Raw genomic sequence first — 128,118 nt, forward strand, 5'->3', positions numbered from 1 at the left:
TTTTAAAATATAAAAAGCATTCATAATATTTAAATTTTATTCTAAACTCGTTAACTAGTAAATACATATGTAATACTACTAAAATAAAAGAATCGTTTAAAAATATTCAAAACAAGTCTAGGGGAAGAAGCGAAGGTCCTTCTAAGCTCTAATTCTATAGTGTAATAATTTGCAACGCAATTTTGAAAAACCTGAGTGTCCCTTTTCTCTCTTCCGATACAAAAGCCCGTTGTTGTTGGTGTTTCGGTCTGAAATCAAATCAAAATCAACACTGTGCGCTGCGGTTAGAAGAGATTCAATCTGAATCTGAATGGAAGCTATCAGAAAGCAAGCCTCCAAACTTCGAGAACAGGTCGCTCGTCAACAACAGGTTCCTTCCCTTTCTCTCTCTGTAAAACCTATTTCTTTCATTTGCCAGATCTTTCTCCGATCAACACAAATAGATAGATCAACGCAAATATATGCCTCTTAAAATCGATTACGATTATAATCTCTTCGCGCGAATAACGTTACCGTCTAGTATTGAGTCGCGCAATTCTAACCAACGGAGCCGTACACTTGCATTGCGGAAATGGTAAACAAATGTCGTAATGTTTGATTCGTCTAATTCTCAGAATAAGAAGCTGAAATTTAAGCTGCTCCGTCGCCCATTTCGGAAACATTGCATAGATTGCAACTTGATTGATGAATTAGCAATTCGTTCAGTTTTAAGTTTCCACGTCCTAGATGTGTATGCCTATACGTGCTATAAGTTAGAACCTAGATGTCTTTTGATGGTGTCTGAAAGCGAAGGTGGCTTCTGGCTTGCATATTTTGTTACTAACTTGAAATTGCAATGGTTTTTGACTGGAAACGAGCTTGGTAATCAATTATGTTATTTAGGGTAAAAAGCATTTTTAATCCCTAAACATATGGCTTAATGTGGTGTTAGTCCTCTAGAAGTTTTTTTTTTTTTTTGTGTCAGTTTTTATCCTCTATCACCACTAGTGATGAATGATGATGTGTCAATCATGTATCCCCTTAGAATGTTTACTAATATGGTATTGCTAGATGTGTGTTGTGTTGCTACTAAGTGGTGACAGGAACCAAGATCAATCAAAGAATTTTGAAGGGCAAAACTAAATGAAGGCACTTTTATAAGGATTAAAAATATATTTAAGCCTATTATTTATTTGTTACACTCTGATCTTGTATTGCATGGCATGAATATCAGAATATGGATATGCATTCAATACAGTGCAATATAGACACAAGGATAATTTAAAAAAAATAAAATCTAAAATGCAAGTATGGTTGGAATATTTGAAAAAATACATTTGTATCTACGGAAGCACAAACACTTCTAAATAGTAGTCGTGTCATGTTGTAGTTGTATTCATGTTGGACACCGCATGAATGCTTGAAATACTTCTAGTTGTAATGTTTATAATTTGTTTACTTTTATTTTTTAAACCTTAATATCGTTTCAAATTGGAATACCACAATAATAATTAGATAAATTTTAGCATTTTATTATGGACCCGTTTATTTAAGTTTATTAAAAAACATTTTTTTAAATAAAATAAGCAGAATGTGCTTTGTCTAAATTTTTTGTTTTTAGGTAAGTCCTATCTGTTCCTTAAAAAAACACTTTTATAGAAACACTTTTTTATGATTAACCAAACTGGTCTTTGTCTATAATGACTTGTGTTCATCTTTCAAGCATGAATTTTCTCTTGTGATTTAAATTTTTTAATATTAATTTTATATATTGTATTATAGCCATGTAGTGAGTAGAGACCTATGATTTTTAAAATTTGTCAAATCCCCATCTGCTGTGTTTTATTTGTGCCTATGAATTATATGCATATGTATTATGTAATTTAAAAAATCAGTGTTATATTTTAATTATATCTTATTTCCATTCCTTAAGATCAAAAGGCAAAAACATTTCTTTCTGTTTAAAGGCCAATTTATCTTGTCTTAGCATCTAACTGGATGCACTGCCATGATGCAATTTACTTTCCTCCTAAGCCATGATGCAATTTACTTTCCTCCTAAGCCATGATGCTGGGATGGATATTGATTGGGTCCCTAGATTTGGCCTTGACTCCCCCCACCCCTAAACAGAGGAAAGTAAAAGAAAGTAAATTTTAAATAAATAAAAAAAACACTGGTTTACAATACTAGTAATCTGTCCCTTTGAGGCATTGGGATTTGGGACATTAATTGAAGAGATATTGTTCATATGACTGCGGTCTGCATTATGATGGTAGCGTTTCTTTTTTTTTTTTTTTTTTCTTGAAAGGGGTGAGCATAAATCCGAAGATCACTGATTTTTTGCTTTAGAGGATACCTTATCCTCCCTCATGATTGTACTTAACTACTTATCCTCTCGTCTCTATAACGAAATTTCTTTTATTTTTTATGATAAGTTTCAATTCATTTCTTGCTCTTTTTTCCCCTGTTCTCTAATGTTCCTTAGTTTTGCTTGCTTCCTTTCTATTTAGGCTGTGCTTAAACAGTTTGGGGCTGGGGGATATGGAGGTTCAGATAATATGGTTACTGATGAGGTAGAGCTTCAGCAACATCAGAAACTTGAGAAGCTTTACATATCAACACGTGCTGGAAAGGTTAATTGGTTTTTCTGTACCAACCCTCTATTTTTGTTTGTGTTTTATCTCTACTTATACCCTCCCTGTTTGGCTGATAATGAAATATATTGTTTTTCAGCATTATCAAAGGGATATTGTCCGCGGTGTGGAAGGTTATATTGTAACTGGATCCAAGCAAGTTGAAATAGGTCAGTAATTTTGGTTGGTGAAATTTCCTTTGCAGTTAGTTTATGGAACATAGTGTATGCCATATATTTCATGTGTGCAAGAGAAGAAAAAGTTGGGTGGTATGAAAATTATGTGTTTATGATAAGAGAAATAGAAGTGCTGCTAGGAGGACTCAGGAAACAATGATGGGAAAGTGTAACAGAATGTACACTTATGGGAGAGGAATGAAATGTGAATAAATAGTAGTGGGAATAGTCGCAAGACAGAACGGAATTTTGGGAGTGAGTTGGTAGCTTAGGCCTGGGAGGGCATATTCTGTGTATAAGCTATGATTGTTGTTATCTGTTATTTCTGCATTTGTTTTCTGGTAATATGTGTTTCCATTTGTTGAGCTCTTTTTCCCCCTGTAATAGAGATTTTCTCCATGAGTTTGATCTTAGTTTAATCTTAATACCGGCTCTTATCAGTATTGTTATTGAATTGCCATACTTGTTTAACAGGAACAAAGTTATCAGAAGATAGCAGGAAATATGGTGCAGATAATACATGTACCAGTGGTAGTACTTTATCAAGAGCTGCGCTAAATTATGCACGTGCCCGTGCACAAATGGAGAAGGAGCGTGGGAGCTTACTAAAAGCTCTTGGCACACAGGTAAACACGCCCTAGCACATGCACACTTGTACTGTCATACATCATAGGGTTCTGAAGTTAGGTTTCATGCCAGTTCTTGTGATTTTGTGCCAAAATAATGTAGATTGAAGCATCTTAAAATACCAGTATATTGATATATTAATACTACTTGGATGGATGCTACTTATTTTCCTGTTTTGCTGCCTTTTTTTAATCCAAGCTACTCCATCCCTGGCTAAGCAGTGAGATTTTTAGCAATTTCCTGAATCCTCTACAGTATTGACTTGAAATTTAAGTATTGATACTTTTCTACTCTATAGATTATTACCATTTGCTTTTGAATTCTTACATTTGTTTTGCCTTCTGTTATATTTTATACTGTATACTGTTATTCTGCCTAATAAATACTATGTATTTCTCTTAAAAGGAGAAATGATAGGGATTTATGACATTAACCAATTTCTTTGGAGTTATGCATGAGTCCATCATACAGCCACTGATAATTGCGTGATTTTAGGGTTCAAATCTGGGTTCATACATGTAATTCTTTGATTTACCCATAACTGAACTATTTTAAGTTTTTAACTAAAATGAATAAGATACAGAATTATAGGTATTTAAATTTGAGAGGGAGAGCCTGGTTGCAGTACTGTAGTAAGGTTGCTGCCTTGTGACCTAGGTCACAGGTTCAAACCCGGGGAAACATCATCTCCAATTGTGGGATAAAAAACTGTACATATACCATTCCCAGCCAGACTCCATTAGTTGGGAGCCTCGTAGCTCGTACACTTAGTTACCCTTTATAGATATTTAAATTTAAATTTGGCTTCATTGATGTAATGTTTGGATTCCTTGCTACTGAACTATTTTATCAAGGGATGCACGGATATTCAAATCTATTTAATCTATTGAAGAAGTAATATCTAGGCTAGGTCCTAGTCCAACCTTTAATTGAACTTAATAATTAACAGCCATATACATTCAACAAGTTATCTTTCTCTCTATATTAATATGCTGGCTCATTGTCAATTTATCCAGTTTGTGCTTGATTTTTTTATCTGACATAATGTTTCTGCGAGTGAACATTTTAAGAATTGCTTGATGCTTAGGTTGCAGAGCCCTTAAGAGCAATGGTGATGGGAGCTCCATTGGAGGATGCCCGGCATCTTGCTCAACGTTATGACAGAATGCGGCAGGAAGCCGAAGCCCAGGTATCTGGAATTTTATCTTTCATTTTATTGTACTTTTTTTTTTATTTGTCACCAGCTTACATTTTGAGAAATGTCTGAATGAGTAACTATTTCATCAATGATTTTTTTCCTTTGTACTTTGTAATTACACTGTCTTTTAAACCTAGACAGGCTATTGAAGTTTCCAAACGCCAGGCAAAAGTAAGAGAAACACCAGGCAATGCTGAGAATGCTATGAAGCTGGAAGCAGCTGAAACAAAGCTGCAAGACCTGAAGACTAACATGGCAATATTGGGAAAAGAAGCAGCTGCCGCAATGGCTGCTGTTGAAGCACAGCAACAGAGGTTAACCCTCCAGCGACTTATAGCTATGGTATTACAGTTTTACCATATGATTCTGCAATTCTTTTGTTTTAAAATCTTGGATCTGAGTTATCAGAAATTATTACTCCCACTTAAATCCAGCGTGCTATTTCTATTATCCAGGTTGAAGCAGAGCGTGCCTATCATCAAAGAGTACTCCAAATACTTGATCAGCTTGAGGGAGAGGTGAGCCATTGTATCCCTTTGTGTCATTTTTCATTATATTCTCCGTATAGAAGTCAAGTATGCTATTAGAATGTTACGTCTTTTTTTTTTGTATCAACAAATGATTATATGACACATGTATATTTTAATAATAGATGATATCAGAACGACAACGAATTGAAGCCCCTCCTACACCTAGTGTGGATAGCAGCATGACACCACCCCCATCATATGAGGAAGTTAATGGTGTATATGCTTCTCAAGCACATAATGGCTCAACAGATAGTATGGGTTACTTCTTAGGAGAGGTTAGATTATATCTTGCACTAAAGTTAGAGATATTGTACTGAAAAATATAGTGCTTACATTTACTTTCTGTTGTACATTTTACTCATGCAGGTTTTATTTCCCTACCATGCTGAGTCTGAAGTTGAATTGAATCTATCAGTTGGGGATTATATTGTCATTCGAAAGGTTTGTGACTTGCCTGAGTCTATAGTTACAGCTTTTTTTTTTTAAGGAATCTCTTTACTTTCCTCAGGAAAAGTGCTTTATATTTGGATTGTTTTTCGGGTATTTACCAACCATAAAAACCAAAATTTTTAAATTAGCACATGAAAAAGAAAGTAAAGTACAAGTGTACCAAAATGTAATAGTTTAGACCCTCTTCATATCAGTTTAAGCTTCAGACAGAATTGTTAATCTAATATGATGTTGTAAAACGGTTGATTATGTTATTAGTTATCACGGATTCAACACTAACAATCTGTTCAGAAGAGATGAAAGTGGAAGGAATGAAAACAAAGAGAAGAAAAAAACACGAATAACAATGACTTTTCTTTGTTTGGTTGGAGAGAAAGTGGAAGGAAAATAAGAAGTATAGTTGTCTTTTAGAAACAAAAATTTAAACTTTTCTTTCCTTTCACTTTCCGTCCAATTTGAATATTAAACTTTTATTTCCCTTCTGCCAAACATAGGCAAATGATTGTTTGGTCGTTTGCTTGTGTCATGACATGCTTGTCTCGGCTCTAAAGGAACTGTGGTCCTGCAAAAGCTTGTATAACTTATTTATCATATTCATGTTCATATTTAAAACAAACTTTTGGTTGTGGTGATAGTGGGAACGGATTACCTTAAAATCATTACATATTCTAAATTGTTCCCAATATGACTCTGATTGAATTGACACAGGTGACAAACAATGGATGGGCTGAGGGTGAATGCAAAGGGAAAGCAGGTTGGTTTCCATTTGGTTACATAGAAAGAAGGGAGCGAGTCCTCGCAAGCAAGGTGGCTGAAGTGTTTTGAATGTTTCTGTTTGGTTGAGTTGGTGGTTTCCTGCCTCAGGGATTATGTATGTGCGTATGTTTTGGTTTTGTGCTTAATGGATAACGTGTGCTTACTGCTTAGCATACAACAATCGATTTGTGATATATAGATGACATGTTTTTTCTTTTCTTGTGATTATCGATCGCTTTAAGATTCTCTTTTGTATTAGAATGATAATAGGTATGGTTTAGTTAAAAGTATTACATATTTATATTCACCGTGTTAAAAAAAATTAATCTAAATTGAGTATGCAATTTTGCTTTTATTTTATCTCAATAAAAAAAAATCCATGTTTGAATGAATAACTTAACTATCCAGTGTCCATACTCGTATTGAATTGGTACTTTTATATTTGGATTTTACTAGCCTTCTAATTAAATAGAATGTTTTTTTCTTTTAATGTGTAGTTTTTATGAATGAATAAACAAGAATATTATATATAAAAAACGCATTTTCAACTATGTTTAAATAAATGTCTTACGACATTAGTTCCTGGGAGACTCAACGTAAAACAGAAAAAAATATATATATAACACAGGTTAGAAATTAATTTGGTGGAATCGATTTTTCACCTGTTTCATAGTTATTTGTATCATGTAAATAATTGTTGGTTTATATCATTTGGATAAATTTTTATTTTATTTGTATTATTTGGGTCAAAAAATTCCATTTTCAGCATTCTTGTCTTGGTATTTGGATTTGGCTGTTAATTTGAGTCAAGATTTTATGTTAAAACTAGTATTGTAGTATGGGCAACAATATTTATTTTTTATACTTAATATTTAAAATAAATAATTTTTAATATATTAAAATTGTAATTTAAAATTAAATATATTATTATATATTTGATTTTAAAATTGGTCATGAATAACATAAAATAAATACAACAAAAACAAAAAAAAAATATTGTTCAATAAATTGAGCTAACATTTTTTGTCCCTACGTATAACATAATTATAAAGATAAAAATACTACCCATTCCGTCACTATCCTAATTATCATAATTTTCTTTCATATTAAAAATAAAATTACCATTACTACTATCCTAATTATCATAATTTTCTTACATATCAAAATTAAAATCACCATTACTATTATCTTTAATGATCACCATTTGTTGATATTATCATTATGATTACTGTCATCAAGACTGAATAAGCAAAAGGTATAATCAAAAGTTTTTGTAAAAGAATCATGAATTAAATAAATCATGGTTATCAAACTCTCGAGTTAACTCTTATGAGTCCACTTATCCTTTACAAGTTAACTTTAGAGTAAAAAAAATTAGTAGACTCTAAGCAAACTCTATAAGGAAACTCGTTAGACTCTTAAGTTTATCAGCGAGTTAATGAGTTAACAAGTTAAAAAAATTAGGTTAAAATATAAGTCATTTTTTATTGTTTTCTCTTTGTATAATATTCAACATACTTTCATTTAATATGTTATTCTCAAATACAAATTTTTTACCTTTAATAATATCAAATCTTTGTTCTCTAATAACGTCAAACCCTTGATGAAAATGATCTATCACTATTATAACCTATGCAAGTTATTATCTAGTATTGATGTATTATTACTAGACTTGGTTAATTAAATAGTTTGAACTTTATGCTTTACTATTTTACTTTATTATATTGTTGAAATGTTTAATTGATATGTTATTTATAAATATTTTGTTATTATTTTTATATGAAGTTGATTCTTACGAGTCTACGAGTTGAGTCACGAGTCGAGTCTATGAAACTCTCACGAATCTGCGTAAACTCTCGAGTTTGATAACCTTAAAATAAATAAATTGATTAATTTGCAAACTCCGAGACCCTTAAAGCTATTTGATTTGTAGGTTTCACAAATCAACTCGTGATAAAAATTAAATAGATGGTGACTTTCAAACTTGTGTTAGCTCCAATGTTATACACATTACAACTTACACCTTACACACCCACCTCTAAAGGTGAGGCAAAATTAAGTTTTATTTGTCTACAATTGAATTTGTCGCTATTCTTGGTGGGATGAAAATTTTTTTGTCCCATTGAATGAAACACGCAAATTTAATTCTTATATTATTAATATATTTTATGAGTTATGTAATTTTTGTGACGATTACCTTAGTTATATTGATAGTACAAAAATATAACATTAAATTACCTAGCTAATTTAATTATTATTACAAAGGTTATCCTTACCAATTTTTATATATTAGTAGGCATGGCAGCAAGAGTTGCGAGTGAGTTTTTTTTTTTTATTATGTTATTGGTACATAGTATTTATTAATTTTTGTTAAAGAACTTGATTAATCATGTTTAGTGGAATTCTTTTCTCTCAATCATTTTTTTTATTCACAAAATTTAAATTTAAAATTTTGCTTACAAAAATCGAATTTAGCAACTTGTTGATATTTGAGAGTGAGTTTGGCTCCTTCTCTCTCTATGTCTTTGCAAAATGTGACACAATTTTAAATTTAAAAGAGGCACGTTTTTTCTTTTTTTTTTTTTAATTTAACATCATCTCTATCATGTTTTGTCTTGTCTAAGAAATTTGACACACTTTATCTACCATTTTAATTTACTTATACATTTTTAAATAATTTATATTTAATTTATTAAATATGTTTTAATTCTAACAATATATAAAAAAATTATTAAATAACAAAAAGTCTTAAAAATAAAAAATGTGAGAATTACTGTAAAAAATATTTTTAGTTAAATACCCTAAAAAAATATATTTAGTTAAATGAAAATGTGTGTACCCAATCCCGTTTTTACAAATCTGAAAATACCGAACTTGTCTCAAGTCAAGGTGGGATTTTCCTATAGGTCTACAAATTCAAATTTACTTGACATACCTATATATTAGGATAACTGAATCTTGTTTCCGAGCTTTGTCAAACATTTTTAAAAAAATTATGTAGAATGTACTGATAGTGTAAATCACTTAATTATTAAATGTTATGTTTAGTAAAATTATTCATTTTTGTAACAATCAGTTTAAAAGTCGTATTTAATAGTATAATAATCTTTATAATTATAATATATCAAAACTAAATTCATAGTTTTTTTTAATATGAAAAAACAGTTCAGGAAAAGATGAGTACCGAGGTTTTTTTTTTTTTTTTCTTTCCATTTCTAAGAAAGATGCAGATTTTAGGGCTACAAAGCAATTATCAGTTACCCATATTGAAAGATAGAGATTTATCATTTGACGACATATGGTAGGTGGACTACTGATGAAGTAGTGCCAACCATGTTTGATACCAAATGGCTTCAGAAATAATTTTCTTCGTCAAATTCCCCTAAAAATATCATGGACTGCGATTTCAGGACGAGCAATGTTTAGAAAAGTGGCAGAGAGACGATGATTTTTTTTTTCTAAGGGGAGAAAACTAAAAACTTACAACTCATTCATTTATTGGTTAAATATATTTAAGATCCTTCATGATTGAATTTTATTTTAAATATCTAATAATTTTTTAATCCCTTATAATAGAGACTCAAAACAAAAATTTAAAGATATAAAAAACTCAAGATAATATTTTTTAAAAAAAAAACTCATAATAAAATTTAATCATTTATTACAAACCTTTAACATCTTTAAGTAACCTTTAACATCCTTTAAGTGTTATTTATTTTAGGGGGTCTAGCATAAGCTATTCACCAAAGATCAAATATGTGTGAACTATGATATAGCCCAATGATGGGATCATGGAAGAATTAGCCCATTGGGCCTTTTGAATTTTTATGGTAGTAACTACTTGTGAGTGAGTGTATTGCTGAAAAATAGAATCAAAAAACGAGAGAGAATCATGCCCCTAAAAAAAACAAGAGAGATAATCATACGAGCTATTTAAATGTGAACTATTTAAATGTTAACAGGTTGGGTTAGTTAGTCATCCTTTTGAGTATAATAGAATCTGAATATGGGGAATTATTGTTGGTCGACAACGTTGTGTGAATTTACTAGTAATCTTTATGATTTATTGTCTTAAATAAAAAGGCATATTTTTTGTCTTTATTTTTGCAAATTCGATCCTGCTTTGTTGTAACATTAACCAATTCAGCATTATAGTATTTCTAAAAAGACAGACTATATAATTGCAAGAAAAAGGTTGTAACGTCCTGTGGTATAAATCGTACGGACACAATTATGAGTATTTTTTAGATTTGGGTACAAAACAGAGGAAATAGTTTACGACTCTAATAAAACAAAGCAAGAAGGGTTTGCATCAAGAAGATAAAGATACTACTTTATTCGGGTGAAATAGCATATTCATTAGTGAAAAGAAATCGACCAATGAATCTCAACCCTCGTGAGGCTATGTCTGATGCAAGCAAAGATAATATAACTCGTGAAGAGGAAGAGAGGAAAAAAAGAAAGAAAAAAGAGTGAGTATTCTGAAATGTGGTGAACCATTGCCTTCCCAACCCAAAAGACCTCATAACATAACTGCCCTAGCTCTCGAGACGTGTGTCCCATTTGCACGTGAGCCACTAGTGTGGTTCAATGTGGAAGTGACAGCTTCTCCACACTCACAAGCATCACCAATAAAATGGACCACAAAAAATAAAAATATAAAACGATTAATTGCCTCGTGCATGTGCCCTAAAGCTAGTATTCCCCACAAGATGGAATCAAAAATAAAAATCAATTAATTCTTTTGCTTTGTATTCTTTGCTTGTACTCTTTCATGTGCAGGATATATATATAGGCAGCATCTGAAGAAAAAAGAATCGTCCAACACGAAATCGGCAACGAATCCTAATGCCTGGATTTGTTTTCTTTTATCTTTTGTTACTAACTAATGCTTCCATAGTTGTTGGTTAGTTGAAACAAACACATCTTTTTGGCTTGTTTTCCTCTAAGACGACCCCACAATTAGATCTAACGCCTTTTCTCTCACTTTTAAGTTTACAAATCACCATCATTTAAGAAATTGATGGATTTGGATTAGGATATACTGATAGTCTTTTAAATTGGAAGCAAAAGCTAATGATTTTTCAGTACTTGAATGAGAATTGTAATATTAAAATTCTTCCCTCATTTTTAAAAATGAAAATATTGCAAGAAGTACAGACATGAAAATTCATACTCCACTAAAAATATTAATTAATGTCAAAAGATTATATTCTTCTTCAAATACTTTAAACTATTGTTACTGTTAAAAGTAATTTTATAAAATTAAATCTACTCAAATCTTATTTAATATTAATTATGTTTAGACGATAGATTGCATTTTTTTATTTTATATTAAGAGTGGAATTTTTCTAATGATTAGTTATAAAATTTGATAAATAATTTTGTAATCGATAAAAAATGTAAAATGAGAACTTATAAGTTATATCAAATAAACTTTAAATAAAAATGTTATCTTTTTATTTTTTGCTGATTTAAATAAAATGTTATCTAGGCCTTGTCATTTCCAAACTTAGCACTGAAGAAATTATAGTTAACATAATATTTTAAGATAACCTAATCATTATATAGAAAATTATTCAAGCTTTTTTTTAATGCAGAAAATTATCGAAGATAAAATGCATGTGTTTCGGTGCTTTTTGTTGTTTAATCTTGCCTTAGAGTTGAGTGGTTGGCTGGATGACCAGGGAAATCTTTGGACAGTGATCATGACTCATATAAGAGAGGCATTGAACCTATACAATAAAAAAAAAAGCCTCTAAACCAAAAGCAGCCAAAATTAAATTGGAATGATAATATTTACCGATATAAATTAATTAGTTGTTGTTTGTGTCGAGTTCCATCAAGATCTAATTGACCTATCTCAACGAAATTTCTAATGTTAAAATTGGAGGAGATACCTACAAAAGGACTCCAAGTAAGTTAATAATACTTTGAGATGTTTATACATCTATCATGGGGTAAAAAACGTATTTAGGGATCTTTCTTGTGACTTATATATACATGTATGATATCAAGCTAGTTAAATAATGTCCAAAATCACATTAGTAAACTGCTCCTTTATGTATTATGGTTGAATTTTGCACTGACGGTTGTAACTTACGGTTGTAACTGCCACAAGTCAAACACATGAGGATCTCATGAGTTTAATATGTGTTAATTCTTTTAACTCTATGGTACAATTACAATTATTTTTTAGAAGGAAATAATTTATCAATGTTATGCATTATGGACGATTCTCTAAAATTACCTAATCAAATATTTAATCTTAACATAAAAGCCACTTCAAATCTATCATTATTGTGCCGTAACTAAGAAGGAATACAATACAAAGGTTGTGGCTGTTAGTGATTAGATTTTATAATTTTGGGTAGTATTGTTGATACACTTGATTATGGGAGAAAAAACTACGAGTGTCCATGTATCCTATATACCTCTTGTGTGTGTGTGTTTCTCATTTCATAGAACAAGTGTCTTCTAAACTTTTATATAAAAAACAAAGGAAGTGTTTATTACTAATTGTATATATTTATTTTTATATATAATAATTTTAATTTAAAGTACATTTATTTTTCTTTATTAAACAAAATAAAAGTAATAAAATTAAAAAAAATGTTTCCTTCTCTTCATCTACTTTTCCAAAGGTAGACTCCTTCATCATCGAGAAACCATTCAACCAAAGATTAATCCAACAAGCAAAAAACAATCCATTAATTTCCACCACCCTCTTCCCTTGCCAACTTTTTTGCTTGCTGTCATCGCTGCAACCATGGATCACCGTTGTTGTTTCCACGAGTGCCACACCTTTTCCTCTTATATGCTCAGATGCTCCAGCAATTTGTTATTTGATCTAGGGTTAGGTTTTCACAATAAAAATGATTATGTAATCTTAAATAAAAATAAGTTAAATTGTATTTTTTATCCTTGATTTCTTATAAATATATTTCATAATATCGCAAAATGTAAAACAATAGGGGTGTTACTTCCAAATCGACGGGAGAATAATATTAACTTAAATTTAATAGTTAAAAGACATAAATTTTTTTCCCAATAAAATAAAAGATCAGTATATTCTAACCTTATTTTAATTAAAAGTTTGAATGGTTTCATTTTTTTAATAAATCGATCGATTCATAAGGTTTTGGGATCAATTTATAAGCATTCTTTTGTTTTTTCGAGGTCATTTATAAGCATTCTTAATATAGAGTCATGGGTGGAGGAAATTATTTTCTTTAGAAAATATTTATCGGGCATATGATCTTGCCAAAACTAGTGCGACGAGGAAAAGTGGTTTCGAGCTTCTGTCTCAACCTCCGGCAAACATGCATAGTCTTTTACTAGCAGACTCGTACGTTGAGTGCGTTTTACCCAAAAAACTAGTATTTTTTTATCGTTTCTTTTGGTTATTTTTCAAAAAAAATTATTTAACATTAGAAAGCGTAAAAATATCACTTGAAAGATAAAGCAGACAGGAAATTAAATGCATTGACAAATGACAACAACACTTTTTTTAATGAGGCTCCTTTCGTGCTCGGGGGAAACAGACGTTTGTATCATCAGTAGATTGAAATATAATTAATTTTGCCTCTAAATTCAAGTTTGAGCAGATACGATGAATTCAAATTTTTTATTATTATATTTTATTATAAACTTACTTTTAAAAGAAAATCTGATTTTAGAAACTCAAAGTTCATTTAAATTTAAATTTTTACAATCGCTCACCTAAAGTCACACTTTGTCATTGGCCATCGTCATGTCACGATTATAAAATTTTGTTCGCTATTTCTTTATTTCGAGACAATGTGGTTGGAACGCTCTCTCTTTCATCTGCGTTTGAACATTTCGCCGTTTTGCTAACAAACGTAATATCAGTAGCCAAAAAGCCAACGGAACATCTTTTTGTACTTCCACCGTCAATTCATTTTGGGCAACGCGCAAATTACCAAATCACCCAAAGTTCCATTTTTAAAGTAAAAAAAATTGAATTCAAACATCGTCAAATTACCATAATGCCCAAAGCAAAGAATGTACAAAAGAAAATTCAAAATCTTTACTTGTAATAATCAAATGATTGATAGATTAATGCTAAATAAGCAAGTCCCGTTATTATAAAGTTCTTCAAAATAATTAAATAAATATTGTAGTATTCAAACTGCAACTTTGTCTTATTATTATCAGTTGATTATTGTTATTGATGGAATGAATGAATTGAATTATTCTCGATAGGCGGCCGCAGTTATTCCCGCTCAATTTCACGTTTTTATTTTTGAAAGACTTTCGTTGCCACTCGATTTTATCGTGCGCGGCGCGGGTGCTTCCAAACACTTCAATTTAAACCCTTCTTTTAACCCGCTACGTTATTGTCATTCGGTAAAATTAAATATTCCAATTTCCAATAAAATAAAACAAAATCGATTACTTTCCTGTAAAATAAATTTTAAAATCTTCAGCTCTCATTCAAAACTTTTTTTTTTTTTAAGAGAAGAAGAAATTAAATTTAAACTCTGACTACCTTCTTCTCCGTTTTCTCGGCCCCCATTCATTCTCACTGATATTTCCTCTGTACTAAAGACTAAAGAAAGACGAAACAATCTCTGTCTCTGTGTGCGTGCGTGCGTGTTTTCCTCTATCTGTCTGATAGATAGAATAATATCCCAAACCATCGAAAGGAAGCAACGAAGAAAAAAAAAATAAATGAAAAGCGTAGAGAACCAAATACTGCTCCCTTTTGTTTGCATATCCATGTGAGAGTTCTGACACATTCTCTTCCCCTCTCGCTGCGTGGCTTGTTCGCCTTGGTGGTTTCTACTGAGTCACAAACTCGGTGAGTGAGCGAGTGAACTCAATGGCTTCTTCCTCGCGCGCAAGGAGTAGCTCACCGTTTTCTTACCGAAAACCTTCGACTCCTTACTCTTCCACTTCTTCATCCTCTTCCTTCATCAACGGAAGGTTAATGCCTCGCTCCAGCTCTTCCTCTACGTCGTCGTTTTTCAACTCCGGAGGCCGATCCATTACTCCGAGTCGCGGTTGCAGCGACTCGGCGTATCACGGTTCGCGCGGTTACGCCGCCCGTTCTCCGGTGGCGTTCGGAGCGGAGGAGCTGATTGCGGAGCAGATGGTGGATTCGTCGAGGACCGGCGATAGCATTTCGGTCACGATTCGGTTTAGGCCGTTGAGGTAATTAATGCTTAGATCTGAGGTCGTGCTTTTCAGATCCATTCTCTGTGCGATTGAATCGTTTGATTTTGGCATTTGTGTTATCTGAGGATTGAATGTCACTACTCACTGAATGACTGAATGATTCGGTTGCAGTGAAAGGGAATATCAGAGAGGGGACGAGATCGCGTGGTATGCCGATGGCGACAAAATTGTCAGAAATGAGTATAATCCAGCTACTGCTTATGCATTTGGTATTGCTTTTATTGCCTTCCTCGTGTGATGTTATTGTTATTCGTTCCGATTGATTTTCTGATCAGTCAATCAGGCTTCTACTGGAAAATTGACTTTGATTTTGCTTTCAGCTTTGAAACTGTGGATGCTAATTTTAGAATTCTGATTTAATTTGTGGCAGATAGAGTTTTTGGACCACATACAAATTCAGACGAAGTGTATGAAGTGGCAGCGAAACCTGTGATAAAGGCTGCCATGGAGGGCGTCAATGGTATGGGATGTTAATTTTTTTATTCAAGACAAAATGACAATGTGATCTGAGCAGAGTCTGATTTTGGTACTATCAAGTCATTTTAATGGATTGATGAAAGCTGTTATGGTTATATATACTGGTTTAGTCTCTACTTGAATAACTAGGTTGAACTGGTTAATTGTATTCTGGTTTAGTGTTAGAGTGGCCAGTGGATTTGGAAGTTATTTTCTTCTTTGTTGTTAAATAAAATTTTTGGTGGATGGAAGATAACTTTATTCTAAACATTGCAGGAACTGTGTTTGCCTATGGTGTGACAAGTAGTGGTAAGACACATACTATGCATGTAAGTGTCATTCTTTGACTTACTGATGTGATTTTCCTATTTGTTTTCATTTGATGTTTTGTGCTGAAAATCCAGTGTCATATCTCCATTCATCAATCACCACGTTGCAAATTTGCAACTTGTGCGTCATTCAGATTATACAGATTGTCTTTTCTTTAAGTGTTGGTTATTTGTCAAACAAGGTCTGTGTCAACAAGTTAGTGATTTTGTATTGATTTATATTTTTCAACCCAGCAGCACATATGCCAGATAACATCTACTGCTTGTAAACATTGACTTTTTATAGATTTTTATTTTTATTTTTGTGGAGAATATCGACGATAGTATTGTTCCAGCCGTTGTTTAATGTTTCTGTAGCTAAGGATAACTTCTCAGAAGATTTGTTTCTCGGTGATGTTTATAGGGTTTTGATCCACTAATGGTTGACATAGTTTCTCTGGACGCTAGAGAGGATAGACAGTTAAATAGTTTTTGGTATAACACTATCTGTTAAACTGCCTACTAAGCACTTATGTTAGTGATAAATGACACGTGAAACAACTTGTAGGGTTAGGATAGTTTCTGGTGGAAATTGAAAAATGTCATAATAGCAGTGCTGAAAATGTGCAACTAGAATTATGATTCAGTTAAGTTAAAAGGGGTGTGTGTGTGTATAAAGAATACATTACAAGAAAGAATATGAATTTTGTATTCTAATGCGAATTAGCTATGAAAATCACATACTTGAACTGAACATTTGATTTGACATTAGAGCCTGAGTTGAAACATCGTCTGGCTGCCAGTTTTTACTTTGACCTGCACAGTGTGCATGCTTTCCATTAGATGCATTTTTAACTTCTTATTTTCATCCAGTATATGTAGTTTTGATAGCTTACTCTTGCTACCCATTTAACATAGCTTTAGAATAGTACTTTCAATTTCACTCCCACTTGTTGGACTGTAGAAACTAGAAAGTAAGATGTTATAAAGTAACTTGGTCTCAAAGAAAGTTTGTTACCGAGCTCTATCATGTCCATTTGCAAAATTAACGATGATAAGAAATCTTCTTGGGAGACTGGTACTGCTCTTTATATGTATTTCATATCAGGCTTATGAAGGATGGTGATACATTATAGTTAATTGCTTACCTATTGTAAGTTGCAGCCATTTGAATAATCTATTAGTAAAATACTTTATGCCTTTAAACTGCATTATCTAATTTATACTTTCTGTGTAGACATGATCTCTCTCCAGTTATGTCTCTAAAGTCTAAACTCTAATTTTGTTTTCAATAATAATGTGCAGGGAGACCAAAATTCTCCTGGTGTCATACCACTGGCTATAAAGGATGTTTTCAGTATGATTCAAGATGTAAGCTTATTTTGCAAGATTAGTAGTTGTTGATTATTTAAATTACATATCTGACATTATGCCATTGCTGTTCATTATAAGTTTATGCTTTAATGTCATGCGAGGTCGCTGTATCTTTTGTTAATAGTTGCTCTGTGTGTATCATGTGTGTCACTCTCTTACTTTCTCCTGTAAATGGCCATGTCTGTGCTCCTTTTAGTTATTTACAAGTATACTTGAGCTCTATGTTCTGCTTGATATTAGTTAATAGTTGCTGCTTCAACTTGATTTGATTTCCAAAGTATCCCATCTTGAATATATTTTACATCATCTTGCTTGGAGCGTCTGATTGTATTTTTACTGCAGACCCCAGGAAGAGAATTCTTACTCCGAGTGTCATATCTAGAAATATACAATGAGGTAAATGACAGAATATCGTTTGTTCCATCTTTTTTATGCTGAACATGGTCTAGTACTGGCCTTAAATTTTTCATCATGTCTCCACAATGTGGCATTGATTGCCACCTTGTTGCTTGTTATATTGTTTCTGTGTGTTAATGTTTGTTTTAATAAAGATATTTTTGTTGTTTCTGCTTGGTATTAGGTGATAAATGATTTACTTGATCCAACTGGCCAAAATTTGCGAGTTAGAGAAGATGCACAGGTTTCTTATATTCTTACTATTTCTTATCTAAATTGAAATCTGTTTAGAGTACTTGGTTCACTATTTCTATTCTATCTGTAAATGGTGAGTTTCTTTCTCTGTTTTCATTTGTTTTTTTATACATGAATATTGATATTTCCAGTCATCTTGGAATGTGGAGTGCAAGTATTATGTATGAACTTTAATGTAAAATTGCTCTGGTGATCAATGATGATAAATTGGTTCCTGGTGAATTCTGATTTTTGAGTCTCATTATTCTTTTCTCCACCCGTACAATGTAATTGTGATGATGTTCATGGTTAGAAGATTTAAGTTTTTTGTTGCTTTGTTATTTTGTGTTTGTATATTAAAATATCCACTTCTATGTTGAAATAATGTGTTATAGTTTCTATTAAAGAAATGAAAATGATATTTGTAATTCAATTTTTTTAGGAAATTTTTGTCTATTTTGAACTTGAGACAATATATTTTCTTTCTGAAGTCTAATTGGGTATGTATTTGATTTTTATGCTGGCTTGTTATCCAGGGAACTTATGTGGAGGGCATAAAGGAAGAAGTTGTTTTATCTCCTGGACATGCACTTTCTTTTATTGCTGCTGGAGAAGGTGCTTATGTCGAGATGATAGTAACATGTTTCTTCCCATTTGTTTTCAAAATTATATACTCTCCCTCCCTAATTTATAAGACATTGACTAATTTATGTTACTAAGCAAATTGGTTAAATTTAGGTATTAGCATTAAATTTGTGTGTAATTATAATATTTTTCCAAATTTATCATTAACATTATTGGGTGCCTATTCATCTTCTCCAATCTGCATAGGAAAGAGAAAGAGACAGTTCAAAGTAGATTATTGATTAAAATAAATAAGGGAACATTAGTAAAAAATAATTAATGCACAAGACAATTGAAATGAAGTCTCATAAAAAGAGACAAGAAATTTTAGAAATTATATCTTATAAATAGGAATGGAGTCCGGAGGTACTATTATATATTATCATAGTCTTGACTCTTGACTAATGGTGGGTTGAGAAACATTCTTTAATAAGTTCTTTTTCCTTTTAATATGGCAGAGCATCGCCATGTTGGATCGAACAATTTTAATCTCTTTAGCAGCCGGAGTCACACAATATTTACACTGGTAAGCATGCTTGATTTGGTAGTGTTACGCTTGCTTCAATTGTATAAAGAAAATAAGAAATAATATCTGAATCATGCATGAGGCGTTAAAGTTTTAAAAACGCTAACATGCCTCATGCATGCATGTATATTCTTGTGTGGATTGCTGTATTTGCCTTTTCCGTTTGCTTGTTGAAAGCTGATTGATTATTGCTTCACAAAAATGTTTAATGATTATTTAGGTAATGTATTTTGGCTTTCTGTCATTGACCTTTTCAGGCTAGCTGTTTATTATTACTTTTTTTTTTTTAAAAAAAAACTAAACTCTATTGTTATTATCCCAATTTCTGCAGATGATAGAAAGCAGTGCTCATGGTGATGACTATGATGGAGTCATCTTCTCTCAGCTAGTACGTGAAATTTTTTTATTGCTTTCCAAAATTTTACATATTTATACTTATTGGAAAATTATGTTCCACATCTTTTTTGTTTGTTTTCTTGTTTTAGAACTTGATTGATTTGGCTGGATCTGAGAGCTCAAAAACTGAAACAACTGGATTAAGAAGAAAGGAAGGATCTTACATCAACAAAAGTCTTCTGACACTTGGAACTGTAGGTGTTACATAATTTCGATGTTTTTGTCAATTCAGTAGTTTTGCTATGAAATTTTGTTTTCACTTCAAATCACCATTTGTAATTTATATATTTCTGGCTAGGGAGAAGTTATGACATTTTGTTTGCAGGTGAGGCGACTAGTTGTAGGACATGCAATATCTTTGTAAAAGACACACTTATTACTGCATGGAATTAATTCATTTTGAAACTTCTTTTTTGGGTAAAGCAAGCAACGAGAAATAGTTTTATTGACAGATCAAATTCTATTAAATGTTGATAAAACAAGTGTCTGTCACTCTGGACCAACTGTCGAAGAACAGTCCTGCATTGTAGATAGAGTAGTAGTGCAAAGGCTTCTCTTTGTGTTTTTGGTGGGGAGGGGATGGATTGGATTAAATAGCATACCTTCTTTATTTTATTTTGTCGTCTTTTTTTTTTTTTTGGGGGGGGGGGGGGGGGGGCCCAAAAATTTATTCTTGTTTTTGTGATTTCATCTTGAAGGTTATAGGAAAACTGAGCGAGGGGAAGGCATCTCATGTTCCGTATCGAGATTCAAAGCTAACCCGCCTCCTGCAATCTTCTCTTAGTGGGCATGGCCATGTTTCAGTGAGTTTTGGGTTCTACAGCATTTTCAATGATTATATGGTTTAATTGTATTTTTCTGTCTCTTTTATTCTGTATAATTGCTGAGTTATTCTATTTGAATGTAATTCTTAAGTAAGGATATGGCTATTCTAGTTTCTTTTCTTTCACTTTGTCCCTGCAATGCTGGATTGTCTGTACATAAGTACCACATTGAAATTTGTTTCGATGTGAAAATTTCAGCTTATATGCACAGTAACTCCAGCATCCAGTAACACGGAGGAAACTCATAATACCTTGAAGTTTGCCAGCAGGGCAAAACGAGTTGAAATATATGCGTCACGTAATAAGGTTGGCTGAAGCTAGTGTTTATCTATAGAATTACATGCCTATTAGCAATTTAGCGTGAAAGGTTCCTGATTCACTGTGGAATTATTTGTTAACAGATTATTGATGAGAAATCTCTAATTAAGAAATACCAGAGAGAAATTTCAGTCCTCAAAGTAGAACTTGATCAACTAAAGAAGGGGATGCTAGTTGGTGTCAATCATGAGGAGATTTTGACCTTAAAGCAAAAGGTTTTTAGCCTTCTCTGATATTCGTTTCATATTGTTGTTGTTAGTTGTTACACATGCTTTCTGTGATTGTGTAACCATATTTGCTTCTCTACTATATATGAGTAGTTAGAAGAAGGTCAAGTGAAAATGCAATCAAGATTGGAAGAAGAGGAGGAAGCCAAGGCTGCTCTTATGAGTAGGATCCAGAGGCTAACCAAACTCATTCTGGTTTCCTCAAAGAATGCAATTCCTGGATATCTAACTGATGTTCCCAACCATCAGCGAAGTCACTCTGTTGGCGAGGATGATGTGAGCTCACCCTTCAGTTAATTAGTGTAGATTGTTTTTTACTATCTTTTTCAATTTTCACTCTGGAAGTGCTTATACTTTGAACTCCTCTCTCGACAGATTGAAAATGAGAGTCAGAAAGATTCTTCTGCAGTGTCATCAGATCAGTTTCATGATGGTAGACATAAAAGATCATCTAGTAGATGGAATGAAGAGTTCTCCCCAGCTAGCAGTACTGTTACTGAATCAACACAAGCTGGTGAACTGATAAGTAGAACAAAATTGACAGTGGTAAACCATCATCCCTTCTCCATCACAAAATCTGTTATCTGTTAATATTTTATATTCTCTCTCTCTCAATTTTGTTTTCAATGAAGTTCTCAGAAAGGTGGTGTGGTATTGGGATGGGATCAGTCTGGTTCTACATTTTGTCAATTCAGTAACTTAAAAAAAATATTTATTGAGGGTCAAGTTGGTTTTTTGCCTTTTGTTGATGTCATTGCTCTGAGTGATGAAGTAGGGCTGTGAAGCATGTACACTCCAAGTTAGAACATCATAGGGCGGAAATTTATATAAGTAGGATTGCAATCACATCATTTCAAAACCTGGTGGTGTAAAATACCTCCTCCAAGAGAGTTTCTTAAGATGGATTTAGCATGTAGAAGAATAAAGAATGACATGACCAATTGTGGTGGATCCAAAAGAATAAGATGGGACGGGAGGCTTTCAAAGCACTATTCAAATCGTGAATTGTCAAGTCAATTTTTGAATTGTGAATCGTAACTTGCATCGAATCGTAGGATTTAGAGACATAATGAAAAATAACTTCATATATATATATATATATATATATAGATATCATTAAAATGATTTGTAGTAGTCATTGTAACAGTGTTAAACTATGAGTTGGCAAAACAAATTAACTATAAGATTCACAAAACAAATGCATAAGCCATATGTTACAAGTCATAACTAAAATAAAAGCAATGATAACATGATACAACCAACCAATTAAGGTATGCATGGTAAACTGGTGATTTTGTAAAGCCTTTGTTTTAGAAGAATGAATGCAGAGCAACAACATGACCAAACAGGATGCCTGAGTGACTCTGAAGTCCCTGTTTTAGAAAAATGAAAATAAAGCAATGGAATAACCAAATAGGGTGAACTTGTTAGTTCTCCTTCAGTTTCTTTTCATTTAACATTTTAACCTTATTTGACTTTTCAATTTCTCTGATGAGAATTGGTGAAAGAAAAGGAAAAACAATAAATAAATAAATTATTGAATTGTGCAATTCATTTTGATGATACAGAATCACACCAATTGATGCACGCATCACAAAATTCAAAGCCATGTATGATTCGTTACGTGATACAATTCGTTGACTTGCCAAATTGTATTGAACTGTGTAATTAAAATCACTTACTGTGAGATTCTAATAACTATGGTGAGAATTACCATTTCTGATCCGTTTGTTTTTATCACCTTTGAGAGTTACAGGTCCATTTTACTGAAGTTGCTTGATCTTTTGAATACAGAATGTTCTTGGATGTTGTCGAGACACAATTGTATTTGATTTTGGTTCCTTACTTTAAGTAGTCGGTTGCTGTATGTATGCTTTATTAAAATTGTTAATAGGGACTCCTAATTGAATTGTAGGGTGGGATGACAATGTCTGATCAGAAGGATCTACTGGTTGAACAAGTCAAAATGCTAGCCGGAGATATTGCTTTCAGTACCAGCACTCTGAAGCGCTTGATGGAGCAATCTGTAAATGACCCTGAAGGCTCCAAAATTCAGGTATTTTGCCTTGTTTTCAAGCAAAGTCAAACTGAAATGTGTTGGTGTAAAAGCTATAAGAAATTATTAATCAGTAACTTCCTCCCCAATCTTTTTATTTACATCTGTAAAATGAAAGAAAAAAAATATAGAAGGACAATCAACTAAAATCGTATGTTAAAGTACACAGATGGTCTATTATTATACAGTGGTCACTAATGAGAGGATATTCAGTTTTCTCTAAATCAAATATGTTTCCTATAATTTAGATCCTAAAAATCTATACATTAAATATTTCTGATTCTCAACACTCCCCCTCAAGTTGAAGCTTACTAGGCTTTAGCTTGTTACAAGAAAATTTATTCCCAACAAAAACGTAAAACTTTAACTCCACTAAAAAAGGCAATAGTTTGAATGACAACTCATGGATGTTGGTAAAATCAGGGAATATTGCTAGAAAGAGAGAGCTGGAATATCCATCAACCTAAGAAAAGGAAGTTCCAACTTTCTTAAAACTATCATTTGGAAGCTTCTAACCTATAATTTGAAGGCAACTCTGGGATCTTGGTGAAATCGGGGAATATTGCTAGGAAGAGAGCAGGAATACCCATCAGCTTAAGTAAATCCAAAGCAAGTTCCAATCTTCTTAAAACCAAGATTTGGAAACTTCAAACAAATCGTGGAGACCCAAAATTATTCAAACTGAAGAGACGAAGTTGTCATAAATAGCCAGCAAAGCCGAAAGAAGTCACCGAGGAACACGTCGGAAAAGGACAACGATAAAGTAGGTGACCAGAAAGTTCTTTACCGGAAAATGAGTGGGGAGATGACAGCAGTGACTAAAAATCACGCTGAAAAGTAACGGCAGTAGGATAGGCGATTGAAAGTTCTTCATAACAATGCAAAACACGTAAATAATGGATTGTACTGTGCCCAAAATAAAAAACCAAACAGTACCTAAAAAGGCACAAAACAATGATGAAAAAAGGAGCTTTCGCCCAAAACAAGTCTGATGGAGATGAAATAACTTTAGGGATAGAGTTGTGTTGGGTAGGCAACCTTGTCGTTGAAACCGCGGCTGTAAAAGGTGCCGGACTTGCCGGCGGGTGAAGCTGTTTGGCTGGCAAAGATAATTCGCGTGAGGGCACATGGATGCTTTGTTTTCGATGCCGTGAGCAGCACCATGTAGATCGGTGTGTAGTGACCCAGATCCAGTGGGTGGTCGGTGGAAAAGTCACCGGAGAGTTTTCTGGAAAAGTTGCTGGAGTTGCGTAGGTGACTGGAAAAAGTGCCAGAAACTGGAAAAATCGTCGGAGATGGAGAAAGGGTTGTTGGAAAGCGGAAAGAGGTCGTCAAAATAAGTGCAAAGACTATAATATAAAGGTCCACCGGGGACGGTTTTCATTATTCCCTCAACCTGGCTTTGATACCATGTAAAATGAGAGAAAATATAAAGGGATAATCACATTAATTATACATAAATAGAGGATATTCTGTTTTCTCTAAATGAAAGATAATATCCCTGTAAACTGTAATTAATATTAATTCTGATTTTCAACAACATCAACACTGAAGTCTCCAAATACACGTACTCAGTTCCTATAATGTCAATCAAGTTTGTTTGATGCGTTTACTGATGCCAAACAATATTGTGCAAATGTTCTAATTGGCTTTACATTTACAGTCTTCATTATTGAAATGGTTGTATTTTTTATATATATTCTTCTTGGAAAATGCTTTCTTAATTACAGATTGAGAACTTGGAACGTGAGATCCAAGAAAAAAGGAAGCAAATGAGGGTGTTAGAACAAAGGTTAATTGAGACTGAAGAATCTCCTGTGGCTAATTCATCGCTAGTTGAAATGCAGCAGGTAGTGATGTTGGTATTGAAATTAATAATACAGATTTGAAGGCTCATTTATACTTTTTTCTTTATGTTTGTTGTTACAGACAGTTACAAAGTTAATGACTCAATGTAATGAAAAGGCCTTTGAGTTGGAGGTGAGTAATACTTTAGCTTTGTTAGAGTGTTCTTGAGCTGTCCATTTGCTTCCAAAATTGTGCCCACCTCCCCCAAGTATTTGGCAGTTGCATTATACATGTTCAGCAGACTCTATAATCAACATTGATCATTCTTGCATATAAATTAATTTGTCTTTTAAAATATCTGTAGCTAAAATCTGCAGACAACCGTGTCCTTCAGGAACAGCTAATTGATAAGGTACGTGCTTGTTTTCTTTTTTCTGTTGCTATTTTCTCAACTTTTTGACCTTTTCTTTTCACTTTTAATTTAAGCTTAAGCAAGTTTACTTGTCTCCTTATTTGTGATCCCTTTCTTTTTTGATTTCCCTAGCTGAAGTTAAAGATGATGGAAACCTCATAAGTGTAAAAGTTTCTATGTTGACAATCTCCCTCTTCGATTTTTCTTTTGTTAACAGTGTTCTGAAAACAGAGAGTTGCAAGAAAAGGTGAAGCAGCTAGAGCAGCAACTGGCGGCAATTAATAGTGGTACATTGTCAGTGTCTTCTGAACAGTGTGCATCAGGAGAAAACATTGATGACTTGAAAAAGAAAATACAATCCCAGGTAACTGGGAATTTGTTGCTTTTGAAGTAGCACATTTGAATGGTTCATATGCTTTTTAATTCTATTCATTTGGTTTTTGTTGGTTTCTCTTTCCTTCGTTTATATGATTTTGTATTCTCTGCTTGTCAAAATACTTCCTGTATTTTCTCAATAGTTATTAATGAAATCCCTTTTTAGGGTTGATATTTTTAAGTCATTCAAGGATTCAGTGTTGCATTATGTACTAAATTGACACTTCTCTTCCCTATTTTCAGGAAATTGAAAATGAAAAACTAAAGCTAGGGCAAGTTCACTTGTCAGAAGAGAATAGTGGGTTGCGTGTGCAGAATCAGAAACTCTCTGAAGAAGCTTCTTATGCCAAAGAACTGGCCTCTGCTGCTGCTGTGGAGCTGAAAAATTTGGCCGGGGAAGTGACAAAACTTTCATTGCAGAATGCAAAGTTGGAAAAAGAATTGATGGCCGCGCGAGACCTGGTCAACTCTCGTAGTGCTGTTGTGCAAACGGTTAATGGTGTCAACCGCAAGTACAATGATCCAAGAGCTGGAAGGAAGGGGAGGATTTCTAGCCGTGCTAATGAAATTTCAGGAACTGGTGTAGATGATTTTGAGTCAAGGAGTCTTGATGCTGATGATTTAAAGATAGAACTACAGGCTAGGAAACAACGAGAGGCAGCTCTGGAAGCTGCATTAGCCGAGAAGGAATTTGTGGAAGAACAGTACCGGAAAAAAACTGAAGAGGCCAAGAGAAGAGAAGAAGCCTTGGAGAACGATTTAGCAAATATGTGGGTCCTTGTTGCTAAGTTAAAAAAAGACGGGGGTGCTGTTCCAGAATCAAACATCGATAAAAAAAATGATGGCGCAGAACACATAAATGGTCCAAAAACTAATGACGTTGAAAGTAATATTGTTCCCAAGGAGCATCTTTTGGATGCACCGAAACCAGATGAGGAAATGCCCAAAGAAGAGCCCTTGGTTGTTCGCCTCAAGGTAACCTTATTGTGCAGCTATTTATACTTTTCTTCGTCCTAGAAAATTCTTATTTGATTTTCTTTAGCTGGTTTTGAAATTATAGGGTTTAGGTAGGGAAGAAGGAAAAGAGAGAATCAAGACCGTGAATAATGGGATATTTATTTGATATGATATGATTGTGATACAAAATACTGACCCAATAATCTTAACTTCAATCTTATTTTGCTAACTAGGTATTGTCTTTATACTTTATATAGACCATTCTCGTCAATCTATCTCTTTCATGTCTTTAGAGCAATTAGCATAAATTAGATTAGGAGTTACAAGCTTTATTTTAGATGCATCTATGCGTCCAATTAGTTTCAACTAGAGAGTTTAAATGAGCACAATCAACATCATACTCCTATTCTTTTTTTTTTACTGCACTCCTACACTTTTATTGAAAATATACCAAAACATCAGTGAAGTATGTCCAACCTATTTTGTAGGAAGACATACAAAACTGACCAAAAATATTTCTCTATAACTTATAAGTAATATAATAACCAATTTCTTTCAAACATATATTGTAGTGATAGTCACGAGAAAGCCTAATATAAAATTGATCTCTTGCAAACATCCAATTATAAGAAACAATTAGATTTCTAAGGATATAAATTGGAACGAATGACATTCTTTAACTTAATGTATCCTGTTACTATTAATTTTTTATTACTTTTTAATATATCCTATTACTATTAAATTTTTTTCTGTAAAACATTAAGATGCTTGCGCAGCGTGCAATTGTGTTTCTAGTTTATAATTATATTATGGTCAAGTGTAGTAGTATTATTGGCCCAAGTCCTAAATCCATTAAGGTAACACGATTTAATGATCCTAATTAAGGAAATAAATCAAGAAATATGGATACCAGTCTTAATAGATCATTTGAGACACTTTAAATATTCTAAGATACATTAAAAGATAATGTTAAGATCAATCGAGTGTGCAACTTTCAATTTCCGTAATTTTCAAATTTGTTGGACTGGGGATGGTTAGGTCTGAGAAAACAAATAATTTCTTTTATATATACTGCAAAAGTTTATAACTTATGCTGAAAGGTCTTCAGAGATTTAGTGCGATTTATGATTTCAGGCGCGCATGCAAGAAATGAAGGAAAAAGAACTCAAGTACCTTGGAAATGGTGATGCCAATTCCCATGTTTGTAAAGTATGTTTTGAATCTCCAACTGCAGCAATTCTGCTTCCATGCCGACATTTTTGTTGTGAGTCTCTTCCTAACTTGTCTGAATTTCTTACCCAAAAAATTTCTTGGTGATTTTCCTTTTTTGGATTTACAATTTTTGTCTGAATATTTATAGCTTCTTGTTTGATCTTGCAGTGTGTAAATCTTGTTCACTTGCTTGTTCTGAGTGTCCAATATGCCGCACAAGTATTACTGATAGGATTTTTGCTTTTACATAACAGAGGTCCTGCCCTTATCTTACAATATTTTTATGAACTCTATTAAAATGCTGTAAAAACATTAACGTGTTTAATTTTGGTTTTTTTATTTTTTTTCAGGGCTCTATCCCATTGAATTAATATACTCCATGCTATTACGGGTGCAATTCTTTTATTAGTTTGCCTGTATGTAACGGCGTTTAAAAGGTATATCAATATCTTTCTTTTATACTACCCCAGGGGAACTGTATTATAGGGGGACAAAGGGGGTGCGGAGAAAGAATGTAAAAAGAAAAAAGGTGTAAACAGCACTGCTGAAGTACATATGCACAATATATGTTTGCTTTATGTAATCCAGCAGAATTTTGTTGCCCATCCTCTGTATGTTCTTTACTGAGTGTAAGAGCTGAGGTTTCTTATTGATTCCCTCCTGCTGCAACATGTGCATAATACTGTCCCTGCGAGTTTTATCCGAAGTTTCACGAGTCTCTTGCACCAAAGTTATCTATAATTTTTACAAACTTCAATTATTACCATTTAAGGAAAAGGAGGGATATATAATAAGGTACTAAAACTATTACCGGGCAGAATATTAAGTGATATGTCTAGAATCCTGAAGGATAGTAGAGATATATGTAGAGGATTAGGCCAGGTACTCTAGGCTATAGATTTGTTTTTCCATGGTTATTCAAGTAGACTCTTCCTGGGGAGATTTCTTTGGAGAGGGTGGTTGCCGCCCACAATCACCAATTCAAGACTCTATTTCTTACGTTTAGATTAAAATTTACTTTGATAATGAAACCTAACCCGCGGTTAAATGGCTTTGGACCTCCTGAACGCATGTTCGGGAGATAAATTTCGGGACTAATTGAATAAACTTATGTAAGCTATTGTTAATTAATGAAAAGTTTATTTCATTTTTCCCCTAATGTTCTTATTCTAAAAATGCTTCTAGATATTCTTATTCAAACAAGCTGTATATCTTTAAAATCATTATTTACTATCTACGTTGCCAATAACTCCAAATACACAAGGTGAGTGTTTGTAAATAAGTGATGAGCATCTTTAACTGAATAATTTGGTAAAAATTCTTTAACCAAGTCATCTTCGTTTGATGCGCTTTATTAATAATAATAAAAATTATACGCTGATCTAGAAAGATGAAACAATGATTCGCAATCGTTTTGTAGGTGATCTTCTTGCTTCTCGTTTTTATTCAATTGGAGATGGCTTCGGGGTTTCATGTCTATTAATTCAAAATCAATCCTAGTTATGATAAACGCTAACCTCCACCTGATCTAATTGATTTCAAAATGAGACCACATGCCTCCCCATATCTCAATTTTTTTTTTTTATAAAATGATTTTTTCATCCTCCTATCTTTTCACATTAATTTTAGTTTTCTTATTTTTTAATTGAAACATTGATCCTCTATTTTTAAAAAGTTAATAATTTTAGTGGCATTTCGTTTTGTACTACAATTTAAGTCTTTGTGCCTAATTTCAATCATTGATATATTTTGTAGCACATCTATTTATTATTCGTGTGACAAATATTTTTTAAAATTATTTAATTACTAACAAGCTTAATTTATTAAAAAATTAAAAAATAGACTAAAATCATAAAAAAAATAAAAAATCAAAAATGAAATGTCTCAATTAATTAAAGGAACTCAAATTTTACATTTTTAAAAATTAAGGTATAAAATAGCTCAAGAAATAAGAGGACAAACATTTCATTTCATTTTAGTTTTTTTTTAAACCACATGCATCATCAGCTATCGATGATTATCACATGATTCCAGTCTTGTTTCAAGAAAAGCAAAACAAGGCATTTGTATCGCTGACATCTTCCTCTCCAGGTTGGGTCAAACTTAGACGGGCCTTCGTGGGCGTGGGCCTTTTAACATCTAGAGTGTGTTTAAATAAACAGTTTAATTAATAACAAACTCGTCACGTAAGAAACTATACTATAAAAATTAAGAAAATTTATAAAAATAAGTTAGAAACAACATATTTGGTAAAATTTATCATATAAATTATTAAGAGTAAAGAAGTTTGGAATTAAATCAAATATTTAAAGATGCTTTTTTTTTTTGCTTGATGGAGAGAAAGTAGGAAAAAGAGAGTAAAATTAACTTCTAAAAACAAAAAAAATATATTTTATTTTCTTACTGAAGGTCAGCCTGGCATATTTTTCTTTGGGTACAAACACTATTCATTAAGGAAAAAGCACACCTTAGTTACCACTACACTAAATTAGTAAATTAGCTAATAATAAAAGTTATATAAATATTAATATTAAATAACATTTTTTAGGGTTTGAGCCGTCTTACACTTGAACCGATCCCACGGCTTCAGTTTTCTTTCAGCTCACATTTTAAACTTTTCGTTTATCTCTCACTTTCTCTTTAATGTTCCAAGCATATACCATTAATGTGAACTCCTTTTAATACGAATGTCTTTTTAATATTTATCATTTTTCTCTCTCTCTCTTCATCTCTCATTTCTCTCTATTTCTATAGGTGTCAAAATATCTCAACTAAACTAACTCAAAGAAGAAGTCAGGTATAAGATTTAGTGTATGTTTCGACAAATTCTTGATGTAAAATTTGTGGTTTAAATTAATTTAACTACACATCATAAATCATGTTAATTTAATACTGTACTTTAAAATTAGTTTTATCAAATTCAGTTCTAATAAAAAAAATTTAAGAAAAATGGCCCGTGCACCAACCCCTTGTTCGGTTTTGAAGCTAATGTGAAGTCGTTCTCTTAATATCCCCCAAGGTGACGAACATAACAGCTAGAAAAATCCTGCTATCCATCACGATCAATCAACGTCGCACATTACAACTACGCAAACACTGTCGGTTGTTGTTCTTGTTTAATTGTTAGCATTGACTACGAATTATGACAATTTGATAGCCATGTTATGAAAATACTGATAGCTTTAAAGATGCATTAAGACCTTTTTTTATACGCATAAAGTTACTTGTCATATAAAAAAAATGCTAAAGGTTTAGCCAGCCTACTTCCAGTTTAAGAAAGTGGCACATAATAATATTCAGTTGCGCTGTTCAATGAATTCATGTTAATAAAAGCATGGACCCCCCCAAAAATATATCATTAATTAACCAAATGAAAATTGAGAAAAAAAAAAAGAGAGACTAAAATAAGAGGCCGAAACTGTGGTTGGGAATAGAGAATAAAAAATAAAATCATAAAGTTTCAGATTTTTACAAATAACAAAAATAAAGAAGATATTTTCCAACAGATTTTTACAAACAGTTTATGACCGCGAGGGTTTAGATATTTTGATCAATGGATGACTAGTTTCAGGAACGGCACGGCCATAGTGTCTCCACTTGTTCGCTTTTGGTCCTGAAACGCCCAGGGATGATCAAAGTTCTGCTTCTGCAGCAACAGCAACAAACACGGTTCAAAGTTGTTAAATAAAACCTGAGAAGAAAAACAAGTTACTAGCTATTATATATATATATATATATATATATATACAAGGTTTAAAGCAAACCTTACAGAAACCATTAGGTGCAAACGAAGCATCAAGGAGGTCTTCAAAACAGTAACCGGGTATTGTTTCAATCAAGTACTCAGAAATGCTGCTAGTTGAAATCGAACCAGTGTCACTAGCCACGTTGTCTTCAACCTTGCAAGAAGAATTACTTGCATTTTCTTCATTGGAAACTGATGATCTGGGTCTGTTCATTCTAGATCGAGCGTCGTTTCTTCCTTCAGAGCCAGTGACTCTATTATTATTGGTGTAATTGGTGGAGGACGAAGCAGGATCTAAACAAGTACCAGAGAGCTTCACACCCGTGAGAAGAAACCTGTTATGCTTTTGGGTATGCTCATTGGCTCTGTGGATAGGAACGTCGCATTCCCTGCATAACAACGCCCTGTCTTCTTGGCAAAATAGATATGCACGCCTCTCCTGTTAAATAAATAAATGATTACTTCTTTTAACAAATATTTTTTATTATTTTTATAATCAAGGATATAACCGAGTCCGAGACTCAAAAACTAATGTCTAGAAATAAAAAGATTCATGCAAGAGATTGTTTTTTAACAGATGCTTTTTATACACACAGACGTGGAGACATGGATAAGAGAGTGACCTCTTCCAACACATATTTTTTTATATATAAATAGATAAACTTTTTGTAAGAGATATTTTTTCACGTGTACGTATAGACAGACTCATGGATCGAATTCCTGAAAAAATTACTTTGAATCATTTGAGAAGATGGTGGTAGAAAATGGAAGAGAGAAGAAAGTAGGAAGGAGTGAGAGTACTTGGCATATATCACAAAGAGGGAAGTCTTTGGAGGTGGGGTAGTGGAGAGAGAAACGGGCGTGTTTGGTTGCAAGCTTGTTGGCGCGGTGAATGGTGCGATCACAGCTATGGCAAAGAGCAGCTTCATCTGCAGGACAGAAGACGGAGGCTTCCACTTTGTCACACACATCACACTGGATCTTCATCTTTTGCTTTTGGAGGTATAGCTCTCTCTTCTCTTTGTCTTGTGCTCTGTTTGTTTGTATGTTTTAATTAATGGTTTCTGAAGGGTGGGGGTATGGGGACAAAAGAATTATGAGAGAGACGAGCTAGGACGTTCAGGGGTATTTAGTGTTTTCTGACTTTTGAGAGAAGGATCTGGACGATGGACGATTGCCATATATGCATTTCTCTTTCTTTGATTAAATATGGAGAAAGCAAGTTGCATCTCCCTAATTGCCTTGTCCTATATTACCAAAACCTTTCACTCTCCTTCTGAACTCTCAGGCATGGTCTGCGTTATCTACTTCCTTTATTGTCTTAATCTAGCTAGCTATCTGTTTAAATAAATAATAATCACTGTGTTGTAAATGATGTCCCTAAGCCAGAGAGAAAGATAGGTGGAAGTGGAACTCAACTAGTGACAGCAGTAGTTCTGCCAGCTATTTTCTATCTCTTTTTTTATGAATAACTTTTTGTATAAAATCCATATATAAATACAATTTCTCTTTTATAAAGTACAAATACAGACATACTAGAGTTATATTATTATTTCAATATATTTTATGACACGTTTTACAATGTTATTTTCTCTCTTTATCTTTGTATCATATATATGGTCTATCTCATTTAGCATTTTTCTTTCTTCTCTCTCCATCCTCTATCTCTCTCTCTTGTTATTATAAAAAAAGATTTTAAAAATTTACTGTATAAGAGAATTTATCTGCATGACACACCATCATTCATGAGTGAAAACTGATAAATTTCATCTTTCACGATTCAAAAATTTACTTGGAGTTATCTGAATGAGAGAGTTCAAGGTCTTTGTCCTTGCAGACATGCATCCTACATAAACATACAAAGAAACTAATAAAACCGTCTTTTGTATTTTATAATCTCATCACCTTACAGTTCTACACTGGTTAATTTTAAGTTTTCTTCTTGGTTTTAAAACATTTTTTTTTTAGTTTTTGGGAGGTTTCTCTGTGTATGACATTAACTTTTATGATTATAAATTTTAATAATTTAATAAATTATATATATAGATTTTTTTTACTCAAATAAATTATATATATATATATATATATATATATATATATATATATTATTGGTAAAATACTTATTAAAATTGGATATGGTTATATGTAAATATGGGACAGAGATAATAGGGACTGTTATTTACCTGTCCTCGCCTTTCTCTATTACTATATTGCAATTCAAAACTGTTTAATGAATCATAATTTCTTTTAGTGGAGGTTTAATAAATCATCTTATAAGTTATAAGATGGTTAATTTTAAGTTTTATTTCTTTGATTTAAGGCCTGTCTTTCTTCCTTCCTTCCTTCGTTTTTGGGGAGGTTTCTCCCCATCTTTAGCGTATGGGATTAGTCCTAATTTAACAAATTGCCGGTAGACTTTCTTTCTATATACTTGGATACATTACATGTGCACGTACTCGTTAATAATTATTAGTCAAATTTAATTTGTTTATCACTTCAATCTTTCTTATATGTGGTGTTTCAAAGCTATCATAAATAACTGTTCCCACCGAAGTCTTTACTCATAATTTAAGAAAAAATATAATTTTTCAAGTGATATTTTTCATATCATTGTAAGTTTTTTTTTTTTTTTGTATTAAGATTATCTTATCGTAAGTTATTTCCATTAAATACTTTTACCTACAGACACGTTATACAATATTTTTTCATAACTTACTTTTTCTTTTCTCTATTATGTTATTTATTTTATTTTATATTTCTTTTTCTCTTTCATTTTCATTGAATAATAAAAAATAACTTACAAACTCATACACATTACTCAATTGAATTAGACTCACTTAATATAAGATTTTTATATAATAACTGATTTCATTAGCTTGCTATGTGGGATAACCCATGAAAATTTTATTTTTTTAATTCAATTGCTAGATTTAAATTCCTTATTTATCTGAGGAGGCAAATAAAAATGACACAAATGTATTTAGAAAATAGTATAGTGATTAGAACACATTAACTTCATTTTTTAAAAAAAGAATATACATAATTAATAATAAAAAAATATATGTGCAATTATTTTTTAAGAAAATTAAGAATGACATTATTTTTTCAGGAGGAGTAAACTGAGAATTAAGACATTCTTGAAAGTAATTAATTTTAGAGTTGAAATAATTTAAATTTGAAATTAAAAAAATTAAAACTAAAAGTAATTAAATAAAATATATAAGTAATTAATACTTTGTCCAATATTCATCACGTGGATAAACATGTGTAGGATTTAATATAATACATAAATTTAATTGCTAAGTATGTAATTGCACTAAATATTTAAAAGTAGAGTTTTGTTGTGAATAATAAATATATAGTAAGATTACTTGTTGTGAGATAATTTTTAACAAAAACAGTATCGAATATTTGAAAAAAATTCGACGTAAAAAAAGAAGTTTTAAAAATAATTAATTACTTTTGATTTTTTTTTTAAATGAAGGGTGAGGATCCTATTTTATTAGTTTAAACACAAAACGTAAGAAGGTATATATACAACTGTTGGGTTACAACTCCGCAAGTAAAAATCTTAGTTGTTAGAATTGTAATGGAGGGGATTCGACCAGTTCAACTGAGAATTGATCATCCAATTAGTTTAATCAATCTTTAAAATTGGTTTAATTTTGTAAATAATTAGAATAAATTGTTTAAATTGGTTTAAAATTAATCATAATGGTTCAGATAGGTTCACAATAATTTTTTAAATAAAAAAATTTCAATATTATGATGATGGATGTAATTCTAACTTAATACAGTATTATGATGGTTGATAGTTATATCAATTTTATTTATTTAATTCGTTTTTAATTATAATTTTTAATAAATATTACTGTGTGTTGTTAAACATTTTTTCATTAGAAAAAGGCCTTAAAAACTTAATTTATTTCATATTTAATTTTCATTATTATATATACTACAAGTTGTGATAAATATTATAAATTGTGAATATTTTTCTATTTTTATTATAATATTATTCAATATATTATATTAAAAATTAAAATTATTTAATTATTATCTATTTAATCATGAATAAACCATTCAACCCATCTGATTTTAGAAACCTTTTCAAAAACCGTCAATTGATTCCAATTTGATACGCATAGAGAGTGAGAAATAGATTAATAAATGACTAAATGAGAGAAAGAGTGAGAACTGCTTTCGAATTTTAAATGGATTTTATAATATCTTTTCTCAACTAAGTTATCATAATGATAGTTTGCAATTGAATAGTATATAAACATAATTTACATTAACAATGCATATTTTATTTCTCTTAATAGTATTTAAATGTTTTACTTTTTATAAAATAATATGTACTTTAATTATTTATAACTTTTAAAACATAACATTCTATAAATTTAATTCAATACTTTTTAAATAATTTAAACCATTTAATGAAATATATTTAATATTTTTATATTATGTATCTATGACAACACTTAAAAAATATAGCAACACAATTTTCTAGAAGTTCATAATAGAACTTAAATTAGGATTTAGATTATCTTTTTCAATCTTAATATTTGGACAGATATATTGAAAATGTCCTAACGTAATCCTCACGATTTTCTAGCTCGTATTGTTACATTAGGAGCCATCAATTATTGTCACTTGCCATACCTAAAAAGGAAATTTATAAATACAAAAGAAAGCTACTTTTTGCAAAAATATTGGCCTAGTCCCTACTATCAAACCCTTGTCAGACTCTCCTTTTTACAGTTAGTATTGATGCACAGTTTAACTGCATGTGTGGTACCAATCGATTTTGACTCCAAAATTATGATAAATAATCAAAAAATTAAAAATAACAAAGAATTATTTTAATGACATATGGAAAAAAGAGTGAGGTGTGATCATCGTATCGCTTAATCAAACAAATATTAAAAGTGACTGATGATAGATGTAACATAAAAGTATTTACTTTATTAACCATTTTTGTATCATGAATTTAAGCTTAGACGATTGGTTAAATTAAGATAATTAATCTATTTGTTTGACATTATAAAGAAAAATAGTAAATGTAATATTAATTAATTGACATTTAAATAATAAAGTTTGCATTTTGATTGGAAGATATAGAAGGAAACCATGCTATGGAGGCAAAACGATTATAAGGTATAATTTTTTTCTAAATTATCAAATAAGGATAAAAGTTAAATTAATATTCAGAAACGGATAAATCGTATGATAACATACAACTTGTGAGTACAAAGTTATAAATAATTTTATGATTTTTTTTTTCATTCAAGTCATAAAAAAATTTACTATTTTAATTTTTTTTAATACGACTTTAAAATCATAAATATTTTAAATTTTTTTAAACTTTTGTATTAGAAGTCATAAATAATTTTTAAAAAATTAGTTATTAACAAATTTATGTTTGCTTTCATATATAATTTTATTTAATATATTTTCTATATTTTTAAGAAATGAAACACTAATAAAATGGAGTTAAAGTCGTGACTATATTTACGGCTTTAAAGTGAAGTTCATTGGAATGTATTACAATTAGGAAAAAAAATCCTTTAACATTAACAAAAAATATATAAAATATCTTAAATAAAACAATATAAAAAATATTAAATAAAAAATAATATAATAAAAATATAAAAATATTAAATAAAACCAAAAATGAAAGCAAACGTAAATTTGATAATAATTAATTTTAAAAAATTATTTATGATTTATAATAAAAAAATGCTTACGCCATTAAAGTCGTATTAAAAACATTAAAATAATAAATTTTTTTATAACTTTAATAGAAAAGAAAAAAAGTAATCATAAAATTATTTATGATTTTATACTCAGGAATGGTAAAGTATCCTATGACTTATTCATTATTGGATATTATGATGGTTTTGGCCATGGTATGGATTTACAATTGTGCTTTTTGTATTGATTTTAAAGATCGGAAACGTGTTTGTTGCAGAGTCTGCTCTTCGTTGCATCATATAATTGGGCAGATTTGGTACTAGTAATGTGTACTATACGTACATGATCGAAATTGGAAAGTGCAAGAACGCGAGCGAGAATAGAAAAGTGATTAAAGTACTCGACCCAACTAACTAGACGACAAACAACACTTTTTTTGTGATGATGATCTCGTTTGAACAAGATATGCAAGTTGTCGGCACCAATAAGGTAACTAGCTAGCATGCACCTTTGAGATCATTGCGAATTTAAATCTTAGTCCCAAAACAATACTTCTCACATGGATGTATATACAAGTAGTTTGTGTGGAATGTACTCTGGCAAATAATTTCAAAAGCATATTGCAACTCAAGTGGGAAGGGAATTGGCCTCATTTTATTGGTTATGGTCAGGCTGCTAAAATACCAACTTTTTCTAGATTCAACTGGAACGGCATATTCAAGAAGAGTGGTCACTTGGGTTGAGTTGAGTGTGCCATAAATGATAGAAAATGGACAAAGTACGGATACAAGTTTTAGTTATATATTTTTCTATTCTCCAGCTCGAATCCAATACCTTATGACTATTGTCATAAGACAATTACTATACAAACAAAGGATCCAGTCGATTGTTTTTGTTATATATATATAGATTACAATATTGTTTATCACGTCCTAATTTTTCGCACCATCCTCACATTTTTTACAGTAAAAAATGAAAGAGAGGAAAACTTATTAGAATTTATCTCTTTTTTATCCTAAGAAACTTTGTTCAGATAACATTTCCATCAACGGTTATACACGAATAGAATAAAATAAAAATAAAAAATAAAATAATCTCCTGCCATAAGCATAAGTTAAATTCATGTTTTTGAATAAGCTAGAAAAATTGATTGGCTTCTTCAAGAAGTTAATTTTTCTTCTTTTATAAATATTTAGGGAGAAACTTATCCAAAATCAAAGAAAAGTACATGACAGTATAAAAAGTTAAGAATGAAGTGTGTGTGTATATATATATATGTATGTACATGTTTAGAACAATTTGAGAAATGAATGTAAGATCGATATTTTCACGTTAAATTATGAAAAACGTAGAATTTATAGCTTTGAGCTCCACATTCACACTACAAGGAAAATGACTTATACCTACAGTCAAAATCTGTCACTAGAAGTCCAAAATCCATAGGTAAATGTATAAAGGACTTTGTCCTACAGACGTTTTTTGCGTCAACTTTGCCACAGTCTTCCAAGCATGTTAGGTAAAATTGTCACCAAACTAAACCATAAGATGCTTTCATTGTAAAAGTTAGTAACTGAGAACCGAAAATTCACAGAGAAAATACCTTGCCCACTTTTTTATTTTTTTTTACTATGAACCCAATAGCAGCAGCAAAAGTGCTAGCTGTCAATTTGTTTCTCCTAAGTGCTTGCCAGTTTTTAAACCAGTGTTGAAGGCAGCTTGCTTGAAGGACTGAATAAGTTTCAACAAATGTGTATTTTAACATACCACCAAGTGAGCCCAATTTTCTAGAGGGGTTATTTGAAGCTATTGGTCTTAGGTTCTCTAATAACCAGCTCAAAACTACATGGATTTCATTCTCACCTTAAGTTAACTATATATAAGCAATCATGTAATCTAACTTTGACATAATAATAAACTAATAATAGGTCTGTACAAAGCCGAATCCCAATATTCAACTTCATAGAGATCTAACAGAGTACAAAGTAAGATTCTCACAAAATAATAATTAATTCAATCATACAGAGTGTAGTCTATATGGGAAAATTGGACCAATAGAAACAATGTGAATTGAATAGGTTTTCAAAAAAGCCATGAACAGAGGTTCAGGCAACTAACATATCTCCTACAACACAGTTTAGTGACTTAAATCCCCAACTGAATTCAAATTAACTTAGGGGCTTAGGGCAAATGATTCAACCCCATTCCCTTAGAAACAATCTTTTCCAATTAAAATGCTTTAAATTCTATCAAATTTTAAGTACATACAACGATGCGAAATTGTTGAACAGAACAAATACTAAGTAACATTGCAATCCAAGGCCAAGTTTCCAATCCCTTTTTTTTTTCCTTCCTAACCTAAAGTCACATACAAACTCAAAAAAAAATACCACTGCGTGGTGGCGAAAATTTTGATGTAACAAACAAACAAACGTCAAAAAGGAAACTCACAGTGATTCTGTCTTCAGTCCTCAAGTCCCTTAGCTCAACGCTTCGAAGAAAGCCGAGAATGGAGTTCTGAAGAAACCGGGGAAAGAGTGAGTTTTAGGTTAAAGAAAAATAAAAAAGAGTGTGAGAAAGAAAAACGTACAATAGTAGTAACCTCTGAATGGAAAGAGAGTTACAGATTAAAGCATTAACACGGGGCCGTGGAGGATGAGAGCTCGAAGAGAGAGGAAGAGAGAAGATGAGAGCTCGAAGAGAGAGGAAGAGAGAGGATGAGAGCTCGAAGAGTGATCTATACGCGTGAACAAATATTAAAGCTCATGCCTCTTGTTTTTTCTGTAAAAGATTATTTGTCATTTTCTCACTGGAATTTAAAAATCTCTCGTCGCGTAATCTCTTTTAAGAAACCAATCAGGCTTTTTATCCCCATTTTTGTTTCTTGGCTGTTACTTCTTGAAATCAAAATGTTATCTAGCATAATTGACATTAATTTTGGTTAGTTATAGAAACACATTATGAAAGAGAAGCCAACGCGTAATGGAAAACCAAAGTATCTCAGTAGCGGGACAAAAGTGGAATTCATGTTGAAATCCATACTAAACAAATCGTTTGGATATTGATTATTATCTTATCCTAAAACATGGTTAAAGTTTTAATTTTATATTTACGTCTGAAGACCACGGCTATGTAAATTAAACAAGGAAACATTAGTGGTACAAAGTATACATTTTTCATCATCCAATTGTCATTTTTTAAATTTTAGGTAGAAACACTCAAGAACTGGTGCAAAATTTAAGATTGTAAAATAATGGTGATGGATTTGGTACTTTAAATTGAAAGCTAAGATATATTTTTTTGCCATTACATTTTTTATTATATTCAATTTGACCATTTATTTTTTTAATAGTTCAATTTATTCTTATATATTTTTAAAGTGAGTTTAAAAATTATTTATGAGTGGAACTTTTCAATTTTTGTACTAGATTTTGAAAATTATTTTTTGAGATTGAGTATTTACTAAAAAAAACAAGAGATTAGTATTCAAATTCAAATAGTCTTAAAGAGTTTTACCTACACCAACAATCGTAGGTATAAGGCTTTTGAGGTTATACCTACATCAACTAATTATAGACATAGATTTTGTGAAATTTTATCTACATCACATAGTTGTAGGTATAAGTTTTTTAAAATTTTGCCTACACTGTGCTTCTGTAGGTAGTAATTCTTTTGAGTTTTATCTACACTAATCACTCATAGGCCCAAGTTTTTTGGAGTTTTACCTACATAACATAGTTGTAGGTAGAAGTATTTTTTTAGTTTTAATGAATTTGCCTACACCAAATAATGGTTGGTATAAGTGGTTGAATTTTACCTACATTAGTTAGTTGTAGGTAAAAGTATTTTTGAGATTTACCTACACTAGTGTATGTCTGTAGCAAAAAAATGTCTGTAGGCATAGGTTATTTTTCTTGTAGTGTCAGTACTTGAGAACGTAAAAACAAATACATGAATAATTTAATTTGCAAGAGCCAAAATTATTCGTGAACAAAGTGCATATATGGTTATGAATTTAAAATTTGCATTTGATCTCTAAGAAATAATAATGAGAGATTTAGGTAAGCCATTACTCAATTTGTATTCATTTTTAAAAATAAAGATTCAAACTTATAAATGAAGTATTTTAGCGTATAATTTTTTTTTTTTACAAAATTAACTAATAAAACATATTATTTTAATACTAAGATTAACTACAAAAGTTAATAAAATAAAAAAATGAATTAAAAGTTCCACATTATTGTTAAAAAAAATACATAAATATCATTCAAATATTAGTTATGAAATATAAACATATGTAATTATCCGTGCGAGAGGAGAGTATGGATGGGTGAGGATTATATATAATATTTATTCTTTGCAAAAAGTTGTAGATAAATTATTTAGGTTCTCATACACACCCATACTCAATTGATGGGTAACGACCTTACTCATTGCATATATTTTTTTGTGAGTATCCATTATATTAAATTTGTATTCAATGATCATTTCTATCATTTCATCCATTCTAATCTTATTTCATCCATATCCTTATTTTTGGGTAACTCCTTATTTGATTTGAAAAGGGGGGTGGGGGTGGGGTGGACAAGTGATTTATTACCCCATCCTTTCGATAAACAAACAAATCATCATGATCAAGTATTCAAATTAATGCTAATGCAGTCTTCAAAGTTTAACTTTTGTTTAGTTAACAGATAAGGAAATGGTGAGTAAGAATAAGAGTAGAAAAGAGGGAAAAGAATTTAAAGAAAAGAGAGTAAATTTTGATTGAGTGAAATAGTAAAAAAAAAAACAATGAATTTATGCAAAAGACAAAACTACTTCCTATAACAAAAGAAAATTCACTCTTATATATGCAATGAGAAAATTTTCATACTTGTACTCTCTTCTCCTTTCTCTCTCTTTCCAAGATGAGAAAATTTAATTTTTCTAATGGACTTGCATTGTATATTGTGATACTAGTTAAATAAAAAGTGATATCTACAATTTTTGTTTATAATTTTTAATAAATTTCATTCTGTGTTCAACAAAGTTTTTGTTTTTCTTTATGGTAGGCAGTGTTTTAGTTAATGTATTGTTGGTATTTCTCTTGAATATATATGATGGTCGCCTTTATATGTGGACAAAAGCTATAAAGCAAAATCGCAACATTGATTAACATCTCAAAACATAATATACACACATTACTCATATCTTGTGTTTTAAAGGTAAAAAGATAACGGACAATAATTAATGCATTTCCAAAAATGGTTTTTAAAACATTTTTAAATTAAAATGATTTTTTGTTGAAGAACAAGAACCGCACCTAATAATTAATGCATTTCCAAAAATGAAAGACAAACATAAATTCTTTTTTTTTTCTTAAGAAACTAAAAGCAAATGTTTAACCAACCCGATATTTTTTGTTTTGTCCATTGATGGAGAATATGAGATGGGAGAGATAGGGAAAGCTATATGCTGAAGAAGTATACTATATGGATGTTGTTGAAATGTGCATCTTATGAAAGTTGAAAAGGTTTTCACGACCAGAAACTTAGTGGAACTTGCCTACATTCTGTTTGTTATGTAGGTTGCATAATTCACATGGGTCACATAAGTATTAGAAACATTTAACGATGAAATGGGGACCCGATTGTGTTATGTAGCTTGGCCTTATAAATACGGTGACCCCTTTCTCAATGCCAGCTCAGCCACTCAATGCTTCCAACTTGCCAATTATATACTAGTACTTTCTTTTCTTTTACGTAAATAAATATAAATGTGTCATTGTACAAAACACTAACACATTTAAAGAGGCTTGTACAATTTGTCTCTTATTTTAATTTTTTTTTTCTCATTTGTGATCAAACATTATTACGCAAGCTGGGCAGGAATGGATTGGTACGTTGAAGGCCTTGTGGGATCGGCCCTTCGTCTAGTGGGCCTTGCCACTTCAATATTCTCATCATTATTATTAAGATTTCGAATTTCAAAATTTAGAAAGGGAGAAAAAATAAATACAAGGTATGCCTTTAACCGGAAGAGTTGCTGCAGTCAGAGTCACAGGAACGAAAATATTCATGCTAGTAATGTATGATAAGGAAAAGACTGCTGCACATCTCAAACTCAAGTATCTCAAGTATGATGAGGTTTACTATTATTTACGCATACTGATCAACTAGTTAAGTTAGATTTCATTGGTGTTTATAATATACAAGTATTCATATATTATTGTTCTTTACGATATAAATAAGATGCAGTGATGATTTTTAATTCAAAATAGTTGTATAATTGGGTAAAGCGCCAATAACATACTAGAAGAGTCAAAGGAGACCCACCTATAGTTTATATTTCTTCAACTGGTTGAGTATTTTTGGTCCATCATATCCATGGTCCATGTTGGGATGCGTGGAAAAAACAACAGGATTGCATCAATGGGCCATTAGGAAATCAGCAAAACAACGAGGTCCGCAAAGTTAGACGATATGTCTACTTCTATTCGTGGTCATAAAAAAGAGCGTTTATGATATTATTGGGCCTCTTTATTCACTTTGTGTACCCAAATCTCCCTTTTGAAGTTGACAGGTTTTTTATGATGGAAAACGAAAAAAATCTACATGTTCACACTTCACAATATAATATAATTAGTAAACTTAGTTGTTCGTGGGAAAATTACCGTTTTTTTTATCAGCTGAGAAAAATTACCGTTAATATTCTAATATATTCATGATTTGTTTTAAAAATGCTAGCTTTTCTTAGGTTGTTCAATAGGAAGCACCACTAGATGGAAGGTAACGTATGATAAAAGTAAGGTAAGATAATTTGCGTAGATGCATTTTTTTTTCGTAGATACAATTTAAGAACATGTAGTTACAAATGAAGTGTTGGAACTTGGAAGTGGTGTGGTATTTTCATTCTCTTTTTTATTTTTGTTTATTTTTGGTGGGTAACAAGGGTGGGTTATGATTTTTCATTCACTCATTTGGATAGATTTTAAGAATGATAATGGACGAAACTTCATGGTAAATATTTTTCTTTTAATGACTTAGTTGCATGATTGTCGTGTGATTTGTGTGACTGACTATATCTAATGAAATTAGTCAGCGTGAAAAATAAGTTATTTTAGGCCCATAAAAGAAGTAGGAAGTAGAAGGGAAATACACATCGAGTTTCAGAACTCTCTATTGAAGAAATTCAAAGCCTGAGTCTATTTCATAGGAGAAACTCTCATTCTTTAGTCATTCCTTCTTTTCTTTCTTCTAATCATTCAGCCTCTTCTTCCATCCACATTAGTCCTTGAAGTGTAAAGTCTCTCATGGCTATGAGAGACTAAACTCTCATTGTTGGGAGTCTGGCATGCCAACGCTTGTAATGTAACTATGTCTATTATCTATTTAATTATTAGAATTAGGCACAAAAATAATCTTGGATAAGCTAACACGTGAGTTTGACCCGCATACACATTACCCCTTAGGGTGGTAGGTTAATGCTCTAATTGGAATTGAATGAGAAGTATATTATGAATTTGATTATGAAGCCAGTTATTGTTTTGAAATTTGATTATTGAAGTAGTTTGAAGTGAACTCTTTTTTTTTATAATTTTAATTAATTTATATATTTTTAAATATATTATATATTAATTAAGTTTTAATTATATTTTAATTCAAATAATATATAAATATAATGAATAACAAATAAATTAAAATTAAAAAATTGAGAATTTAGTTATATTCTTAGTTAAATGTGTATTTTTAAGTTTTTTTATTTAATTATTTAACTATTAAGCTAATTAATTTATATTTTAAAAAATTATAAAAATAAAGTCTTATATATATATATATATATATATATATATATATTATGACAAAAAATGATAAAAAAAATATAATATGATAGATAGGAGTATATCTTGATACCCATTTTCATATAAATGAAATAGGTGAAATGAAATAAAAGAAAAATAAGACAAAAGTGATGAAAGAGAAAAACAAATGTTATAATTAGCCTGATTCACATGCATACAAGGAAAGATATAGAATGTCAACTTTACTGTTGTATTTACTTTTCTTTTTCTTGGTACTAAAAATAGTAAATGTTCACCGGGGGGAAAAAAAGTCCCATTGAAATTTGGGGACAAAGGCATAAAATTTGGTTAAATACTTAATTGAATTTGCCTTACTTTAATTTCTTCATTCCCACTGTTTTAAGATACCCACATGCTACAATTGTTCCAACCAAAACATGAGATCTAAAGGTACATGAGAATAAAGGAGAGGGGGAATTTTACTAGTTGAGAAAAAACATTAGAATTGTTTTCGTTAATAAGAAAATTAAACCATAAGGAGCAAGCATAGCCAATATAGTTCTACCATAACAATTTAATTTTTGTTAAAAAATATCATATCATCATATAACCTAATTCAACGTTAAAAAGTTAGTATATATGTTATGGGAGATTTTTCTTATGAACAAATATATTATGGGAGATAACCCGAAGGGTTTTCATGTTTTACTGTACGTTTTGAGTAACTAATAGGTCTGCAGCATATATAAGATATATAGTATATATAATATTAAAAAAAAAAACTATGTTTACCCATAAACTCATACCATAGTCCGTAAATATACTAAGTAAATAAAATTTTATTGGAGCGACTGACTATTTGGTTATCTTCAAATTAGAGTTTCGGTTTCTGAAATATTATGACTTTATTTTTCACTTGCTAGTATATTATGGTCAATGCGCCGGGTAAACATATTTTGAAGGTTAGACGGCTAGACCAGCATTAGGAACCAAGTCAGTGTGCAAAGACGGATAAAAAATGTTAGAAACATAATAATTAATAACCATTTTTTAAATATATTTTGTTATTTGATAAAATTTTATGTAAATTCCTTTTCCGGGAAAAGCTATGCAGATAATTAATGTGAACACACTAACTTATAATTTTTTCCAATAATCATCTGAGAATCACGAAAAAGATGGATGGACGAACCATCCATGCATACATGAGCTTAGCACCATCATAGAGGTAAGGCGCAAAATCTGAACACGAAAAGAGCCTAAAGTATATGTGTTTTCACTCTTGGTAATAATCTACCCATTCTCCTTATTATTTTACCAAATAAAAAATATTAATTGGTAACATCAAAAGATGTACTACTAATAGTATTTCTCTAGACAAATGCATGACAAAAAGCACTTTAGACACGCTAACTTTATATCTGCCTCATACACACTATCAATAATTACTAGTTGCAGACATGCAAACCAAAGACATCTAAACAGTTGAAGATTCGTACTTAAATTTGTATAAGTGATTCACTTACTAAAGCGATAGGTTATGCCTTCATTTTGTTGTTGTGAGTACATGATCCTTTTCCTTATTCTAACACGTTTTTCTTTTTAATTACCATTATTTTTCTGGTATGTTTGTCTAGTGGTTCAGTGGCGTGGATATATTTTACTTCGACCTAGAATTGATTCTCCTACCATATGGTGTACTTGTACTTTAGAACTCGAGCAAAGTGCATGATTATATAACTATTAGTAATACTTTGGTAACTAATATTTTAACAAAGAGAGAAGTTTGTTGCTTTCAGTAGGAGCAAGTAGGTGGTGGAGCAGGGCCAGAAAGGGTTGTGTTTAGTGATATGTCTTTGGGAGTAAAGGATCAGATGCAAAGGGTGAGGCAAGGCGAAGAAGAAGTAGCATCAGGGGGTTCAAAGTGCCAAGACTGTGGGAACCAAGCCAAGAAGGAATGTTCATACTTACGGTGCAGGACTTGCTGCAAGAACAAAGGTTTTCACTGCCAAACCCATATCAAGAGCACTTGGACTCCTGTGGATCATAGGAGACGCCACTTTCAGGGTCAGGGAGGAGATCATCATATTCCTCAAAACCAAAACCAGATCAACCCATATTCAGGTACGTTACTATTTATTTATATATACACACACATAAAACCAAAATTAAGATCCATCTATATATATATATACTCTAGCTAGATCCCTAGGAGCTGTTGCTTTTTCGGTTTTTTTCTCAATTATATGCACTTATATCTTATTCTCTGTCTGACAAATATAAAACTCCTAAAGGAGATGCATATATATATATATATATATATATATATATATATATATATATATATATACATACACACAGACACTACTTATTAGGCCTAGCTATATATATTTGTATCTTTCTGCTCAAGCTTTATTATTATTCTACTTACTGAGTTACTTGTCTTTAATTTTCTGTCGTTATCTTGTTGACACTAGCTACAACAATATATATGTATATGTTAAAATGTTAATTTCAGGTTTAGAGTTGAGATTTCCGGCTGCTACGAATTCGATGGCTACATTTCGGTGCATTCACGTTCGTTCTATGGATGATGCGGTTAATGAAATAGCGTATCAAACATCTGTGAACATTGGAGGGCATGTATTTAGTGGACTACTATATGATCAAGGCCCTGAGTACCAAAGAGGTCATCAAGGTGAGAGTTCCACGGGCTTTGTTGATAAGCAGCAGAATAATAATAATAATAATCTGGATAGTAGTGGTGCAAGTGCAACTCACCAAGAGTACCCGTTTCCCCTTTCTTCCTTCAGGCCCGGTATGCCCTATTTGACATACCCAAGATCTTAGTTGGTTTCTTAATTTCTTGATTTCGAACAACATGCATGGTGATGAGGAAAGTAATTGAGAATAGAATGGAATATCGGCGTTGATGGATATGAAATACTTGCTACTTTAGCTACCTTGCCACCTTTGTGGAGCATTTTATTAAGAGTAATAATACTCAAATATCCTTTAATTTCAAGCATTTCATAACACCTTTTTATCTCTTTTTTATATTACATCACAAATCCTATCGTATATATATTTTTCTTTTAATTTTATCACTCTTTAGATGTTGGATAGGTTAATGCCTGTCCTTCAGACATTTGTCTTTTATAAATGCTCAAGTAAACAAACACGCAATTAATTAAACAAATGCGACTGAGAAATGCTTGTTCTTTTCTAGTTGAAATACCGATGACTCAATTTGTTCCCTTAATTTAGCATGTGGCCGGTGACTCTGCGTATAAGTTTGTCAGTTTGTCGTCTTGCTTTGTTGTGATCTGATTCACTTTTTAGATTTTTGTTGATGATAATGTTTAGTTACTGAACTTTGAGTCCCTTTTGTCACCATTATTCTGCTCTCTACACTTCTGTGAGATGCATATATGAGACAAAATCTAATTTTACGTTGGAGAATTCGTATTTAAAGTTAATTTTAAATAAATTTTCATATTTTTAATTTCATGTTAGACAAAGAATGAACTTTTAGTCCATAATTGATTATTTGTTAGAGTAAGTTTGGATACATTTAATTTGTTAGTTAAAAGTTTTGATTTAAATATATTTTTGTCTTTCTAATTTTAGATGATATTTTGAACAATAAAAAAATTTATTTGCACCGTCATAAAACCAAAAGTAAAAACAAACATGATTTAGCATAACTAAAAAAAAATGTTAAGTTATAAAAATTAAAAAAATATTTAAGTCAAAAAAATTTATCGAGTAAAAATTCTTAACTTTTTTATAATAAAATTAATATTTACATTGTATCAATTTTAATTAAAATTAATTTTACAAAATCAATTTCATCCACGCACCTTCAAACAAACAGCACTAAGTTTTCTATAAAACTAATAGAATAAATATAATTTTACATTTTTTCTGATTTAAGAAGTTAAAAATATTTTTTAAAAATAATAATCTCACCTGAATTTTAATGCATATTAACATACAACTTTTAATATATTATTCATTCATTCTAATGCCTTAATAATCTTTAGTAGTTAACACTATAAGCAATTGGATTATATAATGAATGCATTTGTGCGTCAAAATGTTATATATATGCCATTTTTATCATACACCATTTCTAACTTGAAAAAAAAAATCATACACCATTTATTCTTTTTTATTATCTCATTCATTTTATTTCATATTTCTTTTTCATTTCTATCTATTTTTCCTTATAAAAGAATTTTAGTAGTGAAAATATCTTTATATTATTATTTAATCATGAACTATTATATGTTTTAAGTTTATTTACTTTATAGTGATTATTTTTATAAAAATAATATTTCTAATTTAAGTTGTAGATTGCATAAAACCTTTTACACGTTACCATTAAACTTTAACTTTTATATAAAATAAAAAAGGCTTAAATATCTTAATTTTTAATCCTTCTAATTTAACATTTTTTTAATTTTTTGTTCTTTGCAAAATTCTTTTTTGTCATATGTGTCGTCTCAATAGGCTACATCAAACCCAAAGTTTCTGGATAGGCAGCAAGCACACATGATAACAGATGAATAAAAGAGACAACGTGCTGTTTGGCAGCTGAGGACTTTTCGAAGCTCGGTAGGGTTAGACTCTCTTGTTTTCCAACGGAGTGTATTTTTTAGGTGCATGCCATCCCAATTATATATAGATATCACTATTGTCCTAAATACATTTTAGAAATCAAATTAACCACTCTAATCAAATTCATCATATTTTTTTCATATATAAATAATATTGATAATATTTCACAGAAAGTATATATATAACTAACATTTGATTAAAGGAAGGAGAGAGGGAGATGGCATGAGTTTAATGTTTAAATATCTCCCAAAAACTTTTTAACAAAACAAATAGATAAAAAAAATTCACACAAAGTACACAATACACGCATATATAGATAACATAATTTTAAATAAAATTACAATATAACTTGTTTTACGGAAACTTATATTATAATATAACTTTTATAAATTATTTTATTAAGAGTCTCTTTTTAAAATTTATTTTAAACTTAGATAAATGCTGACTGACCTTTAAAGTATTTGAAATTATTTAATATGATATAATAAATTTTTCCTTACAGCAAAGTCTTTTTTTAGGATTCCTCACTACAGTGATATATAATTGATACGAAAGGAAAAATAAATAAATACAAATTGCACACCTTATGGAAAGTATATTTTTCACTGCACACTCCACGTAATCCGTTATAATTTTTTATTAGTGTTGCACCAATACCAAAGTTATTATGAAAGTTAAGGCATATTCTTGTGAATTTGGCTACAAGCTAGCTTTTGCAGTAAAGCACTAGATAAACCTTATGTGCAATCGAGCTTTCACGGAAAATTAAAGCATTCTCGCTGGCTATAACAATTGATTGATACTCTCAGACACCATAACCTGATGAAGAACCATATTTATACATTAAAGATATTGTATCATTCTTAGAGAGTGTTTTATTTTAGTTCTCTATTTCTAAATTTTTTCAACCAAAACGTAAAAAATGATATAGAGATTATAATGTTTAAAGATTATTATTCTAAGAAAACAATTTCTTAAATAACTTTAAGCTGTCTACAATTTGAGTGAGAAAAAATAAGTAATTGATTTAATTGATAATGCAATGTGATAAAAAAAAAGAGATAAAAAGAGTTATTAATTGAATGCTTAAAATTTTTTATTATCAAAATATAATCACTCTTGTTTTAATTTTCTTTATTTATAATTACTCCAAAGTTGCTTGTCATGAGAATTTACAATTTCAGACACATTATCTACAACCCACTCGATCCTTGTATGGAATATTAGGTTTAAATAATAGTAATTATAGTTTGATGCATGTACCAAAGAAAAGTAAGGTTTGATGCTTTACTTAATGTGATTAATTAGCCACCATCTAGGTGCTTATCTAATCATAGCAATTTTATATTATTTAGAAAGTGATGTGATCATCGGATCGAGTGAAGCATAAAACATATGTGATTAAAGATGATACTTTGTCGCTACTAAACCTATGTGTTCTTGACATTCCCCCCCCACCCCACCCCACTCAGAGTGCCCAGCATATCTAGTGAAGTTAACATTTGTACCGTTGTCTTTCTTTATGACTACAATAAATCTAAAATGAATAATAAAGGAGCTTAAAAAGCTTGACCTAGTTTCTAAGTGGACTTATTAAGCGGGCTAAGTGTAGCTTATAATAATAATAATAAATAAATAAAAGTGGACTTAGTGTATGACCTCCAATTTTTCTCCCATGCACTCTAATGGGCCTCTTAGACTTTCGTTTTTGCATTAATCATTTTTAAATTATAAGTTTCATTTGATCTTATCCGAATAATCCTTTTCCTACCTTTTTCTAACTTGGTCTGCCTATTCGAAAATGTGAAGACTTAACTCCTGAACGTGGGTTAGAAGCTCCTCAACATTAAGAGACTTTCATCCTAAAAAAAATGTTTCATTTCCCGATTTTTATTTAAAGGGTTATCTGAAAAAACCTTCACATATGAATCCTAATTTTCTTGCAATTCTTTTTCTATCTTCTATTGAGTTCTTAGGTTACCAAAAAAAAAGTTAAACTATTCTGCATGTCCCCGAGAGTCATTCACCCACAACATCTTCTTTGTGATTTTTTTTTTTCTTTTGGTGGATGGGAGCATTTCAATAGTTATTGTTGCCACTGCCAAACACTTATATTGGTAAGTTTGGATGTCAATCTTGGATGTTCTGTTTTTAGACAAAGGAACTTTCAAGACTAACCTTCCCTTAATTGATATCAAACAACATCAAATTTCCCTGTTCTAACCTCATCGAGTAACCCTTATCCATCAGTTGATCCAAACTTAAGAGATTGTTCTTAATACTAGGAACATAGAGAACATTATGAATATAGGCTTTCACCGACACTTCTTAATAGAATGATAGCCAAATACCACCTTCATTTGAATGCTCCTCTTCTCTTCTTTCTTTTTTTCCATCAAGAAGTGGAAGAGAGACCAGAACACTTCCTCCTGAATTAGCCATAAATCATAGGCTTTGTATACCAGTACTATTGGGGAAGTATTTCACTTATAGGCAACACAATTACAAGATGAATGCAAAGGACTAAGGAGAGGAAATGAGAAGAAAAATTGTGCAACACTCTGATTTTATTGTTGTGTTTTTGTCATCATCATATTTTTGTACTCAAGCTACACTATTTGTAAGCTAGATACATGTATAACAAACATATGACAAGTTGACAACTAACTAAACGTAATGAAGCGTGATCGCAAATCAGTCAGGATGTATACATGGCATTGTCTTTTATCAAATCAGCCCCTTCAGGAAAATTACTGGACATTTTTGTCTCTATATAAAGTTCTTTAAAAAATATTTTTTTCTCCTTAGTCAATATTTTTTTTGGGTAGGCCTCCTTAGTAAAGATTATAATAGCTTTAGAATTTGCATAGTTATTTTTTATTTAGGGAAAAAATATAATTTTTTATTCATTGTGAATAGTTTATTGTGTTCCTTTTTGAATTTTTTTTTCTAGAATTAAAAAATAGAAGAAATTCCTACAAAACAAAATATTGGCTTTAGATTGAGATTGACGTTTGAACGTTTATCAACATCATAGTTTGTGTTAACAAAAATGCGTTCTATCCAAGGAATCACTAATTTTATAATTCATAGATAGAAGCACAAAATCTTAATGCGTAAATAATATATTTTTAAGAATAACCAAATATGTCACCAAACTGAACTTACTCTCCAAATTTAGTTTAGAACACCCAAAACAATAAACCCATCATTGCCTAACTGATATGGATCCCGGGTTATGTTTGAATATGAAGGTATATATGAAGGATACAAATGATCGGTGGGTACAGGACTTCTGACTTATGGGTTGGGCCTTAACAGGTTGGTTCTGTTGGGCCGGTATTTTGGATAGTTTACTTACTAGGTTTTGCAAAGACTGTCAATTGAATATACATAGCTACTTTACCATGTACAGTTTTGGGAGGGCTGTTCTCTTAGCAGGATTGGAAATGGATACTCTCCACTTTTTTTCCATTTCCTCTATTTTTTTATAAGCTTTTGAAAAATAAATCAAATTAAAATGATATATACTTTATAGAGAGTAATATTTTTAAAAAAGTTTAATAATAAACAAATTTGAGGCAAAGGAAATGGAGAGAATTCAAATCCGGCAGGGTTACACAATTATTATACAGTATTTGTGCCTCTAGTATAAATACAATATAACCGTGTGTTATCTTTATTGCTTGGGGCTTAGTCCTTGTAATTATCTATGGTATTTCTTTTATATATATATATATATATATATATATATATATATATATATATATATATATATATGAATGGTCCTGGACATTGGTACGTATTGATTAACAGAAAAAAGGTTGAAAAAACGTTACCTACCTGCCAGAGTGCTGAGAAACAGTTTAAGTGATAAATAAACCTAACACGGGAAATGAATATTAGTTTATACCATTGTCTACCGATCAACAACAACTGGCCAACAATCGTCATTTGTAAGGCCTTTGAAGTGGGGTATAGCATAGTATAAACTATTGCTCGAATGCCCTACAATGGAAAGGATCTTAGAATAGAGAAAGCGATCGAATTAAATCATTTTATTTTTAATGAATATCATACGTAAATTTTAATTGTTAAATCAAATTATATTATTTCAAATAAAATAACATTCAATTTCAATTAATTAGACATTTTTTTCCAGAAGAAAAATATCTTTTTTCCAAAAGTCATAAGATTAATTCTTAAAAATGAGAGATATCGAAATAAATTTTGTTTCTTTCAACTAAATATTTTCTATACACACATCTTCCAAGTGCGTTAGAACTTGTTGGTAATTAATTAGACATAACACATCAAATTTTGAGTCAAAACATGAGCCATGGTTGAGTTGGCTACACAATACAATTATTAGGTCCATACACGTTATTATGCATAGAAATGTAAAGACGACAATTATTAAAAAATAAAATACATTATTATTCCATTCATTTTTTTTTCTTTTCAAACAAAGTTATGAAAAAGAAGGAAAAAATAGGAAATCTACGCAATAATAAAGTAAAGTATGCATCAAGAAACACAAAAGAAAACCATAAGGCTGTCAATGAAAAGAAAGCACACACCACAATCATCTCCAACCAACAAAAAAACCTTGTCTCAATCCAGTGAGCACCACTCTCCTTTTCCTTTTCTTTCTCCTCCTCTGTCTTGGGGTGATAACCAGGAAGCTTCTCTTTTATCTTTTCTAATATACCTTTCTTCTCCTTCATGATGAGCACCCTCACCATGCTCCAATGATGCAACAGGTGGTGGAGAAGGAGGAGGAGTAGCTTCGGCCTCCTCTGTCTTCTTGTGCCCTGGTAGCTTCTCCTTAATCTTGTCGAGGAACCCCTTCTTTTCCTCAGAGTGTGCTGTTGTGACAACCTCAACCTTCTCAACAGGAACACTTGTGTCCTCCTCCTTGTGATGATGATGATCACCCTCGATCTTCTTCCTTTTCTCTCCATCTTCTCCTTCCTCCTCCCGAGGCTGAGTCTTGAGTTCTTCATCCTTTTTCTTACCACGATCCTGGACCTCAACCTCTCTACTCTCATACTTTTTCTGGGTCTCGTCTGCCATGATCAGAAAAATATAACAAACAATTATCTAAAGTAAAGTGATGATCGATCGAGTTTCTTCTTCTCTCTAGATGGAAGGTTTTAAGGTGCAAGAGTGGGACACCGTTTATACTTCACATAACGATTAAGATAAATCAAAAGGTGTGAATTAAGTTATATATGGAAAGAAAGAGACTTCCTTCATGCGCCTACATATGCACCCGCTGCACTCACCCCTATCAATTTGGCTCCACATGTGTAATATACAAGACCTTTTTAACTAGTAATTTACAAAAACTATCTTTAAAATTGATTAATTTAATTAATGTATTCAATTTATTAATAATTTATATTATTTTTTAAAAAAATATTTAAAATATTAAAGTATATTATCTTACCCTTTGTATTCGATTAAAGATAATTAAATGGAAACGTCTTTTATTTTCATTTTCTTCCTTTACTATTGATTACAAAGTTGATACTTTGTCTTCTCTCTTTTCTATGCAAATATTTGACAAACAGACAAAATTAAAAAATATTAATAAAAAATTAATTTTTTAAATTAAAAAGGAAAACAGAAGTAAATAGGTACTTATTATTTTATACTTAATTTTTGAAAGTGTGTTAGTATTTTTTTTATAAGTCTCACAAGCAAGAAAATGAGTTTATCTTATTAATATATAGCATTGATTGTTCATTAACTACAAACTTTATTAAAAAAATTAAGAATATTTTGGTAAAAAAATGATTAATACCAGAGATAATTTATTCAACATATTATAATTACCTTGTGGGAAATTGAACTTGGATTTCTCAAATATGGTTTAATGTTCATGTATTGTGGATAAAAAAATATGATTGAATGAAAGATTTTATTGAAAGTGACTAAGTAGATTTTTCAAAAAAAAAATAATCATATAAAAAATTAATAAATATTTTTAATGTCCATGATAAGAAGATCTTATAGAAAAGATGTGCAAATTTCTCTTATTGGGACGAAAATAGTAGGAAAAAAATTATTGAATAATTCACTTTCCTAATTAATTTTTACTCATCATTTTAATTATAAAAAATAATTCAATTTCCTAATTAGGTTAAAATTATTAATAATTCTCTGTTAAATATTCTTTGTCACCAAAAGAAGACATGTTTATTTTGGGAAAATGTCTTTTATTTTTATCTATGAAATTATCACGTTATTTTTAGTTTATTTCTTGTTTTGAAATGTGTAGAAAATAGTTAAACCATTTTTTTTTCTTTTTCCTATTTATATATTCGATAACAAGAGACAAATTGAAAACAAGTTTCAATTTGATATCTTAATTAATTTTTATCTAATCAATTAATGTGTATAAATCATTTTTTTCAATTTCGTAAGAAAAAATGAGTTTACCTTATTGATTTATAATATTTATTATTTATTGACTATAAAATGAAAAAAAAATGAAAAAAAATTCTCAAAAAATAATTAATATAATATAAAATTTAAAAAGATAAGCAAATTTCTGTTATATGTGAGGATGGAAATAGTAAAGATAAAATTAGTGAATAATTCAGTTTGTTAACTTGTATTCATAATTCGAAAAAAAATTAAAGTGAAGAAAATAATCTAAAAACAATAAATTTAGTCAATAATGAAAATAAAAGTTAAGCATGTGGGCAATGGAAAAGCGAGTGAAGTGATAGTTAGAAGATGGAAAAAAAGATACGATGGTAATGGTGGATCTGTAAGGTGACCAATGGAGGGCGGGACACGTGGACGAATAACGTGGGGGAGGCCCCAAAATGTCGGTGTATCTGTCATGTGTGTATGTGGCACTCTGTTGCTCCGTTACACTACTTGGTGAGATTAATACGTGATTAGAAGTTTTACTAAGCTTTTTAATGCTTTATTTGATTTTTTTTATCATTACTTAATTTGATTTTTGAGTTATTAGATGAAGATTTCTTTTAAATTTTACTATTTCAAAACTTTATTTATAAGAGAACTAAATTCACTTCACATAGAAAAGAATAACGAGAGTTCAAATCTATTACTTAAACGAAAAAAATAAATAATACACAAAATAAGATATAAATTTATAAAAACTTAGAAAATGATAAGTCATAATAATTATTATAAATTTTTTCCACCAAAATAATTATATGACAATACAAAATATTGTAATTATTTGAAGAAATCATCATTCAATTGAAAAACATATGTCTATTTTTTTTATTAGGATAAATCATATGGCAATACAAAATATATTATTTTATTCATAGATATACATATACAGCAATACAAATAATCATTGGATGGTTTGGACCTTAATCAGCCCACTATAGAACCAAATCACTACATTCGTTTAATTATAAAAAAAATCACATTTTCGAATATTTGATGATACTATATATTTTTCTTTTTTTTTTAAATGTCACTGGATTTCTGTACCAATGCATCGGAATTCTCCGCCGTCGTGTATGCACACACACCACTACTATATCACAAGTATTGGAATAGTTATGTTTTTTTTTACCAAAGGAATAATTATGTTATTAAGTTATTTTTTGTTTTTTAGAGAGCTTTGCGCTCAATTTTAACTAAAGTACTCAACTAGTATTTTCTTCATATAACCAAATTCTCATTGTTACCTTTTAGATTTATCGTCATCTTTATATTTATGACTCTTTAGATATAATACACTATACAGTGCTTATGTTTTTTTTTTTTTAACTAAGTAGATATGAATAACCAATTTTTTTTCCACCAAAAAAAATACAGTGCTTATGTTGAAGGATTGGAGACTGGGCTACTTTACTTGAGTAACCGGGATAGTTGATGCATTCTAAAGTTGATTTGAATTTTGATGTAATCTTCAGAATTTAAGATCATCGATTCAATTCATTCATGTTTCCATACAAAGCTGACAGACAGTTCCCGCGTCTTTGGAGTAATAATGTTTGTTACCGATGGATCCCCGTCAAGCACAAGTTACAAAAACTAGCTTTTGCGTTTCTCAAATCTGATGTGAAAAAATTTGAGACTTGCATTAGATATCACATCCAAACACAGTTCACCAGCTGCCAATTATTCATGTAGACTTTTGTTTTTTACATAATTCATGTTTGTGTATTATTATTTGATGAATCATTCCTTTATTTATTTTATGAGAAACAAATAAATAATGCAAAAAATACTCCACTAATTTAAAACAATTTATTATTGACTCTTACTCTATTTCATGTGTAAATGATCATTAATCAATATTAAATTTTTTAACGTGTTTTATTCTCCTTCACATGTTACTTATTTTTACTTGCATATTGAAAAATTTAAAGTTAAATACGTTTAACGGTGAAATTCTTAAGTGATAAGCAACCGAAAAATAGATGCATCTTATTGACATGGGTAGTACTAAATAATTTCATTTCCAAATGTACAGTCTCATACTTGCGCAACTTCTGAATTCTTCTTGTTCTGGTGTGATTCGTCCAAGATATTATAATTATTCCTTGGATATGAAATAAATCCTGTAAAGAAAAGAATATTCACCTTACATGCATTCATAGTTTTCGACAAAAATAATTATCATTCTTGGTGGGATTAATTCATACAAATATTATCATAAAAAAAATCTCATATATTTATGATTATTCATATCTACTCAGTTGAATAAATTATTAATATTATCAAATGTGTATCAATTGTCACGTAATTAATATAATTTAACCAACAATTTTGAATTTGAATTCTAAGTATAGAATTACACTAAATTCTTAGAGTGAGAACATTTTTTTTTATAATACTTGTTTTACTACTATCGAGCTCAAATACAATTTTTTTTCTCACTAATGCTACTAGTGAACTAACAAAAAAATTTATTGATAAGTTTTCGCATCAATTATTTTGTACACTGCAACATTTGTATTTTTTATTTTTGTTTTAATAAGTAACATATTTCTCTTAAGTTATCATTTTATGATATTAATAGATAATTAAACATTCTTTTAATTATACGCAAATATAACTTCAAGTAAATTTTTATTTCCTTGCATGATGCATTTTTTATGATATTATTTGAAATGAATATAAAGATTTACTTACTATCTCATTCATTTATTCAGTAAAAAAAAAAAACTATCTCATTCATTTCCTTTTAACCTAGTTTTCTTTCTATCACTCTCTTTCCTTTTCTTCCTATCATTAGTTATAGTTTTTTTTTCTTTCTATCTCTCTCTTTTTTTTCTTTTTATACTTCTCTTTTTCATCACATCACTTGCCACATGTATTGCTTTTTTTTTTCCTCTCTTTTTCTTTTTCTTCCTATCTGTCTCTTATATTTTTTTTATCCCTCTTTTTCATCGTATCACTTGCCACATCTATTTTTTTTTCTTTTCTTCTTAACTCTCTTTTCTATTAATCCTAGCCCAACCTATTTTGGGTGTTCGTTATTCAGTGCTGTATTAATTGAGGCATGTTATTAATTTTTCCAAATATTATACCGTCATTTTAGTAAAACTAACTTATTTCACTTTAATTATTGTTTTATAATATTAATATCTGTCGCCTTCCAAAAAAATATTAATATCTGTTAATTGTCTTTTAAATTTTGATAAATTAATTTGAGTTATAACGTTCATATATTTTTTTATTATTTTCTATATGAATTTGCTAATATAAACTTGTTTTCTTTAAAGTACGCTAACAAATTATAATTAAATATTATCTTAAGATACACTCATCATGGTAAGACTCACTAAGGTACCCCAAATTACTTGCGAACTCTATCCTCATCTTTAACTTCTCTAATTCCAAAAGGTATGAAATAAAAGAACAAAACAAAAATACAGTTCTATAAATACTTCCAGTGTCATTTTCCAATTTAGAATTTTACCTTAATAATCTGCATAAGAAGATTTTTCATTAAAGGCTAACATAAAGTACCGAGATCAAACTTAAATTCTAACTGAAAAACAATAGAACTACATCTAATTTTTATTCGCAATAACATGATGTTTTTATTCTACCCCATCATAAAATATTCGAACAATATTTTTACTACATTCAATGTCGTTCTGTTCTATTTCACTCCGCGACATTCCACTCTAGTCCATTCACAAGCACCGTTAGTGGAGTGTATTGCGTCTTTGATTGGTTCAAACCATAGGCAGTACTCCAATATAGATTTGTTTTTCTATGGTCCAAAAAAATAACGTATTTTCCAATCTCCATCGTCATCACGCCAGATGATACAGAGGTGAGAAACTATCGGCATGCAATGTCTCTAGCAAGTTCTTTCAGAGGTCTTTGCCAACGAAAGGCTGAATTAAATTACAACCCAATATCGTATATTTTTTTATCCTCAATTCTTTTCACGCCAACAACACGGCGCCATTATCGGTGTATAGAAACTCTAGATCATTGCCTACCTCTATCAGTAAAAAGAAAGAATAAAGTGTCTACTGCTTATAAATAAGTCAAAATACTTTACAAAACGCCCGAGAACAAGGACCAGAGAGAAGTGACACAGAATCTACACTAAATAATTACATAAACACGTCCTCCACTTCCAAAGGAAACAGGATGAGTACTCAAACCAAATAGACATGACAAACATTTCCAAACTAGTCTCTTTCCATGAAAGTAGAAAGACTACAGCTTACTACTAGATAACTTTGTCTCTGTGTTTGTCTGGCCCCTACCCAGGATTAGAAAAGCAAGATCTTCAGTACATCCATTATAGATCTAACTCATTTTATGCTTTATATACTATCACACTATTTTACCTACGACGGCGTTTAGTATCCACCTGCAATACCAGGCAAAACATAGATGTTAATACATGAATCCTTCCTTTTTTTCAGCAGAAACTTTACATTAAAATTGCAGTCTCACGTAAATCCTTATAATGAGCAATAGCACTTCAACCATTGATGTTAATGCATATGAAGAAGAATCCAGACATATCTACATTATTCGGGTTGTCAAAACTGACAATTCTTATGTATAATATCACGACAGATTTTCATAAATATGTAGCACAAATAAAATGCTAGCCCTGTTTGTTAAGCATTCAAGCAATTCAAAATGAAGTTTCGAATTCTTGAATAGGCAGTATAACAATAAAGATACGAAATACTGAATGCATGACTGTCAATATCAGCCTGTGTTATCCATTAAAAGAAAATTTCATTTGCAATGGCTATTCATATTTGTAAACTGTCGAAATATAGATGCACATGATATCATGTTATATAAGAACAGAGATCCTCATCCTCAATAAGCAACTTCCCCACATACAAAATGAACCAATTGATAATGCATCTGACAAAGAATCACAGAATGTTGAAGATATAATCATTTGACAATGAAATGGGATTTAACAAACCAATAGATAATAGATGAAGATATCAACTTCTCCAAAGCCTCAGCGAGTCAATTCAAATGGTATTAAATTCTGAAAAGTGAAAACAAACTCATGTTATCAAACAACATTATTTGAAATACCTTTGTATCTGAGTGTCTAGAAGCAGAATGAGAGTTTTGCAACTTTTTTTGACCTTCAGCAGAGCAACTTTCACAAAAGAAGTGGTCAAGTCTTTTGGCTTCTTCCACAGTCATGTCTATACAAGCAGGATGGAACCTGAATAAATAAAATATTATGCTGAAGACTGCATTCACTCAAAGCCATCAATCCACAACATAATAGCACATGTTGCAAAACAAGTTATTTTAAACATACAAATCCTCCTTGAAAAAGGTACCAAAGCCAAAAATCTTGTATTTAACACGATTTATCAAACAAACTAATGGCTGAAATAGATCTTAAAAGTCCATTCTTAAAGATGGCTATCTACTAAACCTTACAAATTTAGTATGCCTCCCATAAAGAATAAGTTAAAAGTCTCAACATTCACAAAGCATATCTTCTGTTAGTTTTATCATAAGAATGACAAGGATATGCAAATTGCTATGAATAAAATTGATAACTAAGCTTCAAGGATTTTAATTCAGTTGTTCCATGAACTTATTAGTTGATCAAGATTTTAACAATTTGGGATAGCCATGAAAGTCAAGTTCATCACTCCATACAATCTATAAGGTTATTCCTTAATTAGTCACTGGAATTACTATTTGAATTGCCACTGGAATAATTATACAGGTGAATCACCTCCCAGAATAAGAGAGGGATTCCATCCCAAAAGCATTATTAATCCTCTAAATCTTCTCCTACATCTCAGATCTTCACTATCCATATATTTTCCATTTAAGCCATAGTTAACCATCTTGCATAGCAGTTATGCTATAGAGGGATTGGGATGGCTGCTATTAATACAAACTAAATAATTTATACTACACAAGATAATGAAGAAATTAAATAATTAACGAGACACATGATCAGTGGCAGACGACATGTTTCCGAAAATTAAGAAAGCTTGAATAACATGGCCACCTAAAAGTATTGCTTGCTTAGGTTCCATCTGGATCTGACTTATATGGCCGTGAACAATTATGAGTAGATATGATTAAAAGAAACTTGGTTCTCTAGAGTTACAATCCAAATGTCCATAACCCACACAAAACGAGTTGCACAACATTTAAATTCATGCAACAGTGCATGAATATAAGTATATGCATAAACAAGTACTGTATAAGAAAAACTGGAAAGAAAGGCAGAGGAGAAGTTAAATAACAACAGTCTAGACAGAAGCAAAATATGCAACTGCAAGGATGAAAAAACCAGAACAACAAATAACCAATACATAAAATAGTCAAACACACAGGCTGTTCTGTCATTGGAAAAAAGAACAGTCCAAGTTAAGTGAAGAATCATACACAAGGAAAAATGATGCCTGCATAGTTAGTACAAACTTAAAATACTTGTTTTCTTCCAATGAAACCAGATGAAAAGAGATAAAACATGAATAAAAAAACTGAAATTTCCATCAGGATGGTGCAGGATATCTACAGAACAGAACATACCAGAGTCCAGAAAATGGAACAGATACAGAAACATAAAACAAAACAACAGAGCAGACGTGGAATAAATTGAAGATAAATATCACCTTACATGTGAAACTTACCAGTCAGTGCAGCCCTCGCATTGCACCATTAGGTCATCAGGGTTGTAAGGCATCTCACATTTACAATACCTGCAATGAAAATTTTAAACAACTTACATCACACGAGTCAGAATCTACATAAGATCCCAAAGCTTCTCGATTCTAACAAAAAGCTGCTACTTACCATTTTCCAACTGAACAAACAGATAAAAATCCTAATAGGCACTATATATTTTAGAACAATCACAGTAACCTGAGCCATTAACAAAAACAAACTCTAAATTAAATTGCTAAATTATGGCTGCTGAATAAAATAAAGACAGAAATTCCATTCCAAAACGAAATCCTACCAAAAACAAGAACAATTTATTGCGAATTTAGCGCAGCAGAGCTTATAACAGAATATATATATATATATCGGAGTAGTGATGGACTCACACGGCAACTCTATCAGGATTGAAGGCGCCGGTGGAGGAATTGTACTCAAAACGACAGAAGAAATCGTCGTTTCCGACAGCATCGAGCTTCGTGTAGCTCTTGAAGCTGTGGACCGTACACTTGGCTTCGATTGTGTCGGCACTCTGAACATCGAAGTGATCGGAGAGGAAAACCTCCTTGGAGCCGTGAAACTGGCGTCGACCGCCGATTGATTCCTCCGGCCGGTAGTACCAGCGCACGTGAATCTTCACGTTTGCGCCGCGCGCGTCGGCTTCGATCCGCTCGATCCTCGCTACGTACGACGGTTTCGACGGATCGGAGGGCCGCATGAGGATGCAATCGCCAGCTGAGAGACAACAACAAAAGCGCGCGCGTTTCGATTAAGGACAAGCAAACAGAGAGAGCACAAAACAGAATTCAACTTTTTTTTTTTTTGCCGAGAAAGCGAGTGAGTGTGTTTACCTCTAATGGTTTTGCTTATGTGTTTGACTGAGTATGACTCTAGGGTTCGTCTTGGAGCCTTCGGTTTAGCCATGGAATTGAAGCACACGCGATGGAGAAGATTGAGGATGAAAAAAAATACAGAAAAAATATTAAGCCTTTTTTATTTTTTATTTGTAAAAACTGTGTAACACACTTTTTTGTTTGAGTGCATCGCTGAACAGGGAAAAATGGTGGGCCGACGTTGTTATCAACGTTCATTGACCTACAGGTACACCGTACAGGGAATGGACCAGAAACATTAGTACAATACTACAATATACTATTTTAATCTGTAATGGGACAATATGGTAATTAGTGTAAGCAGAAGAAATGGGATGGAGGAAATTCCACGTGGGATTCAGTTATAATCTTGTGTGTGCTTTACACATCACGGAACGGAAGCGTGGATCTTTCCGGTAAGCTGAGGCTATTCCGCTTTGGGCATAGGATGCGACCTGTTCTGCTTTTTCCATTCCAAGTGGCAATGGCCAACTTTTTGGCCTTGTTTGAAGGAAAATTGTCATCCTACAACTCATTTTTTGATACTTTCGTGGAAGGAAGAAAAAGATTGAGAGATAAAAAAAAATAAGGAAATAGAGAGAAATTAATAGAAGGGATAAATAAAAGAAAAGCAAGAGAAGAAACGAAAGGAGTTTTAAAAACTAGTAGCCAATTATATAGGATAAATATTTTTTATTTAATTAAAATTTATGTATAAATTATATTATAATTAAATCCTTTTAATTATATTTTCTACTTATAATAAATAATTTAAATTGTTCTATAAATTCATTTTAATTATTATTTATAAAAATATTGAATTTTAACTTAAAATAAGAAAATAATACGTTAGATGTACCTTTAAAGAAAAGAAGAAAGAACTCAATGAATATAACTTAATTGATGACACACAATATGTTTGTGGAAAAAAAATCTGAATTTGATTTCTCACATAATATATTCTTGGGGAATGACGATGAATTTTAAGTGTAACTAAATTTTAGACTAAATATTAATCTCATAGACAATGCCAAAGTTTATAAGAATACCTTAGGATTCCATTGACCGACCATACTATATAATTACTTTTTTTGTTTTTGTAGTTCTGGTTATCGTCATCATCATTATTACTATCACCGAGTCATTATTATCGTTCTCGTGATTTCCACTTCATCACATTTGTCCTTACTATTTATCGATTACCATAAACCATCGACATTATCATTAATATTGTCTCACTATCATTATTCCTACCACCATCTTTATCTCATCCTAGTGTCACCACTATTATTGTCACCCTATCCTAGGAATAACAACAAGACAGACACAAATATGATTAATAATTATATGTCTTGTTAGAAAAAAATTTATCCAATTATTCACCATGAAATCACTCAGAAATTACTTATGATTTTTTTATATATATTCACATGTATCGATGGATATTTCTTTATAAAAAAAAAGTATTGGTAAGATTAGTAGTAACACATGGTGATGGAAATGTGGCTTAAGGCATATTATGGCAAGGGATTATCCTTTCATATACTAAAGGGAAGGGGAAGGCAAGCATTTTCTCCTTGACGTACTTGCTAAGGTTAACAAACTCAGGTATTATGATTCCCATCTTTGCCCCATTAATAATCAGATGGTAAAAACATTTGTACTTATTACTTACGAATACTTGTATAAGATACATATTTCATATTGTGAATTTTATCTACAAATATATGTAGGTGTAAATTTTCTTACATCACTACTTACGAACATTACCAATAATTATTGCAATCAACAATGCCTACATCATTGACCATCTTTATCACCTCCAATTCACCCCTCCCCCTCCTACCACCACATCCCAACTCTATCAACCCTCACCACCATAGTCATCACCACATATGGATTAACATTTTTTTACTCAAGCCCAACATAATTTTTTCTTATGATTACCTATAATTAATCAGGGATGTTAAAACAAAATTTCCAAGCAACAATATTTATAAATATCACAAATTTGTTAGGTTTTATGGAAGACATTACAAAGGTTTTTATTTTTAATGTAAAGTTTATTTTTATAAATATCACACTATTATTAACCAATTAAAAATTAAAATAGGTATGATTTTTAAGTAATTTTTCATTTAAAATTAATAAACTTACCTGCCTAACATTTTATAATCGGATAAGAATGTAAATTTTGTTCACAGAGTATAAATTATTTTCTCTTTAAATTAATATTCCAGTTAACATTATTTTGTAATGCTTTTACAGATTACTTATTTGTGATTCACACCAAATTTATCAGCGAAAATGTTACTAGTATATTTTTATCATTGGTTCTTTTTAAATATATTTTTTTAATATCACTAGGAAAAAAACACTCTTTAAACGAGTGTTTCATTTTTATGTAGAGGTTTTTGTTCTTAATTTAATAGATTTTGCAAAAAAATATTAACTAATACTAATAAACAATATATTAAAAAAAACTCAAAAGATACTCTCATTAAAATGTTTTCAACGAGCCTTGACATAGTAAGATAAGATCTATAAATCCAGGTATTTTTGATTAACAAAGGAAGTGCAACTAATCTGTTTTTTTAGTTTCACAGTTTAATGTCCAAGTTTTTTAGTAGTTTGACGTCAAGGCAGTTCATTGTGACGCAAATTGAAGCTTCTCCCAACACCAATCCCAAAGACAGGGCACCATTATGTCTATGTAATATAATGTCAACCCACCTCCACACTGCTCTGCTCTCTCTCTCTCTGTGCTACTTCCCTTTCCCTCCTCACTCCTCACTCCTCACTCTTATCTCTTCTCTTTTCTTTTTCTCTTCATCTTTCTTCCCTTCTCCCCACCTTACAGTCATACACACAACACAACCCAACCCTTTAATATATCAATGAAGCTAGCTAGGCCCCACCTTTTGTCTTTCCTTTCTTTCTTTGTTCTCACTCACTCACTCTTTTTTGTTTCAGATTATGAGATGAACCACTGAACAGAAAACTGCTTCTCTCTCCTTGCTTTAATTTGTACTTCCTTTCAGGTTCCAGCCAAAGACTAGCATAGCATATCTTCTTGTTCTTGGGGTACTTATCCTCTGCAGCCCGGTGTAAGTCCTTGTTATGTGTCTCTTCTCGTTCATGGGATACTCTTTCTTTTACTCATGTTACTTTGTTTTCTGGAATTGAGATGAGAAACCAACTTTTGGTCCTCTCTGCGTCTTTCTCTCTTTGAAATCATCACTGTTAAGACAATTTTACATGAACGTATGTGGGCATGTTTAGTGGCTTTTATTTTAAACCTGCTTTGTTTTCCTTTTCATTTTATGCAAATGAGTTTTTATTTTTTTTTCTTTTCTTCTTTTTGAAGCTTAATTCTTATGTGTAATGCCTGGTACGCCCGAGATTGAAGATCTGCTATGGAAGCGTAATGTTGGTGACATGCTAATTGTTATGTTACTGGGAGGCATTCAACTTCTGTTTCAACTTTCATTATTGGACAATCTGAAATTTCAAACTTTGCCGCAACCACCAACTCTGTGACTTCTAGGAATCAGAAAAGTTCAGGCAGTATTTGTCTCATTTGCTTAACAAAATAGATTGTGTGTATAAGTTTGCTGCTTCTACTTATAGGTGGCCCTTAATCTATCTTAGGATTTTCAAACAGTGGGTTTCCACTGTCCTAGAGTTATGGCAACTTACTACACAAGTTCGAGTAATGAAAGGGATGCAGTGCCTATGTTGTGTCTTAGGGAACCTTTGCCTGATTCATATCCCGAGACACCAATTTTGCCGAGCAATATGTCATTGTATATGAACTCTGGATCATATTCAGAAGCATTGTCCGGCAATTCTCAGCCGCAAAACAATTGCTTTGTGATTCCATCACCATCAGTAGGTGCATCACATTCCACTCCTGAACAACAAGAAATCTTGGCCAATATTGGTGGGTTCCAAACCGGGGTTCATGATTTCAGTGCATGGAGGGAGGGTAGAAGTGAGATGCTAGTCAGACAAACTATGGATGGACAGAACTTACAAGGTCAGGGATTATCTCTCAGCCTTGGAACCCACATACCCTCAGGAATTCAAATGCCTTCTATCCATGATAGGAATCACAGGCCAAGTTTTGATTCATTTTTGGGTACTAATCCATCAAGTTCGGGCAACGAGGCTGCCTACCAAAAGGGTTCATCTAGAGATGAGGGTATGAGACATTCTGAAAATCTTCCACCTGGCTTACCTGAAGCTAATCAAGATTTGGACAAAGCGGATTTTTCAATTCATAGAATGTCTAGTGTTGGAAGAACAGTTCCTAGCTTCAAATACCTCAAGGCAGTGCAACTACTACTTGATGAAGTTGTTGACATCCGAAAAGCTATTAAAAGACCTGTTGTGAGAAGTTATAGCACACATGAGAACTCTAAGAAGAATTCTAATGAGGATGATGAGCAACTAGAAAATGACAGGCCTTCTGCAAATGGAGTGCCTAATTCTCAAGCTTCAACTAGTAAGACCTCTTGTGAGCTTTCACATGCTGAAAAACAAGATCTGCACCACAAGTTAACAAAGCTTTTGTCAATGTTGGACGAGGTAAGACCTATTTATGTAGATTCCCATACTTCTGTAACTCCGATTTCTTCAAACAGTTGACCCTAACAATACATATCTTTAAAAGAAAATGTAGATTTTCTCAGAGTTATGAGTCGCTGTAACCTTCCCTAATTTGAATATTATAACTCCATCTCTCCTGTGTTTATGTTCATGTGTGTCAGCATTTGGTAAATTATTGCATGCTAAACTGTGATAATGGAAATTGAATTTCTTCCCATTACAGCGCATAATTTATGTTTGTTCTATCCTGTATATTGATCATCATTTTAACAGTGGTTTAAGCACCATAAAGTATGAAAAAGGAATATGTTGAAGTGATACAAGTGCAAATATTGGATCTATTTTGTTGATAATATCTTTTATGACTGATATCTATTTGAAAAAAAAAAACTCTCCTGGTATGTGACACTGAAAATAAGATGATCTGGGTAGAACTAATTGTTATCGGGTGCCAATTTTATAGTTAAATCTATAAAGTTGATAGAGTCACCTAGACTAACATACATTCTGCTCTTCTTTATAGCAACAATATAGTTTTAATGGCTTCCTGTCAATTGCTGTAGGTTGACAATAGGTACAAACAATATTATCAGCAGATGCAGATTGTGGTGTCATCATTTGATGTGGTAGCAGGATGTGGAGCAGCTAAACCATACACAGCCCTTGCTCTTCAAACCATTTCATGCCATTTCCGGTGTTTGCGTGATGCAATCACTGGTCAAATCAGTGCAACACAAAAGAACCTTGGAGAGCAAAATGCTTCTGGAAGTAACAAAGGAGTTGGAATGACAAGACTAAAGTACATGGACCAACAAATCCGACAACAGAGAGTTCTTCAGCAGCTTGGCATGATGCAACATGCATGGAGACCACAAAGGGGGCTTCCAGAAAGCTCTGTTGTAATTCTTCGCGCTTGGCTTTTTGAGCATTTTCTTCATCCGTAAACCCTTACATATCAACCTTGGTTTTTTTTTCTTTCTTTTTTGTAATTTTTTGATCCATGATCATTGTGGTTATTTAATCTAATTGACATTTTCTATTTTTCACAGCTATCCAAAGGATTCTGATAAGATCATGCTAGCAAAACAGACAGGTTTGACCAGAAGTCAGGTAGAAAAACAACTAGAATATGATTTTAGCAACTTGATAGTGCTTTCTTGTGTTAATTATAAGATGACAAAAAGTATTTTTTTTTTTCATTTGTTGCTTGAAATTATTTTTTAGAGGAACTCTAGAGGGTGATATTTTTTATGTATTTGCAATGAACACTTTTTAAATTTGCTTGAATTAGGTCTCAAATTGGTTTATAAATGCGCGTGTGCGTCTATGGAAACCTATGATTGAAGAGATGTACAAGCAAGAGAATTGTGATGCTGACATGGACTCAAGTTCTTCATCTGAAAATGTGTCCAAGGTAACAAAAAGTGATGTCAAGACCTCCAATGATATGGGTGATGATTGGCAGCACTGTCAAAGTCCAATAGTAGCCGATACAAATCACATTGGTGGACAAGCTAAGGACCTTAGACATGATCAGGCTCTTGATACAGAAATTATGTCATCCACTGGATTAGCTAGTCTCATAAATGGAGTTCGTGGGGTTGAAACTGAACATAGGTAAGTAATGCAAAGGCGAAAATTGGATGATTATGGTTTCTTCTCTATTGACACAGTTGTTCAGTCTGATGGAGCTACTAATGAGAGGTTCGTGTCAGTTGGTCCAACATGCAAAATGTCAGAGTTTGAGAGGTTCAAGTCAGGAAGTGGAGTGTCTCTAACATTGGGTTTGCAGCATTGTGAAGGAGGTAATTTTTTGCCTGGTGAGACCCATCTCAGTTTGGTTTCCATGACAACAGAACTTGAGTGCATCGGTGCTGGAAACCAGCAACAAAGGTTCAATTCACCATTTCACCTCATATTAAACATCAAACTTGCACACTGGACACGAACTGCTAGTCCAACGAAATATTATATTTAAATGAGAGTGGATTTGGTAGGTATAAAACTTGTATGATTTTTTAATCTTTGCCGCCTTCGTTGAGTTAAACAAATTTCATACTTCCTTTGATTTTTTTTATTATTTTAAAGTTAAAATCTTTTAAGTTATCATTTTCTACTTTTTCTTTTATAAATTTGAATCAACTAAATTATTTTAAAAAGTTTTTCTATTCAAAATTCATCAATGAAAACTTCAAATTGTACTAAAAAAATCAGTTTTTTCCTCTTTAAACCCTTATCTCATTTTCTATAATATCTTTCAAATTCGATCAAATATTTATTAAACTTTTAAATTTTAAAGTTATTTCATATTTCAAATTCATCGTAAATCTTCAAATATTTAGATAGAAAACGAGAATGTGATATTTTTAAATAGAATTTTTTTTTCAGATGAATGGATTTTGCTTGATTTTTAAAAATAAAGGAATTAATTGACTAAAAAAACTTCAGAGGATCAAAATTGCACATAATATAAATTAAAGGAACTAAGGATAAAGTTAAAATAAAGGATAAATTTCATGGCAAGACAAAAATTATATATTACAAGTCCATGACAATCATTGAATTGGGATAAAAAATTGTATAGCAATTTTGCTTTAACATTAAAATTGGCTTATTCAGCAAAAAAAAAAAGGCTTATTCAGCAAAAAAAAAAAAAATTGGCTTAAATATATACACATGGGCATAGGAGGATGGGATCGATGTGGGAAATAAGTAGAGTGATCATATGGAATTTCAGCTAGAAAATTAATGTCCTACACGTTGACGTATGGGGTAGTTAATTGAGTGCAACTTGGTGCCCTTCGGCATGGATAAGGAGCAAGGTTGAGCAATTCCTTCCTGTGAGAACGTTTCTTCGTTTTCTTTGCATCAGCATGTTCTGGTTTCTTCAGATCCTCCACGCAATGTACATCTTCCATGCAAACAAATGATCTTGATTTTCCCGAGTAATACATTGACAATCCTGATCTCCTGGGCAAATAGAGTCACAAACTAAACTCTAACAAGGATAATTTAAAATTTAAAATTTAAAATTAATTAAAATAAATTAATAGTTCAAAAGTTTTTTTTCAAAAAAAAATTTGCCATCAGGCATATATGCCATGTAATTGAAAATTGTTGATTTTTGTAATAATTATTTTAAAAATCATATCTAAAGTGATTTTTAATTGACTGTCAGTGTGAAATCTTTTGTACTAAGACTGCATTAAAATTAAACTAAAAAATATATAAACAAATGAAAAGAAACATGGACTTTTTTTTTGGTAGCTGAATGCTCTTACTTTGGTGGAAAGCTGGTTCCAAGTGAACCCATGTTGAGTATCAAACTGTCAATTTCTTGCTCCATATTGCCGAGAGGGAAAGAAAGATTACCCAACGCTGAATTGTGATTGTGAGAAAAATGATGTGAGAAGTTCATTCGTCAAGAATAGGATTTGGTTTCGGGTTCAATAAATATGGGTAGGTTTTGAATAAATCTTCACCCATTATGTTTGGCCTGGTGTATATAGATGACACATGACAGGGTTATGACCACATCCTTGTCTACACTTCCTCTTGATCATTCAAGATGCTACTATTTTTTGGATGAATGCATGTAAGTAAAGCTCTACCCTTCTTTCTCTTTTCTCCTTTTAGCATGTTACTAGACCACCATTCACATGTGCAAATAAAAATATAGACCAATAAAGTATGGGAAAGAAGAGGAGGGTAATACAACCATCCATTTCAGAGAGGAAAGAGAGAAAGATTTGGACAATGGTCAATTGGTCATGTCACTCATGTAGTGTTTAATTTCAAAGGCATTATATATTTAATGGAAAAAAAATGCTTAGTTGCACAAATCTAAACGCATGAAAATTAAAACATCAAAGTTACATTGATTTAAGTGGAATTGAGTTTAGATATATCTCTTAACTAAAGTCTTATGGATATAAATAAGCATACAAATATTTTTAAATTTTGATATTTTGTTTTTCACTTTTTAAAAAAATCTGTAATTTAATTTTTCTTTTTTAATTTCAGACTTGATTATGTATTTTTTAATTTTTTTTAATAAATTAAGTTTGTTAACAAGTAAATAATTAAAAAAAACACATGAATAATAAATAAATATACATGTGTCCGTCAACGTTTACAGAGTATATAAATTAACATTTAAAATTGATCATAACAATCAAAATTACATTTTTTTTAAATAGAGACAAAATGTAATTAAAAAATGAAGGACTAAAATTATAAATTTTTTAAAAGTAAACGATTAAATATCTTTATTAAAAAATAAAAGAACTAAAACTATAAATTTTTAAAAAATATGAGGACAAAAATTATATTTTAGCCTAATAAAAAAATATAAAAGAGATGAAAGTATTTAATTATTATTTTTAATACCCTTCCTAATTTTTCGTCAAGAAAGAAACCGTTACTTCATGAATCTATTCGTATAGTTTTTACTCATCAAGGTTCATACTAGCAATGTATTTGTTTAGTGCCTTGCCTTATAGTTATTAGGTTAAGGTAAAATTTGGACACTCACAAAAATGAACAGCTTTAAATTATGGATAAAGATTTTCATAAACCCTAATTCGGTGTTACAATCAGAGGGATTACGGGTAAAATACTAAACGAGTAATTTACTTCAATAGTCCAATCTTTAGTATAAAAAAAAAATAGCAGTCAACCTAAGCGATCATGTATCGTGGATAGATATTCTAACTAATAGGAAATGATATTAAATAAACAAAGATTATTACAACTTAATTTTGAGATTTTGCATACAGTCTCTTCTTCCATCTCTCTTACCCCTCACCATCTCTCCGGGCTTTCGGTAACAAAAATATCAGAAAAGTTGTAGTTTCATATTCGTCCCTCTCATTTAAATTTTTTAAATATAGATTTTTAAAATAGTATAAATAACTATATTAATTAGAATGCCAATAATCCCACCTATTAAAAAAATTGATATCTTGTCAGTATCAACTATTTAGAAATCACTTTAAATATATTTTTTTAAAAATACTATTATAAAAATTAGCAATATTATTATATATTATAATTTATAATTAAACAGTAATATAGAAATTCTTTAACTCAAAATGCATTCTAATTATTTTTTTATAAAAAAGTATTAGTATAAAAAATCAGTAATGGTCCACCTTAAAATGGGAGAGAGGAAACCTGTAATTAGATTGGATTATTTCTCATGTAACAGAAAAAGATTGATTATTTTTATTGACTTTAATTTGTTTCCATAAAAAATACCCTAAATTATATTTTTAATTTGGAACTCCTATAATATTTTTTTGTAATTTAGTTTTTTTATTAATTGTGCAAACGTCTTCCAATTATTAAAATTAAATAGTTAAGTCCATTGTTAGTTTACGTGACATTATTGGTTTTGACATGGTAAGAAGATTTATAATCGAAAAAAATGATAAAAGGGGTAAAGGTGGGATTAATTAAAACCGATGATCCTTTCATTCTCCATTTTGCGAATTTAATTTCTATTTAATATTCAATCTTTATTATTTATTTTAAAAATTTAAAAACAATATAAATACTATAATATTAAAATAAATAATACTGTATAAATATTGTGGTAGAAAAAGAATAGAAAGGTGAGAAGAAAATGGGATAAAAAAATATGAAAGAAAGAAGTGATTGTATGTTTATATATTAGGCTTAGATATATTTTTCTTTTTCACTGTAAATTATTAAATAGTATAAGGTGTAAATGTATAATTTGACAAAATAATTTATTGTCTTTTTATATCTATCTTAAAATGGAATTTAATAACTTTTAAAATATTAATAATTAAAAATAATCTTATACCATAATTTAAATTATTTATTATAAATCTAAATTATAATTGACATATAAAAATATTTATTTACTATAAGTATATTCATAATATAATTTATATATTTAAAAATATTTATTAATAAATTTTATTTATACAAAAATAAATATTTATCCTAAATAATAAAAATAGTAAAAAAATAGTTAAGTGTAATTTATCATTGTAAAAATAATGTTAAATAGTTAAATTGGTCTCTGAATATGTGAGACATTGAAAAGTTAATCCCTCAAAAATGAAAATTTTAGATTTAGTCATTGAATATATAAAAAATTATAATAAATTAGTCTTGTAAATAAATTTATAATAAATTAATTCTTAAACTTTTTAATTTAATATCAAATTTTTCTTTAAAAATATAAATTAATCCTTAAACATCATAACTTAATAAAAAAATAATTTTACAAATTTAATGACAAAATTAAATTGTTGTATTATTTGCATATTGAAAACATTAAATTTGTATTTTTTTTATTTTTTAAGAATCAATTTATTATCATATTACACTTTGGAAGACAAATTTTGTTATTTATCCTAAAAACAATTACTAGAAGAAATGAGATTTCTCAAAAGAGTATATATATATATATATATATATAATAGTATATTGATTACTTGAACGTAACTTTCTTGGTGAGGGTATGGCGGCAAGCGAAGTTGTTTAAACATGGTTCCAAATTTATTTGACGAAGATGAAATTAAGAACGACGAGCATTAGCATATCAGAGAGAGTTAGTTAGTTAGTTACGTTGCTCGTTGATGCTGTAGCTGTAACTGTGAGATAATGTCGAGCGAGACACGACGTCGTTCTGCGGTGGTGGCCGTGTATCAAAGAAAGCGTTCCCGTTATCTAACAGGCTGTGCCTTACTCCGAAAAGGTCCCCAACCCGCATTTCTTTTTCTTTCTCTTTTGCATTCAAGTTTTACGTGTTTTCTTTGCTTTTTAATAACTCAAGTTCTTTTTTATTCTTTTCAAGTTTTCTGCATTTGATCCGGCAAATTAAGAAACACGGATATTAGTAAATTGATTTAGCATTATTATGTTGTACTCAGGCAGAATGTATTTGTGGGCTGTAAAGAAGAAATTGACGAAAACTGAGGATGATCTCAAATAGTCTTTGCGAAATCGTTGCTGAAGTTCAAGGGTCTTACAAAGATAGCTGTAAGCATAACTAACTTGTTTTCTACCCTTCAAGAGATAAACACTCTGTGCAAGAATAACTTATTTATTGCATTAACTTGTTTGCTCATTTGGTTGGACTGAGACTATGCTCGTTTTAATAAGTGGAAATGCTAATGTGTGGCGTGAGCAAGTTCTGGTTTCACTTAAATGCACTTTCGCTTTTCTTACTATCATCATGAATTTCATTTTCATTTTCAAATTTGGTCTCACTATTTTAATTGTGCAATTAAAATAGCGGGATTAAATCTATAAAAAAAAAAAAGAAAGGAAAAGAATTGGGAGATTAAATTCAACAAATGACAATAATAAAAAAAAAACTAAGAATACAATGAAGTCTTTTAATTTGATTTTCGGTTAATCAAACACACATAACGTTAATTGTTGTTGCATTTCTGTATTCTTTATATAAATTGTGTTTCATTTGTTAGTCCTCTTGTTAGCTAAGTTGAGAGATTGGTTAGAGACGATCGATTAAGTTTTAATGTGTGAGACCTAAAATAAATATTAAAAGAATTTTTGTTACTTTAAATTAAAGACCTAAAATTGCTACTTGGATGTCATAGTAAATTGGACAAGGAGAAGCTAACTGCAGGGACAAGAGTTGCGCTGCATAATTACGCGGATTCTTCCGCACCAAGTATATTCGGTTGATTAATTAAGTTCTTAATTCTTAAATTTTTGTTCTAATAGTTAAAGTTCTTAAACTTTTAAAAATTTTAATTTTTAATTCCTAAATAAAAATTTAAATTTATTATTTTTTGGATTAAAATGTAATTTTTTAAAAGTTTAAAAATTAAAAATCATAATGAAAAAAATTAAGAGATATTGATCAATCAAACAAAAATTTAGGTATTATAAACTAAATTTTAAAAAAAAATTAAGAACTAAAAACTTAATTAACTTTTTTTTTATCATTTATTTATTGTGCTAAATTGACTGATTACTATTCTACGTTAAAATCAAATTGTTGTTGGAAAGTGGCAACCCAAAGGACTTAATTCTGGAGCATGACCCTTTTCATTGTTTTGCAATCTTAAAACGTTCGTTTCATTTTATTTTCCTTTTTAAATTTGAAAACGAAGGAATAACTTCACTGTCCATTCCTTTCCTCATTGCATGTTTGTCGTCGACTAATTATCCTTCCCTGGTGTCCGCTCAGTTTGTCACGTTATAATTTTATATATTGTCTAGCTCAAATTCTATTCAGTGATAAAAGAAAAATACGGTATGGCTTTAGGTGGAAGTAATGTTTATAAGATTTCGTTTGGAATTTTCAGTAAGGATTAAAGTTAAATTGAAGGAGGTGTTATTTAATACACATACACACACATTGTTTCAGTTAATAAGATTATTTTAACGATGATATTTCATAATATTTTACGATGAAAAAAAGTATGAATGTAAAAAAATTATAAATATAACCCCTCTTTTAATTATATAATTAATATATGAAAAAAAATATTGATCTAATTTAATATAAAAATCGTAAGATAGATGTAAAAAAAAAACAAATATATAACTACATGAAATGGAAAAGGAATATAAAAATGTCTTATTTGAAGAAGAAAAAAAGGACTTTTTTAATAAGGAAATAAATGGCTAAAAAATACATAAATAAAAGAAAATAGGGTAATTTCTTCCATTTGCATTTTCTCAAGAATTAGGCGAAGCATTTTCACTCCATTTTATTTCCTGATCATATATCATGACTCTCTTAACCATGCATCAATAATAATATGTGATCATATTCATTCACTTAATTTATTTATTATACTTTCTAGTAGACGCGGGATGTGCAAAATTCATATGTAGGTTTATTTTTTAATTTTCCTTCATACACTATTGACAACTATCGAAAAATTTATCCTCCAATCATCACAAATTACATTTTTATCTCTATTTCTAGATTAAATTTTAATAATTTATTTAAATAAATTATTAATAATTAAAAATAATTTTATATCACAATTTAAATTATTCATCATAAATTCAAACTATGATTTATATATATTTAAAGTATTAATTATTATATAATGTTTATTTATCATGATTTTAATCATATTAAAATAAACATTCGAGTATAATGAAATTACTGACATAGTAATTGCTATCATTATAAAAACAATTAGTACAAGAAATCAGATTTCTCAACAATAAAAATAAAATATAATAGTATATTTATTACTTGAACGTAACTTTCTTGCTTAGGCTGAGGCGGCAAGCGAAGTTGTTTCAATATGGTTCATCCAAATTTATTTGGCGAAGATGAATATAAGAACGACTATTTAGTAGTTCGTTGATGCTGTAACTGTGACACAGTGAGAGTGTGAGATAATGGACGAAATTTTACGACGTCTTTCTGCGGTGGCCGAGTATCGAAGAAAGTTTTACCTTTGTCAAATAATCCATTACAGAATCCGAGCAGGTTCTTTTTTTGTTTCTTCTTTGAAACTTTTTTCACTTCTTTTTGATATATTCTTTTCAAAGTTTTCTTTCTGCATTTGATCAGCCAAAAGGGTTTTGCGGGATGCAAAGAAGGAATATGCGACAACTCAGTCCCTGAGGAGGGGTGGCCAACTCGTTACTCTTGTTGAAGGGCCTTATAATGATCACAATCAACGCTGTAAGAATAAACTTTCTTTTCTAAGTTTCTTGAATCAACACTGTTGTGTGCAAGAATAACTCATTTCATGGTTTAACTTGTTTTCGCTTGAGGCTATCATTGTTTCAATAAATGGAAATGTTAACTGGTTGACATGGAAAAGTTTTTATCTCACTTAATTGCATTCGTTGTGCTTTTATTGTTGCCACTTTTTTTTTCCCGGCCCGCAAATTTGATCCTCATTATTTTAATTATATAACTTTTATTTATTCAATAATTTAACTTCTAATATTTAAAAGAAATGTTGATGATGTAGAAGAGTGTTCCTTGGATGTCAAATGTTATCAAATCAACATTTCGGATAAATATTGCACGTCGAATAAATAAAAATTGTACAATTAAAATGGTAAAGAACAAATTCATGATAAAAAAAAAATAGAAGATTAAATTTGAAAATTAACAACAATATAGAGATCAAAAGTGCATTAGAATTTTCAGTTACTGAAAACAGGCATAATCTTAATTTTTGCTTTGTTGAATTCTTTTTATAAAATGTTTCATTTGTTAGTCCTCTTGTTAGCCATAAAGTTGTGTGATTTGGTTTGAGATAATCAATCAAGCATTGTATGTGATTTGAATCCTTTCAGTTATAGTAAAATCAAGCAGTGGAGCAGATAGACATATAGTTGGCATTCATAGTAAGGTGGAGAAGGAGAAGCTAGTTCCAGGCACAAGAGTTAGCCTGGATAGGACTACCATGACCATTATGAGAATTCTTCCGCCCCAAGTATATACATCCATTATCTATCTATTGTGTTTGCATGGCTGATTACTATTCTACATTAATTGTTGACATGCATGCTACTATTTTATTCATCATTTCACAGGTTGACCCTTTTGTGTATAACATGATTCATGAAGACCCTATAAATGCTAATTACTCTGCACTTAGAGAGCTTACAGAACAGATTCGAGAACACGGGGAATCGATTGAACTGCCTCCTGAGCTTAATCTCAAGGTTATGTGTGTATATATCCATCATTTATTGTCTTGGGCTGATTACTATTCTACAGTACAATATTGTTGACATGCTAGTTTTATATTCATCATTTGGCAGGTTAACTATATTGTGAATAATATAATTGAACTTGAACTTGACGGAGGGGACACGGGACATGTTAAGTACGCTGCAGTTGGAGGGCTTTCAGATCAGATTCGACAACTCAGGGAATCGATTGAGCTGCCTTTAACGAATCCTGAGCTTTTTCTCAGGGTTGGAATTGGAATGAAACTCCCCAAGGTATGGTATGAAACATTTTGTATGAATGACTTAAGATTTATGTTTGATAAAGGAAAATGTTCTCAAACAGGGTGTTCTTCTTTATGGACCTCCTGGAACTGGCAAGACATTATTAGCAAAAGCAATTTCCTGCAACGTAGATGCTAAATTCTTGAAGGTTCAACTCTTGTCTTTGTGCTGTGTGAACAAAGTGCTTGATGGGTGTTATAATAAATAAATAAATAAATAAAATATTTTTTTTTTTCTTTTCAGGTTGTATCTAGTACTATAATTCATAAATCTATTGGTGAAAGTGCAAGATTAATTAGGGAAATGTTTAAATATGCCCGCAATCATCAGGTATTGAGAACTTGCATTGCATCAAAACAGGATTTTTTTTTCATGCCCTTGTAGAATTGATTTTTACTATTTCCATCCTTTTTGTTTAGCCTTGCATCATATTCATGGATGAGATTGATGCCATTGCTGGACGACGTTCCAGTAACCGCAAAGGTTCTGATCGTGAAATTCAAAGAACCCTCAAGGAGCTGCTTAACCAGCTGGATGGATTAAATCATCTTGAAAAGGTGATTTCCTCTTCTGTGTTCCATGTTCACAATCCTAAGGAGATTCGCACTTGGTTAGAAAAATGACTACATACATATATATCTTCTTTCTAAATTTGGATGTGTTATAACCAGGTCAAAATAATTATGGCTACAAATAGGCTTGATGTTCTTGACCCGGCTCTTCTTCGTCATGGTCGAATTGATCGGAAAATTGAAATTACATTACCAAATAGGAAGTCAAGGATGGAAATCTTCAAAATCCATGCAGAAGGAGTTACAAAACGTGGTGAAATTGACTATGAAGCAGTTGTGAAGCTTGCTGAGGTAGATTAAGGATACTTAAGAGTTATATGCATGCTGAAAATATTTCTCAATCTTTTCCTAATGGTTTATTCTATTGTATTGACTTTTCAGGGGTTCAATGGTGCTGATCTTCGTAATGTTTGTACTGAAGCTGGTCTGTTTGCTATTCGTGCAGAACGTGATTATGTTATTCATGGAGATTTCATCAAGGTAATGTACTTCCAAGTTGATAACGGAATTTAATGATGGAATTCTTTCTGTATTAAATTCTTAATTGTCTTTGTCTTTCTGATCCTTCAGGGTGTGCGCAAACTGAATGAAGCAAAGAAACTGGAATCAAGCCCCTGACCGATACTTAGTCATTCTTTGCAATCTTGTACAGTTTTCATTAACTTTGCAGTTTACTCTGCATTAATCATAGGTTCCGATATCACATTCATCATTTTCTTTTCCTTTCTAAGTTTGAAGTCAAAAGAAGGACTTCGCCGTTCATTGGCTTGTTTGTATAAAAAAACAAAAGTTGTACCGCAAGTTCAAATCCTCATTGTATGTTTTTCGTCGACTACTAGTATATCCTTCACTGTCTGGTGTTCTGCTCAGTTTGTCAAATTTTATCCAGACGAAAAAAAACAATTAAAAATAAAATGCGTCTATCTTTAGGTGGAAAATAATGTTTATATCGTTTGAATTTTTTAAGAATTGAAGTTACTTTGATAATAACTCAACATTTACAGAAAAATTTACAAATTGTATTAATTCGAGGTACCGTACTTTGCCTACTAATTTTATACTTTTCTAATAATAATAATTTGTCCATAACTCAAGCATAAAACTAGATTATTTTGGCCGTTAGCGTTTGCTTTATATTAATTTCATCAATCTATTTTAAAACAGGACTTGGGAAGAATCATTAACTTACAGAAAATTATTACAATACCATGGAATTCTAACTTACAGAAAATTTTATTTTGGAACTTGCTATAAGGTGTTGATGCTATAAGGTGTTGAAGAGCTCGTGACCATCCAATCCAGAAAGAGGTTAACTTCTGCAGGTGTACTTATTCAAGATTCTGAGTGCACGGTTTTCAACTTAAATGCCGAATATACATGTCCTCTGGAACATCTGAACCAAGACTATTTGCACCTAAGGTTAATTCAAGCTATCACTTCCACTGCAATGAATCTAGAGCTTGTTGATGAATCTGTTTGTCACCGGCGGCCACAACATTAAAACCTGCTGCCACATGCACATAAGACAAGGCTTCAAAGGAGCGATACTCGATAAGTGACAAAAACTTGCATGACTTTTAGAGTTTCATTCATTCAAGGTGGCAAGAAGACCAAGAAAAGCAACTAGGAATGAAATTGAAACTAGAGCAAAGGCGCCATACATGTTGGGATTGAAAGTGGAGAAACCTCCCAAAACAGTTTATCTCCTTTCCAATCAGTTATGACACCTCCAGCGCCTTCAATAACAGGTATCAGTGCAAGAAAATCGTATGGCTGAAATACAAAATTTAACAAATATTGTTTTAATCATCTTGGGTTACGTTTTGCTCTACATTGGTCAAAAGTTTCTAAAGTTAAACATGCAACCAAAGGCGAGAGTGCAGCATACCTTCAGACCAGACTCAACAACAAGATCCACAAAACCAGAAGACAAAAGAGCATATGCATAGCAGTCACAACCATATAAGGGAATTTTAACCTGTAAAGGTGCAAAAAGGAATAACAGAATGACAACAATAAATATAGATAAATATATTTTGGGAAACAGAAAAGTTTCATTTTGGCAATACTGAAGCATAGAGACATGACTAAGCAGAAGACAAAGTGCAGTGTGATATTTTGGATTCATATTCTCTGTGACACTTGATTATTTCAGAAGGATTGACTTTGAAATGGTCAAAAAGGTGTTGTAAATAATATTTATAGATTTTAGAATCAAATTGACCAAGAAAGGTGAATTCAGAAATACAATAAGATTTTTTACAACACAAATGGGTTCATGTGAACCAACCATGTGTTTTTGAAATTGTGATAAATACTTTAGTAGAAGCTAAACAGTATTAAAATTGGGAAATAGCATGCCTCAAACTAAATATTCTGACGGTATATTTGATCATTTTATCATATTATGTGGAGACCTTGCTTCTAACACGGATGAATGCCTTTTCTGCATCTCCACTGAACAGATGTGGGCTTGTGGTATACCTATATAGGGAAAAATAACATAAGACTTGATACCAGTTAGACTTGTAAACCTATGCTAGCCATGTCAAAAGCTGCAGATGCCAGATAATAAAAATAAATTCAACTACTCTTTTTCCAGAACAACCCTCTTTTCCCTCTTCCACTGAAGAAACAATCCATAATAAAATTTGCTAAGGAAAAAGAAGAAATGTATACAAGTATGCTTGAGAAAGGTCCGCACAAGTGCGTGTAGATATTTCTTGTCCGTTCAGTGTAGTTCTCTTTCCAGTTATCCCGATCCACCTTTCTCGTAACACAGGTTGATCAATTATGCCAAGAATCTATTGAAAAGGAAACGAAACTCAACAACATAAAGTTTACGACTTAACTGAAAATGATGACAAGATCAATTTCAATTTGTAGTTTATCTTAACATCCTCTCTTTGTCTACAGTGTAACTATGTTGGTAAAAATACCAAGTATTACTTACAAATGGGTAAGTGTATCAGTTAATAGAAAGAATGCAATTAATCGATGTTGACATTTTCAATTGTTTTCTTTACATTTGTTTTCATATTGTAAGGTATAAAGAAAAAAGACTCGGACTAGTTTAAAATATTAAAGAAATCAAGATGATTGAATATCTCAATTTTCTTCATTCTTTAGCAAGAAAGTTGCAATAATTAGTGACGCAGTTCAAGGAAAATTAAGTGTGACCGGTTCTAACTCTATATAAGCATTCAAGTGATAAGAGATACTTACTGGGGTGCCATTTTGTAGAAGAGCAACGAGACTACCAAATACGGGTTTTCCTAAAATGGATACAAAACAAGCAGAGTCAAAGCGAAATTTGGGAACTCTGGCTCAACAATGAAAGAAAATTACCAGTAATAAAGCTCTTTGTCCCGTCTATGGGATCTAATACCCAAACATAATCAGTATTCTTTTCTTTACACCTCCAACCATTTTCCTCTCCATAACTGCAATTTAGTGGAAATCCAAGGTTGAGCTTCAGTCTACAGAATCAACCATCCTGTTGCAAATTTTATGGAGTATTCCATGGGTTATGCTGCTGATCACCCATGTACATAAGCACTAGGGAAACAGCAGCATTATACACTTCTCTCTTGTTTAGTTGTAAATTAAACAACATAAATTTCATTACAAATTTATCAATCTAAAGGCTAGAATTCTGGAGCATTGATAAAGTCAAGTTTTCTAATAGTAAATCCCTTATTTCATTAGGTTGAAGGGGCATAACAGGGAAGGATGCCTGACTTGTTATAAAATGGAAACTAGTATAAGCTTCTGATTCCATGTCAGCAAATGCGGCAAAATGAGTGTGTAAATCTTTCGTGCTAGTAGGCAGTAGCTACCACTTCATTTGAATATTTCACTAACTGTATTATAACGAATTGAACTTTTTTTTTAAAAAAAAAAAAATCTCGAATTACTCGGCAACAAGAAGAAGGTGATGGGATTAAATAATAATTACATAGCATGAGAAGGGAAACTGTCTAGTATGATTGAAACCATAGCCTCCTCAGCCGATTGATCAGCAATGGTTACTGGACCTGCAATGCAACATTGAGTAAAAGCACAGACAGAAATAAAAAGCATTAGACAAAATGAAAAGGGATAAAAATGAAGTTACTGAGATCATGTTTGTGAATAACGTCGAAGTTTTTCCTGAAGTATTTGCGAATAATTTCTCCGGCAGCATCGGCAACTTTGTTACCGACCTCGGCGAAGTGATTGAGTTCAAGAGGCGAGCTGTGAGGTGCCATGGCTCTCAGACGAAAGGCACTATTATTGGGTATTGGGGACTGAGAGAAAATGGCACTGTGAGAACATTGCAATTGCCACAACCCAAAATTAATCCCAATCTCAGTATTTTGAAAAAGATAAAGAAATTGCGTTATGTAGACTGTATAGGGCGGAGATGAATGAAAAGTTTAAAAAATAAAACTTCAATCATATATTCCTTTTTAGTTTAACTCTACTTAAAGATAATAAGATTTAAACTAAGAAATGAGATAGAATAAGTCAATAGTATAATGTTATCTTTGCTCACCAAATAACATAAATTTAATTAGAATGTAATGACCATGCATATATTGTAATTTTTTTCTTACAATATTTTCATTCATTCTTAGCTTCTCTGCTATAGGGCTAATTCCTACTTTCAGCATTCCTGGCAGAGGCATCAGTTAGTTTCTTCTCTTGATCTCCATTTTACGTCTTTGTTTTTTAAATTTGAGAGTCAATGTTTTTAACTATACATTGATTAAATAACCAAAGTCTAATTAATAGTCTCGAAAAATAAAATAATTTTAGTTAGATGTATTATTAATTAAAAAAAATCTTATAACCAAAATAATTAATAAATTAATTTTATATATTTAAAAAAAATAAAAATATATGTCCAAATTAATATGGATAGGTATACACAGATAGGGAGTAAAACAAATAAGCAATTTCCATCACTATTAATGTGATTATTGTGTTGAAAAGACGCACCTGAACTTGATATTATAAAGCATAATTGCATAGTAGATACATATATAGGGTGCAGGTTAGTGGCGGGTGGTGTTGTGTGTGCATGCTCTAGGCCTGCTAGCTTCTCTTTTATTTTATAGCTCTTTTAAACTGAGTGTCGGTAATCACTTCCTCTTCTTCTTAATGGCGGTGGAGATATGACGTCACAGAACAACACACCTACACCTCACACCCGCTGCAACGTAACAGGAATCAGGACACAAAAATTATAAAAATAAAAAATAAAAAACATTTTTTTGTTAATTTATATAAATATCATTTTCCATTCATATGCTTTTCTTTTCCAAAATTATTTCTATTTCAAAACTATTAATATTCATTTATTATAATTTATCACAACTAATAAAATAGTTTATTTCAATATAATATTTATTTCTATTACATACTCTTTAATATGTATAAGCTTGTAACTCTTCAGGTGTTTATCAATTCAAAAAAAAAAAAACAAATTTGATGGAGCTTGAAAATGCTATTGATACCTAGATTAAAAACTATAATAAAATTTTCATTTATTATAAATTAATTTTATATTTCTAATACAATTTTCATAACCATTTTTTTCATTCACTTTATATTAAGTATTTAAGTATAAGTAAAATAAGCACAAATTTTAAAAAAAAAATAAGTTATCAACCGATCTCAAATTGTCTTATATATGATATGATATATCATTAAAAATCATTAACTTAAACTATTTTAAAAATCATATCTAAGATACAAGTTAATCGGTAGACAAAGTAAAAATTCTTACACGGATAGTATATGAAAAGGAAAAGAATACTTAGACATCCGACATCCTAATTAACATCTAGTGGAAGAGTGATAAGGACGAAAAAATATAAATATATAAATAATATGATATGAAAAAATAATAGAAAAAAAGGATGTGTTGTATAAATGTTTGAAAAAGGTGAGTGTTCAAATATCATAACGCATATTAAAATTAAACTCTGAATAATATTATTTTAAACTCCTTTTTTTGTTGTTGTTAAGAGTAGAGTTAGGGGGAACACCCTTAACAAACTAGGAATTAAAACCCGCGAGAAAATACAATAGACACGGTAGAGCTTACATCCGCTGAAACGTTATACATAAATTCAGAAACAAATAAACAGAGGGCATCATAAGTTTAGTGATGTAAATTAAAAACACAAATAAATGAAACGGCCAAAGAACTCTATTACATGATTCAACATGCAATAAAGAAGCAAACATAACTCCTTTCATTTCTTTTTAATGAAAGCAAACAACCCACGAATGAATATGCATATAAATTTACTACCGACAAAAAAATATTAATTTGACCGGATGCTATGCTGAAACCGTTCTTTCATTAAAGGCAACACATCAGAATAAAGTATTCAATTCAATCTGCTAACTGCAAAAACACTGGTTTGATAATAGGCTATCCTGAATCTGCTCCTTCATTAAAAGCAACCAACTAAGTGGATCGAAATAATTGGTATTTGCCTATCAATCTTTGAAGACCATTTCCCAACTCCAGAAACTCCGAAGGGCTAATGGTTTGCATTACATAAGAACCATGGACAACTGAACATCATTTGGATATAAGAATTATATCCATGAAATAAACAAATCAACCTGTACAATGCAGAAAGAACATTGGGGTCTAAACATAATATTTTACGTCTGTATGTTCAACTTATACTTCTGTATGTCTTCTTTACAGAGTAACTTCAACCTCTTATCCAGTTGAAATTGCAGATTAGTTTATACAGATGCTCTGAAATCATAAATTGCATTTTGTCCTTTTCACAAACCAATTGAGGATGCACAAAAGTTCAACAGCGGAACCTGTGATAAAGAAAGTGAAAAAAAGTGTAAAGTACAGAAGAATTATTGAAGATTTCCGACAAGCCATGGGCATATCAAATGTTTGAAGTTCAATTTCTGTTGCACGCAACTAAACCTAAAAGACTTTGAAGTACAATAACATGCCAACTATAGAATGGAAAAGCAACAATACCTTATTTCTTCATTGCAATGCATGGCATAAGCTAAATTCAAAAATGCTATCGACAAACATACACAAACAAAAATGAAGATAGTGCCACTGACCTCCCAACAACCAAGAAGCAGCTTATTCCTTGCTAGATTTTGCCCAAAAGAAACCCTTCTTTCTTGTAGGGTGATTATCTAATGTAGATCTGGAACCCTTTGATCCAAAGGAAAAGTGTCGCCTCAGAAAAGGTTTCCCATAGGAGCTTCTCCCATTGGAACTGGAGTCTATCCTAGGACTTTTACCTTTAAGCCCTCTCCCTTTAAAGTGATGAAACACAACAGAATCATCATCAATATCACTGTCCACAACCCGATTCTTTGATTTATTGGTTCTAGCCTTCAAATCCATTTCAGCTTTCAGAGCTTTTTCAGACAACTTCATAGTTTGTTTCTCACCAAAAGTGCAAACTGGGCAAGCTGGATCATACTTATTGATATCAGGTGTCATAATCTCCAAACATTCAGCATGATAGACATGTCCACAGATGAGGACAGCAACTACAGAAAGGTCATTACTTGCAATTATCTTTTGAGTGCTCCAAGAAGACTTCTCTGCTAAAAGCTTTGAGCAAATACCACATGATTGCAAATCAACTGGTGAAGCTGAAAACCAACTACTGGGTCTAGCTAATCTTTCTCGGTTAAAACCAAATGACTCACTATCAAATGACCATCTTTCTCTGTGGGGAGTTCCCATCAGCTCAGAAAAGCCAGGAATAGACCAACCATCTGAAGATCCACCATGGGAGTGCATACCCACTTCATTGCTCCATGAAGAAAACACAGCCCTTTCTTCAGACAAAGAGAAGCTGCTGGGTGACTTAACTGCTGGGATACGGCTATCGGAAGCTTGCCGTGATAGGTGGTGTCCTGGGGAATGGCAGGGCCACCTTAAAGGTGCCGAGCTCGATGGAGGTATGTGACATGGAGATGATAAAGGAGATGCTGATAATGAAGTTGAAGGCAGTGATGGTTTTGTGGGAGATGGGCAAGATACTATTGATGATTCTGCCAACCTATTCACCTAGAAAGTAACTCATCGTTAGGGAGTGTCAAAGAAATCATATACCAACAATACTCACACACACATTCACCAATCACTAAATTATAACCTCACCTGTTCGACGCTCACATCTGTAGAAACAGTCCTTGAAAAAGATTGGTCTGCAATTATCACAAACAACCATGTCAAAAACTATCAAAGGACACCAATTAACAGAATAATATTAAACCACTGGATTAGTTAAATTTAAAGTGTTGTAATCCATATTTTAAAAGGCTGCAAACCAGGCAATGCAAAAACACCTTATCTATACTTATTGAGTTATTCTCTTAGTAGCTTAAGCTATATTTCCAGGTTCTCTATTAAGAGGAACTGAGGAAGTATTAATAAAAATTCACCAATCTAAATAACCAAAAAAGAAACTTGAATATTCTGTATTAAGAGCTAAGTTGACTAAGCCAAGTGTTAAGAATTCTACCTTGATTTCTCCTTAGTAACCACTTGAAGATATAAAATGCGTGACAAAGGAACCTTTTATAACTTGTTTGGTAGACCCCCCCCCCCCCCCCCCCCCCCCCCGAAGAAATAGAAACAAATTTTTTATAAGAAAATAGAAGATGTGATGTAATGATTCCTGAACAAGGGAGATTGAATAGCCAGCTTGATTTTATAGGGAGCACAAGCATGGATACTGTAAGCAATTATTTTCAATATTTTGGTAACTTACCATTGAACTCAGCAAGTTTGATTCATCAAAAATCTTAATGAAAAGGGTTGAAATGAATCCATTCTCATTCATGTTTCAGTCTTGATTTTTTTTCTACAAACTATCACCAAAACCAAAACACAAAAGATCATCCGAAGTAAATCTAAGACTGTCTCAAAATCTGATTGCTTAATCTCACATTTTGGTCGTCTAATAACTAAATCATTCTCAAATTTTGTTTCCCATTCCTTTCTGGTTTATTATGTGCATGGCTTAACTTTAAATCTGATTGCTTAATCTCACATTTTGGTTGTCTATAACTAAATCATTCTCAAATTTTGTTTCCCATTCCTTTCTGGTTTATTATGTGCATGGCTTAACTTTAAACATCGATTAGCACTGAAAATTCTGAATTCCTAACAGTTCATTTATCTTCAATCAATGGTGCCATCATATTTAAAATAACCATATAATTCCTCTAGGCCTGCTAGTGCAACAATGTGAAAAATAAACCAAAAATAGTTGATAGTTCTACTGTTCTTGCTCTCACTTTGTGATGTCGGTTTCTCTCCTCCAAAGACATAACTTTGAGCCTTTACAGAACTATCCTTTTAAGTAACCACACTTGATGCTAATTTTCAATTTTTACTCATGTCTGATAGCTTCTGACGCAGAAAAATATGTGAGAAAACATCATGCCTCAAAATTTAATGTAGCATCATGTACTAATTTCATATCTTTCAAACAGCTTGGTGATTATAAGTGTACAATGAACTATGAATAACTAAGACAAAAGCGTGTTCAAGAAAGTCCAACTCAAATAGGTCGATGTTTAAAGTCAGAAAGCTGAATTCCCAAGACTTACCTGAAGTTGAATTTCTCCTATGTGCAGCAGTTACTTGCGAAATTGATGGTTTTTGGCATCTTTTCCGTTGATCATTCTGCAGTGGACTTCCGTCCTCTGACATATATGTTGATTCATTTTTATTCTCTGATCCATCATTCCTGCTAATACCGTCAGAAAACCAATTTATAGAAGTATCTTCACCAGCTACACGCCCTCGATGATCCCAACGAAAGCTCCATGTTGGAGAACATCGAACATTCCGATGCAAATTGTCACTGGTTGATCCACTTTGTATGGTTTTGTCTCTGGCAGCAACACAACAAGCAGCGCCCATTGTGAAGTAGTAGCAACAGTTCTTAGCTTCTTAAACCAACCTAACCACCAATTGCATCAGCAAATACAAATCAACACCGTTCACTCGTGAACACAACCCTTTTGCCTGGAACAGTAACAAAAAAAGGCACACCATCAATTGCAACGATCAATAACATGACAGTCAAAAGCATGATCCAAAACATGTAACTCGCTGTTACTCAACCAGTAATCTAGTTGAAGCTAAACAAAATTCAAAAATCCAAATCAAAACACCCCACAAAAAAATGAACACGACCAAAATGAAGGTAGAGCATTGAAAAAAGGGCAAGTACAATCAGTTTTTTTTTAATTTTAAGGGGACGCTAAAGTGACCCACTTAAAGACAAAAATAAACTTCTTAATCGATCTAAACCAACAGAATATAGATAGTTACGAACACCTAAAAAATTCAAAATCAGTAGAATCAGCAGGAAGAGGGGAAAAACTTGCATGGTATTATGATGAAACTCGTCACGGATATCGTACCAACCTCAAATCACAGGCGAGACAAATAAAACGAAATGAAATTCCCCAAAAAATAATTGAAAAGGGCGTGGGAGATGATCCAATAAATCCGTTACAGTCGAAAAGTAAGAACGATCCCAAATAAACGCTGAAAAAACGGAATTGACAGTGGAAGACCTCCAGACTTTGAACAGTAATTAATATTCTAGTAATTGAGGAGGGAAAGGAAAAAAAACTGATTTTGAAATTGGGTGAAACAAACATGATTTTTGGTACATAATAATAATATGGTGATAGCAAAATGAATACATCTTATAACTATGACGCCGAAGCACGCACGCACGCACGCGTACCTTTTGAGAGAGAAGAGGAGCGTTTCAGACAGTTTCTTTTACGCCGTTTTGAGGACCCTCCCTCTTCTTTCAGTAGCGGCGGTACGCACTACGCACTTGAGTTTTCTCGAATAATAAAGCAAATTTCCAGAATATGATTTGTTTTTCTTCCTTTTAATAATGAGATAAAAAAGTTTTCTTTTTTATTACTAATTATTGATACTGAAATTAATGTTACGAGGTTTTCTTTTTTGGTTGCCCTGGGAATTTATGCCGCCTTAGCTTTAATTTGTTCCCGGTAAAAAATTAAAAACAAATTCCTTCTTCGCTCGCAAGTCACGGCCTTTGCATTTACTCTTTCTTTCTCTTTTTTTTTTTTTTTAATATTCTTTAGACTTTTAAATGTTATTATTTAAGTTACTTCTTAAAAGTTTGACTATTAAGATTTTTTTATGTCGTTTTGTATATATTATTTTAAACTCTGATGCAAGAGCCAAAATCAAAAGCTTCCTCCTTTCCCGGCCCCTCCTTTAGGTCTGGTAATGTAGCTTCCTACCCCTAAGCAATCTCCTAAAGTCCTTTTTTTGTTTTTCTTATTTAGTCCTGAATTCTATTTCAATTTTTCAATCATGGATCTTTATTTTTAAAAAAACAAAAAAAAAACTCTTTACTAAACTTCAAGCTTAATTTACTTGCTTACACAGTTTAGGTGAAGCTTAATCATGTCAATTAATTTTAATTTTTTTTACTGGAATGATTTCAATAAATAGGATAACTATCGTGCATATATTTATGACAAAGTTTATACACAATAGGAATAATAACATCAATCTTCAAATAGATAACAAGACCGTGGCTAAATAACAATGTAGAGAGGTAGGGCAAAATGGGATGAAAATTTGATACCCAAGGCAACTTTAATATATTTATAGAAATCTCTCACCCCATCTATACTTCTTTCCTTTTTATACAATTTCATATTATCTAAATAAGTCACGTATGGAACATATTTTAGATCAAATATCATCCAACACGTGCATCAATCGATATAGGATTGTTTTAATTTAAACAATGATATTAAATTTGAGTTTTGAGTATACATTTGTAATTAAATATTTAAAGAAAAATCTTTAACACTCATGTTATCTTATACAACTTAAGCAAAAATATTTATCATAAAAGATATTTGTAATTTATACCAAAAAATTATTTTAAATTAAAATATACATTAAATAAATGTTAAAAATATCAAAAAATATATAGAAATTTGAACTAAACATTACTCACAGTAAAAACAATAAATTACTCAAACTAAATTGTACTTTTGATTTCTCTATCATTTTAAATTCGTGATTTTATTTCTTCTATTTTAAATCAAGATATTTTATTTTTTTATTTTTTCAATTAAACATTTTTGGTTGTTCTCATGTGAACAAAAATTAATAGAAATAAGCACAAAGAAATATCTTAATAAGAATTGAATACACGATTTTTTGTTCATGAATAAAACAATAAGCTAATGAGACAATTACTTTATTTAATTAATTACACTAATATTATTTTTTATGTATCATTAGCAAAAAATTATTAATTTTTTGTTCTTAAATTAATAAAATTTATAAATTAAAAGAATATTTAATATACAAATAACTTTAATTTTATTTTATATCTTTTTATTTTAAATAGTTTATATAATTTTTTTTTTATTTTACCAATTTATAATTAAATTTAATAAATTAATATGTAAATTATTTACGTAATTTTTTGTATAAATTAATTTTCATATACAAATTATTTTTATTCTAATTATTTATGTAAAATTAAAAGGATTTATATGTTAAATATTTTTTTATTTATAAATTTTGATAATTTAAAAGAAATTAATAATTTTTTTAATAATGATACATAGAAAATAATATTAATATTGTTAACTAAAAAAGAAAGTATGTTATTTCATTGTCTATGAATAATTTTACATAAATAATTAGAGTATAAATAATCTGTATATTAAAATTAATTTGAAAAAAAATATTATAAAAATTAATTACAAATTGGTAAAATAAAAATATGTAAACTATTCAGAATAAAAACATATAAAATGATATAAAATAAAATTTAAAATATTTATATATTAAATATTTTAAATTTATAAATTTTTTATTTTGACAAAAAAAATCATTGACTAATGATATATAAAAAATAATATTAATGTGGTTGACTAAATAAAATAAGAGTGGTGATGATTCATTACTTTTCCTATGAATAAAAGATCATGAATTTCATTTATATTAAAATATTTATTATTTTTCACGAATTTAAAATTATAAAATTATCAAAATTATAATTTAATCTAATATAAAATATTTCCATGTTATCATTCAATAACAAAGTATTATGTATACTAAATTATTTAAATTCTATAAAATTATTTTAAAAATTAAATTGGTAATAATTTCTAAATAGTTGTTGATATAATTTCTTTTTACAATAGAAATTTAACCAAAATTATGTGTTTGTGGTAAAAATAAAAGTATAGAATTTTTAGTGGGGCAAAAGGTTAACAGCCGGCATTGTCTTGTGATGTACTCGGAGTAGGGTGTAAGCATTCCATTCTTTTCACGTTACACAAAAGGTATCATCATGAAACTATTATTTAGAGAAGAGATTCTTAACAAAAGTTTTTATTCTCTCTGAAAATTCCTTTCCTCTTATTATTGGATTCTCTTTAATCCTTTTCAAATAAATAATCTCATTTCAGTGCATTAAACAACTACCAGACACAACCTAAAAAATGTCAGTGGAGTTAATGCATTTTTGGTTTCTTAGTTAAGTCTAGCAGCTTGCTTTTCTGTAATTAGTTTGTGTACTGCTGAAGTTGTCGTGAGGGACTTAATGAAGGGTGTATTAGGAGAACGCGCTTACAGAGGTAGAGGGAAGGGTAGTTTTCTTTAGAGGTTAGAATTTATTTATAAACAAACTGTTTTTGGTATAAATAAATTTTAACCTCTGCATTCCTTTTCTCCAATAATGCTACACTATGTACGCTTTACCTTTAGGTACCTCTGATACCATTTATTTTATAATATTTGATGGCCTGATTTTTTTTTTCTATTCAAAAAAAAAAAGCACCGTGTTTCTCGTTCTTTTTCTAATTCGTTTCCTCTTATTTTCCCCTCTTGAAAACTTGTTATGCTAAAATTCAATTTAAAAGAAAAAGAGAAAAAGTCAAGAGACACCGCGAGGTGAGCTAAATATAAACTTGCTTATATTTACAAGTAGGTGGGTTTTGTTGGATGGTCCCATATCAAACAAGATACCAACCATTTTAGTAGTAGCTAATTTTGATTATAAATGGATAATAATAGAGATCAAGCTGAATTAAGAAAAAAAAATTGCTCGGAATCAATAAATCAACTAGTCACAGGACAGCAACTACCCTCAAGTCAAAAAGGAAATCAATTATTCATTATTATCAAGTGTGAAAAATCATGTATATGCCCTAGCAGTTAGATTTCAACTTTATTATTTTAAAATATTTTTCCCGACTCACTTTCGTTAGACTTGAGTATAGTAGAATATAATACTTGCCTATTTTCACATATACACATTATTTTGATTCATTAACATATTAAGGTTGTCTTTTGATTGTTAAAAATTATAGTATTAGGTTGGATAAATATTTTTATTTTATGTTTGATTATAAAAAGATTGAAGGATAAAACAAATCAAATAGACGAAGATAAGACAAAATCTATAATTTTGTTGCTCAACAAATTATGCGATGATTTTTTGTTCCAACAAAATATTAAAAAGATACATATGTTCTATTTCTAATTCTTTAATATAAAAAATAGTAACCAACTAACATGATATTTTAAAAACAAAACACCAATTTTTTTTAATTATAATTTCTCTTTTTTTTATTTGTGGCAAAATTTGGGTTGTTTTTTTTTCTTTCTTTTTTTAATTCATGAGTAAAAATGTAATAAAAAAAACATTAGTTTAACATTGAGAATGGGTCGTAAAATGTCCCCAATTTTTTCAAATCATGAATGGATTCTACGTGAATCACCCGAGTCCCAAAAATCATTAACAGTTTTTAAATTTTTGTTAAATTCCTATTTAGTATATCTCCCTCACCGTAACATAACCAATTGATTTTTTAAAATTAATTTAAAAGTTTGTTGGTTTTTAAATTAATTTTTTATATCATATATAATTATTTTTTATTGACTGATCATTTAAAAAATCATAACCTTAAAAAAATCATTTCAAGGAAGTGAGTGTTTTTTACACATTAAAAATGTTATTTCAATTACAATTATTCCTAAAAATTATTAATGGATCTAATTTAACTATAATGCATTTCACAAACTAACATCAAAATTATACTTATTTACCAAACTAACATCACATTTAGACGACTTTCTATAAACGGACATTGTTGGGACGTCCTATAAAGCTTTTTCTTTTGGGTAAATGGATTTCAAAAGCAAGAGACATGTTATATTTGCCTCCAAATAAAATCCGCCTTAATTTATGTTTATTTAATATTTTTAATTAAATATTTATGTAATAATTATGAGTTACTCTATTAAGTAGTAGAAATTTTTCATTTTTTTTTATAATCTCTTTGTTTTTCATAAAATTATCCATTTTCTAATCTTTTCTTCTTATTATTATTTTAATGATTCTAAAAACAGAATTCAAATCATATTTTCTTACTTAATTTGTATCATTTTTAACTCAATTTTTTTTCTTATTAAAAAAAATCGGTTAAAGCAACCTTCTATATATGTGATGACGTACCATATCATAATGATGAGGCGGTGCATTTAAAGGTCCATGAAGCTGAGGCAAGTTAAAGTCACCCAAAAAAGCCCAACATTATTAGTTAAAAGAAGAAGAAAAAGAACCCAACATTCTGCTTTGGGGTGACATGTCAAACCGGTGACCGGTGTTATTTTGCACTTTCCATATGACAATTTGGAAGGTAAAAGAAGTAATTTGAGAAATGCAGGATGTAATTGCCACTCGAGACCTATCTTGCACGGGCATTGTCCAAACAAACGTGACTTTTTTAGCGTTTTCATTTTCTTTTTAACTAAAATAATATTAAAAATAAATATTTATATAAATAATGTATGTAAAAAAATAAAATTATCATTTTATGTTGGGTAAATAGACACTTTTGTTCTTGAATGTGTAAATCGCTAACAAATGCATCCCTGAAAAATAAAAATACAAAATTTAGTCTCCAAAAGTGTAAAAAGTGTGACAAATATATCTGACTGTTAATTTTCGTCCGTCACCGTTAATAAAATCGTCTACGTGACACAGAGGGACAAATTTTCCACTGAAATGATTGTCAATGTGACAACATCTAATTGTCAGCATAAGGACATATTTATCATATAATATTTTTTTTGACTTTTCGTCTTTCACTTCGCTGACAAATACATTCCTCGAGGATGAAAATACAAAATTTAATCCTTGAAAGTGTAAAAAGTACAACAAATATAACCAGATGTTAATAGTAGATTGTGACTAATTATTATAATTTTTAAAAATTGATAATGGTTGCGACAAAATATTATCAAGTGAACTTTTATTGTTTTGGCAAATTCTTCTTACTTTTCTTCAACTACAAAAAAAAAGAACAATTATTTGGTTCTTAACTCTTGAATAAATGTTATCAACATAAAAGAAAAAAAAATTAATGTAAAACGATAAGATACTCTTGAATAAATGTTATCAACTACAAAAAAAATCATTGTTTTTATTTAATCAGACACTATTTATTTAATTGTTTTCTTTTTATAAATTTTTCATAATAAAATATGAATGTCTATTAATATATGCAACGACATCAAATTGCAAATTATAATAAAAGTTTGTTGGTTTTTAAATTAATTTTTTTATATCATATACAATTATTTTTTATTGATTGATCATTTAAAAAATCACAACCTTGAAAAAAATCATTCCAAGGAGGTGAATGTTTTTTACAAATTAAAAGTGTCATTTCAATTGCAATTATTCCTAAAAATTATTAATGGATCTAATTTAACTATAATGTTTTACACTAAGCATTTTTTTTTACTTAAATCTTTCGTCAAGCACGAGAATATAAAAAAGTTATTTATGAGTTTATAAAGCTAGTATTCTTTTTTCTTTTAGACTCAATTTAATTTATGAGTTTGTTAAAAAAAATTGTCACAATTAGTAAATTTTTTTTTCAAATTATAATAATTAGTCACAATCAACTATTAATATCCGAATATATTTATCACACTTTTTACACTTTCGGGAACTAAATTTTGTATTTTTATCTTTTAGGGACACATTTGTCAGTGGAGTGCGAAGACGAAAAGTCAAAAAATATTATATAATAAATATGTCCCAATGCTGACAATTCGATATGACCATGTTGACAATCATTTTAGTGACAAATTCATTCATCTGTGTTACGTAGACTATTTTATTAACGGTAACGGATGAAAGTTAACGACTAGATATATTTATCGCATTTTTTACACTTTTAGGAATCAAATTTTATATTTTCATCTTTCAGAAATGCATTTGTCATTAAATTACACATTCAAAAACAAAAATAACTATTCACATTGTTTTAGTTACATAAGAACAGATTAGGAAGAGTTGGTATAAGTATAATAAAAAAAACAAACATGCTGTAATTTTTGTTTTATGTTTTTGCATAGAGTTCTGACCTACTCAACTTAATAGTTTTTGTTTTATTTTTGCATAGAGTTCTGAACTACTCAACATGTTACAATTACAAATAGTTATATATAGAGAACATATGTTTTAATTTTTTTTCCTTCTAAAGTATCACTAAAGAAGCCTAAGCATTAGGAGTTATAGTTTTTATTAAAAAAAAATTAAAACTTAATATGTATCAAGCTAGTAGCTAAGTAAAAATTAAATAAGCATAAATAACGCTTAAACAACATCATTAAGGACCATTACTTTTATTTAAAGGTGTTATTATTCCTTTTATAACTGCTAAACATTATTATTAGTTTTTTTGTTTATTTAATGTTTTAATTATATATTTATGTAATAATTATGAGTTACTCGTTTTTTTTAGACAGTTATGAGTTACTCTATTATAAATAGAAATATCATATGCGAGAAAATAGTAAAAGCTACTATCATTTCTTTATATTCTTCTTTTTATTTACTATCATAACATGGAGCGCATGCTTACCAAGAAGTTCAAGTTTCTTCTTATTTATGTAACACTTTTGTCAACTTCTTTTATAAGTAAGTCTTTTAAGGTCTTTTGTTACATTTTTAGTTATAACTTTGCTTACATGGTAACATGGTTAAATAATATATTCTTATATCCTAATATAATGTGCATTGGTATACAAATATAGATAGAGTATTAACCCCAAAATTATTAGATATGGAGATAAACAAAATTCATCTTGTATGTGTTCAATGAATTGACAGTTGGAGAATCAAAGTTAATCAATAATTTGCTTGAGGATGGAAATTCAATTAAAAAAGAGGTACGTGAAGCACTATAACATGCCTGAAATGAATTTTAATTCTATACTAAATTTTTCACTAATACTATTTTTTTAAGTCATGTACCTAATAGTATAGTGCAAAACCATGAGATAAAGGCCTCTAATGTTCATCCCATTTGATGCAACTCGCAAAACATAAAGTAATTCCATAATAATTTTTTTAATTAATAGACAACAGGTATATATGGCTATGAATTTACATTTTTCATTTTTTAAGATATATATATATATATATATATGCGTGTGTATTTCATATTAGTTATTAATTTGTTGGAGATTATCAATAAAGCCACTTAATGAGGAAGAGGTATCCACCATGGAAGAGATGCTTCTAAGAGCTAATGTAAGAGATTATGGAAGATTTGATCCTCCACCACGTCTCGTTCGACCCCCTGGTAAAGGGGTACCAGCAGCTCCCGGCCTAAATCCACCCCCTCCTAGTATCAGTGAATCCAAGTAAAAGCATATCGACAAAGGCAATTCAGGGCTTGGCTCAAAGTCTCCTCCGAGTAAAAGTAGACCCAACTAAAACTCACTTGACAAAGGCATATTCAGCAAATCATTTATATATTAAATGGTTGACAGCTAACAAATGTAATAAGAAGAAATATTAAATATAATTTAATTTTAATTTAAAGTTAAACATATGGGTTAAATTACCATTTTTTCTTCTCTTTTTTTATTTACATTATTTAACTCGCTCTCTATATTTTTGAAATATTCAATTTGATGTTTTATTTTTCAAATTCTTTTTAGTCTAAATTGACACTAACAATGTTAATAAAATTAAAAGAAAGTGTAACATTGAACATTTTTTTTAATAAATTAGATAATCTAATTAAACATATAAAAATGAGAGACAAAATAAAACAATAATTGGCAAATAATTTACAAGTATATGTTATGTGTATTCTTTAAATAAACGTTTTCATTTATTTTAAAATTATTTTAGATTAAATTAAAAATAATAATTTTTTTTTAAAATACCCGCATTCTTAATCGGCTTTAGATTGTTTCAACCGATTGTTTTAAGGTGCATCTAGTTTTTAAAGTTAATGGATCAACTATTGGATATTGAATTGACTAGTTTGATTTGATTTTTAAAATAATTATTAAAATTAAAAAAATTATGAAAACAAACCAAATTACCTTTATATAAGATCACAAATATTTTATTAGGAAATATTTTAGTTTGAATCATCGAGTCTCTTTCTAAGGATTTAATGCATATGTTTACATAATGTTGAGAATATACATATATTAAGGTTTATATATGTTATTGTGTTTAGAAAAAAAGGTTTATATATGTTAGAAAGGGCTCACTAAATACTATGACTTTATATTGAAATTGGGTTAATTTGATGAAATTATTGGATAAGTTAGTTGAAAAATTAAAAAACTAATTTATTAAATTAAAAGAATGGGTAAAATTAATATGAAGTTAGTTGTCAAATAAAAAATAACACAAAAAATCAATTACCTGAACATATTGAAATTTAGTAATTATATGCATTTTCAAATAAGTCTTATTTTCATATTTTAATTTATTTTAAACAACTTATAGTTTTTATATAATATTTTGTTTAGCTCAAGTAGCAATTAATTTCCCATGGCATCATTGATTCATGCAGACAGCACGATATTTGTTTACTTAACCTAACCATGAGATCACCCACGTAAGCATGAAATAGAGCATCCTGAGGGTGTATATATTTCTATTATGTATACGTCTCATTTCATTTCCCATTTCACCAAGCAATTAGCCAGCAAGTGAATAGGCATGGTTAGGTTATTTCATTTCCCATTTCACCAAGCAGTTAGCCAGCAAGTGAATAGGCATGGTTAGGTTTCTTAAGCGTATTCAAGTCTTCGCGGCTTTTTTGGCCATCATTGTCCTTGTAACCTCAGGCAAGTGACACTAATTAAATTAATTAATGACTTAATTATCACATTATCCATCTAGAGCATGTATGCATGTGTTCAGATTTAAAATTAACAGACATGATTTGTAGCATTTTAAATGTGATATGTAAGACATTAAAGCGCTGGTGTATTAATTTAAATTAAAATAATTGCATCTGATGTGAATTAATGAATAGAAACTTGTCTATTTGATTAATTTGGTAGCTATCTGTGTGGACAGCATTGGAAGGGAATGAACTGAGACCAAGATGTTGGCGAAGCAGTAAAACGTGGCCCCATGCAAGATGCTTCCATTCTTCAATTTGCAGTCATCACTGCCAGCCCTCAGAAAATGCAATCTCAGGGCAATGTGTTTTCTTCTTCAAGAAATGCAAATGCAAATTCTGAGATGACCCTCTCTGAATCCATCCACATCACCTCTTAATAAGATCGATTCCCTCCTGCATGTGTACGTGTTTAGGGGATAATAGGATCTACTCCTAAGTAATGTAGTTCCACCAATAAAATTCCACCCCTGATTTCATTAGAACAAATTTATAGTCAGTTTTACTTTCAAAGTAAAAGTTATAGTCTCCTTAAAAGTGTTCAACTATAACTACTATCCGCAATTTATTTGTATGATTATGGCGTTTGCATAGTTAATCTAATTATATTTGTGGTCTAAAATATTACAATTAATTATAAGATGAACCAACAATAAAGTGTATCATAATATAAAGAGCAGAGTCATGGAAAACCCTTTTTTCTCTACAGGTATCCCTGGTGGAAGTGATGCAAAGAAGCCGCCGCCGGACGGTATGACTTTGGAAAAGAAACTATCTTTCAAAGAGATAGCGATGCAAAACAAACAGAAGGCCCTCCCAAGACCTACAATTGATCTGTTGGAAAAAAAAACTGGCAACGATTGAATTTGAGGAAGGAAACCGGCTGAAACCCAAAGTGTTGATTGCGGAATCCGTGTTGGAAGGCCTCTGTAGCCCTTAGGCAAGAGAATTGGTTTCAACACGATACAAGAAAGGCTTACGAGACATTTGGCAACGGCTTCTTCATGGTTACGTTTGATCACGATGATGATAGGATGAAGGCCCTTGGCTAATTTTTGACCATTATCTAACAGTACAAACTCGGTCCCCATCCTTTCTATCACCAGTAGCGAAGATTGACAAAACAATTGTGTGGGTTTGATTCCCTGGATTGAAACTAATTTTCTATGATGAGAGCATCTTACTAGCCATGGCTGCCGCGGTGGGAAGACCCATTAGGGTGGACTCAAATACTTTAGATGTGAGAAGGGGAAGGTTTGCCCGTGTGTGTATCGAAATAGACTTGGAGAAACCAGTGGTGGGACGCGTGTGGCTTCAAGGACACTGGTATAAAGTGGAATATGAAGCCCTTCTTTTGCTCCCCAATACTGACATGAAAGGTCGTTCAGCAAACATCACCTATCAAAGATCCTAGTCCAGGTTCATGTGTCTTTTCTTTTGCTCATGGTTGTTATGGAGTGTTTCAATGATATCTCTATTATGTCTTGGAATATCCGTGGTACAGTAGGTCGCTGTACATGGCGTCACATTCGTGACTTAGTGAAATCACATCATCCTTCTATTTTTCTCATTTATGAAACGCATGCGCCTATCAGCAGAGTGGACAAACAGTGGTTGTCTCTTGGCTAGAAACCAGTGTTCATTCAAGAAGCTCATATGGGTTTTATCCTGTATCCAAAATATTCAATTTCTGTTGATGGAAAATTCCACTCAAGCCATTACATTTAAAATTGAGAGGCGGAATTTTAGTTGGTTTTGTTCAGCGATCTATGCCTCTCCTAATCCTGCTGCTAGAAAGCTGTTATGGAACCAATTTATGGATATTAGTCATTTGTGTACTGGTCCGTGATTGATGTTAGGGGACTTCAATGAAATTCTTGGCCCTCAAGAGGTCTCTGGAGGAACGTTCTCGATGTCTAGAGCTCTCACGTTTGCTAATATGATTGATAAGTGTAACATGTTGGAGATTGAGATGAAAGGTGGCCGCTTTACATGGAGAAAGAATATTCAGAATGGAATTCACGTCAGGAAAAAATTGGATAGGTGTTTGTCCAATCCAGATTGGCGTATTAATTTCTTCTCCTCATGCATTAGTCGATATTCCACCAACCCATAACTCAGACCATAATCCCCTCCTATTGTGTTGTTTGAAGGCAAGAACAACGAAAAATAATAGATTTCATTTTCAGGCAGCACAGGTTTCACATCCTGATTATGGTGCTTTGGTGGAAGCTACTTGGAAACACACTTCAGGTAATATTTATCACTAACTTGATCAAATCAAATCCAATTCTCAGGATTTGATATGGAGCTGGACTTGGCTTATGATAGACAATTGGAGAATTTGGAAAAAAAAACTTTGCAGCTTTCAATATAATCAGGTTCTAGCTCAAGAGGAGATGCTATGGTTTCAGAAATCTAGAGAGCAATGGGTCAGGTATGGGAATAAAAATACAAAATTTTTTCATACTCAAACCATTATTGGTCTAAGGAGAAATAAAATTACGGGACTTGATATTGGTGGAATTTGGTGCATTGATGAAGAAGTGCTTGAAACCGAGGTTGTGACTTTCTTCAAAAAAACTCTTTCAGAATAATGATCAGTGCCTTCCGGAATCCCTTTCTCTATCTAATATCCCTCAAATCATTGTTGATCTGCATGATGAGTTACTTCAACAGGTAACCGTAGAGGAAGTCAGACAAGCTCTCTTCTCTATGAACCCTTATAAAGCTCCAGGTCCCGACAGCTTTCAACCCATTTTCTATCGCAACTACTGGGACATTATCTCTGCTGATCTTTGGGAGCTAGTAGCTCATGCCTTCGATTCAGGATCCATTATTCCAGGTTTGGCTGAAACATTGATTGTGCCTATTCCCAAGGTGGATTCTCCTCTTTCCCTTAGAGATTTCAGGCCAATTAGTTTGTGTAATGTGACCTTGAAAGTCATTTTTAAGGTGTTGGTCAATCGCATTAGACCCCCATTTAGATAATCTCATTGGTCCGTTGCAGAGAAGTTTCATTCCTAAAAGGGGACCATCTGATAATGCAATTATTGCACAGGAGATTGCTCATCACATGCGTAACAAGAAAGGGAAAATTAGATATCTTACGTTGAAAATTGATTTCGAAAAGACATATGATAGAGTTAATTGGAAATTTTTTAAATTAACTCTAAATGATTTTGGATTCCCGCAGAAGATTATCGATCTGATCATGAGCAGTACTACTGAGACAAACTTATCCCTGAAGTGGAATAATAAAGTCATGGAGCAGTTTCATCCTTTGAGGGGCCTTAGACAAGGTGACCCTACGCGCTCCCTTGTTCGTTTTGTGTATGGAGAAATTTGTGCTTCTTATTCAAGGAAAGGTGGATGCTCAGATTTGAGAACCAGTTTCTGTATCACCGTCTGGACCTAAGGTATCTCACTTGTTCTTTGCGGATGACTGCCTGCTTTTCATAAAGGCAAACTCCACTCAAGCATTGCTAGTTAAACAAACTTTAGATGCTTTCTGTTTGGCAGCTGGGTTTAAGATTAATACTAGAAATCCAAGTTCTTCCCTTCGAAGAATATTCCAAGGGCGAAAGTGGAGAGATTGGAATTTATTTTGGGGTTCACTCACACTTACAGGATTGATAGATACCTTGGTTTCCCAATTCTCATTGGTAGTATCCAAAAGCCATATTTTAGCTTTATCATTGATAAAATCCAAGGGAAACTGGCAGGTTGGAAACAAAAGCTCTTAAACCGAGCTGGGCGAGTAACTTTAGCTAACTCGGTTATCTCGGCCATTCCTACTTATGTTATGCATAATTGCTGGCGGCCTGAAGGAATATGTGACCAAATTGATCAAACAGTTCGTGGCTTCATCTGGGGGAGCTCCACATCTCATTGGGTACCTTGGGAAACCATAACTCAATCTCGAGCCAGGGGAGGGTTAGGAGTTCGAAAAGCTAGAGAGGCTAACATTTCTCTCCTAGGGAAACATATTTGGGAAGTGATTCATAATCCGGATAAATTATGGGTTAAGCTAATGACCAACAAATACCTGAATCATAACTCTATCGTCCAATCCATGTCTCCGAGAGGAGCGACTTTCACTTGGAGTTCCATTCTAAAAGCAACTGATTTCTTAAAAGATGGCTTCTTCATAAGAATTGGTCGTGGGGACGTTTCGCTTTGGTATGGTAAATGGCTCTTAGAGGGTTATCTGTGCTCTAAAGTTCTATATGTGAATTACCAGGATACTCATTTACGTGTAAAGGATCTGTGGAATAATGGTAGTTGGAACTTCAGCATGTTAGCTACTATATTGCCTAATGACATGAAGCAGCATATCAGAAGCATTCGTATCAATGACATTGTAGATGATATCATTATATGGGCACCCTCGGCTGATGGAATCTATTCTGCTAGTTCAGTGTACAAGTGGCTCACTTCCACACCTTCCACCATTGATACCTCCGAAGTTTCTTGGACCTGGCTCTGGTCTCTAAATATTCCTGAAAATATCAGATTTTTCTTGTGGCTCTCTCTTCATGAGAGCCTCCCCACTAACATGTTTCGTGTTTATAGACATCTATCCCTAGATGTCAATTGTTGCAGGTGTGGCTTATTCCAGGAGGATATTCTTCATCTTCTACGTGACTTTCAGAAAGCGAAATCAATCTGGAGCTATCTCAATTGGCCGAGAGCGATGCTTCTCATCATAATAACTCAAAAGATTGGATTCAGAACAACATCCAAGGAGATAAAGGCCTTCTCTTTTCCATAAATTGCTGGTTTATCTGGAGGTCTAGGAATAAAGATATTTTCAATGATAAAGTTCAACCGGTGTGGCACTTTGCTAACCAGATTTACACTCTCAATGACATTATCGGTAAGGACGTTACTCAATCGTTGCAACAGCCTTCTCCTATGCAAGTGTGTTGGATTGCTCCTCCCGGTGAGGTCATGAAGCTTAATACTGATGGGAGCGCTTTTGGAAATCCCCGGGACAAGCAAGATTTGGCGGAATCATAAGGGATGGTCTTGGGAATTGGCACACAAGTTTTATGGGATCCTGTGGCTTTACAACTTCAGTTCATGCAGAGTTACTCGCCATCTATCATGGTTTGAAGATAGCTAGAGACAAAGGAATTGAAAGATTGATCTGCAAATCATATTCGAAGCTTGATTAGGACCTAATCACTGGAGAAATCAACTTGTTTCATCAATATTTCCCTACCATCATGCTGATCCATTTGTTGAAGCAGATGGATTGGGAGGTGACCTTTGAGCACGTGTACCGTGAAGGGAACAAGTGTGCAGACTGGCTTGCAAAGACAGGAAACTCTTCTCAATAGGACTTGATTATTCTTGATCATTGTCCCTCTGCCCTATACCAAGCTTACCTTGGTGATGCCATGGGTGTCACAACCCAAAGGATTTAACTGTTTCTTTTGTTCTTTATTGCCTTTTTCTTTTCTTACAAATAATAATAAAAAAAAGATGAACCAACAATAATAGTAATATATCATTTGGTTTTATAATTTCTGGTCATGATTGTATAAGAACTAAATTAAATAAAATTGATCTTTTAAATATTATTTGCTGACTGCATGGTTTTATATTATAAGAAAAATACAAAAGACAATACAATAAACTACATTTAAATATTTTATTATAAAAAAGTTTTTTAAAATATGCCATTGTCGTGTTAATAAACAATATATTTTACATCAAAATTTAAAATAAATAGTAAAATTAAATTCAGAAAACTTGGCAAGTTTCACAATTCAGTATTTTGGTTGCTTAGTGGACCTACTAGCCAGAGCAGGGTGTTTGAGGGAAGCTGAAGATTTTGTTAATGCAATGCCTATTGAGCCCGACGCAGTCCTTTGGAGGACCCTCATATGGGCCTGCAAGGTTCATGGGGATATCAATAGGGCCGAGCGGCTGATGAAGCGCCTTGAGATACAAGACACGAGGGCTGATGATAGTGGAAGTTACATACTTGCTAGCAATGTTTATGCGTCCGCGGGGAAGTGGTGTAACAAGGCAGAAGTGACGGAGTTGATGAATAAGAAGGGACTGGTGAAGCCACCGGGATCTAGTAGGATTGAGGTTGATGGTGGTGTGCATGAGTTTGTGATGGGAGATTACAATCACCCTGAGGCGGAAGAAATATTTGTCAAACTGGCTGAGGTGGTGAATATGATAAGAAAAGAAGGGTTATGCTTATGAGATGCTTCACCATAGTGAGAAACTGACTCTTGCTTATGGACTAATTAGGACGGGTTATGGGTCTACAATCCGGATTGTGAAAAACCTAAGGTCTTGTGAGGACTCTCACGAGTTTATGAAACTAGTCTCTAAGATATACCAAAGAGAGATCATAGTGAGAGACAGAATACGTTTCCATCATTTCAGAAATGGAGAGTGCTCTTGTAAGGACTATTGGTAGCCCGAGAACTGTCCTTGTGGAGAATGCCGACAAATGCAGATGCCAAAGAATGTTCCATAGTAGCACTAGCATGGCAAACAAAACACGTTAAGGATGTCCCGTGTACAGTCACATGAGCTGCTAGCTTTGATGCCTAATATGGGCATTGATGAAATGCAAATGCCAAAGCATGGCCATGATCGCAGATTCTGATCAATAGGTTCGTTATATTGGATAATGAGCACTCCAGATGGGATATACTTCAATCTATAATCCATGACAAACGTGCACGTTCAGAGTGTATATTAGTCATCGTCATAATTTTTGGGACAAATACATTGGTTTCTATTGGGTTGGGTCTAATAAAACTAATTCAGAAAACACATAAAAGAGGAGGCCGGGAGCTGCATTTATTCTTTGGATGTTCTTCGGGTCACATACTGTTGGCAATTTGCAGAATTGCAAGTATGGGGTAAGGATGTGTGTGAGTAACGCTACTTAGTGCTTTTGCATAATGATAATCATCTGTATTACATTCTTTTTTTTAGTTAATTAATAAAGATGTTTACAATAATATAATAGATTTAAAAGCTACTTTGTATTATTGAGTTTAACACTTTGATTTAATTGTATACTGTGAAACCATTAAAAGGTTTAAATATTATGATTATTATTATCAAGACAAAAAATGGTTCTACCCTAACGAAGTAAAAAGTTTTAGATATTCATCCAATTATAATTTATTAGGTATGATAAATTGGTTGATTTTTAAAATAATTATCTTAAAATAATTTAAATAATGATTTATTATTGAATGATAATATAAGATTATTTTATGATATTAGCACCTAAACATTAAACTCTTATTTCAAAATTTAACTTTTTATTGCCTTGCCGATACTTATCTAGATAATATTATTTAAAAAGTTTAAGACTGAATCAAAAGTATACTCGTTGGTAATTATTGGATCATTCTTCCTGCTGAGACATGTATAATGTATTCACGAAGACATGAAGTTATGAATAATAGTATAAAGTTGTGCGTTCTATTAGGACACCTTTCTATTTTTGGTGGTTTATGTAAATACTGTATTGTCTGAATTAATGCTTTACGATATATTGTTTTGGTCTATGGCGTCACATAATTAAGTTTGAACCTAATTATCTTTCAAACCATCAAACTCTTGCCCGTTTCCGCTAACCTTTCTTCTTTGCTCTCATGATTGGTTCTAAGTTAATGATTGGACAGAGAATTTATCTGGCTGGTAGATACGGTTGGTTCTATTTGGTACGCATCTAAATGCATTTTTTTTAAAACAGAAGTGCAATAAGAATTATATTCGAGTTTCATGGACTTATTTTGCTTTTTATGGCACTAGTGTCCCCAAAAGAAGTAGTCAGAGTTTGATGGTTAGAGATGTTCTAATTAAACAACTTGGAATTATTATTTCAAATGAGATAATGAAGGATGCATTAATGTCTTAAACTTTGTATTTGTTTTTTTATTATTATTTGGGAATTCTTTGAATGTTTTTAACATTGAGAAATGAAAATGCATAATACCTTGGCATTTGATCGTATATTTGTTGATAAAAATAGGGAAGACGACAATAATCAATTAACAAAAGTGAAAATAACACGGCAAGTTTATAAATTCTTTTAAATAAACTCCCATGTGGTGACATGATTATTGTTCTAAAAATAGTTTTGCTCTGACGCCGATGCAAACTGACCCCTTCGTGATCGTTCTCCAGGGTCAACATTTGTTTAGTTGGTAGCGTGCACTTACTATTTCACCGGAGAAAATAAATGCTTAGATCTTTGTCCGAAATCAAGAATTAAAGGAGTGTGAATACTGAGGAATCCTTTTTTTTTTTTTAGTTTTGGGAATCTTTGATAGTCAACAGGTGAAGATTCTAATCTAGATTTAGTGTCTAATTTGGTAGACAAATATCAATCAATAACTGATTGATGAAATTTATTAGAGGAACCAATTACGAATTAAATAGCAATTTGGGAGACAAATTGATAATCAAATCTTAATTGTGGAGTCGACAATTTATTAGGGTCGATGTAGTGATGAAAGTTTGATTAATTTGCATGAAATCTTAAACTTAAATATCATTAACATCGTTGTAAAAAAAAAAAACAAAGGAGTTGTCAAAATAACAATTAAGGAGGAAAAATTGAGCACTACTTCTTACATTTAAAAGTTAAAACGCACCCATCCTCTCTTCGTTGCGTTATATGCACACCCACAGCGAAATCTAACTTTTTTTTTTGGGTCAAATTAAAGCTGATGTCTAACTTTATTGAGGACCAATGGCATCAGAAATTCAGAATGGACCCTCTCAGACGGGAAGGATTGCTACTCTAAAGTTAAACCCCATGTTAGAGGAAAGTGTGAGAGGTGTAAACCATTACTGATAAAATAAACGGCTTGATATATTAATCGTAGGGTCCATGATACAATGCAAGCCGTTTTATGACCTCATGGAAGTCGCCACTCATACCATTAAATTGGATTTATTTTATAAGCATGGTTAATGTTTTAATTTATATAACAAATTAAATCATTCCATGATCAGGGATTTGTATGAATTTATCACGACTTAACCTTGTTTTGATTTGAAGTGATCTTCACCTTGTCTCGGGTTTTCCCTTCTGCAGTTCATTACCTGACCTGGAGAATTCTTGCTAACTTCATCAATTCTAATTAGAAGAACCCATAATATGGACTAGTGTGAGAGCTTCTCGTTACCAATTTGAATTTTTCTGAAAAAATGTGTTAAATGTCTCCAACTCGAACTAGTCTTTTAAAAAAAATTATAATTAAGTGAAAGTTGAAAAAACAATATATATGTGAAATCATAACACTTGACCTTCTAAATTTTTTTCCCATTAGAGAGTTATTTATTTTTAACGTTTAATAATAAAATATAAAATATTTTTATTATTAAAAAAATGATATACAATTTAATTACTTATTTTTTATTAATTAAGTAAATAAAAAACTATTTCTTATATATATATCCAAATAACACATTCTCTATTTTATTTTACTACATTTCTTATCCTCTCTTAATTAGTGTTCTCTTTATTACATCTCCGGTCCAAATATAGTATTAGCACTCTGGCTAAATGACATCACCATAACCTACTAAAATTAGATCTCAATTAAAAAATTAAGCCTGCACTAAATTATACTCAGAATTAGGACAACTTTTTTACCAAGTGATGTGAACCATTCAATAGCTTGGCTGGCCACATGCTCACCTCCTTTCTTATAAATAAATGCTCTAAACTTTAATTTCCTAACATGTATACTCGATCAAATCCGAAAAGAAGGCATCATGGGAGATTTCATCATCCTTTGTCCCCTCTTTCCAAATGTCGGGGCGTATTTGCATACATCATATCATATCATAATATAATAATATGAGCTTCGTGCACCCTTTCTCTCCAAAATACCAAAGTACACCCACTTTCATCATTTTGTTTGTTCAAATTTAAAGTCCTTTCATATTTGGTGTTTTGTAGTATTCTCAAGCATATGATAAAACGAAGTGTAAACCTTGGTGGCCTCTCTTGCTTAACTATTTTGTCGGCTACGCAAATAATGGAAACCGATTTAAGACTCATCTTTGTTGTACCTGAGCCAAGCTATTTGAGGTGTACGGTGGGAATCTCATCAATTATATTTTAACTAAAAAACAAAGAATGAGTGTTCCAGTATTTTTTCCAAAATTGCATTCCATTAAGTCTATGCTTCTAGAAAGGAATGCATATATAGTCAAATTAAAAACCAAGTAAGGAAACTTATCTTGTATTTGTTGCCCTACATGCAGCTTCGGAATGCCAGTAACATAGATAGAAGAGAAGCTTTAATTTATGATCTGATTGAATAGTTTTACTGTTTAAGAATTTTGTTCCACCCAGCAATCTTGCTGCTTTCACGGACAAAAAATTGCACTGCAGAGCATCACAAAAATATAATAATTGCTTTAATCTGAGTGACCACTATACCGTCCTTATTATTCTGTATTCTTATTGTAAGCTGGAAATAAGTTTTCTTAATTCGTGTACCAGAGTTAAGGAAGGAACATATAAGTTTTTAAGCATAGAAAGGAAAAAGAATTTGTAGGAACAGAATAAGCCTGATAAGAAATAAATCATGGGGTTTTATTCCTTTGGTTGTGTTCTGATATCTAATGGTAATAATAAATAAGATAAAAGGAATAGAGTGATTTGAAATTAATAATGCTATCAGTTTAAATATTTTTATGATAGAATAAAAAAAAATGATTCCATGCCATTTCCTAATTCGAGGAAAAGGGGGAAAATATAAGATAAAAAAAAGGCTCTATTTCATTTTATCTTATTTTTAATAATCCACCCAACAACGAAACTCGATATCGTGCATTCTTTATTTTGTTCAAACTCTTTTTATCAATTCAAACGTAGACTTACAAAAATTGCAGATATGTCATCAACAATAATAGATTATAATTCTAAGGTCCCGTTTGAAAGTTGCAAATTATATTCTCCCGAATATGTTGCCAACCCTCCGGCCAATTGAAATCTTGTTATGTGCAGAGAAATATATGCCAATTCAGCTGCTACTTTGTAGATTTAGGCATTGAAAAAGAATAGCCAGAGATTATATTCCTCTTTAGTTTCACATATCCTTCAGTTGAAACCCAATTAAAAAACCTATTTAAAACTTTAATTTACTTTGATAGATTAAGTGGAATTTCTCCTTTATACTATTTTGGATAAATGAAATGAAACAGACTACTGTTTCTTTCTTTAAGCATTGTTTTGCCGGCAGTGAGTCAAAGCCTTACATGATACTCAATCTAAGGCCACCATACATTGCAATAAAATCACACACGGATTAGTGAATCATTGAATAAGATCTCTTGTACCCATTGGTTTTCTCCGACAATGTATTCTAGATAGTCCAATGTTGCTTCCTGGAAATAGCTCTTTCGGGTGCTTTTACCTCCACCACTTAACTCATTTGTTTCTTTCATTTTTTTTAATTTATGAGAATTTCCCGTCATATTCTTGCGTTCCTGTTGTGTTTACCTAATATGAGTGGAAATTAATAGAAAAAACGAAATAGTAGTAGATATGGACAAGGACAATGTATAATGTAAAGAATTAACATGTTTATAAGCTGTAGCATATGTTTGGAAATCCATTGATGGGCATACATGGGTGAAAGGTACCCCTTTGTATCTCTTATGTTGAACGCACTTTTGGAGGGCTTAAAATGTGTTCCAAACATAAGCTTTTTTTATCGGTCAGAAAGATGTTCCAAACATAATTTATTAACCAAGAAATATTTTCTAACAATATTTTTTATTTATAAAACTCAAACATAAAATTATGCTTAAGACATTCAAACTCAGTTTGACTGAAAACATGCATGTCATTTAGTAAGAATTTGTATATGATTTTATTTTATATTTAACACTCATAAAAATTATTGACAAATGTTAGAACACATTTTTTTAACATAATTTTGTAACACTCTTTATTATTAATTTCACAATTTTGCGGGTTCATTAATAATTAATAATCCCATATGTAGAGGTTTTATTTTCGGGGGGAGGGGGTTGTAGGTACCGATCAAGCTAAAGGGAAAGTTTTATCGGACTGCGGTAAGACCGGCGATTTTGTACGGGACAAAATGTTGGACGGTCAAGAGCCAACATGAGAATAAAGTAGGTGTAGCGGAGATGAGGATGTTGCGGTGGATGTGTGGTAAGACTCGACAGGATAAAATTAAAAACGAAGCTATTAGAGAGAGGGTTGGAGTAGCGCCTATTGTAGAGAAGATGGTGGAAAATAGACTTAGGTGGTTTGGGCATGTAGAGAGAAGACCGGTAGACTCTGTAGTGAGGAGAATAGACCAGATGGAGAGAAGGCAAACAATTCGAGGCAGAGAAAGACCCAAAAAGACTATAAGAGAGGTTATCAAAAAGGATCTCGAACTTAATGATTTGGATAGAAGTATGGTACTTGATAGAACATTATGGCGGAAGTTGATCCATGTAGCCGACCCCACCTAATGGGATAAGGCGTTGTTGTTGTTGTTGGAGGGGGGTTGTACAATCAACCTCAAAGAACAGAACTTTCAAAAAGTACATTAATTATAAATTATCATCCATCATATGTAGAGGTTAATTTAGAAAAAAAAAAGTGAAAACTTCAGGATAATATTATATTGAAACTGATCATAGAAGCAGATCGAAGTGATGATACATTGGATGTTAATTTATTTAGTTGATATTCTCATTAGGCGCGCCCTTAAATTACTTCTAAGAGGTAACTTGATGGAAATCTTATTTTTAAAAGGTTAGAAAATGCTTGTTTCATGGTTGACACGTGTAAAAATATCCCGTATTCTTTGGACATGCAAACTCATCAATGACACATCTGTAGTTTCAAGTTGGCATATTGCTGCATTTGTCTAATGTTTATTAATTGAAGTTGAGAGAGTTGGCAACTATTGTTAATGGTACTCATCTTAATGCTTTAAACGATTATTATTTAAGGGGAATCATGGTTGCGTAAGTCTCGTGAAATTATATTTTAAATGTCTTTGGGTTGTGACCTAAGCATTGACAACCCGGAAGAAAATGTACCATACAAAGACAAAAAAAAAAGTATAGTGATTGGGGTAGGGGGGAAAAACTATTTATATAGTGTGGGTGTATTGTTTGTTTTCATTAGTTAAGATGGGGAAATCTTGAGCGTTGGAACTTGGAATGCTGAAAGAGTAGGGAAAAGAATTAAAAACCAAAGTTATACTCATTATTTATAGAAATGTTAACTTGTAGATACAAAATATATTGTATGTAGGAGGGAACTTTTGTATGTAAAATTAACATTTAGTTTAAAGTTAAGTCGCCCAAGTTCCTTAGCCTTTTAATTTTCACCGTGTAATTTATATACCATATTTTCTCTTTTTAATAAAGTATTCCAGGGATTTGGATATAAATCAAACCGTTGCAAGGAGAAAAATGATTATATTAAGCAAAAACATTGTCTTTTTCAACTTTTTCCAAAAAGAAAGAAGAAGAAGGAATAATATGTTTCTCGTTCATACATAATTTTTTATTTTTTATTTTATTCTTTATAATTTTTTTGTTTGATCCCGACAAAATTATTCATTTTTTTTTCTATCTCAACCCTAATTTTATTAAAATACATGTCTTTAGGTTTTATTATTAGATTTGTTTTGTTGAATGATTAAGTGGAAAAATCAAGTTACGTTATGTGTCAATGATCTATGACTTGCTCGCATTTGAAGAAACTTGTTTAATAACATAATGTGTTTTTCTTCTATAAAAAAGAAAAACTAAATGTGTATTTTTTTTCTAAAAAAAAACTAAACGTGTATTTCAATAAAGTCAAGTATCAAATTATTTTTTATTAAGATTAAAAAAATGAATATATAGTTTTAAGGATAAAAAATGTATTCAAGAAGAAAAAAACAGTGATATTTTATGAATAAGGTAAAAAGGAGAAAACTATTAATCTGTAGGAAAGTTATCTGTAGAAAAGTTTGATCTGTATACAAAGAAATGTTCATGACTAGAGTAAAAAAACAAGCTAATATACTCTTTTGAATAAATCGACTTTACAAGTACAAGTTAGCGCGCTAACTTTTACTTTATGAGGCATTAATTCCAATATCTAGGAGCAAGCAGCCTTTGCTATTGCAAGAAGCTCTCCATCCTCCTTTTCTCTTTTGTAACAGAAACATACCATAAATAGAACAAAATTAGGTAAAAAGCTATCAAAGCAATTAAAAAAAGTATTAATTACAATGCTTCAATACAATTAATAAGAGTATTTCAACTTGTAATTAACTTCTTTTTGTTTGCAAATTGCTGCAGCTATTCCTGGTCCATCTTTTGCACCAGAATACTCTCATAAGGAATAAGGTTCCTAAGTGGCTTATTAGTTTTTACAACGTTTGATGCTAATTTATCTTATAATTTAGACTGAAATTTAGTAAGCTCCACGTGACTAAACCACATGCTTGATGTCAGTTGCTATTGAGTATTTTAACTTGAATAAGATTTAGGTAGAAGTTACTGAACATAATACAGCATATGCAAACCATGACTTTCAGTTCTGAATTTTCAGTACCAAGTCTAGTGATACTTGCTCTGAAAACCTTGGCCCTAGCACGTGGAACTTGTTCCCTGGTACACAATAAGAGCGCACTCATCTTTGCTCTTATTACTAAATCATGTCTCTTTAATCATTATAACTTTCCAAGAAATTGGCGTGACAGCCTTAACTCAAAGTTGTATGTACCATTTACTTTCATTTTCTTAGATGTCTCGGTACAAGTATAACTCTCCTGTTAAACTGTATTTGCGTTGTCTATAACTTTCTTTTATGTTGTCATAAGATTTTTACAATAAATATTCTCTTCTTTTAGTTTCTTAATTAATCAATGTCTTAAAGGAGATTTGTTAGCAAGATCTTTAATTATTTTCCTTTCCTGATACGAATCAAAACAAAAATAAAAGCCCCAGACCTGAAATATCTTCCCTGTTAGTGTTAGCTATGACTATGAGAGTAGCTGAAAATATAATGGCTCTAATTTGAGTTAGACATATCACAGACACACTACCCCGATATGTTTGTGTTTCACATTTCAAGAAATTTCTTCTAAGCTGCAAAACTATTATGAGGAGATCTAAAGTTCGGGTGCCACCGCTAACTCTCCTCTTCATTACTTGTCCCTTTCTCTTGTTGGTCAGTTTTGGACGTTTCCTTCAATTAAGATATGCGAATCTCTGGGCATTTCATGAGGCCTCTATAGACAAACCGAATATATTTAGATTTCTAGCAACTACAATCTCTTGGAATCTTAACCTGCTTCTTTGTAATAAAAATAACAGCTTTAGCTAGCCTTAAATTGTTACTATTAGTCTATTACTGATCAATTACCTAACTTCCAAAATCTTTTATGGAGAGTCGTTGAAAATTGCTGATGGATGTGAATTGAAAGCTCAATGAACCTAATTACTAATTCCTATCTTTGTGGGATCAAAAGAGCAAACGGGTTCAGTAGAAACTCACTGAAAAAGACCACAATGTTTGAGAAGTAAAATTTGTGCATGGACCCACTCATTGAAGAGTTCGTGCATCATGTCAAAGTTCAAACGAGAACCACTATTATAATAATGAATTCAACTTTGTCCACTAAACTATCATTCAAGAACAAGTATCAAAATTGTATACCACCTCGACTTTAGTCCAAGAAGGCACGAAGTTCATGATATACAGCAATAAATTAATTAAACAGACCATTTGAGTAAAAGGGGCACCACAGAAAGAAAAGGTAAAACAAAAATGCAACAACTAAACAAATCACCGAGTTGAGGATATACAATAATGAATGATACAGAGCATTTGAGCAAAAGGGGCACCACAGAAAGTAAAATATGGAACAATATTATAAAAAGGAGAGCGTGGACAATATTGTTATTATTGCTAGACTAAATTTAATTGAGTGTCAATGTAAAGATTTTTTTCTTTGTTAACTAATCAATTATCAAAGTCAGCAAAAAATTTACACTATCAGCGGATTTTAATTAAGCTTTTATTATTACACATCTAGAAATTATATCTTAACTTATATTTTAAAGAATAAATACCACCAATAATATAAAAAAAATTATATTATTATTCAATCATAAACCTTATGCATTATAAAGCTTGTTGATTTTAATTATCTAAAAAGGCATATGAGTGATAATTTTTTACCGATTAACCTTATAAATAATTTTATTTGTTATTACGTTATATGGGTAAAATATTGAAAGATTTTATTAGTAACTAATTTTTGTTGAAAAATCTGATAAATCATTTTTTATATGAATTTTATTTTTCAACCATATTCTCTCTGCCAACCAAAAAAATAAACCTAAAGTTTTGGTTAAAAATTCGAAACCCACTTTCATAAACTCTTTTACATTGACACTAAGATTACATGCAAATTATATGACTTGGTCTCATATGACAAATAATACAAGTCTAATAATATAGGGAAGTACAGTTGCAACAATAATAGGGTGATCTGGAAGACTACAGAAGCGGCACCCAACAAGCAGGCTTACCCGCTCTATGATATGAATTCCCTAACAAACATCACACCCCCTCCTCTCTTCTCTCTGTCTCAGTACTGCAACATGTCTGCTGAAGCCATAATCGGGAGGCTGAAATTGAAAGGGTTGTTGAAGAAGGTACTAGTACTAGCATCGGGCTCAAAGAAATTCAACAAGTGGATGATCTGGTTGAGAGAGTCCAACCTGTGGCTGAGCTCGTTCACTTGTGCTCTCAAAACAGAGTTCTCAGCCTCCACCGCCAAGTACTTGTGGCTGGTGAGGTTCACAGACGTGAGAAGCTGCTGATTCTGGCTCCTGAGCTGAGTCAGCTGCGATGCTAGATCATCCAAGTGCTTCTGCTTCCTCATTCGAGATCGCCTTGCCGATTCGCGGTTCGATATCATTCTCTTCCTCTTCCTCTGATCCATCATACCCTGCAGCTCCGACGACGTCCCTGAAGATGTTCCACTTGAACAAGCCATAGTCATAGTAGTAACCAATACTTAACAAAAACAAAAATGGACTACGCAGGACCCAGACCCAGATAAAAATATGTAAGAAGAGATATAATAGGCTTTTATTTAATTAATAATAATTAGAAATCATGAAACGTAGTAGAGCCAGTAAAGAAAAGCAACGGAGAAGGATTGAACTAAATGGGTCCTGCGTCGTCTCACAGTAGAATTGATCATACACCCGGAAAAGAAGATTTCACTAAGAATTGGATACATCAATCTCAAACATCAAGAACAAGATGTTGGGCATTTAAAAGGCTTAAAAAATAATCAAGATGATCGAGCGAGCAGGGGGCTGTTGAAGCACTACGCAGAGGCAGACCATAAACTATGTGACCAAAAATATCTTAAAAGAAACAAGGAAGAAAGTGGAAGGGAACTCTCTATGCTTCAAGCGCAGAATTTATAGAACCAAAAACCCCAACAACTTGCTCTCAAAAGAAAATAAAATGTCTTTTTCAAATCCAAAACGATCAACAAAGAAACAAGGGAAAATAAAAATCTAACTTTTTTTTTCTTTTATATAATAAAGAAATAGAATGTTTTTTTTTTTCTGAATCATAATAGATAAACATCGCTATATATCAAATCAAATATTTTATTAATAATTATTATTTTTCTTTATTTTGCATCATATTATTATATATGTATAATTTTTTAGAAAATAATATATATATATATAATATAAAACAACTTTATATTTAATCATTTTTCAGTGAATTTTTTTTATCTCATTATTAATCATTACATATAAAAAAATTATTAACTTTTCTAATAATCAGTTAATAGATATAATTATAGTTATTTGATTGATAATGTAAAAACTATTTTATATGTTAATATATAATTATTAAACTTTTATTTTTTTAATTATGTTACTTGTATAAAATATGCATCAAATTTATTAATAATTATTTTAAAAAAAAATCTTAACTACCACTTCAATAAAATTTTCTCTTTTAATCATATTTTCTTTATCTATGAAACTCAACCTAAGATTTTGTTTAAAGACATCCGCCCAACTTCACTAGTACAAACCACTTATTAGTTTTCTTTTATTTTTTAGATTTTTAATATACGTCGACCAATATTTTTTCCACATATTTTTAAAGGTTGACAAAAGGGATCGGCGGAGAAAAGTAGTAATAATAATTCGTTTAAATTAGTTTTATTTTCACTAATTTATTTTTATATTTAATTTAGTTCTTTGATTTTTTTTAATTTGATTTGATCTTCTATTTTTTAACACTAATTTAATTTAGTCCTAACATAGGATCAACAAAAATAAAAAAATCATGTTTTATAATAATTTAAAATTATCACTAAATTAGTTTAGACAGTAATAAAATACATATTTTTTTAATATTGTCAGTTTAATTAACATATGACCAAATTAAATTAATTTTAAAAATTAAAAGGAAAAAAATTAATTTAACCTATTAATAATTAGACTGGAAAGAGAATAAGACACACTCGAGAGTCGAGACCGGTGGAAAAATAATGAAGAAAAAAAATATCAATTTTTTTTAGAAGAAAAATAATAATTTACTATAAAAAAATCCTCTCATTTGGCAGCAACTTTCATTATTTTTTTTAGTTTATCTATAATTAATTTTTTATAACAAAAAAAAACAGTATGTACTATAATAAATAACTTTGTCAATAAAAATAACAATATAGAAATTTATTGGTAAATAATACATTTTTTATATATTATTTTTATTTCTATCCTTTGTGAACTTTTTTCCCCCTAAGTTAGCATTACATTTAAATTTTGATAAAATTACTGAAATATATATTTAGTATTTTAATAAATTAATTTTAAAATTATTTTTATGTGTAATAAGTTTGGTTCAAGAAAAGACATTTAGGAAGTTTACACGATGCTACGGATCGTGGAAAGAAGAAAAGGGACCAAGGAAAGGAGGGGAGGTGGCATTAAGACTTGTGAGAACATCAATTTTAGCTCATGTTACGTACTTTTATCAAATTGGTCACCAAAAGGATTAATTATACATGTATATGTCTCACATCTCACATTATATTAGAATGTATTTTATATCATCTATTGACAAAATAATATTACTATCTATATAATTAATCTCACATTAACAAGAGCATTATAATCAATATTACTAAAAATTACCATCTATTGACAAAAATGTAATTTATAAATCACTTTGATTACTCGGAAAAAAATAAATGCTTTTATATTCATAAAATAAAAATATTTATATTTTAATTCAATAGTTATTATTTATTATTCAATTTTCTTAAAAAACATTTATTATTTAATTAGTTTACTAAATAAATTCTTTATAAAGTTCTAAATACATTTGATAAAAGTAACCTTCTAAATATACACCTCTTATATTTATTGTAATAATTAATATATGTATATATATATATATATATATATAATTTGGTATATATGATTTATATAAAATAAATTTTTAATCTAATGATAAGTTTTAAAAAAATATTATTTAATTTAAAATTATAAAATAATATAATAATTATCAAAATTAAACTAATATATAAGAATTGAGCCGACGCATTAAATTAAACTTGGGAAATTACTTACCTAAAACAATTTCATCAATAGTAAAAGGACTTTACGGCGATGTCAGTCAAAGATTAGTTGACAAAAAAAATTACATAATTTATTTTCTTTAAAAGTGATTTTTTTCTGTCTTTAAAAGTGAGTTTAACACTCAAGTATCAAATTAAACATAACAAAAATACTCTCTCTATCCTATAATATTCGTGATGTAAAAAATAAGTATATAAAAAATAATTATTATTTTAATTTTCTTAATGTAATATTTTTTTTTATATTTCTTAATATTAATGAGAGACATAAAATTTACAAATAAATTCATTATGATGAAGTTACTTTCATAAAAATACTACTTTTTTTATAAAACTAAAACTACAAATATTATGAGACGGGTGAAGTACATTTTTTAACATGTGTGGAAAAAAAAAGTTATTGCAAGCTAAAAACTTGATTCCTTTTTACACATTAATTTGAGTAGTTGAGACTCGAGAGACAATCATAAAAGTTTAAACTTGTACGAAAGAACACGTGAATAAATAAGTTGTTTTTTGGTACAGAATAAATTAGGTGTTTGAATTTAGTTCATCAGATATTAAACTAAAAAATATAAAACCATTAACGTATTATATAAAATAAATTTTAAATTTTTATTGATTAAAAACTTTAAATTATTTTAAAAAATATTTAATATTTTTTTAATTTTTAAATAAATTAAATAAAAAAAGTCATTAAAAGATATTAGATATAAAAACTGGGATTAAAATCTTAACTTTAAAAGTAAAATAAATCATACTTGAACTTATATTTACTGATGAATATTAATTACAACTTTTAACATAAATTACTTTCCAATACCATAATAAAAAGTGAAGAAAGTTTTTCCTTGCGAGTGAAAATAACAATCAAGAGGGATTTGCATCTTCTCATAAATTATTACATGATGTTGAACCACTACTATCATGATTGAAAAATAAAACGCGCGTGAAGAACACCAACGGTTAAATTCGCGCGACTGTGAGGCACGCCTGGTGTGTGAACAATAATAGTCTGGCGTCAAACTGTTTTTATTAAATTTACAAATGCCTTTACTGTCATCCCCTCTACCATAAACCAGTTAGTTATTACTATCATTATCAACCCATCACCGTACCAAAAAATAACCAAAATAAGGAAATGGTATAGAATTTCATATAATTTTAATTTTTAATTTTGAAAACTTAAAATTATAAAACAATAGAACCAAGTGCTGATCGATTGTTTATTCACAGTTTTTTGTTTTCAAATGTAAATTTCAAAATCAGCTTGTGATTAAAATTGAGTTGAATTATTTCTTAACTTAATTTTGAAACATTTCCATCTTAAATTTTAAAACAAGATGAAGTAATTATTTTTAGCTTTTAGTTGTTAAAACGAACCATTCAATTTCATTGTCTTTCCTAAAACACAATTATCCCTGTTTGTTTCAAAAACTAGTTTGTAGTGTTTATATTTGAAAGCTAAAAGGCATGAATTTACAATCAACCAATTATTAGTTTGTTTGTATCATCCTAAAAGAAAATCACCACCACAAATAGAAAGAGAAGCTTATCATTACTTGTATAAGCAATGGTTGCTTAAGAGAAATTGATAATTTTCAATGAGTGAGAATGGAAAGAGAAGGGGAGAATGAGAACCGAAGAAAGAGGGATTCATCCTCTGCGCGATCCTTCCTCTGTGCCTCCAACACCTACAAGAGTGAGCAAGTACATGTTCTCTATGAACACCACCAATGCAAGTGGGAAACGTTTCCTCTCAAATGGAACTTGAGCCTGCTACACGAACCAAGAAGCAAAAGCTCAACGAGTGTGAAAAGGATGGATTTTTAATTAAATCAGAAAATGAAAAAGCAGGATTTGTGAAATAAATTAAGTAAAAGGTTTTTTTTTTTTTGCCGTTAACAAATAAAATAGCGTGAGTGGGTGGATTCTCTGCTCTTTTTTTTTGTTTTACTATTCAGAATTTTTTTTAGTTGAAAATGGATGCATTGTGAGTTGACAATTTTTTTATGTATTTAATATTTTAAAATTAAAATATAAATGAACTAGTATTTACGTTTGAAAAATAAAATTGAATAAAATATAAACATGTGAGGTAATTTGTGAATCCATTTCAAGTTGTTAAAAAAGTTACACTAATAGAATATAAAAAAAAAAAAGCACTTGGGTTCTTAAAATTGGTGTAGCATATTAGGATCTACTAAAAATAGTAATGATTCCCACGTCTCGCTTTTTGGGGTATATAGTAGAAGGAAGAGAGTTAGAGAAAAATAAAATAAAAGGAAAAAATCCCAAAAAAAATGATAAAATGATGTAATGAAAAATGAAAATAAAATATAGTAAAATAGAATAAAAATGAGATAGAAGAAGTATTATATATATATGTGTGTGTGTATGTTCACGGTTGGAAATGCTATAAAATTGGGATTGCCTTCATTCATAAGAAAAGTTTGTACCGATAGATGTTGGCAGTAGATTATAAAGTGAAAGCCAAAATTACCCAATTCTCACATATATATCCTCTCTTGGACTATATATACATGAACACACCATTGGCCCACTTTTTCCATTCTACAATTTTAAGCCCATGATTCTTATGAAATGGGGTCTGAGTATATTAAATCCTTGTCATTTGGATTTTAATCACTAAGCATAAGAAGAAAACTAACTGAGGTGCAAGCAATGGTGTTGAAAAATTATGTTGGTTATACAGTCACCTTGGAAAAATCACCGGAACTGCAATTGCTTCATTCTTCTTGAAAGTTCGAATCTCACTCAGCATACAAAGAAATTATAAATTATAATGGTAGGTTGAGCTTTGGAAGCGACCCAATATTTCAGTGGGAAGAAAAAAGTAAACAAAAAGAAGCGGTTGAAAAAAAGGGACCACAGTAGCATATTTGTTGCAGGATTTTCTAACGACGTGAAAGCAAAACCCAATTATTCACAATCATACAAAGCAGAACTTGAATACATGCACCACTTATTATTAAATCATTTAATGGGCTTGATTAAAATTATTTTTGTGGTCTTTCGTTGATAATTTATACTCTTATTCTTATATAAGTCAAAATACATAATTTACAATGTTTTTTATTTCCTTTATTATTTTAACTAACCATATTTAATATTTTCTCTTATTTTATCTAGAGTCATATTTCACCCATTACTTGCACATTAAACCAAAATAATTTATCTTTCAACTGTTAAAGCACCTTCGTTTTAACCTTATTTATATCCATTGTTGACTGTTATACCCATTATGTTCAGCTAACCCAAGGACAGAATCAAGATTTTTATTTAAAGGACTTAATGTAAAAATTATGCTTAAAAATTATATATATTATTTCACAAAAGATTTTCTCGTATGCAGAGACGATCTGGTCCAAAATATTCAAATAAAGTGTCTTGTCTAACGTGTCTCCTTATTTCAAACTAAAGGTCTCTTTATCCTCGCTCGAAACGCATGTCCTCTATGATCTTCATCATTCAATTGGGTATGGCGTATCAAAATGTTCTCCTATATCTCAGGATTGTTGAGACGTTATTATTATTCAAATAGTTGGACCATTTATATGATATACTATTGTTTGGCCTCTAAAATGTTTCTCTTAACTTGGTGTTTTATATTTGGGATGATCGAATTGGTCTCCTTCAGATGTTCCTCTCAATTTTGTATTTGTTAATGGCTAATCAATCGATAATAATCGTTATTAGAAATGAAGCTCGGATTGGGCCTCCTCCTACCCACGAGGGTTCATGTCCCAGTTTATAATGGATCGACCTTCTTGAGCCCGATCCAATCCAGGAGTGTGTATATATAGAGAGAGAAAGAGAATACGACTCTTGTGAAAATATATTCTTAAGTGAGAACACGAGAATAACTAATAACAACCATTACCATTAGATTATGATTAAAAATAATAGATAATCAAGATTAAAATATTTTAAAATTAAAATCTAATATAATCTTTAAATTTTTTAAAGATTCATCAAACAAATCATGTCCTAAAATATCTCAATTATCGTTAATTCATCACCGTCATCATCACTTGACATGACAGGAACTAATGATCACTATTGTCGTTAATTCATACTACTCTTATTATTGTTAATTCATTACCATCACCACTATTGTCGTTGTCACCCCTGATCGTTTCACAGTCCTGATCGTCGTCACTGTTGCCGTCGTCGTCGCCAACGACAATGGTGGTGGTTGCAACAGTGATCATGGTGGTGACAACAACGATGATGAATGTCATAACGACAAAGATAATGGTGGTGATGACGATGACAATTATAGTAGTGGTTGATGTGATAGTTATTATTTGTTGTTGTTTATTATATCTTTTAGAGATTTAATGATATATTAAATTTTAATTTGAAATTTTAAATACTTTAATCTCAATCCTTTATTATTTTTAAATTTTAATATTGATCCAATGGTTGTTATTAGTTATTCTCATGTTCTCACGTATGATAATATTTTACTACACGGATCCATGGGTCGACAACTTAGAATATGAAGATTGTTGGACAGGACACGATTACATACAACTTACAATAAAAGTTACTCAATAGTTATCAACTCGATAACTTCTAAACACCTCATACTATATTTGCTTGAACGTTGAAATCCTATTATAAATACTTTCTCCATGCGCTGAAAAAGTGATCAACCAAAGAAAGAGACCCAACACAAAAAAGGGAGTAACATAGCAAAGACTATTGCGGAGCATCCCAGACAAAATAATTATGGTAAGAACATATATAATTATATTAAATATATAAAAATATTAATCAATAAGTGCAACCAATATACAAGTGCCCATAACTAATAGAAAAAAAATAAATAAGGAAAAACTATAGCAACACTTCTCTCAAAGAATAATATCCTATATCTTCCAAATGAAAATGAAACCTTAAAATAGAACACTAACAACAAGGTCCACAATCTCCTTGTTATCAAAATATATATAATATCTTAAAATGTCAATGAAATCTTAGTTGACATGGGAGATTTAACAACTGATTTAAGAAATATTAAAAAGATATAAGTATAGTTAATATTTTAAAAGATATAAAACGATTAAATTATGTTCGTCTTTCCTCCAGAGCGAAAATCATCAATTATTATATCTACGATGAATTTTTTAGCAAATTTTTAAAGTGAGTAATATATATATATATATGAGTAATAAAAATGTGTGTGTGCAAGGGAATCCAGCAAGCCAACCTGTGGGCATATTTTGTGCATTGGGTCGTGGATACGTCGCCGTCGCTGCACAATCTCCAAATTGCAAGAAGACAAGAGGAGGGCACTCTACTACAGTACTACTCTTATTCTTTGATTTCTGTTTTACTTTACATGACAGGAACTAATGATCACTGTTCAATATGGACTATCTTCTTCAAATTATTTATTTATTTTTAGGCTTAAATAAATATTTGATATTTCAATTTTTTTCATTTTCATTTCTATATTTTTTATTTTAGTTATTATAAAATATGTTTATTTTTTTTATCTTTAAAATACGTTAGATAATATTTTTTTTCTGTCTAAAGTATTATCTAAAATATTTTAAGGATAAAAACAAACATATTTTATAATAACTAAAATGAAAAAAATTACAATAATGAAAATGAATTACAATAAATAAAAATGTATTTATAAGTAGAGCCATGGGATTCAGGTTTTGAAATATAAGGACAAGAAAATCCAACTCTTTCAATCTGAGCCTTGCAAAGCCCAAACACAAAATACAAGAAACTATTATTGATCCGTATCCTTTTTGCTATTAGCCCCTGCAAATCTTTAAAAAGACCCCCTTATCCCTTGTGTAAATCCTTCCCTTTTTTCTTCCCCCTTCCTCTTTCATATGCCCCCGACCCTCCATCACCTTTCTCTTCTTTGCATCCACAACCACTTCCTTCACCTTCTCCAACCCAGTGACCCATCACCACCGCCCTGTGCGACCCCAGCACCGGTTGTGCACAATGCTAGATTTGCATGCAATCCCCTCTAGCACAATCCAACCACCACTCTTACTCCCTCTACACTGTCCCAGCCACCTTTGCACCACTACCCCAATGCACACTTCCACCCACCCACCTCCTGTGCACTATGCCACCAAGCTGCACACCACCGCTGTTAAAATAACACAAAAGTAGATTTCATTGAAATAGTACAATAGAATCATATTTTTATTGTTATTTTTTTAATACTCCCTAAAGAACAGCAAAAATACAATTCCGTTGTATACTTTTTGGGAAAGACATGATTCTATTGTACAATTGTACTTCAGAATAGTGTTTCCCAAAAAAATGGCATTTTTGCGGGAAAAAAAAAAGTTGGTAGAAACCATTAGTAATGACAATGGAACAATAGCAACTCCCAAAAAAACTATTGGGGTGGTTGTGTTCAACGAAGCCTAGCAGTGTCCTTTTACCCAATTACCTTTTTTTTTTTTTTTGGTGAAACCAACCTAGGTAAGGTAGTAGTTACTGGGCTTGAGATATTCGTCAAATTGAAAGCAAATTATAGGCAATTATTTCCTGCCCTTCCCATATTATTTTTTAAATAACCAAAATATCATACTCCAAAGTGCCAGTGTCAATATATTTTGATTAACTTCTGTAACGACCGAATAATCATATGCAAATATGTGAAGTTATTTATTTATTTATCAATTGCTTTAAAAATGTCAATATTAACAATTACTAATAGTTAATAGTAACAGTGGCCGCAGCTCTCCACCTCCAGTCATACATAAGGCCAACTAGAAACTTGTGTACCTCTTCACGTGGCCGAAGGTTAAAATGTTCATATTCTTAATTTCATTGTACCTTTTCACAGTGACAAGGTCAAAATATTGCTAATGATTTTTATTCATAAAAATATGTCAAAAGTAGTTTACAACATGCTAAAAAAGGAAGATGATTGAAATACAAAATTTATTTTATATACATATATATATATATATATATATATATATATATATATATATATATATATATGCATATATATTGTTTTATCCTAAATTTGACAGATTTCTTTGCTCGGAGCACTATGTGTTCCCAAATTTGGGAAGGTGAAATAAAGGTTGAATTCGGAAATAGAAGGTGGAGAGAAGAATGGTGGAAGCCTGGAATGGAAGGTATTGTTATTTTTTACTTTAATTTAATATTATTTTGTTATATCATGATGAAATGTCACCTTTCTTATTGGATATGTCTATTGCCTACCACTTCACATTTAGGGATGTGTTTATGTAAGTGTTTATCAACTCAAAGATTCCCATCCGTTAATTAATAACTGAGTATGATTGATGCGTAAGAAATGCGATAAGTCATACTGTTTTTTTTTTTTTTAAATACAAGCCAAATTGTTTTTATATTTTAATATTTCGCTATTCAAGTTTTCCTTCTTTAGTCAAGTTGTTCTTTGTTGTTTGCATCAAAATCAAGTCGATTTCAATATTTTGGTATACAAGTCAATTTGATTAAGACAATAAGGTTGAATTGCAAGAAATGCAATTTAAGATATAGACGATCTTTAATCTTGAAAAACAATTTTTATAACAAAAGAGAAAAGTGGGTGACTTTTATTGAGTTTTTTTTTTTTGACTTGAATTTAGTGTAAAATATATTTCTAAACACAATTATAAAAGCTTTAAGGATTAATTTTAAAAAAATAATTAATTAAACACAACTAAATGCTTATAATTTTCAGATAATCTGCACACCACAGTTTTGATTTGAATAGTATTCAAGATATATTTAGATAAATAACTTAAAAACATTTATTTAATACGAGTATTTTCTTATGCTCTTAAGAAAAGTATTTTCTTATGGGAATGTCCAGTGTAGGGTACTAAAATGAGTGATCTTTCATGGACCAGTATCCTAGAACGGAATATACGGAGTTTTTATGTTTTTTATTTTTTGTATTTTTTTAAGGAAAGTCTGGAGTGACGAGAATACCATTTTATTAATATATTGAATTAACAAAGTTGTCCTTTTATAAAATTCTTATATGAAGTTGCATCAGGATTCTTGATATGCATTCCCTTGATCAATTGTAAAACGGTGCATTGGTGGTCGTTAAAGGTCGATTCCGTGTGGTTTGTGTTTGGA

General features: G+C 30.9%; 10 protein-coding genes and 1 pseudogene across 15 annotated transcripts; 5 read left to right on the forward strand and 6 right to left on the reverse strand.

Moving 5' to 3' along the window:
- Positions 1-143: 143 nt before the first annotated feature.
- On the forward strand, positions 144-6,650 carry LOC100783004 (BAR and SH3 domain-containing protein). Of its 2 annotated transcripts, none has more exons than NM_001255584.2 (10): positions 144-370; positions 2,490-2,612; positions 2,713-2,782; positions 3,263-3,414; positions 4,503-4,604; positions 4,755-4,955; positions 5,069-5,131; positions 5,266-5,418; positions 5,510-5,584; positions 6,302-6,650. In NM_001255584.2, exons 1-10 carry the CDS (start codon positions 311-313, stop codon positions 6,416-6,418), a joined length of 1,116 nt encoding a protein of 371 aa, NP_001242513.2. In that variant the 5' UTR covers positions 144-310; the 3' UTR covers positions 6,419-6,650. The 2 variants fall into 2 exon arrangements, with proteins under 2 accessions (NP_001242513.2, XP_040871920.1); XM_041015986.1 differs by lacking the exon at positions 144-370 and adding an exon at positions 2,029-2,251 and having other exon boundaries at positions 6,302-6,563.
- Positions 6,651-14,818: 8,168 nt separating this feature from the next.
- Positions 14,819-28,684, forward strand: LOC100785855 (kinesin-like protein KIN-7D, mitochondrial). The gene is made up of 25 exons (XM_006581047.4): positions 14,819-15,526; positions 15,662-15,759; positions 15,921-16,010; positions 16,283-16,335; positions 17,620-17,685; positions 18,031-18,084; positions 18,269-18,328; positions 18,855-18,933; positions 19,401-19,468; positions 19,800-19,856; positions 19,954-20,058; positions 20,563-20,667; positions 20,887-20,994; positions 21,090-21,221; positions 21,327-21,509; positions 21,609-21,779; positions 23,149-23,289; positions 25,020-25,139; positions 25,219-25,269; positions 25,442-25,489; positions 25,707-25,853; positions 26,108-26,839; positions 27,956-28,085; positions 28,202-28,289; positions 28,384-28,684. The coding sequence occupies exons 1-24, from the start codon at positions 15,195-15,197 to the stop codon at positions 28,282-28,284; spliced, it is 3,213 nt and encodes a 1,070-aa protein (XP_006581110.1). The 5' UTR covers positions 14,819-15,194; the 3' UTR covers positions 28,285-28,289; positions 28,384-28,684.
- Positions 28,685-31,452: 2,768 nt separating this feature from the next.
- Positions 31,453-33,215, reverse strand: LOC100786372 (B-box zinc finger protein 20). Of its 2 annotated transcripts, none has more exons than XM_003527098.5 (3): positions 32,580-33,215; positions 31,803-32,217; positions 31,453-31,679 (listed from the first exon to the last, which is right to left on the reverse strand). In XM_003527098.5, coding segments are annotated over exons 1-3 (603 nt in total). In that variant the 5' UTR covers positions 32,766-33,215; the 3' UTR covers positions 31,453-31,677. The 2 variants fall into 2 exon arrangements, with proteins under 2 accessions (XP_003527146.1, XP_006581111.1); XM_006581048.4 differs by having other exon boundaries at positions 31,798-32,217.
- A 13,816-nt stretch (positions 33,216-47,031) lies between these two features.
- LOC102663693 (protein SHI RELATED SEQUENCE 3) lies at positions 47,032-48,312 on the forward strand. The gene is made up of 2 exons (XM_041016214.1): positions 47,032-47,376; positions 47,777-48,312. The coding sequence occupies exons 1-2, from the start codon at positions 47,103-47,105 to the stop codon at positions 48,100-48,102; spliced, it is 600 nt and encodes a 199-aa protein (XP_040872148.1). The 5' UTR covers positions 47,032-47,102; the 3' UTR covers positions 48,103-48,312.
- Positions 48,313-54,291: 5,979 nt separating this feature from the next.
- LOC100816147 (dehydrin DHN1) lies at positions 54,292-55,157 on the reverse strand. The gene has a single exon (XM_014777113.3). The coding sequence runs from the start codon at positions 54,949-54,951 to the stop codon at positions 54,490-54,492; it is 462 nt and encodes a 153-aa protein (XP_014632599.1). The 5' UTR covers positions 54,952-55,157; the 3' UTR covers positions 54,292-54,489.
- Positions 55,158-60,360: 5,203 nt separating this feature from the next.
- On the reverse strand, positions 60,361-64,071 carry LOC100787968 (chromatin remodeling protein SHL). 2 transcript variants are annotated; one of them, XM_003527100.5, is made up of 5 exons: positions 63,876-64,071; positions 63,414-63,759; positions 62,997-63,065; positions 61,420-61,555; positions 60,361-60,721 (listed from the first exon to the last, which is right to left on the reverse strand). In XM_003527100.5, the coding sequence occupies exons 1-5, from the start codon at positions 63,946-63,948 to the stop codon at positions 60,695-60,697; spliced, it is 651 nt and encodes a 216-aa protein (XP_003527148.1). In that variant the 5' UTR covers positions 63,949-64,071; the 3' UTR covers positions 60,361-60,694. The 2 variants fall into 2 exon arrangements, with proteins under 2 accessions (XP_003527148.1, XP_040872149.1); XM_041016215.1 differs by lacking the exon at positions 60,361-60,721 and adding an exon at positions 61,301-61,369 and having other exon boundaries at positions 61,473-61,555; positions 63,876-64,064.
- A 2,482-nt stretch (positions 64,072-66,553) lies between these two features.
- LOC100816667 (BEL1-like homeodomain protein 7) lies at positions 66,554-70,554 on the forward strand. The gene is made up of 5 exons (XM_006581050.4): positions 66,554-67,003; positions 67,264-68,486; positions 69,071-69,447; positions 69,557-69,617; positions 69,799-70,554. Exons 2-5 carry the CDS (start codon positions 67,584-67,586, stop codon positions 70,126-70,128), a joined length of 1,671 nt encoding a protein of 556 aa, XP_006581113.1. The 5' UTR covers positions 66,554-67,003; positions 67,264-67,583; the 3' UTR covers positions 70,129-70,554.
- A 7,325-nt stretch (positions 70,555-77,879) lies between these two features.
- LOC100817206 (26S proteasome regulatory subunit 10B homolog A) lies at positions 77,880-80,647 on the forward strand. The gene is made up of 11 exons (XM_041016052.1): positions 77,880-77,970; positions 78,055-78,168; positions 78,795-78,934; positions 79,035-79,077; positions 79,324-79,448; positions 79,519-79,605; positions 79,701-79,787; positions 79,877-80,014; positions 80,129-80,320; positions 80,411-80,509; positions 80,600-80,647. The coding sequence occupies exons 1-11, from the start codon at positions 77,880-77,882 to the stop codon at positions 80,645-80,647; spliced, it is 1,164 nt and encodes a 387-aa protein (XP_040871986.1).
- Positions 80,648-81,139: 492 nt separating this feature from the next.
- LOC100792739 (bifunctional phosphatase IMPL2, chloroplastic-like) lies at positions 81,140-84,346 on the reverse strand (annotated as a pseudogene).
- Positions 84,347-86,365: 2,019 nt separating this feature from the next.
- Positions 86,366-91,037, reverse strand: LOC100795372 (uncharacterized). 3 transcript variants are annotated; one of them, XR_005891923.1, is made up of 6 exons: positions 90,802-91,037; positions 89,648-90,068; positions 88,191-88,237; positions 87,131-88,097; positions 86,754-86,866; positions 86,366-86,653 (listed from the first exon to the last, which is right to left on the reverse strand). XR_005891923.1 is itself a non-coding variant. In XM_006581051.4 (5 exons), exons 2-4 carry the CDS (start codon positions 89,961-89,963, stop codon positions 87,153-87,155), a joined length of 1,308 nt encoding a protein of 435 aa, XP_006581114.1. In that variant the 5' UTR covers positions 89,964-90,068; positions 90,802-91,037; the 3' UTR covers positions 86,366-86,866; positions 87,131-87,152. The 3 variants fall into 3 exon arrangements, 2 of the variants coding, with proteins under 2 accessions (XP_006581114.1, XP_003527161.1); XM_006581051.4 differs by having other exon boundaries at positions 86,366-86,866; XM_003527113.5 differs by lacking the exon at positions 90,802-91,037 and adding an exon at positions 90,474-90,771 and having other exon boundaries at positions 86,366-86,866.
- A 25,685-nt stretch (positions 91,038-116,722) lies between these two features.
- LOC121175032 (bZIP transcription factor 11) lies at positions 116,723-117,812 on the reverse strand. The gene has a single exon (XM_041016217.1). The coding sequence runs from the start codon at positions 117,358-117,360 to the stop codon at positions 116,944-116,946; it is 417 nt and encodes a 138-aa protein (XP_040872151.1). The 5' UTR covers positions 117,361-117,812; the 3' UTR covers positions 116,723-116,943.
- Between the last annotated feature and the right edge of the window lie 10,306 nt (positions 117,813-128,118).

The sequence above is a fragment of the Glycine max genome, chromosome 6, assembly GCF_000004515.6.
Source record: "Glycine max cultivar Williams 82 chromosome 6, Glycine_max_v4.0, whole genome shotgun sequence".
NCBI classification, from domain to species: domain Eukaryota; kingdom Viridiplantae; phylum Streptophyta; class Magnoliopsida; order Fabales; family Fabaceae; genus Glycine; species Glycine max.

What these genes read in the sequence shown, in the direction of transcription:
- LOC100787968 (XM_003527100.5), bottom strand. Translation starts at nt 63,948, where the DNA reads ATGGCTAAACCGAAGGCTCCAAGACGAACCCTAGAGTCATACTCAGTC. An exon ending in CATAAGCAAAACCATTAGAG is followed by an intron (nt 63,760 to 63,875) that starts GTAAACACACTC and finishes GTTGTCTCTCAG; the next exon opens with CTGGCGATTGCATCCTCATG. An exon ending in TGCGAGGGCTGCACTGACTG is followed by an intron (nt 61,556 to 62,996) that starts GTAAGTTTCACA and finishes TTATTTATTCAG; the next exon opens with GTTCCATCCTGCTTGTATAG.
- LOC102663693 (XM_041016214.1), top strand. Translation starts at nt 47,103, where the DNA reads ATGTCTTTGGGAGTAAAGGATCAGATGCAAAGGGTGAGGCAAGGCGAA. An exon ending in CCAGATCAACCCATATTCAG is followed by an intron (nt 47,377 to 47,776) that starts GTACGTTACTAT and finishes TTTCAGGTTTAG; the next exon opens with AGTTGAGATTTCCGGCTGCT.
- LOC100816147 (XM_014777113.3), bottom strand. Translation starts at nt 54,951, where the DNA reads ATGGCAGACGAGACCCAGAAAAAGTATGAGAGTAGAGAGGTTGAGGTC.
- LOC100785855 (XM_006581047.4), top strand. Translation starts at nt 15,195, where the DNA reads ATGGCTTCTTCCTCGCGCGCAAGGAGTAGCTCACCGTTTTCTTACCGA. An exon ending in GTCTTCTGACACTTGGAACT is followed by an intron (nt 20,059 to 20,562) that starts GTAGGTGTTACA and finishes TTCATCTTGAAG; the next exon opens with GTTATAGGAAAACTGAGCGA. An exon ending in GTGGGCATGGCCATGTTTCA is followed by an intron (nt 20,668 to 20,886) that starts GTGAGTTTTGGG and finishes TGAAAATTTCAG; the next exon opens with CTTATATGCACAGTAACTCC.
- LOC100795372 (XM_006581051.4), bottom strand. Translation starts at nt 89,963, where the DNA reads ATGGGCGCTGCTTGTTGTGTTGCTGCCAGAGACAAAACCATACAAAGT. An exon ending in TAGGAGAAATTCAACTTCAG is followed by an intron (nt 88,238 to 89,647) that starts GTAAGTCTTGGG and finishes TGATAATTGCAG; the next exon opens with ACCAATCTTTTTCAAGGACT. An exon ending in CAGATGTGAGCGTCGAACAG is followed by an intron (nt 88,098 to 88,190) that starts GTGAGGTTATAA and finishes GTTACTTTCTAG; the next exon opens with GTGAATAGGTTGGCAGAATC.
- LOC100783004 (NM_001255584.2), top strand. Translation starts at nt 311, where the DNA reads ATGGAAGCTATCAGAAAGCAAGCCTCCAAACTTCGAGAACAGGTCGCT. An exon ending in AGGTCGCTCGTCAACAACAG is followed by an intron (nt 371 to 2,489) that starts GTTCCTTCCCTT and finishes CTTTCTATTTAG; the next exon opens with GCTGTGCTTAAACAGTTTGG. An exon ending in TAAAAGCTCTTGGCACACAG is followed by an intron (nt 3,415 to 4,502) that starts GTAAACACGCCC and finishes CTTGATGCTTAG; the next exon opens with GTTGCAGAGCCCTTAAGAGC.
- LOC100786372 (XM_006581048.4), bottom strand. Translation starts at nt 32,765, where the DNA reads ATGAAGATCCAGTGTGATGTGTGTGACAAAGTGGAAGCCTCCGTCTTC. An exon ending in CTCTTTGTGATATATGCCAA is followed by an intron (nt 32,218 to 32,579) that starts GTACTCTCACTC and finishes TTTATTTAACAG; the next exon opens with GAGAGGCGTGCATATCTATT. An exon ending in CACCTAATGGTTTCTGTAAG is followed by an intron (nt 31,680 to 31,797) that starts GTTTGCTTTAAA and finishes CTGTTGCTGCAG; the next exon opens with AAGCAGAACTTTGATCATCC.
- LOC100817206 (XM_041016052.1), top strand. Translation starts at nt 77,880, where the DNA reads ATGGACGAAATTTTACGACGTCTTTCTGCGGTGGCCGAGTATCGAAGA. An exon ending in CCATTACAGAATCCGAGCAG is followed by an intron (nt 77,971 to 78,054) that starts GTTCTTTTTTTG and finishes GCATTTGATCAG; the next exon opens with CCAAAAGGGTTTTGCGGGAT. An exon ending in AATATGCCCGCAATCATCAG is followed by an intron (nt 79,788 to 79,876) that starts GTATTGAGAACT and finishes CTTTTTGTTTAG; the next exon opens with CCTTGCATCATATTCATGGA.
- LOC100816667 (XM_006581050.4), top strand. Translation starts at nt 67,584, where the DNA reads ATGGCAACTTACTACACAAGTTCGAGTAATGAAAGGGATGCAGTGCCT. An exon ending in TTTTGTCAATGTTGGACGAG is followed by an intron (nt 68,487 to 69,070) that starts GTAAGACCTATT and finishes CAATTGCTGTAG; the next exon opens with GTTGACAATAGGTACAAACA. An exon ending in TTTGAGCATTTTCTTCATCC is followed by an intron (nt 69,448 to 69,556) that starts GTAAACCCTTAC and finishes TATTTTTCACAG; the next exon opens with CTATCCAAAGGATTCTGATA.
- LOC121175032 (XM_041016217.1), bottom strand. Translation starts at nt 117,360, where the DNA reads ATGACTATGGCTTGTTCAAGTGGAACATCTTCAGGGACGTCGTCGGAG.